We start from the raw sequence: 115,780 nt of genomic DNA, 5'->3' as shown, positions 1-115,780 counted from the left end.
AAGTTGCTCCTGAGCGAAAGAGAGAGAACGATGAATTGTATAACCTTTAAGTTTTAGCGCATTAAGAAAATGGAATCAAAAATGGCCTTCTCAAATATATACATATAAAGTATGGTTTACTTATTGATAAAAAATGAAGAAAAAACAGAAAAAATAACTGATAAGTAAGTGAAATATTTATATTATTTAAACGCTATTCCTGATGAGCGAAAATGTTAGACAGTAGCGTACATTGAGTAAAGGAGAATGTTCTATATGAAGTGTATTTTTTTCGGAAAAATATATCTGTAAAGGGAAGTAAAACTGTCAAGTTATTCCACTACAAGAAGGAATTTGTGAAAAGCATTACTTTAGAGCGTCAAACGTGAATGCTAGTAACAAATAATACGCTTTCAATTTTTTTCGAGCTGAGAATTTTAAATGTTTTTCGATTTCAGTGCATGTATGCTAAATGACAAAAATACGCACTCATCAAACCGCAGGTTTGAGGCGTGCTGCATGCGAGATAATGCCCAAGAAACGAAAGCAATCTAGACTGTACAGCTTGGAAAGAACTGTTTTTCATTCAGTCAATCAATGGTAAGTTCTATTGTTTGCCATAGTTTTTCTTCCGTTATTTTGTGTTCGCCGAAAACAATAGTTAAAATGGAACACTTTCTCCTCCACCCGTTTGAATATGATTTATTTTTTCTGAGATTTTCCTAATAATATTTGCGTATTTTATGAAAAATTAAATAGACCACGAGGCGACAATTATAGTAGATTTATTTCTATCGAGCGCATTCGGCATTACATATGAAGGGGACTGATTTAGTTTGTAACTAAATCGAACCTTAAAATTGATGTAATTGCAAGTTCTATGTCCTATAAGTACAGATATTCACGATGCAGCAAAATTATATGAATTAAGACGCAAAAACAATGAAAACAAGAGAGATTATCGACTAACAGCGAGACAGCCGGAATTTTTATTTTCGTTCGCGATTTCTTCATTTATTTTTTATGGTTAAGAAGCTATGTGCACGAAGTGCGTCTGAAAAATTAGTTTTTTTTCGGCATACGCCATTTTTGGGTATGGAGGGGAAATGCGAGAACTAAGAAAAAAAGTAATACAATTAATGAATGCTACGTTGTAAGAGGACAATTTTTAGTTAATTCTTATATTAGTGTGTTTAATTTTCGTGTAAATATAGATTTTTAGTGAACATTATTTGTTATTTTTTACTATAACCAATAAATTTTAATCAATCTACAAATGTTGTTTTATTTCAAATATGTTTTCTCTATTCAGCCTTACACTGTATTGCGTCATCTTCCAATCATAAAAGATATTTTGTTAGTTTTGTAATCATAAGAGATTAATAGGTAAAACATCTTTCAGAACACTTTTATACGATTCTTATCAACAGAATATTCGATCGGATATACCGTTAAACCTTAATACCGTGAGATTGAAAACGTTTCAGTATAAAGTGAGCCTACAAATTCAAATTTTCGATAAATGGTTGTGACTATCGCGTTAGCTCACTTCACATTAAATATATTTGATTATAACAATAAAAGTTATACTGCTCATTGCTGTAAACCTTTGGGAAAAAAACCATTGACGAACGACATATACGCGTAATACAGCGCACCTCAGAGGGATGATTCCGAATACCGCGCAAAATAATTCCTAATACCGTGTACACTCAGGTTTTTTACATAGTCTTTTTTGCGCGGTATTTTTTCACGCGGATTTGGAAGTTCACCTCACCCTGTTTTTTGTGCAGCGTACGGTGGTCGCCAACCCGCTGGCGCAGTTGAACTCGTTTTTCACGTCGATCGTAACCACGGCGCAGTAGCGATTACCCCTTCTCCTTTGCTTCAGTGCTTTCTCCGCGCTCGCTGCCCGGTGCCATTTAGCTCCGCAACTCCTTTAGGCCCTTTGGTTCGCCTCTCGTTTCATTTCGTTCCACTTTCTCGATAAGTCATTCAGCTCCCGACTTTACTAAAATCTAGTTTGTGAACTACTCGGTCTAGTCCCCAGCGATTGATCTAGCCTGCTCCGACGGAGAATTTTCCGGCGAGAGAGGTTCTGCCGAATCCGAGCGGTGGATTTCACCCGATATCGATGTTCTTTTCCGTGACCAATTTAGCTCCCCGCTTCGTCCCGATCTACTCGATCTAGTCCCCGGCGGGCACGCAGGTAGGGTGTCGAGATCGGTCCGGCGATTTCGGTGAAGACCTATGTCCAATTCACTGGCGCCCCGACGACCCGAACCCAGTGCTACTGGTCCCCGGCGGTGGGCCTAGTCTACACCGACGGAGAGGCCCCCGGCGGCGGAATTTCTCTCGAATCCCGATTTGTGGCTTCACGGTGACTTTCTAGCCAATGGCGCTACTTTGTTGGTCGCTTCGCGACTTCCTCTGCAGTTCGAAGAGTAAACTCGTAATCACTGTTGACAACGTTCCAGGTATTCTCGTCGTGGCACATCTCTTCGACGATATTGTCTACTGTCCCACCAGGCATACCCCTACGAACTTCTTCGAACCTAGGGCATTCGAAGACCACGTGTTCCGGTGTCTCTTGCACATTCACACACTCCGGGCAAAGGGGTGACGAAGCATGCCCAAACCGATGCCAGTACTTCCGGAAGCATTCGTGGCCGGACAAAAACTGCGTCAAATGGACCACAGCGCAGTATCGATCTCCTCTTCGCTTTTGTTCACATGCTTCCTCGGTACTCTCGAGCACTGTCCGAATTGCATCCACTGTAGATGCTCCTTAGTGGAATCCTAATTTCAGCTTGGACAGTCCACGCTCATCTTCCGTGAATTTCGTCAACCTGCTAAGGATGATCCTTTACAGGAGTTTTCCGAGTGTGTCCAGCAGCCGGTGGCTTCTTTGGCGTCGGCAGCAACACCAGCTCCTGGACCTTCCACACTTTGGGGAAGTTGCCTTCATTTAGACACTTATGCAGCACCATCCTGAACATGCCGGGTATGCCACGATCGCAGCTTTCAACTCCACATTTGGTATTCCATCGTAACCGGGGGCTGTCTTTGATTTCAGGCGTTTCGATGCTTCTGCAAGCTCATCGTTAGTCACTTGCCGATCGTCCGTATTTGCTCCTTCTTCTTCGACGTATGGTGTCGGTGGCCAGATAGCTGGATCGTGCTTCGGGAAAAGACCAGATTTCGGCTGGCATTGTCGAGCCGTTCATTTTCGCCTTCGCTACTCGGTACGCATCGCCCCAGGGACTGGCGTCTACTTCTCGGCGCAGCGCTTTATGGCAATCTGACTTGCTAAGTCTGATCTCCCGTTCTAAAGCAGCCCTAGCTTCCCGAAACGGTGCCTTGTGCTTTTCTCTATCTGGCTCCGATATTGTTCTCTGAGCCCGCCCTCTGGCTCTGAGACAAGCAGCACGTAGCGTACTAGTAATCTTGTCCACCAGTAAGCTGGACGCCGTCAATTGCGTGGTTCCAGTTTTCGCAGCATTGTGGCGTCTCAAGCCGCCACAATCCTTCTTGTTTGGTCAGCTTCATCCACGTTTTCAGTCCCGCCGTTCGGCCGAAGTACTCCAACGAAAAGGTCTTTGTTGAAGGTTTTCGTCTTCCACTTTTGCTCACCAGTCATCCTTCTCCGTACTGCAGCAGGGTTCCGTTGACCGATACGATAGCGAATCGCCTGGTGGTCACAATGTGTATTCGTTTCGCATACTCTCCAATCCATGTCCGCCGTCAGTGAAGGACTGCAGAATGTGACGTCGATGATGGACTCCCTCCCGTCTCTCCGAAACGTGCTAATAGAACCTTCATTGCACAACACCCTCTTGGTTAGTCTACTGCCCCACTCCACAGCCCAGGTATTGAAGTCACCACCAATGACTATCCGCTTCCGACCGATCAATTGCTCGGTTAACTGCTCCAGCATAAGGCTGAACTGCACCATTGTCCACCTTGGAGGAGCGTAACAGCTGCACACGAAGATGCCGTTGATTTTGTCGATCACGAAGCTCTCGTATGAAGCGATCTACCACTTCTTGAATGGGGAATCTACCGAAAACTTGTGTCACAGCCGATCCCGATCTATCCACCACCCAGTTACCGTTATCAGGGGGGACACATAGTTGCTGTCGTAGACTGCCACAACTAGGACTACGCAAATTGTCAAGAAAGGTCTGGTTCGCGGTGACATTCACCTCTTCGGCATCGCACGTCCTGTCACAGGCTTCGCCTGGTGCCAGAATTTAAAACTTCTTGAATCAACAACGCTGACAAACCTGAATAGTCGTAATCGTGGGCTCAGAAATATTCGCTAGTGCTACCTATGTACAGAATCCTAAACTATTCAGTGTATTACTTCGTACGTTTTTATCTCTTGTGCCACTGTACTGAAGACACCGTCCTACTAATAAATCAGGAACTCGAGATACAGCAGGCTAAAAACAGCATGCTGACTAGCACCACCTAGCGGCAGAATCTCGGACTACTTTTCATAGCACTCCGTAAGTTTTGATCGCTAGAGCAACATTGCTTAAGACACAAATGTGCTGAAAAATCTGAAACTTTAGATACTGTAGATCGAAAAAAAATGATGCTGACTAGCTCCGCCTGGCTGCAGAATTCTGCATTCATTCGCCCATTCCAACAGTCATAATCTACGGCCCAAGTTTGCAGAATAAAATAGAGCTCCAAATGATACAGATAACGACTATCTGTGGTGTAAAAAGTACAAGTAAGTACAGTACAGGATCTTTGCTGAGTATTGAATGTATCAACAGATCCGTAAACTGTAATTTAAATTTTTAGTTAAATGTCTTCACAACATAACATCAAGAGACTCGTTATCGATGCATTTAATAAAGAGCTTTTCAAAATACTTTCAATTTAATTTCAACCAAAAATCTGGCATGTCTTTAAACCAAAAACATAATTGAGATATATTGTACAACCTTTTTATATGTAATGCACCCTGTCTTTCCACTGTATATCAAGGATATTTCTCTTTGCAACAACACCTCAAACATATTCGAAAGCTCACAATAAATTTAATTACACTTAATTTCAACTTCTGGCAGAATTTGATTAATACACTCTGAAAAAAATTATAACTAAATAAAATCTCCCAATGACCACAACACTTGGAAGCGAAGACCTATGCACACCTGCGTTCAAATCATTGAGCGAATAGCTAGCACGTGAACACTACACGCCCAAACTCAATACTAGATGACTTTGTCGGAGGCCGAATACATCTGCCTAGTGTCTATGTTGTGCCTTTTCACCACATTAGTGACCTGGCGTGCCATGGTTGTCTTGGTGCTGCGATAGTTCGTTGGCTGTGACGCTAGAAGATACGGTAACGGTGGTCTACTGGGTTGTTGCATTTCTGTAACTTTCATCCACGAGGCGGTATCGTTAATGGTGACCAAACTTTTTAGGTGTAGCTTTTGATTGGTTCCGAAGGAAGCGTTACCAGCGTTATGGCTCGGAAGAACCGGAAGACTCGAAGTATTGCTTGATGAGTTGGATTGTTCCTGCTGGAGCAAATCGTTTGTTAGCAGCTTGGCGAATAGCTCCTTATATTTGCGTTGATCGGACATAGTCAGTATTTTGTTTCGGTTGAAATTCAAATATATCTGGAATAAGAATTAAGAGGATGTATTCAGTGTATCTTGTATAATTAATGAAGTCTTACGTTTTGTACTAGTCCACAGGTTCGGATTAGGAAATCTCTCTGTGCTAGAAGTGCCATTCGCTCGCGCTCTTCATAATCGACAATGAAGTCCGGACTGTATTCGTCACGTTTCTTGATTACTTTTGGCTTCCGCTTTTTCGACTTTTTTTTCATTGCCGACAGCGCTCCGTCCTCGCCTGCACATAGCGTCTTCACATTTATCTGTCCTTTCGGAATGCCTTTATGAAGCATTGCTTGATTGAGTTTGAAACGTTCCTCAAGTTCGATCCGTTGCTGTTTGGCACACTCTTCTCGCTTTTTACTGGCGGCAGTTTCATTGTAAACTGAGGCTTGTGTCTGCGCTAGGAAGACATGCGCATACCGATCTGGATCACCAGGAGCTGGCAGTATTCGTCGGAAACCCCCCAGGTGCGTTTCTTCCCAATTGATTTGTTCGGCCCATGGTCCCATTCGATCCTCCGAGTTGGGGTCATCGTCGTCTCCGTTTTTACTATCGCTACTGCTTTCCTTGCTAGTTTCCTTGGACTTGGAATATTCCCGCAGTCTTTGCAAAAGTCTATTCTGAATTCGCCGTTTGTCCTCCTCGAGCACACGTTTTTTAACCTCCCCGTTTAATTTCAGCATCACGAAGGTATCATGAATTAATGCTTCCTTGATTTCCCGATCAATAGCTTCGTCGGTGTGAAACGATGGAGAATGATTTACCTCCAGAATGTAGGGCTTAAGCTTTGCATCAATCAGAATGTCGAACCCTAGAATCTCGAAACATGCCTGGATGATATCGTGCGTTGGAAAGCTCGCTTGATACGTATGTCTTAGCACTTGCCACGCACTGAGAATAGTTTTGACAATTACGTCGTCAATGTTGCTCCACAACTCCGCAATGTCGTACCCTTCCGAGGTGAGGATTCGATTAAGGGTGGCGAACCTTCGTTTGCTGCCCGCTTCGTCATCGTTGGAAAAACACCGGTTGTACTTGTTAACTGAATAATTCGTGAGGTGCATAAAATTATTGGAGGTATTAGTAATGCAGGGTTCCCGGTATTTGTTAGTTGCAAATCGAGCTAGGCCTTCCTTGTACACGAATATTCGGAGCGGGTCTGTTGAAGTGACCAACGTGTAGACTCGTAGATCAAACTTAAACCCATCGATTAGCAATGGCTGGAATTACAGGATGTGTCATCGAAGTGCATTTTATCAAAGATTTTTACAGAATAGACAAATCAATAAAATAAAACTTACATACCCTGTGAATGTACACCTGACAAATCATTCGATCCCGGGGATTGATCTCTTTCAAATTCTTCGTCAGATATATCCCCCTACCTTGCGAACCCTGATCCGGCTTCAAGATGTACGTCTTACTTCGATGCGTCCTGCTGTAGGCGATAGCTTCACCCAAACTGAAAAGACCGAAAATAGTTCAGTAAGATTTGCCCTGGGTCACAAACGGAACATCTTAGCAACAAACTCAGCCGGGAAGACCCAAGTCTTCGGGAAGATCTGGTACTCGGTCGGAAACATCTTCAGCATCCGATTCAAATTCCGCGCCAGTAGATCCTTCCGGCAGATCTCGAACATGCCCGGGAAGTGATTGATTTTCTGGAAGCGTCGCATATCCCGACAAAAGTCGACACCGACTAGGGAATCCGTCCAGCAAACGTTCCAGTGCTCGTTCTCGCTGACCAGCCGGTATCCAAGTCTACGACAAATTCTTGGGATTATCTCGTAGCGGCTGTTCAATATGCAAATACTGATTGGTGGTCTGCAAACGAGGAAGATCAAGGGAATTAACAGCAGTAGGAATATGAAGAAGTGATTTAAGCATAGTAGGCGTGGTACGAAGCGAACAGGAAGAACTAAGATCAAAAAATTCTAACTAGGACTTATCAGCCTCAAAAGGAAGGGTTTATTAGAAGTTACTGTTTAAAATGATCGAAAAGATTTGTATATATAGAAAGATTTACCATCAAAAAGATAATAGCAAAAATGTGCGAAGTAAGAAAGAAAAATTCTTACATTCTCTTCGATTTCTTATTTCTTTTTTGTACAACTTGGTCGTTACTGGTGAGATTTTCTTTTCTATTGTGACTGCGAAAGAAATATCAACACTTTAAAACATACCGTGGAAATATGGTTGAAGAAAAAACATTCATTATGTTTGCTAACATAATTGATGAATTATGAGTGCACGTACGCTTTTGACCGCGGTGCAGGTTAATATTTATACCATTGGGACCATTAATAAATTACGTAACGCAAAAATTTACCAAAATTGACTCCCCCTCCCCCCATGTAAAAATTTGTCACAAATTTCTCCATCCCCCTCTCTCCTCTATTATGTAACAAATTTGTTGAAAAAAAAATTGTATTTTTTCGGTGAAAACATGTTACGTAACGTAACGTAATTTATGAATGGTCCCTTTCATGGAAAACAAAATACATTCCTACTCACAAACAATCCATCAATCAGTCCATACTATTTGCATACATTCTCTCCTGGTATTGGAGATCACAAAAACAAAAATGATTTGTATTTACGGATTCACCACGTTCTTTCGGAATTAAAATTGCATAATGTCAGGCGTTTGACTCCCTAACCAAAAGGCAAGAGTTCGTTTTCGCTTTATCGTCAGCAAACCGAAGCTTTTGTATTTGCTTTCCGGGACATCACTCGGAAAAAGTCAGTTGCTTTGAACGTTTACATGTGTCGTGTGAACTGTTAGGATTTTTTTGTGTCTCTCTAATGCTAATTTGGGTAATAGTTCAAATACTTCGTCTAACTAGTGCTAGTTACTGACGAGATGAACTCGAAACACCAAAAATAAAACTTCATAATCAATAATATCCCATTTGTAAAGATGTGCGATGTATTAGGATTTTTGAGTGTTTTTGGACAAAACTCGAGTACAGTAATGTTTCGATTATATCACTATGCGTTTATATCAATACTTGTTTATATCACCCTCGAATATATCACGGTTTTATCTCGATTATATCACGCTTTTTGAAAAACAAATAAGGCACACTACGTTTTGATCCAATTAAGCCACATGTTGTGTCCTGACACTTTTAGGGTTTTTTACAATTGATTTGCTTATTTACATATAGGGTAATGAGCCTGTTGGAGCAACCCTAGTTCATAAGATTTAAATATCCCATATGTGTACTAAATTTGGAGATAATGTATCGATCTCGCTTCCTCTTTTGGATCGTTATCATTCGATCTACTTACTTATCACTAGCACTCGGCTAGCGAGAGAAATAGATCCGATCGAGGATCGGAAAGGCCTTTATTAATTTCCTTTTGTACTGAATTCCCATATAAATTGTTATATGCAAACCAGATAACCAGTTGTTGAAATAAATCTCTCGAGTAGTGCACACTATATTTTTCAATAGTGCCAAAATCGATTAAGTGAATAAAAATTAGTTTAACACAAACGTGTCGTGTCCGTCTTCACATAGTCGATCACATTCCGGACGGTCTCAGTATCCGCCGCGAGAACATTTTTGGTCCTTCGAACCGGATCAACCGTTAGTGATCCGAAAAAACGGTGTACATTTCGGACTAGTTTCGCGGTCAAGTGATAGTGAAATCGAACAATCACGTGTCATCACATGTGGTGTCGTTGAGACTTGAGTGATATATTAACAATTTCTGCCTCAGAGCAGCCCAGAAAAAGTGCGCGAAAGATCGTAAGTTAAAAACTGCGGTCTCGTTTGTGTCGTCGGCAATTATTCGGAGAGCTTCTGCAGTGCCACCGTCGCCGTTTCAACGTAGTCAACACGAGGCGAGGCAGACCGCGTGGCTTGGCTTGGGTCTGCATTGTGGCACCGAACAAAAGGACGTCGAACAAAAGTACCGAGGTGACGCTACGCCGGCGTGAGTACTTTAGAAGCTGAATGTAAGTACCGCATGCAAGAGATATTTTGAGGAAATAGGGTGATCTAAGCGGTGATTAATTTATTTCGATATCGTTTCGCTTGCTTTCATCCCATGAGCATTATTCGGTAGCGTGGCACTCTGGGTTTAAATCGATTGGTGTGGTTTATATTGAGCGTAGGTGAGGTAGGCTTTCTCATCGGATAATAAGTTTGTGGAAATGACGTCAAACTTGCGCACGCTTACCCGCCAAGAGCGGTTCTACTTAGACACCATGACCAATCTGAAAAGCTTTGTAGCAAATTTCGATGCCGAACGGGACAGTGAACAACTCGAGGGATGGAAGCAACGAATTGCAAATTTATACCACGATTTTCAGTTTAATCGGTTGCAAATTGAATCGGCACTAGATGAGACCGGTGAATCAAAGACAGATGAAAAGGGGAGCAAGATTTCAGAGGAAGCTAATAGGGCGATTCGGCGAGCGTTTGAACAAGATTATGTTATGGTTTACAGTTTTCTCACCAATATGCTGTGTAAGTCTGAAGCGAAAGTACAGATGATGCTGCCATCCCCTTCTAGAGATAGCGTTAACGTCCCAGATCACTCCCTCTCTCGTATAAAACTACCAGAAGTTAGGCTTCCAACCTTTGATGGATCCATTTCAGAGTGGATAACATTTCGTGATACATTTAAATCTCTCATAGACTCGAATCCCCAGCTTTCGCCAATCGATAAATTGTCGTATCTCGTTGCTTCCTTGTCAAAAGATGCCAGAAAGGTAATTGAATCGATCGAGCACACCGCCGCCAATTATACTGTTGCATGGCATCTGTTAGAAAGGCGTTTTGACAATAAAAAACTGGTGGTAAACACGTATATTGACAGTCTATTCTCAATTGATCCAATGAAAAGGGAGTCGTATGAGTCGCTGATGCAATTGGTCGACGATTTTGAGCGGAACCTGTGCATGATCGAAAAGATGAACATACCAACCGACGGTTGGAGCGTATTGCTGGCGCACATGGTTTGCAGTAGGCTTGATCCTTCCACTCTGAAACAATGGGAAATCTATCACAAATCAACTGATGTACCCACGTACCATGATGTTATCGCATTTCTTCGTACTCATCTTACGGTGCTCCAATCGTTGACGCCGTTCAAAGCTCGTTCGTTTGATTATGTGAAATCGGAAACGGTCCGGTCGCAGAAGTCTAAAGTAAATACAGTCCATACAGCTACCAACTCATCGCCCGGTACGTGTCCATTTTGCTCAAAATACGCACATTCTCCGTTCAAATGTGACGTGTTCCAAAAACTCTCCGTGGCGCTGCGCTTCGAGCAAGTAAAAAAGCTAAACCTCTGCATCAATTGTTTTTCCTCCTCCCACCTACTAAGGAATTGCTCATCCGGTGCATGCAGAGTATGTAAACAGAAGCACCATACAATGCTACACCAATCACCGACCGATCGCTCGTTCACCCAATCGAAATCACCTATACCTATCACTTCTAGTTCGCAACCACCGAAGTCGTCAAAGGAAAATCAACCCAACCCGTTAAACTAACCTTCAACTTCTCGATCCTCGCCACCAGCAGAATCCCAAACGCCAACAGCCACTGCCTCTAGCCTTGTTTCCACCACTCTCGTCGGAAGTTCCTGCAATGTTCCTGCCACTGTACTGCTGCAAACAGCCATTGTAAAGGTCTTCAATTCATATGGGAACGCACAGTGGGCCAGAGCGCTCTTGGATCCTGCTTCTCAGTTGAACTTAATAACGGAAAATCTCGTACAGAAATGCCAGTTGCGTCGCTACTCCAATCGTCAAGAAATTGGTGGTGTAGGCAACTCTATCGTCGTATCGTACCATGCGGTTACCATTCGTATTGGATCTCGGTGTTCGGATTTCCTCGCAGACGCACAGTGTCATATTCTTAAGAAAATCACACGAGAACTTCCAGTTCGGTGTGTCGATACTTCCCCATGGCATATTCCATCTAATATTGTCTTAGCAGACCCGAAATTCCATGAACCTGGACCCATCGATTTACTTATCGGGATGGAGTTGTATTATGACCTGTTGCTCGAAGGATTTCTGAAACTGGGCCCAGAAAAACCAATTTTGCAAGGAACTGTTTTCGGCTGGGTTGCTTCCGGAAAGGTCGGTTCCAGTCGTCCTGAGTCAACTCTTAAACTGGCACATGTCACCAGCACACAGTCTCTCGATGAACAACTATCTCGCTTTTGGGAAATAGAATCATGTTGGACTACCAGCACCCAATCCTTAGAAGAAACCGCTTGTGAAAACCACTTTGCCGCAAGTGTATTTCGAGATCAGACCGGTCGCTTTGTTGTCACCCTTCCCAAACGAGCTGAAATTCTAAATCAACTGGGAAATTCGAAGGAGATTGCTACTCGCAGATTTCGCGCTCTCGAACGCCGTTTTGATGCTAATCCTCACCTGAAGGAAGCTTACACGGTTTTTATTGACGAATACCATCAACTTAACCACATGCGGGAGATCTCAGACAGTGAAGCTTCCGCGCCTATAGCCTATTACCTGCCACACCATGGCGTCGAAAAGGCAGAAAGTACAACAACAAAACTGCGAGTTGTTTTCGACGCCTCATGCCGCACTGATACCGGAATCTCATTGAACCAGGCTCTCATGGTGGGCCCAGTCATCCAAGATGATCTGTTGTCAATTATTTTACGCTTCCGGATGCATCGATATGTCATTATCGCCGACATCGAAAAAATGTTTCGCCAAATACGTGTGCACCCGTCGGATTACCCACTGCAACGTATTCTTTGGCGTTGCTCATCGTCTCAGCCCCTTCGTACTTTCGAACTTACGACAGTGACTTATGGCACGGCCTCTGCTCCTTACTTGGCAACCAAGTGCCTTCAACGGCTGTCGGAGGATGGATCCAATGATTTCCCTCTTGCTTCTTTAGTCCTAGGTAAGGACTTTTATATGGACGATATGCTGACCGGGGTTGACAACGAAGCTGAAGGGAGTGAACTGTGTCGACAACTGTTGCAGTTGCTCCAATCTGCCGGTTTGAGCCTGCGTAAATGGTCTTCGAATTCCTTGACTATTCTTTCGGAGATCCCACCCGAACTTCGTGATGAACGTAGTACTCTAGCTCTTGACTCGCCCATCACTCAAATCAAAACTTTGGGCTTGCATTGGCAGCCGTCCGACGATGGGTTTCGTTATTCCGTGCCCAAATGGTCTCAAGAGGGACCGATTTCTCGCCGTATTGTACTGTCCGACACAGCTCGGCTCTACGATCCTCTAGGGCTTATTGGTCCAGTCGTAGTGATCGCTAAACTTTTCGTACAAACCCTCTGGCGAACTTCTAAGAACTGGGATGATCCGCTAGACGAGGCCCAGCAGCAGCATTGGTTGGAGTTTCGTAGCAGCTTAGATAAATTAGCCACAATCGTTATTCCGAGATGGGTAGCGTTCGCTTCCGCTCCAGTCTCAATAGAGATGCACGGCTTTTGTGATGCCTCCGAGAAAGCTTACGGGGCCTGCATTTATTTGCGGACAGTTTCCATCGATGGGATGATATCCGTACGCCTATTAGCCGCCAAATCGAGAGTGGCTCCTCTTGGAGACTCGAAGAAACAAAGGCGTATTTGTTTACCCCGGTTGGAACTTTCATCAGCGCTCTTGTTGAGCCACCTCTACTATAAGGTTCACACCAGTATAGAATTGAAAACCAAATCCATATTCTGGACAGACTCGATGATTACTCTGCATTGGCTTAGTTCGAGTCCATCACGATGGAAGACATTTATTGCTAATCGCGTCTCGGAAGTGCAGCATTTAACAAGTGGAGGTGTATGGGCTCATGTACCTGGCATCGAGAATCCTGCGGATATAATCTCCCGAGGAATGTATCCAGATCAACTGAAGCAAACATCTCCGTGGTGGAGTGGAGCACCATGGCTTAGCCGATCCTCTCGTTTTTGGCCACCGCTAACCTGTCCAATTACCGTCGATTCCCTACCGCCAGAACTGCTGGAGGAAAAGGCTGTCTCATTGCCAATTCAAGTGTACCAGCCAAATGAAATTTTCTTCATTCGATCATCGTTCTCAGCTCTCGTTCGTATTGTTGCCTTACTTTGCCGCTTCATTCATAACAGCAAGCCCAACAACCGCAGTAGTAGGAGATCAGGTTTACTATGCACGATGGAGCTCAATGAAGCCGTGAAGGTCCTTGTTCGACAGCACAGTCAGAAGTATTCGCTCAAGATATCGCAGCAGTGTCCAAGGACGGTCAAGTGGGACCGAAATCAGCTCTGAAACATCACACTCCAATTATCGTCGATGGGATCCTCAGAATTCGTGGCCGACTTCGACATGCGGCCATATCTCTAGATCGGAAACATTCAATGATTCTGCCTGCGCGACATCCCATCACGAAATCAATACTTAACTACTATCACCTAAAGAATTTACACGCCGGACCACAACTGCTTGTAGCGTGCGTTCGGGAAAAATTCTGGCCACTTCGCATCCGCGATTTGGCACGAAGCGTAGTGCATTCCTGCATAAGCTGCTTTCGTTGCCGTCCTCGAAACCTCGAGCAACTCATGGGAGATCTACCTCCAGACAGAGTTACCCCAACGTTGCCCTTTCTTAACACTGGAGTAGATCTCTGTGGACCATTTCTATATCGTAGCAGCAAAAGAGCGACTGCTATAAAGTGCTACGTAGCAATCTTCGTGTGCTTTGTCACAAAGGCAGTTCATATAGAGCTTGTCTACGACCTCTCCACTGCGTCGTTCATAGCAGCATTGCATCGGTTCATCGCTCGCAGAGGGAAGCCAAATCAAATAGAGTGCGACAACGCCAAAAACTTCGTGGGAACTTCAAGAGAACTGGGAGAGCTCGTAAAGCAGTTCCGTTCACAGCAGCATCAAGATGAAGTAATCAACCGCTGTGCAGATAACGGAATATCCTTCAAATTCATCCCGCCACGCAGCCCAAACTTCGGTGGCCTTTGGGAGGCGGCGGTTAAATCGTTCAAACAGCACTTCCGTCGTACCGTTGGAAACTCTGTACTATCACAGGATGAGTTTGTGACACTTCTGGCCCGCATCGAAGCATGTTTAAACTCAAGGCCGCTCACACCACTCACAGCTGATCCAAATGATCTGGAGGTATTAACACCGGGTCACTTTCTCGTATTTCGTCCACTGACATGCTTTCCCGAACCTGACCTCTCCGGTGTACCGCAAGGCCGACTTAGCCGTTGGCAAGAAAATCAACAACTCCTTCGGCGACTCTGGAAGCAGTGGACAAAGGACTATCTTTCTGGACTCCACCCCCGAACCAAGTGGACGCGTATCAGAGATAACATCTCCATCGGCACGATGGTTCTTCTAAAGGAGGATAACCTCCCGCCTCTAAAATGGAAGTACGGTAGAATCACCAACATCATTCGTGGAGACGATGACAACATCCGCGTAGTCGACGTACGGACAGTAAATGGAGAATATCGGCGTGCAATCTCGAAAATATGCGTCCTTCCTACTCGTCAACCCACAACCGAGTCAGCTGGCGCTGCCAGTATCAACCCAGATGACCTCTAAGCTCTTCCATCGCAGTACTTCGGTGCTGCGCAACGAACGGAGGCCCTGAGGCCTCCGCCACTGTAAGTATTGTTTATTAAAGAACCCGCAAAAAACTCATAGAATGTTCCTCCTCCGGCATGTGCTGCGCTTCGATGGCTACTCCGACCGTCAACCATGAGTAAGCCCAACCCTGATGACGTTGAAGGACGACTCGATCACTGTAGATGCTGGCCGGCCCGAAGGACGACCCCAAAGACGTCACTATCCGAAATAGACGAATCATCCGCTTGTCAACTTATTACCAACCAACATCCTTGTGACGTCATCAATTTCAACGAGACATCGCCCGGATCAATTCATCGCGATTGCTGACTTACGGTGAAAGGATGCCGCAGAATGAAAATAGATCGTAGGACATCGCCAATTTGAACGAGAACATTAGACGACGAATCATCGATCTTTCTTCAGAGAACTCCAGCCTTCATCATCTAACATTCGTCGCCGTCTAGTTAGTTGAAAGAGCCAATCTTTCAACAGGGGCCGGCATATGTTGGAGCAACCCTAGTTCATAAGATTTAAATATCCCATATGTGTACTAAATTTGGAGATAATGTATCGATCTCGCTTCCTCTTTTGGATCGTTATCATTCGATCTACTTACTTATCACTAGCACTCGGCTAGCGAGAGAAATAGATCCGATCGAGGATCGGAAAGGCCTTTATTAATTTCCTTTTGTACTGAATTCCCATATAAATTGTTATATGCAAACCAGATAACCAGTTGTTGAAATAAATCTCTCGAGTAGTGCACACTATATTTTTCAATAGTGCCAAAATCGATTAAGTGAATAAAAATTAGTTTAACACAAACGTGTCGTGTCCGTCTTCACATAGTCGATCACATTCCGGACGGTCTCAGTATCCGCCGCGAGAACAGAGCCTATTATTAGGTTTCGGACTATTTCGTTAATGGTTTATATATGATGAGGTCGGTCAACAAGTCGAACTTTTTTATTCTTTTATCTTAAAGTCTAGATTCTTAAGAAAGTATCTGAAATTTTTATAGAGGTATAAGTAATAGAAGTAAAGTTATGGCGCTGTTCATCTTGTTCCTTTAAGTGAAGACAGGGCGTGGCGCGAAACTTTAAGCGTGAATAATCTCGAAATCATGTTTTACCAAGACGTTGTTGCAATGACTAGGATTGCCGAAATATTCTTCGACCGATTTCAATTTTAGTTTTAAATTCTTCGTAACTTATTTGCCGTGTCCTCAAGGGACTATCTGGAGGGACCGTTTGGTGTAGCAGGTAAACAAATCGACTTCTTTTTTAAATTGTTAGTTATCCGCCAGAAAATCTAACAAAATTATGAGAAAAACAAAATACGCAAGATATGGTAGGTATGCCTAGATATGCATTTTCTCTTGAATCGATGTGAATACTTTTCTTTTGAAAAGACAACATCAACAATTGGTGATGGGACTATTTCTATGGATGTTGAAACAACGAGAACTGAATCGTAATCTCTTCGAATACACTGATTTTAATAGTCAAGATATTTGTCTAAAACCTTAATGTGGCAGATTCCTTTAAGTTTAGTTTTGGGTGGTTCAACTATTTTAAGAAACGGTATGTGCTACGTAAGGCGAAGCTGTAGGGGGGAAAATTATCCACTGATGCCATACCTTTTTAGCCAATGCGTTGAACAAAGATGGCAGATGCTGCCAACGGCTTCAAATGGGTAGTGTGATTATAGAAGCATGGCAAAAATAGGCCCATTACCCTACTATGATTTATTCTTTTGACTAACTTGATCTTTTCATTACTTTTTGATTACAGAAATACATGGATTAATGCTTGAATGTATTTTTTTGGTTTGTTTTGAATATATCACGCTTCAAATATATCACGCTAAAATACAGACCGACCGTGATATAATCGAAACATTACTGTATTTTTAAATCGTTCGATTTAATTCGCAAGATTTATGCCGCATGCTTTAAAATGTGATTTAAATATCTATCTTGCGCGACACTTTTCTTTGGCGAGGCGTGCGATGGTATTTTTGTACTGATTTTGACAAACAATCTGGTAACGTTTTGGCAATACTAATTTTATGCCTGGCGGAATATTTTTCAAACCAAATCCAATAAGGCGAAGGTACTTTTTTGGCGTTTTTAAAAACTGGCGGTACAATAGGTAACTATATTTAAGGTTAAATAAAACAATGTATACGCCTAGAAAATCAGCGGTTCACCTTTTATTTGATGAGTCTGAATACAGCAGATTATTTAAAAAATAATAACATAATACATTCAATAATTCATTGACGTCATACAGGTGAGAAAAGTGGCAAAAAATACGAAAAGTCATGAAACAGCGGAAGGAAATGTTGAAAAAATATGTTTTTTTCAGCAGGTGCGTCTGGCTTTGCGAATGGCTTCTTCGGTGTCCTCGTCGTCGCCAGAGTGTGGTATTGAAGTTGTGCATTCCAGCTCACATGGTTGTTTAGCTGGGCGACGATCACGTTTGCGCTTCGAAGCATTTTTTGGACTCCTTTTTCTTCTCTTTTTCCATTATGTTTTTTTTTCGATTATTTACTTCAACATACTTCAACAACACCTTAAATTACAGTGAAGACTCAATTTTATCAGCCCCCGATTTTGCCTACCCCCGACTTGTCAGTCTCATATGAAAATTGATAGTTGGTAGTTTGATGGGATCCGAAATGTGCAAAAGTAAAAACAATCCTTTTCAAGATTTTGCACCCCCTTAAGGAAAATTTAAACAAAATAATCAGAAAAGAATTTAGTGCTATATCTAGGGACAAAAGAAGAATATTAGAAGAGCTTTGGTTTACTAAAAAGAAAGGAAAATATATGTCCCGATTTTGTCAATGTCCCCGTTCCCCCGGTTCCAAAATTATAGGATGATAAGTACAATCACGCAGAAAATGCCGATGTTAACAAATTCTGCAATGAATGTATAAAGGTGAAAATTTTTCCAAACTATGGCTACAACTGCTTGGAATTGTAGTCCTAGATCACTAACAGCCTTTGAAAGTCTCTTTGGCTACATTGGCTACCATCATCGGTTCCGGAAGCCCCGGCGTTAGTATCCAATTTCAGAACAACAGTCACATCGGTTTCTCGGAGGTGGCTTGACAGATTCAACCAAACTTAACCTCAAATGAAAGATGTTTTATTCTCGTAAGTGGCTATTAAATTTCATCCCGATCCGAGTTCCATTTCTGTCGTTACGAGTTGTGGTGTGCGGTCACAAAGCAAATTTCGATTCTAACCGATACTCCGATGAAAACAAAAAAGGTAAAAATTTAGCTAAAATGTCTCTCAAACAACTTACATTTGCAGTTCTAGGTCACTGACCGTCTATGACCACCATAGACGGTTCCGAAAGTTTCCGGGAAAAGTGGTCATCTTTCAAAATTACCAAACTCACATTTCTCGGAAATGGTTGGGCCAATTTTCATAAACTTTGTCCCAAATGATAGCTTTATTATCTTCACAGATGTCTATAAAATTTCGTAAGAATCGCTTATATGGACCGGAAATATAGACTGAGCCGTCCGGTCACATATGAAATTCCCAAATAAGCCGGAATACATTTTTTTTCAAAGGGACCCCATGAAATTTCAGAAATCGAATCGTATTTTGAAGTCAAACATCTCTGAAATGCATGAAACGTTGAGATTTTATGTGATCTCGAAAAAAATTTTTGGGGCTTTGTCGATTTCGCACCTTTTTGCCTTTCTCCTATAGAAAGGCTATGCAATCTCTCTGAAAACCAACTTTTTAACCGAGGCTCGGAGGGCTGAGTCTCTTATACCATTCGACTCAGTTCGTCGAGTTCGGCAAATGTCTGTGTGTGTACGTATGTATGTGTGTGTGTATGTATGTATGTATGAATGTGACCAAAAATATGCACATCGGTTACTCGGAGATGGCTGAACCGATTTTCTCAAACTTGGTCTCAAATGAAAGGTACAACGTTCCCATAGGCTGTTATTGAATTTCATTAAATTTTGACTTCCGGTTCCAGAGTTACGCGTTGAATAAATTGGTATCAGCATGGGATCTAAAAGATGCAAAATCTCATTAAATTTGTTCTAAATTACTTGGATTTATAGTTTCAGCTCATTGGTTTATTAAAATTTCGTTTAAAACTTGCTACATAAATCGTACGATCCAAATGTACGATTTAAATCAAACGGTTTAAATTGCCAGAATAATTTTAAAGTATATTGGAATGATTTAAGATCGCGCGAGAGAGATGATTAAATAACATTATAAAACGAGCGTCATAAATCGTACGACTTAACCCAGTAAAGATCAGCCGGAAATGAACTGGAATGCTGGCTGGTTCCACCTCGAATTCCGGCTCCAGTGACACAACCGGTTCTAACTAGAATCGGTTGTGTCACTGGAGCCGGAATACGAACTGGAACCAGCCAGAATTCCGGTTCATTTTCGACTGAGCTTAGCTGGGAAATTGTGTGATTTAAATCGTGCGGATCAAATCGTATTGAAATTGCACGAATCGCACTGTATTTCAAATCGCAAGAATATTTTTAAATTATATTGGTACTCGCAATAGCAAGTTGCGCGCACGGGATCTTACAGTCTCTAAATAAAATTAGTTGTAATTTTTATTCTTTACCTCTTGTGAAAATATATAAAAGACCCATGGCTCCTCTAAGCTAATGCATTGAGCCGTATCAAACGAATTAAAAAAATCTTTTTAACATGATTCTTTATATTTGAAGATAATAATAAGTAAGAAATATGGTCCAACTTTAAAACAATTCAATTTTTTGTATAATAGTTTCAGATTTCATAAGTTATATAACAAATTTTGTGAGCGAATTTTTTTTATTTTGGAAACTGTTCAGCCACAAAAAACACGTCAATTATTTTTTAACTAAAGTATGCAAGAAAATTTTTTGGAAGTAATTAAAATTTTAGTTGTAAATCTGGCTTGGATTGACCCGTATGCATTTAACCGACACTAAGCTATCGGAGTCGTGCCGATCCTATGGTGATTGAATCTACTTATTGATTTTTTCGTTCCACACACACGGATGACCGCACAAATTGTACTCAAAATCGTTTTTTATTTATTAACAGGTTAAGGCCGAAGTGGCCTGTGCCGTATACAAAAGATTCCTCCATTCCACTCGGTCCATGGCCGCGCGTTGCCAGCCACGCAGTCTGCGAAGGGTCCGCAAATCGTCTTCCACCTGGTCGATCCATCGTGCTCGCTGCGCGCCACGTCTTCTTGTACCGGTCGGATTGCAATTGAGAACCGTTTTCACCGGGCTATTGTCCGACATTCTGGCTACGTGCCCGGCCCACCGTAGTCGTCCGATTTTCGCGGTATGACAGATGGGCGGCTCCCCCAACAGCTGATGCAACTCATGGTTCATTCGCCGTCTCCATGTGCCGTCTTCCATCTGCATTCCACCGTAGATGGTACGCAGCACTTTCCGTCCAAAGACACCAAGTGCGCGTTGATCCTCCACGAGCATGGTCCAGGTCTCGTGCCCGTAGAGAACTACCGGTCTAATCAGCGTCTTGTAGATGGTCAACTTCGTACGACGGCGAACTCTGTTCGACCGAAGTGTCTTGCGGAGGCCAAAGTAAGCACGATTTCCTGCCACGATGCGTCTACGAATATCTCTGCTGGTATCATTGTCGGCGGTCACCAGTGAGCCCAAGTACACGAACTCTTCAACCACCTCGATTTCGTCGCCACCGATGCAAACTCGAAGCGAGCGGTTCTCATTCTCTTCTCGTGAACCTCTTCCTATCATGTACTTTGTCTTCGACGTGTTGATGGCAAGTCCGACGCGCTTGGCTTCTCTTTTCAGTCTGATGTAGGCTTCCTCCATCTTCTCAAAGTTTCGTGCAATAATATCAACGTCATCGGCGAAGCCAAGTAGCTGAACGGACTTTGTGAAAATCGTACCACTCGTGTCGATCCCTGCTCTTCTTATTACACCTTCCAGCGCGATGTTGAATAACAGACACGAGAGACCATCACCTTGCCGTAACCCTCTGCGTGATTCGAAGGGACTCGAGGGCGTCCCTGAGACACGTACTACGCACATCACCCGATCCATCGTCGCCCTCACTAATCGCGTCAGTTTGTCCGGCAATCCGTACTCGTGCATAATCTGCCATAGCTGATCTCGATCGATAGTGTCGTATGCGGCTTTGAAGTCGATGAACAAATGATGTGTGGGCACATTGTACTCGCGGCATTTCTGCAGTACTTGACGAAGAGCGAACACCTGGTCCGTGGCAGATCGTTCGCTCATGAAACCCGCCTGGTACTGCCCCACGAACTCTCTTGCAATTGGTGATAGTCGACGGCATAGTATTTGGGAGAGTACCTTGTAGGCGGCGTTCAGCAGGGTGATTGCTCGGTAATTACAGCAATCCAGCTTGTCGCCCTTTTTGTAGATAGGACACACGACACCTTCCATCCACTCCTCCGGTAAAATCTCCTCCTCCCAAATCTTGGTAATCACCCAGTGCAGCGCTTTAGCCAGTGGCTCGCCACCGTGTTTTAGTAGCTCGCTTGGTATTTGGTCAACCCCAGCGGCTTTATTATTTTTGAGCCGGCTAATCTCCTCCTGGATTTCTTGGAGATCTGGGGCTGGTAGTGTAATGTCTTCCGCGCGTGCTCCCAGGTGCGTTACCGTGCCATCCTCGTCGTCTGCTGCATCGCCGTTCAGGTGTTCTTCGTAGTGCTGCCGCCACCTCTGGATCACCTCACACTGGTCCGTGAGAAGCTTCCCGTTTGTATCTCTGCACATGTCGGCCTGTGGTACGTGGCCCCTGCGCGAGCGGTTCAACTTCTCGTAGAATTTCCGTGTGTCTTTAGCGCGGTACAGCTGCTCCATCGCTTCGCGATCTCGGTCTTCCTGCTGGCGCTTTTTGGTCCGGAAAACCGAGTTCTGCCTGTTCCGTGCCTGTTTATATCGCGCCTCGTTCGCCCTCGTGCGGTGTTGCAGCATTCTCGCCCATGCTGCATTCTTCTCTTCGACTAACTGCTCGCATTCGCCGTCGTACCAGTCGCTTCTTCGGTCCGGGCCCACCGTACCTAGTGCAGTGGCTGCGGTGCTACCTATGGCGGATCGGATATCTCTCCAGCCATCTTCAAGGGCAACTGCGCCTAGCTGCTCTTCCGTTGGTAGTGCCACTTCCAGCTGCTGCGCGTATTCTTGAGCATCTCTGCCATCTTGTAGCCGCTCGATGTTTAGCCGCGGCGTTCGGCTTCGACGAGAGCTATGCACTGTCGAAAGTTTTGAGCGTAAGCATACTGCAACCAGGTGGTGGTCCGAATCTATATTCGCACTGCGACAAGTGCGGACGAGAAGAATTTACCATCGATTAGAACGTGGTCGATTTGATTTTTTGTTACTTGGTCCGGTGATCTCCAGGTGACTTTGTGGATATCTTTGCGAGGGAAGAAGGTGCTTCGGATTACCATTCCACGGGAGGCTGCGAAGTTAACACATCGTTGGCCGTTGTCATTTGATACGGAATGCAGGCTGTTAGGCCCGATCACCGGTCTGTACATTGCCTCCCTTCCTACCTGTGCGTTCATGTCGCCGATGACAATTTTCACGTCTCGCAGAATGCAAACGGCGTATGTCTGCTCCAGCTGCATGTAAAACGTTTCTTTCTCGTCGTCGGGTCTCCCTCCGTGTGGGCAGTGCACGTTGATGATGCTGTAGTTGAAGAAACGGCCTTTGATCCTCAACTTGCACATCCTTGCGTTGATCGGCTGCCACCCGATCACACGTTGGCGCATCTTGCCCAGCACTATGAAGCCGGTTCCCAGCTCGTTGGTTGTACCACAGCTCTGGTAGAAGGTAGCCGCTCGATGCCCGCTTTTCCACACCTTCTGTCCCGTCCAGCAAAGTTCCTGCAGCGCCACGATATCGAAGTTGCGGGGGTGTAGCTCGTCGTAGATTATCCTGTCACATCCTGCGAAGCCGAGCGATCTGCAGTTCCATGTTCCGAGTTTCCAATCGTGATCCTTTATTCGTCGCCTGGGTCGTTGTCGATTGTTCTGGGTCGTATTCTCTTCTGTATTGTTCGTTATGTGGGTTTTTTTAAGGGCGGCTTATAGGGCCTACGCCAACCACCTGTCTCGCCGGTGGGTCATCGTGCCAGGACTGCTTAAGGTCCCACCTGGACACCAGGACAGGTTTACACCTTCCGAAGAAGGGTAACTCCCCCCTTTCCTGCCAGCATACGACCAAAGTTCCCACCGGGGTTGGTTACCCGATCTTCACTAAGGTTACTCGTATCCCAGTCGACGCCACGAGGAGGCCAGGGCTAGGAGTTACTGGGCAGGAAGCTAAGGACCGCAAGTGGGGTCTATTTTATGCCTTCAGGTACAAGAGGCTTACGCACTGCCCAGGCATTGCCGACTCAAAATCGTAGGAGTAATTTTAAATTATGCAGTGAAGCCCTAATTTTATCAGCCCCCGATTTTGTCTACCCACGATATTATCACTCTTATATGAAAATTTACTTTATGAGCTCTAGCAGACGAACCAAGTCAAATTCGAGTACATAAATCCTTTCTGGGCCATAGTTTTCTTGTCTTAAATATGCAAGAATACAAAAATCTTTTTTTAAATTTTGCACTGGAGTTTATACTAAATAGTCAGAAAAAGTCATAGGGCTCACGGTGCATCTGGTAGAAAATATTTAAACAAAAAAATCAGTATCGACAAACTACTTACTAATCGAAAGCTGAGATGCTCCTCTTTCATCTGAGCATAAGTTTGAAATGTTCTATCGGGGGGTCTAGAACATTAATTTTTTTGACGTTTTGATGATCAGTTTTTTAGGTAATTTCTCAATTTGTAGTTCAAAACAGACATCTCCCTTATAGGAGGTTTAATCAGTGAACACACACTGTCAGAGGAACGGACTAGTAACGTTGATAAAAACCTTCGAAGACATCATTTAAGCAGTTTCGCGTTAGTAAAATTAGGTATCGTGAAATTCGCAAAACAAAACGTTTCCTTCAATTTATTTTTCCTCAAAATATATGTTTGCTTAGGTTTTCTATGTAACTGATGTTACATTCAAAATTCTTTCATTGTTCTATGGATTCTTTGAATATGTTTTATCTCAATTGGATTTGTTTACGTTTTTAGTTTCGTTGAAAATTACGTGTTTAAACACGATCGAAAGACTCGCTTTATAAATACTTAAGATCAGTGGCCCAAATTTTAGTAGCAAACTATATTTTCTGCAAAATCCTTTCATGTTATATTTTGTATTCAGCGAGAAAATGTTTGGAAGTAGCAGGGTGTTACCTGTTTTTGGGGATTGTGTATTTGTTCAAAGTAGCAATTCTATTATAGGAAATATGGGAAAGTTGAAAGTTTAAAGTGCACTTTATCAAGTGTTTAGATTTGATTAATCGACGAAACAAAATGCATCAAATAATGGTAAAATTGTCTGAGAAATCCAAAAATGATATTATTTTTAATGAGAAAAGGGTCGGAAAAGGATCTCGAGCAAAAAACTCTAATAACATGAAATATAACCAAAAGGGTATTGTTTCGCGGATTTGAAAACTTTCTAAAAAATTATTATAACAAATTTATAACCGTTTCAAGTCTCGTTTACTGACATACTGAAAATAATATGTTGATAGCATATACAATCTATGTTTACCCGCGGGGGTCCGCCACAACCTAGGATGTTTTCTAAGGGATCCATGGTATGAAAAAGGTTGAGAATCTCTGTTGTAGTGTATTGATCGCACATCCCACGAGAAAATATTCAAAATTTTAACCATTTTCGGAAGGTTAATTCACAATGATAGTTTTATCTTACTTACGATTGAAGTGGTAAGCAGATATTAGAAAGTAGAAAGCATGCTTTTACATCATATGTACTAACAAACACTGTAATCATTGAAGTCGATACACTTAAAAATTACTTCTCGATGAAAGGGATGCTCGTTTCTGAAAAAAGTTCTCTAAATTTAAATATTAAACAATAAATTACATACACATAACTAATTGAATTTAACTAATACAAATACATCATAAACTAAAAATTTATCTTCTGATACCAATTATTTACAAACGTTAAAGAAAAGTTAGTTTCCTAGATCGACGTACAAATGAGTAATATTACACAAACACAGATAGGTATTTTTCTAAAATAAAAAAGTTCTTGACCCTTAGGTCGAAAATTCAAAAACTTGTCTCATTTAAAAGAGAGGTAAGTTTCCGGATTGTGAGTGCATCAGTAATATTGATTTTTTTGTGATAATATTGTCTTACCAGAGACAAAAAATATACCGAGTAAAAATATTAGGTATTCAAATTTAAAATTAAAATTTGCGATTTTTTTTTAATTAACGCGAAATTGGCTAAATATCGGTCATTGGTGTCTTCGAAGATATTTATTAAAGTAACAAGCCCTTCCATCTGATACTGAATATCTAAAGATTCATCCCCCCAAAAGTGAGATATCTTCTGAGAGCTATTAATTGAAACGCAGTTTTCAAAAATAATAATCAAAATTTAAAAAAAAATATTGTTCTAGACCCCCCGATAGAACATTTCAAATTTAGTCTCAGATGAAAGAGGACTATCTAAGCTTTCGATTAGTGAGTACTTCAGCGATACTGATTTTTTTGTCTAAATTTTGTTCTACCAGAGACACCGTGGGCTACATCCAGTGACCATAAAAAATATTTTAACAGCTTCGGTTCATTTAAAAAGAAATAAAAAGATATGTCCCGATTTTGTCAGCCTAAAATAACAACGGGTCTTCCTGTATTTCCATTATAAATGCCGAAATAACTAGTTTTAATACAATCTTTCAGAAACAAATAAAACTTGCAGCATTCGTATTAACACATTTCCCACCTATTTTTTTGCCTTTCTCCTATAGAAAGGTTATGCAATCACTCTGAACATCGTCATCTTAATCCCAGCCCGGAGGGCCGTCTGTCATATACCATTCGACTCAGTTCGTCGAATTCGGCAAATGTCTGTGCGTGTGTGCGTATATGTGTGTGTGCGTGTGTATGTATGTATGTGACCAAAAATAAGCACATCGGTTACTCAGGAATGGCTGAACCGATTTTTTCAAGCTTAGTCTCAAATGAAAGGTTCAACGTTCCCATAGGCTTCTATTGAATTTCATTTAATTTTGACTTGCGGTTCCGGAGTTACGGGTTGAAGAGTGCGGACACACAGCAAATTCACATTTTTGTCTTTCTCCTATAGAAAGGTTATGCAATCACTGAACATCGTCAACTTAATCCCTTTAGTGCCCCCCTATCTTCTAGTTTTAGTTGAACAATATTTAATCTCGTTAAGAAATGCCCAACAGTACCACTACTTTAACATAGCCCTAATTAATTCCCCTTAATCTTGAACCACTCTTTCTAGTTATTTCTAGTGAATAAGCTTGTAAAATGTTCCGCTTAGTTAATAATTAATTTCTCCTACAATCTCCCTTCTAAAAATCATAAAGTGAATTACTATACAAAGAACACACAAAATGACCCGTCCCCCAAATCTTACGAATATTATATTATACCCTCTTTTATATGTATAAATTAGCTGTAAAGTTTTTTTTTAGTTTCATTATATAAAACAAAATAATATTGAAATGTGTAACCCCCTAGTTTTAAGAAATTCAAAATGTAAAACAATGAAAAAATGGCACCTTTAAGCTAACGCATACGTGCCTTATCAAATAAACAAATTGAAAAAAAAAAAAACTTAATCCCTTTTTTGACTTGTATAGGTTTTCTGTATTTTAACGGGGGCGTAATTAGGGGAATACGGTGAGGGGTACCTCTGCTCTCCCACACCACTCACCACCTTTTCCTAAAACTTGTACGTAGCATTCTCGAGTACGGTGTACTTGTGTGGGTACCCTATCATGCTGTACAAATCAACCGCGTCGAACGAATTCAGCGTCACTTTGTTTGTTACGCTCTGCGGTTACTACCTTGGACTGATCCTATTCCTCTACCGCCCTATGAACATCGATGCAATCTTCTACGTTTGCTGACTCTTGCAAGTCGGAGGATAATGCTGCAATGGCTCTTCGTGTTTGATCTTCTGGGAAACAATATAGATAGCCCGGAGTTGCTGAACCAGCTCCGATTCAGCGTACCGCCTAGACCCACCAGACGAACTGATTTCTTTCGGTTACCGATGTATCGTACTCTTTTTTCTCAAAACAATCCATTCAATGTATGCTGTCGTAATTTTAATAATGTAGCTGACAAATATGATTTTAGCATTACTAAGACTACCTTTAAACATAGAATTAATATTAATTAAGGAACTGTCTGTACGAGTAAATAAATAAAAACGCCCTTCGCTCATCATGTACCTCCCCACCCGAATAAAATTGTCTAGTTCCTCCAGAATAAATTTGCCTAGTGGGTCTGACAAACCAGTGAAAAATTTGGTTTGAAATGATTTTGGGTTGAGAAACTAATTTAAAATTTCTTAACAAGTTGAAAATTTTTGGTGGGGTCCAAACTGCCGAACCCTCCTCCTGGATCCGCCGATGATTTCAAGTGTTTCAGCGTCGACACATAGCAACTCAAGTTCGAAGCTGTCGATTCATTGTACGTATGTGCAAATCGCACTGAATATGTAATAGACATTTCCACCATTATATTACACATACCCAGCCATGGAATCGTAGTTTGGATAAATGAGAAAGGCACAATTGCACCACCAGGTGGATTAAAACAGGTTTTTCTTTCTGATTTTAAGAATAGTTTCAGCAATCATTGAAATTTATCTAGGAACTCCTAGGTTTTTTATCTATATTTTTACACGGCTTTAAACTCCAACAAAATGACTTGCTTTTACTTCCTACTGCAATTTGTTCCTCGTCTAAATTTTATAAGATAGTCTTGTAAAATTAAGTTACAAACAATTTTTAATATTAAAATTCAAAACGATTTAAAGTCTTAGAATTCTGATTCGTTTCAGATTCCGCGATTGGTTAGTGCAAATATTTTATATAAAAATTTTGATCATTAATGGGACTACGAGAGTCTTCTTTCCGCAGAATTTCGACAGTTCTTATGTAAGACATCAGAATAGGTTAGTATGTTACCAGGGAAAAAATGTTAAATGATAATTGATGATTTCTCTTGTTTAATTAGCATCATTACAAATTAATCTTCATAATTAATTGTTTGTATGGTGGCAGACAATGACGAGGACCCCTACCCTGATTTTGTTAGTAACACGAAAAAATTAACATACGAATATTACCATCCATCGCGAATAACTACTACAAACCTATCCAACATCCAGAAAAATATACCTTATAATAGAACGGACCAGTCTACTCACTTCGGATCTTTCCGTACATCGTCAGGCGGCTCGGTGTTCCCACTGCTGCAGAAACTTTTGGAATTTTTACCCGCATCGCAAAACACAGCATACGACCTGTGGTTAACTTTCAGCAATCCTTGCTGTTTGCTACTTCCGACACACTCCACGGCACTTTTCGAGGAAAACGATGTCTCCGTGGTATCCATTTCCGAGTCCGAACCCGAGCTCGAGCTAGATCCGTCCATTGTACCGGAAGTAGTCGTTCCCTCCTCGCAGCTTTCATCTTCGCTGGACGACTTGCGTTTGTTAGTGGGTTTGGCAGATTTCACGATATTGTCCCGCCGAGGTAGCATTGTTCTACTGGGGCAAATTTTTGCACAACTACTGATTGGGTTATCCGAAACTGGAAAGCACTGTGGCCACTACACTTTTCAGTATGGCCTAAATAATTTCACCGAAAGAACGGTTGTTTTGATGCAGCATTGTTACGTTTGACATTGGCATTTTTTACGAAAACTGTGATCGATCAGGCAGACCTCGTTTTACAAGTAGGCTATGAACATTGAACACATTTTTGGTTAAACCTGTAGACTGGAACACTTGTGGAAAGTCTTTCTCTGAAGCTCTGAAAATTATTCTAACCGTACCGAACCACCGTCTGGAAGTGACTGAACTTCACCGTTCTAGCTAAAAATACACCAGCCAACCCCCGAGCTGGTCCATATGGATACGGTTATTTATTTACTATAAAATTGTGTTAGAAACTTGAACACTAGACGGAAAAGGATATGCGAGAAATTGGTTTAGAACTAACAAGTATGGCAAACTTTGCCTGTCGTGGTCCGATTCCAGCGATTCGAATCGTAGTATGGTTATGTATAGCTATAGACTGATACTTCCATATTATGTACGTGCACGAGTTCAACATTCATGGGCTTTGGGAAATGTCGGCAGTTCGATTGCCCCCGCACGGTCACATTCCGTAATTCGTTTATGCCATTGGCGGGGAAACCTTCGCGACTTGGTAATATATGTAGCTTTGCATGTCTGTCTAGAATGTTATTGCGTTTAACGAATTTGTGATGAAGTTTTATTGACAATCGACGAGTATTCGTTTCGATATGTTGGTCATCATGATAGCACATTTTAGGTGGTGTCAACAGCTCATCGTTAAATAACAGATACATTTACGGGTATTGGGAAAAAGCGGAAAAAAAGCAAAAGGATGGGTAATTCTGGTTAGCAAGTTTATTTTGGAAAGCCAACGTATATTAAAAGCAAAATTGATAATGAAAAATCTTCTATGGAGTTTTCGCCATTTTCACTATCTTTTTTTAAAAATCTCACGATTTACCAAAAAAATCTTCGTTTTTATTGGAAATTAGTTATAATTATTATATTCCAGCACGAAAGGGTTTGATATATTTACTCGTTTATTTTAAAAATAAAAAGAAACATAAAAAGTTCATAGTCATTCCATTGCCATGATGGGAAACTACAACCCACTGTTTTTTATATCGCCCCCTACCTAAGGATCCAGTTTGTTTGCTGACACGTTAAGAACATGGAAAAAGTTGTTTTAGCAACCGATTGAACCTGCCAGGTCATGGGGGAAATTATAAAATTATGTATACTCTACGGCTCATGTATTGCTGGAATAGCTCACCAGCTCACGTATCTATAGCGAGTGCAGGAAACAGTCAGAATAGTGCTAAAAGTTATGCTAAAAATAGAATAATTCTTGATTGAAGACTTAGGTGAAACTTCGGCATGATGCGTGTCCGAAACTAGTTTTCCAAAGTTGTCCTTCTTTCATCTGGTCTTCTGTTACGGGCTTATTTTAGTGCCGTAAAAAGCTGTGAACAGTATTGTTACCATATTGCCATTTACCTTTTTTTATTGAAAATTGAAACGATGACTTAAAGTTACTATTTGGCGTTTCGTATTCACCTCATCAATAACTGGCACCATCTTGGTATAAGTTAGATGCTAAAGCTAAACTAGCACCAAAATTTGCACTAGATAGACGCTAAATCCTTGCATCGGTTGATTGACTTTTATTAAATTTAAAATTTATTAAATACGTCTTGCATGGACATAAACGACTGGCTTGTCCCGAGTGATGCCTTGGAACTTTAGCACAGAAGTTCGAGTTTTGCTGATGGGAAACTACTCAACTTTTTGTCAAACGTGAAATTTCAAAACAAAAAATCTTAAGAATTTCGCCTACTATATTGAATTCCAACAATATGTGTCGAATTTTTTAAGTGCCGAATCTTTTTTTGAAAAAACGTTTTGGTTGTAAATTTTACGTAACATTCCCCAAATGTACATTAAATAAAAACCACGTTCCCGAAGTTATCTAAGACAAGCCATGTTAAACATAAAAGCCGTTATGCGCTTAATTATTGAATCTATTTTGTGAAACAAAAACAAACCAGTCACCCGACACATGGTGAGCAACCTCTTATTGATCGATTTAATAAAAGACCTAATGGAATCAAATTGAACTGTGATTAAAATGGGAAAACGGTTCCTCTCTGAGGCCACTTCAAACGTGGGCAGAGTAAATTATGCCATCGCCACAACAGATGTTTAATGTGAATGAAATGGCAACGTTGATAATTTGAAATAAGTTAAGTTAGGTCGGAATTCCCTAGCCGGAACTACTCACGTCAAACCTTAGCAGAATGCATCGATAAAATATGCTTGCATCGTTACTATAACAACTTTACTTTCACTTAATTAAAAGCAAACATAAACATTATGGCATACCGCGCTAGAGTCTACTCATCGTTTATTTCAACGTTGTGTTACGGTTTTCCCCTTTTTTAACAAGCTCTATCGTTCGTCTAAAATATTTTTACATTATATTATTAAGTTTGTTGCTTTTGGGGGAAATATGTCACTGAAATTTGCGCAACATGTCGCTATGATATCTTGGCATTTCGTTTGCAAATAAAACGGGATAAGGGGGTCTTCTACTCGCGAGGCCTAAAATTGAGCACTTTTTTGGGAATCAATTGTAAAGCATCTACTCAATGGATTTAGAAAAAAAAAATTATTTTGAAGATACATTTTTTGACTTTTCAATTTCACTTTTGGAAACGAAAAAAAAAATCTCTCGCGGCCTTGAAACTTCATTGATGTTGAAACTGCATGGGTCCCACTTAAGAAAAGTTGTGGCAAATTGGGTAAACTGTAATCAGAAAACTCATTTTTTTATAATCATAGTCTCATTGGCTATGTTTAGACGAGAGGGATTTGTTTCATTTTATAATTTGTAAAAGTTATGTGACGATTTGTGAAAATTTTCAATATTTGCGATATTTTTTGGCCTAGTAGGGGCCATCAAAATGGACAAATTGACATTTTTCAATTCCCGTTCGACCAAACATAGCTGTATCTTTTCTGAACAATTGGAGAAAAAATTATTGAAACAGGACCAGTACTCCTATGAAAAGGCTTACTTTGACTGCTTAAAAACACTACTTTCGGGAAAACGCGTTTAAAGATAAAGTACGGTGTATAGCACGATATTAGTAACTTACTAGACAATCCACTATACCGGGTCCGCAGAGCTCACCTTCCTCACCATGAAAATGTTCTTGGCTTTGCACATTTTGCTCCTTCTGTTGGATTCGGACCTGTTTTGCCGCAACACCCACTTTCCGTTCCGAGCGATTTATACGTTTACTGTCGAGTCGAGTAGCACTTCTTTCAGCTTCAGTCCCCAAGGTATTACCATCACCTCCATAGCTTGTAAGATCGATGAAAATCATTGGTTGAAGATACTGATTGCCAAATAAGTCACAACATTGACCACCTGCCTGCCAGAATTTGTGCATGTGTTTTGGCGCTAAGGAACAGAGACTCATTGAAGTTTTTGGTGTGAGCTCCTAAGTATCTTTCTAATAAATCATTAGATGATAGACTTCCGCAGTTCCTGACATGTTCGAAAGTCTCTAAAGTGGTTTTTACTTCAGCCTGACGCCACTTACACAAACTGTCCTTGCCGGGTGGATTTTCTTTCGATGACGAGCAGTGTTCGAGGGAGCCCCAGATTGCATTTCGCATTTGTTCTACAGAATTTAAGTTTCTTCGAATCGCCAGCCCAAAACATTTTGTTAGCTGCCTGATTGATTTGTCCGTCAACTTTCCCTTTCCTTTCCCACCGATACCTTTGTTTTAATTCTTCAGTTTTCGTAATCCCATACGCTTCCCAACATGTCCGACGCTTTTTTTCTTCCGTACGTTAATCTCGCCCGTAGAAAAAACAAGAAACCATTCACAGACGCACACATATACATAAACCGTCAAGAATGGACCGGGGAATTCTTCAAACAATGATTTTTCCATAGACAAACGCCATCGTGGTGCGCAGCGCTAAGTATCTCAGAAACGACCGGAGATGGGTACCTTTCAGTTCCCAGAAACATACCAAGGAATATAATTTTTATGTGGCATATTCTCAGATACATATAGATTGATAATAAACAAACAAAAAAATCGATTTTTTTAATACCGTGAGAGTAGACGACCCCCTTACATGCATGATGACAGCAGATGTGCTTAGACATACGGAACAACTGTGTCGATAAAAAGCAGCTGTTTTATTTAAATTTGTGTGTGTTTTAGTTTCTATGTTCAAAATACACTGGATATTTTGTAAGCTATTAAAAAATAAGTAACAAGTGAGCTGGTCAACTTGTGTTTCGCTCAAACTGCTGCACAAGTAATTTTGCGAGGGTTAATCCTTTTTTAAGGCAGCGGCAACTATATATTTTTTCGGCTCAATAAAATAATATTACTACTCGCGCCATACCACAATAGTTTTTCTTATAGGATACTCACTCTTTAGCAGGAGTTTTGTTACTCTGTAATTTCATTTCAATTTATTTTGTTTCTGAAAATTAAACAAAATGTGAGGTACGATATGTGTGTATGTAATATGTGTGTTTTTCCAATCCGCAATAATTTTGAAAGTGGCTTGTTCTGACTTCTGAGTTATTGATGAGGAGATTCGGAAACGCAAAGATCCAACTTTAAGTGTGCCCTCTTGAACAAAATTTCATTCAATCTATATCGAAAAGCAAATTTTTGAAGTAGAATGCTTCTAACGTTTCAATATAGGGATCCCGTTTCAAAATTTTCTGCCGGAATTTTACCCGATTTTTGGAACGTGAATATCTGCCGTTGTGCTGAATGAAAAAATAAGATTATTGCGCTAGCTGATTGGAAATATATACAACAATTTGGTATCCAATTCTGTAGAATGTACAATTACTAAAAATAACTGAAATAGTGGATTTTATGAAACTAGTAATTATCTGTTCCATGATTGGTCGGAACAATTCGACCAAGCAGCGCGCGTTGCTAGGACTGCCCCTTTGTCATCCAGTGAACCTCGTCAAGTATAAAAAGAAAAATTCGTTAGTTTGTGTCCTGACGTTGTAAGCGTAGCAGCTGCTACGTTTCATGTTAGCTCGCATTCTGCAGTGGTAGGTAATAAATTTCAGTTTCGAATGCATGTGATCGCGACCGTTAAAAATTATCGAGCATTTATTTTACTTTTCTTAATTATTCAACAACGACAACGAGTCCCATGACTGCCCCAGGTGCTAACAGCATTTCATTCCAATGATACACTGGCGTGCCAGTTTCATACATACACAGAAGATGCAACGATGACACACCACAGAAAAAGCAGAAAGCTCTTTCTTTCGGAGCTAAAATAATGGATTGGCGATAGGGTGGTTTGGTGCGAGAGAACCGTGCTCTCTTGCTTTTTAAAATACAGGTATGTGGCATCAGGTGCGTGTTCAGATAAAGCGGTAGTGCGGGTGCGATTGACGATTTGATAAACACTGGTTGTTTCGTTATATAAAGGAGACAGTGTTGGCTTATTGAATGCTGATATTTCAGTTACCAGCAAGCTTCTGTGCTGATCAATCGATACATCTCGAACGCGTTAATATCGAAAGTTTGCTCACGAACTATACTATACGGTGTATTTTTTCTACTCTAATTGGTGCTTTCAAGCACAGTGTTTTTGCAATCGACGCGAGTGTGTTTCTCTGTGATGCGGGAAAATACATTTCGCGTGGACTATTCACAGTTCCCGAAACACTTTTCCCATGATGTGATCCTAAAGTTCATTGGGAAAGAACTCGGTCTCACGCGCGAAAACGTGCTTCAGATCCAGCCAAGCAGGAGGCTGAGATGTACCTTCGTAAAGGTCAACAGCCTTACCCTGCCTGAGAAAATCGTGGAAGAACACGATAGCAAACACGAGTTCGTTTTAATTTGGTTTGGGTGGGGGGTTTTGATGAAAATCGCATTTTTTTGGAAATACTAAAATTTAATATGAGTTTGATAAGTTATTGAAAATCCAGAAACATAAGTAGTCTATCGAAAAGTTTTCCAACATAAAATAGCGCATACTTTAATATAAACATTTTAGTGATTAATTCTCATAGAGGTGATTATGGAGAATGAACTCTTCAAAAATAGTAAGAGACTTGGCGTCTTCAGTAAAGTTATTGATAATGTCATTATAATCAAAATTTGTTGAAAATATGCAGGCTACATGAATGTAGCCAATCGAGACATAAAACAACATGCTATATTTCTACTTAGTGGAGAAACATTTAGGTAAAAACTATTTTTTCTGCACTAAGGAGAAAATTGTTTATTGCGTTTGTTTATTTCGTCAGACTTCTCATCAGAGTTCGACACTGAATTAGTGACAGGACTAAGCTAGCGCGGAATTGATGCTATCTGCAAAAAACGGAATCGCTCTTTATATTTCTGGGAAAACCCCTAGTCCTTTTTTACTATTTGGGATTTGTTTAAGCCAGTTCTCTTGAATATATCTTTTTTGTAAGCTTCAGAGACTCATACTTGAATGCAATGTGAATTTTATTGTTTATAAACCTCAGAAGAGATTTATCAAATAAAGTAATATCAAAATAACTTGTTGCAAAGGTTTTCTACTACCACATTTCGATACTCTGAATATATGGGATATTCATATCTTCAACAAAGTTGTTTGAAATAGCATTTTCGAAAACTTTACTGGAGACATTAAGTCTCGACCTAAATTTGCTTGAAGAGTAAATTCTCTTTAATTGCTTCTAGGAGGATTACCCGCCATTTTTTAAAATTTTGATTGTAGAGGATTTAACCTTGGAGTCATTCGCCTCTATTCGGGTTAGAGAAATCTCTTTTAGAAAAATTTCTAAACCTGTGGACAGGGTTGGGAATTGAACCCAGGTGAGCTGCGTACAAGGCAATCGATTTACCAACTACGCTGTGCCCGTCCCCTAACCGCCAAACTTATTATGGGTAGTTTTACGTTTTGAAGTTCTTCAATATTACTTAACATCGAAATTTGACAGTTTCGAATGCATGTGATCGTGACCGTTAAAAATTTATCGAGCATTTATTTTACTTTTCTTAATTATTCAAGCTCACAACTTGACAACGAGTCCTAGACATGAAATTTTAGCACGTCATTCAATTAATCACTCAAATATACACCATTAATAGCCACTATCTTAAAATATATTGAAATATTTGTTCATTCCAATCCTGAATACTCTCTTCATATAATTGATAATACAGTAAAAATCAAATGCTCATAAACGCCGTTCCTGACCTGGTAGAGACGAACTGTAAACGTCATTTTTTATCATCCTCCAACTAGTTTTCGAAACGTTATTCTTGTTATTATCGATATCAATTTTTTGTCTGAACTCTACGCAATCTAAAAAAACATTTTCAGCGAATGTTGAAATATATGCAAGTTTTCGGTGAACAAGTTTACACACTAATTTTTTTCTGCCGAATCTTTGCTTTTTTCGCATATTTTGCCAAAATCTCAACAGCTGAGATCTCAGTAAACAATTTTTGTTGAGATCTCAAAGAAGTCAATGTTTCATAGCTGAGACTCGTAGAATATTTCACGAAAAATCAGCAAAAAAATTTCACTTTACTGGGATATCAGTTTCTAAATTTGCTGACTACATGGCTGTTGGGAAATTGCTGAACCGAATTTGGTGTGTATGTTTCATAGACAATCAACCTATTGAAACTGTCACAGACAATCAACCTATTCAAATTGTCTCTAATCCATATTTTACAGCATCTTTTCAAAAATGAGTTCATGATAATTCAGGCAGTTATTTGATTTTACATTGAAGAAATATGACAACTATGGGATTTCGGCTAAGAGATAAGTTACAAAATCCACTTCCCAAAATTTTTCAAAAGTCCTCATGATGCTTGAAACACGGTTCTCAATGTAGTGATCAGAGAATATTCTTCCAAAAATATTTTAAAATTATTGTACCTCGTAAGGTTTATTGACAGCAATACCTTGACGATGATCAACATGGCGTCACATCCTGATGTTTGACAGCGACTTACCCTCTGTTTCAAACATCCTACAATATTCTACATAATAAAGAGTATGGAATTTCGTGATCAACCAACAACTAATCTGCCACTTCTGATAAAGCGAACCATGATATAACAATCAGAAATTTATTAATTTTCGTCCAGCATATGTAGACTACATATTTTTAATCAATAATAATTTTTTGTAATTTTTTCGATCCTACTTCACGAGAGAGATTTCCGAGTACCCACATTTAGGTACTTGAAAATCAACAAATACCTCATGGAAGGCAACTGATACTGTTGATGCTTTCGCTGTACTTCAATGATGTACTTTTAGTGCTGAAAACTTCACGACTGTCATCCGCGGATGATCTGTAGATATTTCGTCTGATTCGCTCAATTATAGATTTCTCCAACATCTGCATCGAGTTTTCGTTGATTGGTATAGAAAGAGCCGCATGTGTGAAAATCTGAAGTAGTGTTCGATGAGTTCATTCTCACGAAATAAAAACCCGTTTGGCTTCAACTATCTGCAGAAATTGAACTCGAATTTATTTTACTACCGAAAAACTGGAAAAAACTGCCAGTTATGGATGATCAGGGAGTATCGTCAAATTTACTTTGCATCAACGGGAAGGCGGGGCCCCTTACGACTGTCCTGGTTTTTTACTCGTCTAATATGGTCACCCAGACCAATATATTATCGTTTCTTCGTATGTTTTTATAACTTTGTTCTTAGACCTTGCCTTCTGACTAGGGAATCAGGTATTCCAAGTAATATTTGTCCTCAATAGTCACTATTCATTACCACAAGTGCATCTTAACAAATCCACTAAGAATAGCATAAATGTACTAAGAAATCCAGTGTGAAAATCAAAGCACACGCGCAAATTGATTTTGGAATGTCATTGTTCTGGAAGAAGCATCGAGAATTATGTAAAATACATCGGAACTATTAGAAATAAACTCAGGCAGACTGGAATCGTTCCAAAAATTTCATTCCAGAACGATTTCTGAAAAAAGGTAATGATTAGCTATATTGATAAGTTCAGCAGCAGAGCTAGCAACACGACACATATAACGAAAATGTAATTTTTTATGTCTCGCTGAAAAATATCAATGCTTCCAAATTTATTTTTTGTCAGGTAGATGCAGATTGAAACTCAATTTCTTTCCCTGTGATTGCAATATGTAGGGTATTGAGCGTATTTTGGTCCTATTAGGGAGGATCTCGCACTATTTCGTTAATACTCGTTTTTATATTCATGAATTTCCTTCAAACTGCAAGCAATATCTTTATTTCGTTTCTAAGAACCAGTATAGTGACAAAAACTATTTGAGAAATAGTGAAATATTCGTGTTTTGACGTACCGAATACTCATAGGCACAGAGCCCCAAATTTTATAATCTATTATTTAGGCTAATGCATTGAACCAAAATAACAGAAGCAACTCTAACCAACCACTTCACATGGGTAGGGTAATAATAGGAAAAGGTGAATAAGAGGCTCAATACCCTATATGACCAGAGTGCTTGAGTGTAAGTGCGATAAAGGGAGAGAGTTTATTTTTGCTTCGTTAGTAACTTATATTTAATTCCTTTTTGGCTGTTGCTAGAGTACACCAATATTGCTCTCATTGTTTTTCTTGCACTCAGAAAATATGACCCGCTAAACGACTATGCGGGCGTTTCGAATTGGCCTACCCATATACACAATGGATCGGTAGTATTGGAAATGCATTATGGTTCATTACATTTATTGTTCACGCCGTCGACCAAGCATTCTGCTGCCATAGCACCGGTTGCCAATGCCGGGCGAGTGTCGCGACAGAGTGTACCCGAACAGGTCAGTGTTCTAGTGACGACCGTGCAGTGAGAGACCGTTTTGCGCCGGCAAACTAACACAATTGATGGATTGATAGCAGAGAGAAGGCTCATTCGTACGGTATGTTGTTTTCATTTTTCACTAATAAGCTATTTAGACTACTATTTCATTGATGAAGGTGTTTTGTGCGTAAGAAACAGATCTTAGAGTTATAGTAATTCATCGTTACGACAAGCTGGTTGGCTGCTATTATTTGATCTTATTGTGATGTGAAATATTGACATATATAGTTTGAAGATACTGGAAAAGATGTAACGAATGAAATAGGTATCTTTCATGACATGTTAATAAAAATTAAATCATCCAGGACAGCATTTACAATAAACTCTTTTTCTATCGATGGCATACTTATTTACTATGAACGGTATAATTAGTTCGCTAATTTTACCAAGCGCACTTTCATGGAACCCAGTTTATATTCAAACGTATAAATAACCATGTTTTTCTGGTGTAGTTCGGGAAGTGAAAAATACGTTAAAATGATAATCGATATAGTACATAATGTAATGAAATCTTAAGTTAATTTAATAACTCACAATTGTGTTAAAAACAGGTACCGTTAGCAGTTTAACTTTCATGACATAAACATGGTAGTATCATCGGGATAGGTTATTCGATACCTTTACATTGTATGCCAAATATACCAATTAGAGCGGTGAATTTTTGTCGAATTTTTGTCGCAAACTCTGCTCTGATCGACTGTGCGTCACATTTCTGAGGCGCAATCAATAGTGACGAATGGTGTAAAAATACCCTTCACGTAAATTTCCGGAGCAAATACTGCGAAGCAGTAAAATGATTGAAAACGTCAAATGTTGGATACTACCACAAAGCTATCTAATACAAGACAATACCGACTGAAAGATATCGGTAGGAACACTTAAGAGTGTTTAGTTCGTTTGAAATCTGCTTGGCAATTCAACAAAACAGCTCCTTCTGAATCCGAAAGAATTCCTGTATACTTCCAACTGGGGTTTTTTAAAGAAGCTATTGGATGATGTAGCTTCATCGTAATTACGAAGTTCGCTGTGGGGAACTATATTGAAATATTTATAGTCAGCTGCTTTTTCACTTGCAATCGTTAAAACAATGATGATTTCTAGCCGGCATTTATTTGTTATTAGAAACATACTTATAAGAAATCCATCCACTATCGAGCAGTGTTTCTCCGTTGCTTAGTGTTAATTTGATTTCAAACTGATAAACATACCTATTAACATTTCGCTTACGTTCAAAATTCATAACGATCGTATACTTCACTCAGAAGAGTCAGGCCTTTTTGAAACAACAAAACGATTAGTTGAAGTTCAAACCTGACGAAAGATTGTTTCAAACTGAAATGAGCGTTTCTCGAAAGCATGTATTTGGTTTAGTCCAACAAATACTTCTGTTTGCATTTTAAACAGAAGCATTGTTGAAACAAAATAAAATTTGTTAGATCAAAACGATCCCTTGGTTGAAAAGCAACAGAATCCATGTTTGATTTCAACTAAATTTGAGTTGTTCTATCATTGGGTTATTACCAAAAGATTTTTTTTGTTTCTTCGAACTTGATTGTTCGGTTAAATTTATCATGATTTTGTTGTTTCAAACGAAATATTAGTTGAAACTATTGAAAAGCCAACAAATGAATTTGTTGGTAATTTCAAGCAATAGCATTGATTGAATCAAACCTGAATCTTGTTTGTCACTCTATCAAACAGGAAAATTGTTGATTAAAACCAAAATTTGTTTATTCTTGCTGATTTTTTTTCTGCGTGTTTGCTTCGATTGATTAGTTTCGAAAGAAAGTTGTTACCTTGTGAAAAAGCTACTCGAGTCAGTCCGCTGCACGTTTGAAATCAGAACAGAAGCAGTTTTGCTTTTTTAACCCAAATAATTGAACTAGTTTGCTATGGCGATTGTGCTTGGCTAAATTTCATGATTTTATATTGGCCTAAAACGTCTTACAAGGGGGTTTTCGGGGTCGTTGATTCTGATTTTGACATCGAAAAACTAAAATTTAAAATGGCGGACCCAATATGGCGACTGTGTTCGGATTGATTTCATGTTTTTTATATTGGCCTAAAACGTCTCATAAATGCGTTTTAGGGGTCACTGATTCTGACGTTGAAAATGTAGAATTCAAAATAGCGGATGCAATATGGCGACTGTGCTTGGCTAAATCTAATATTTTTTATATTGGCCTAAAACGTCCTACAAAGGGGTGTTTACTTTAATCCGGCAGGTCGGTTCGTCGCGCGTGAAGCGAAAAACTCTTCCGTAAATTGCTGTCATTTCGGGGCGTTTTTTGCGCGTTTATTCGTTGGAAAATTGTACCAAAGGATCGTCGGATAGTGGGACATTATGGAATACAAAATTAATTAATTATGTTTGTGACAAAATTAAAGAAATTTGTCTAAATGCAAACGAGGAGCACTTTAGTTTGCATCAAAATAAAAAAGTGTGAATTTTTTTCTATTGTTTGTTGCTACTGCTGTTTGTTGATGACATTTCAAGCGATTTTGACTTTGCAAACTGACCCCCATTGATCGGTGGGGTATGTACAGATAGAGACGCCAGCTGCCTGGCTTATACACACTGCACGGAGAGCTTTGTTTGGTCATCGATGGTATGTTTCTCTGTCTGTCTCTCGTCCTTTCTGTTGTAGAATATGTGCGTTGGGCGCATTCGGCGGAGGCGTATTCTATGGGGTGCATGGAAATCGCATCGAAGTGTGAGTGACGGGAGTAAGGGATGTGTGGGCTCTGCGTGTTTTTGTTTCGCGGTGCATATTGCGAATCTTTTGTAAAATCAACATTTCATTTCAGCCATGCGCCACCACGCCGTGCGCCGAATGACGCGCATGTTCACTTTGCATTAGTGCAAGCGATTTATTTTTGTTTCGTTCGCACTCATTTGTGTCACATATAGCAGCAAATCGACGAAACGCTAGTTTATCTCAGGATAAGCAATACTGAGAAACAGAAATATGCAAACTTTGCATGTTTTCTGTTTCGGTCTCTCTTATTCCGCTGTGATTTATATGCAGTGTACTTCTAGTGAGTATTCGGCGAGTGGATAGACCGTGTATGTCCAATGCATGTGGTTGCGGGGCAGACGAGGGGCGGATGGAGGGATATGCTGTCGGGGACTGGATGAAGTTCTCTGTGTATTATTGGTAAAATAGAAAAACTGGTATATTTTTCTAAAAACATTTTAATTTATATATAAATTATATTATATTCAATTAAATACGTGTCGATTTCTTACCGCATGTAAGGAATCGAATGTCTTATTGTAATGTTAAACTCCATTTGATACAAACATTACATTAAGGCGGGGCTAGTTGATGGAACGATTACCTCGGAACATGATTTGCCCTGTATACGAAATGGGTAATCGGAAAATCAATTGAGATAGCACCTACCTAAATCCTGGAATCAAGTTAGATACATGCATGTAGGGTGATGAGCCTATTTTGGCACCATTAGGGAGAGGGTCGCACTATTTTTTGAACAACTTTAAAAGATCTTTATCTATAACCTTTCTCAGAATAAAGTATCAGTGTACTGTTTCTTAAACATCTATATAATGCGTATTTAGCAGAATTGCCTCAATTTTCAGCATAAATGAAAATAAATGTTCCATTCTGTGCATCTATTCCCACCTCAACGATCCAATTATCGCCTCATGGGTGTGCCAATTTCCACCTCATCGAAAAACAATCTAGTTGAAACGTAATGCCTCATATTCCATTTGCGTCGATTCTAACTAGGTATCCAGATCATGGACGCCAACGTGTGATTTGTAAAACGAATCATTCTGCTTTTTTCAACCGATCAAAACAAACGTAAACATCACGCACATCAATGAAACTCATCAGCTGTTAGTAGAAGAGCGCCCAGAATTGCGCACGCAGAAAAAAACCATTCGAAGGTTAGCAACTGGAATGACAAGTTTCACATCACACATTGCTTTCTCCCGATCCCAATTGTATGTGCAGATGAAAATAAAATATCTGCAATCAACAATTAGTTGAATAACTTGAAGTAATTGATTACTTATACCTGAAATTGCATTACATTATATTTACAAGTTCATGTTTTGGTTTGGCCGCACTGGTGATTCTTTTCTGTATGATGGATGCAAAAAGTTGGTTTTGATTGTGGTAGTGTATCAGCAAAACATGCCAATAATAGGAACCCCCGTATTTAGTTTTATCCTATTATAACACTAGGCCTATTCTAGTGTTTGACGAGTGCTTTTAAAGTGAAATAATCGTAAAAAGGTTCTCCAGCTAAAATAAGGGTATGTATCAGTGCAATATTTAATATATTTGTGCCGGAATAACGAGATATGAGGCGGTAAATGCTGGCTCGAAAGTGTTTATTTTGCTAAGCGCCGTTGCGTCCTGTTTCGGTTCACTACGCGAGTGAGGCGGATCAGCAGATATTTCAATAAGGTGATTTTGTTTTAATTAAAAGTTGGATTTAGTGGATAGTTCTGAATACGTATGTGCACAACAAATAAAGAATATAACTTGAGCTTTTTTTGCACACCTGTTTTAGCCAAATCGATATTGTCATTATCTCATATGCTTGGTTCGAAACCAAGGGGTACGAAATAGGGTCACAATAGGCTCTACTGCCATAATAGGCACATCACCCTAGCTAGCAACAATGACACATATAACGAAAATGTAATTTTTTATGTCTCGCTGAAAAATATCAATGTTTCCAAATTTATTTTTTTGTCAGGTAGGTGCAGATTAAAACTCAATTTCTTTGCCTGTGATTGGAATATGTAGGGTATTGAGCGTATTTTGGTCCTATTAGGAAGGATCTCGCACTATTTCGTTAATACTCTTTTTTATTACCATGAATTTCCTTCAAACTGCAATCAATATCTTTATTTCGTTTTTAAGAATCAGTATAGTAACAAAAACTATTTGAGAAATAGTGAAATATTCGTGTTTTGACGTACCGGCAGGCATAGGGCCCCAATTTTCAATCTATTATTTAAGCTATTGCATTGAACAAAAATGACAGAAGCGGCTCTAGCCAACCACTTCATATGGGTAGGGTAATAATAGGAAAAGGTTAATAAGAGGCGCAATACCCTATATGACCAGAGTGCTTGAGTGTAAGTGCGATAAAGGGAGAGAGTTTATTTTTGCTTCGTTAGTAACATATATTTAATTCCTTTTTGGCTGTTGCTAGAGTACACCAATATTGCTCTCATTGTTTTTCTTGCACTCAGAAAATATGACCCGCTAAACGACTATGCGGGCGTTTCGAATTGGCCTACCCATGTACACAACGATTCGGTAGTATTGGAAATGCATTATGGTTCATTACATTTATTGTTCACGCCGTCGACCAAGCATTCTGCTGCCATAGCACCGGTTGCCAATGCCGGGCGAGTGTCGCGACAGAGTTTACACGAACAGGTCAGTGTTTTAGTGACGATCGTGTAGTGAGAGGCCGTTTTGCGCCGGCAAACGTAACACAATTGGAGGTATTGATAGCAGAGAGCAGGCTCATTCGTGCGGTATGTTGTTTTCATTTTTCACTAATAAGCTATTTAGCCTACTATTTCATTGACGAAGGTGTTTTGTGCGTAAGAAACAGATCTTAGAGTTATAGAACGAATCACTAAAAAGTAATTCATCGTTACGTTAAGATGGTTGGCTGCTATTATTTGATCTTATTGTGATGTGAAATATAGACATATACAGTTTGAAGATTATGTGTAACTGGAAAAGATGTAACGAATGAAATAGGTATCTTTCATGACATGTTAATAAAAATTAAATCATCCAAGACAGCATTTTTTGCACAAACCTATACTTGCTTACATTAAACTCTTTTTCTATATATGGCATACTTATTTCTTATGTACGGTATAATTAGTTCGCTAATTTTACCAAGCGTACTTTCATGGAACCCAGTTTATATTCAAACGTATAAATAACAATGTTTTTCTGGTGTAGTTCGAAAAGTGAAAAATACGTTAAAACAATAATCGATATAGTACATAATGTAATGAAATCTTAAAAGTTAATTTAATAACTCACAATTGTGTTAAAAACATGTACCGTTAGCAGTTTAACTTTCATGACATAAACATGGTAGTATCATCGGGAAAGGTTAATCGATACCTTTACTTTGTGTGCCAAATATACCAATTAGAGCGGTAAAGCTCAAATTTATGTCGCAAACTCTGCTCTGATCGACTGTGCGTCACATTTCTGAGGCGCAATCAATAGTGACGAATGGTGTAAAAATACCCTTCACGTAAATTTCCGGAGCAAATACTGCGAAGCAGTAAAATGATTGATAACGTCAAATGTTGGATACTACCACAAAGCTATCTAGTACAAGACAATACCGACTGAAAGATATCGGTAGGAACACTTAAGAGTGTTTGGTTGGCTTGAAATCTGCTTGGCAATTCAATAAACAGCTCCTTCTGAATCCGAAAGAATTCGTGTATACTTCCAACTGGGGGTTTTGAAGGAAGCTATTGGATGATGCAGCTTCATCGTAATTACGAAGTTCGCTGTGGGGAACTACATTGAAATATTTATTGTCAGCTGCTTTTTCACTTGCAATCGTTAAAACAATGATGATTTCTAGCCGGCATTTATTTGTTATTAGAAACATGCTGATAAGAAATCCATCCACTATCGAGCAGTGTTTCTCCGTTGCTTAGTGTTAATTTGATTTCAAACTGATAAACATACCTATTAACATTTCGCTTACGTTCAAAATTCATAACGATCGTATACTTCACTCAGAAGAGTCAGGCCTTTTTGAAACAACAAAACGATTAGTTGAAGTTCAAACCTGACGAAAGATTGTTTCAAACTCAAATGAGCGTTTCTCGAAAGCATGTATTTGGTTTAGTCCAACAAATACTTCTGTTTGCATTTTAAACAGAAGCATTGTTGAAACAAAATAAAATTTGTTAGATCAAAATGATCCCTTGGTTGAAAAGCAACAGAATCCATGTTTGATTTCAACTAAATTTGAGTTGTTCTATCATTGGGTTATTACCAAAAGATTTTTTTTGTTTCTTCGAACTTGATTGTTCGGTTAAATTTATCATGATTTTGTTGTTTCAAACGAAATATTAGTTGAAACTATTGAAAAGCCAACAAATGAATTTGTTGGTAATTTCAAGCAATAGCATTGATTGAATCAAACCTGAATCTTGTTTGTCACTCTATCAAACAGGAAAATTGTTGATTAAAACCAAAATTTGTTTATTGTTGCTGATTTTTTTTTCTGCGTGTTTGCTTCGATTGATTAGTTTCGAAAGAAAGTTGTTACCTTGTGAAAAAGCTACTCGAGTCAGTCCGCTGCACGTTTGAAATCAGAACAGAAGCAGTTTTGCTTTTTTAACCCAAATAATTGAACTAGTTTGCTATGGCGATTGTGCTTGGCTAAATTTCATGATTTTATATTGGCCTAAAACGTCTTACAAGGGGGTTTTCGGGGTCGTTGATTCTGATTTTGACATCGAAAAACTAAAATTTAAAATGGCGGACCCAATATGGCGACTGTGTTCGGATTGATTTCATGTTTTTTATATTGGCCTAAAACGTCTCATAAATGCGTTTTAGGGGTCACTGATTCTGACGTTGAAAATGTAGAATTCAAAATAGCGGATACAATATGGCGACTGTGCTTGGCTAAATCTAATATTTTTTATATTGGCCTAAAACGTCCTACAAAGAGGTGTTGACTTTAATCCGGCAGGTCGGTTCGTCGCGCGTGAAGTGAAAAACTCTTCCGTGAATTGCTGTAATTTCGAGGCGTTTTTGCGCGTTTATTCGTTGGAAAATTGTACCAAAGGATCGTCGGATAGTCGGACATTATAGAATACAAAATTAATTAATTATGTTTGTGACAAAATTAACGAAATTTGTCTAAATACAAACGAGGAGCACTTTAGTTTGCATCAAAATAAAAAAAGTGTGCATTGTTTTCTATTGTTTATTGCTACTGCTGTTTGTTGATGACATTTCAAGCGATTTTGACTTTGCAAACTGACCCCCATTGATCGGTGGGGTATGTAGAGATAGAGACGCCAGCTGCCTGGCGTATACACACTGCACGGAGAGCTTTGTTTGGTCATCGATGGTATGTTTCTCTGTCTGTCTCTCGTTCTTTCTGCTGTGGAATTTGTGCGTTGGGCGCATTCGGCGGAGGCGTATTCTATGGGGTGCATGGACATCGCATCGAAGTGTGAGTGACGGGAGTAAGGGATGTGTGGGCTCTGCGTGTTTTTGTTTCGCGGTGCATATTGCGAATCTTTTCTAAAATCCACATTGAGACATTTCAGCCATGCGCCACCACGCCGTGCGCCAAATTACGCGCATGTTCACTTTGCATTAGTGCAAGCAAAAAAACGGTTTGACGTTTATTTTTGTTTCGTTCGCACTCATTTGTGTCACATATCGTCGCTGTTGTGCTATCTTATGACAAACGCCATTTTAGGGTAAACTGAGTTAGATATGCCACAAATCTCTACAAAGTGGCATTTTCAGAATTTTGATATTCTGCTTGGTTACTGAGATATAGTGAGAAAAGTGCTGAGAAATTTTCAATTGTTTGTTTCAAATGACTGTGTGTGTAACTTGAGCCAATGTTATCTTGATGTATAAGACGTTTTTATGTGTAAAACCATCTGAGGAACACAACGATATAATCATTTTCAAAACGAAAACACGCGAATTGTGAGGAAAATGCAGTTTAAGTTTTAAACTGGAAATATAGCATATTTGGCAACACTGTATCCAAAAATAACTATTTTTTTCTAGATTCTCTGACTCATTTCCTTCAAAATGCATCTAACCGATTGTTTATACAGTAATGTTTCGATTATATCACGCCTAGTTATATATATATATATATATATATATATATATATATATATATATATATATATATATATATATATATATATATATATATATATATATATATATATATATATATATATATATATATATATATATATATATATATATATATATATATATATATATATATATATATATATATATATATATATATATATATATATATATATATATATATATATATATATATATATATATATATATATATATATATATAGGGATAGAAGTATACAGGTATAAAACAATATTTAAGTACATGCATATATAGTCATTTAAGTATCTACATACTGACTTACATACGCATACTAAAATATGTACATATACATTACTGTATACCAAATGAAACCAAAGATATGAATAAAAGTTAATAATTGATGATTTATTTGAATGGAAAATTTTCCATGCACGAATATGACACGCCATACAAATTTTATCATCAATACCTATACACACCTATGACACGTGTGAGTGCGACTTTTGTTTACATTTTTAGTAAAAACTCGCAACATAGTCAACCTATATTCATAATATTTGAGAAATTAATACAGAATAAATAGAAGCATCAATTGTCTTCTTTGAATTGTTTATACAATTTTTAAGTTTCAAGATATTCAATCTCAAACTTTAAAAATCGTTTTTCTCGAAATGTGCTAAATGGCGCTTGTCATAAGATAGCACAACAGCGACGATATAGCAACAAATCGACGAAACGCTAGTTTATCTCGGGATAAGCAATACTGAGAAACAGAAATATGCAGACTTTGAATGTTTTCTGTTTCGGTCTCTTTTATTCTGTTGTGATTTATATGCAGTGTACTTCTGGTGAGTATTCGGTGAGTGGATAGACCGTGTATGTCCAATGCATGTGGTTGCGGGGCAGACGAGGGGCGGATGGAGGGATATGCTGTCGAGGACTGGATGAAGTTCTCTGTGTATTATTGGTAAAATAGAAAAACAGGTATATTTTTCTATAAACATATTTTAGTTTTTATATCAATTATATTATATTCAATTAAATACGTGTCGATTTCTTACCGCATGTAAGGAATCGAATGTCTTATTGTAATGTTAAACTCCATTTGATACAAACATTACATTAAGGCAGGACTGGTTGATGGAACGATTACCTCGGAACACGATTTGCCCTGTATACGAAATGGATAATCGGAAAATCAATTGAGCTAGCACCTACCTAAATAAAGTTAGTTGCATGCATGCATATAAATGCATGCAAACATCTTTTTTCTGTAAACCTCTGCCAGACAGTGGGAGATAGAATAGGTTTTACACACACACACACACACACACACACAATGTATGTAATTGGATGAATTTAATGTTTTTTATATTGGCCTAAAACGTCTTACAAGAAGGTTTTCGGGGTCGCTGATTCTGACGTCGAAAATGTAAAATTTCGTCAAAACGGCATATCCAATATGGCGACTGTGCTTGACTAAATTTCATTTTTTTATATTGGCCTAAAACGTCTTGCAAGGGGGTTTTCGGGGTCGTCGAAAATGTAAAATTGAAAATGGCGGATCCAATATGTCGACTGTGCGATCCAAAAAAAACCGTGAATCGAGTTTTATACTGACTGTACCAAAATTTGCCAATCTCGTAAAAAAATAGTTGCCATTTTGTAAGCGCCATTTTGAATTTTCGAATTCAATAATCAGCGAGCTCAAAAACCACTTAATATATTTTTATGCTAGTTGAGAAGTTATCCCTGTCTCTCAGAATCTTTTATAGATCAACATACTAATAGATTGCACATTTTGATAACATTTTTCGAAAAAACGGATCTACGAAAAATTCTGCAAAAAATCTTTTATTTGGGGATCATCCATAAATGACGTAGCATTTTTGAGTGATTTTTAACACCCCCTCCCCCATCGTAGCATTCCATCACAAACCTCTAAATACCCCCTGGTAATTACATAGCTTCGCGGTAACCCTACCTCCCCCCCTTGACCCCGTAAAAAAATTTAAAAAAAATTGAAAAACGATGTTAGTTAGATGAAACGGGTAAGGTTGTCGTGACATCAGGTCAACCCCTATTCCCTTTAAAAAAGCTACGTAGCATGATACGACCCTCTCCCCCTCTGTCGTCACACATCATCACAAAATACAAAACTCCCCCCCCATATAATACTACGTTATTTATGGATGGTCCCTTAGTTCAATGTTTGAGACACTTGAAGAAAAAAAATTAGATCTCTAGGACTTTTAGTTCAGACACAGCCGAATTTATTGTAAAAAACGAGATTTTAGAGTTTTAATCCCTAAGAGTTGATTAAAAGAAAGAATTCGTATTTAGGGTAATTTGGGGAAAGATGCCGAACATTTCTAAAAATCGATTCTGCATCAAAGTAAACCAATAAATATTTGATGAAATCATTTTTATCAATTGCGACAATTGTATTTTTTAGCTCTAGTTGATGTTTTTGTGATTAGGTGTCTTCAGCTGAGTTTCATGAAGTTTGATTACACCTATAAATAGGCTAGCACCTTCATTTATCTTAAGGGGGTACTACCATTTCTAGAAACATTTTTCATTAGACATTTAATAAATATATTTTTCTTTCACAACCTTGTGTAACGGTTAAGTTGGAGTAACTTAATTAAGGGTGCTACTTATCTATATGTTTGCACGAGCGATATATATCTATGTGGTGGTAGGGGTCCCTTAAAAGTAGGCTATTTGTCCCAAGAATGGATTTATATAGGTAACTTAGGTTTGTTCTAGAAAGATTCATTTTAAAATTTAAAAATTCGTTGAAATTTTTGTTTTTACCCCAATATTGACATCACTACATATCAATGCCTTCACGAAAATAGTGACTGAAACCTTTAAGAATAATCCGAAATAACTTATACTTAGATACATATCGCCCGTTTAAATATATAGATAAATAAACCTATAATTCTATATGTCACTGTGTTAGGTCCGTTAGTTTGTAGATATACCCTATTAACCCTTGTGAAGGCAAGCTAAAATCCTAACGTTAAAGGGCAAGCCGGGCCTCTCAGGCCCGTCTAAATTCAAGTTCCTTTTTGCCGTTCTCATATAGAAAGGTTATGCAATCGGTCGAAATTTCGACTTTTTAACCGAGACCCGCAGGGCCAAATCTCTTATACCATTCGACTCAGTTCGTCGAGATCGTAAAATGTCTGTATGTGTGTGTATGTATGTATGTATGGATGTATGTATGTGGCAAACAATTTCACCGATTTTTCTCTGAGGTGGCTGGACCGATTTGTACAAATTTAGTCTCAAATGAAAGGTGCAGCCTTCCCATCGGTCGCTATTGATTTTTTTATTGATCCGTTTTTCGGTTCTGGAGTTACGTGTTGAAGAGTACAATCACACAGCAAATTTCCATAGAAGCTGATACCACCATGATGTCCAAATGATGCAATATATATATTAAAATATGTGCAACATTACTTGGCTTTGCATGTCTAGATCATTATTGTCCCACCGAAGGCACTTCGCCCACATTGGCCAGCTATGGAGGTTCTTGATGCCCCGGGGGAACTTACCAAGTTCCTAAGATAATGTCATACCTATTTCTCAGCGAATTCTTTACCGATTTTTACAAACTTGGTTTCAAATGAAAGGTACAGCATTTTCATTGGCTGCTGTTGAATTTCTAAATGATCCGACTGCCGGTTCCGGAATTACAAGATGATGAGTACGAACACGCAGCAAATCCCGATTTCAGCGTATAAGGCGATGGCTGTAAAAAGGTCAATTTTTTTTCCAAAAGGTGAGTACTCGGAAGATCACGTCGACTGTCGATTGGTTCTGAGCTCCATTTCGTTTGAACACGACCAATAAATGTTTCTGGGTTGCTATTAATTTCTTCTGATGCATAACCGGAGTACATATTCATATTTTTCTGCATCAGATTCATCGTCGGAAGCAATATCATTCACATCTTCTTCCTCGCTTTGCAAATCAGTTTCGAAATCGTCTGCTGTTGAATTTGCTCGAATTTCTTCCATTACTTCAGATTCTTTGAGACGATTGAAAACATGGGCATATCGTCTTATAGCCATTGAAATTTTTTGTTGCTTTTAGATCCTACAATTTGAATAATTACGACAACTATAACACAAAGAATAGACAACAAAAATAGACAATAACGACAGAGTTAGGTTATGTTGTATCCAAATAATTGTCAAGTAGACCACATTGGTGAAATAAAAGTATTAACCCAAAAAATATGCCACACGTCATTATCGTATGCTATTTTTACATTTCTTATAAAAGAAATGCATAGAATTCGCTCAAACTTTCAAGATTTTTTTCATATAAGAAAAGGTAAAAAGATAAAATCAATCAAAACATGAAAAAAAAAAATCCTGCTAATATGAAGAAAAATGTTTTTTTTTTAGATAAATATTAATGTATAAAACCAGTGGTATTCCTAGTAAATATTGCATGCACACCGGGCCTGCCAGGCCCGGCTTGCCTTTTTGTGCATGTAAAAAATTCAAACATAGCTGCGCATCACTCCATAGATGAAAATTTCACAATTCTTTATTTTTGTTATAGATTTCAAAGCTACTTATCAAAATTTCCATGCCCGAGCTTATACTGCATACACATTTTTTTGTAACTAAAAAATTGTAACGTGCCGGGCCTCTGAGACCCGGTTGCCTTTTTGAGGGTTAAGAACCTATACCTGACGCAAATTATTATTTAACGCATTCCGAGGTGGAAAAATACATTTTAGCTACCTACGCTTCGCCATCGAGTGCGGCATCTCACCCGCAATTTTGATGCGGCATCTCTCCCAATTGTATGGGAGAGATGCCGCACGACGTCATTTTTCTCTGAAATTATGGATGACCGTGCTCATGATCAGAATGCCTTCTAAAAGGTCCAAGCTATTCAATCGATAGAGTAAGGTGGGGCAAAAGTGCGCACCTAACAGTTTTCGTAAAATAACTATTGGCAGAAAAACACTAGAAAATCGGCATGATTACAAATTAATACTCTCATCACACATCTTCAAAACGTAATACTATATATCTCTTGGTTTTGCTTGTAATACGAGAAATAGTTATTTTCTTATGAATACTCAAATGCGCATTTTTGCCCCATGGTCGGGGCAAGAGTGCGCATAGCACGGGGCAAAAGTGCGCACAGCTTAAATAGCCGATTTATTTCTGCCCATAAATTAAACTAATCAATTTTAGGATATCCATTCCCTCTTACTCTTCCTTCATAACTAGAAAGTACCCCTCCCTCTGCCTCGGTTGATGTTGTTCAGTTTTCCATTATGTTGAAAAGACTTGGATGTTTCATCTTTTCGACAATGTGGTTCATGATCAAACTGTCACCCCTGGTAACAACATTATTTGTCATAGTTGGGTAGATCACTACAAGAATTCTTGCGAATATGCTATTTATATTGGAAATACATCTTTATTTACATATTCATAGTTTTTTGATACTTTTTTAATTACTCTGAGCTTTCGGCACTCTACATTTTTCCTTGGAACCAGTTATGCTGATGCTTTTGTTCCTAAACCGCTCATATCAGTCGTGATTTGACCGGTGAGCTCGCAGTTATTGAAGATGCTGGTCCCTTCTTTAAATCATGGAAGAATTAGTTCAATTTTTATATAAATAGCTTCACTCGCGTCTTTTGATTTGGGGCGGATATGCTATGCGCACTTTTACCCCACTGTCAGTTTTTTAACTTATTCAATTGTTACGAAAATTACTGAATTTTTTTCATCAAATCAAATATATCTCGCCACGAACCATATGTTGAAGATTTTTAGGGTACTGTAGTTTTATAGATCCTGATTTATTCAAACAGCCAATTTATGATTCCCAAAATTCAAAAAATAATATCAAATCAGCGAAAAATAGTCCTTCCCCCTTAATTTCAAGCCACTATATTCAAACCTTTCATGCTTATATGTGCAATTAGTTGACTTAATGATACACTAAATCCATACAGAGTTGGAAGGTTCTAGCGCTTGTGCGCTTCTAAAAGTCCTATGCGCACTTTTGCCCCACGCGCACTTTTACCCCACCTTACTCTACATAATTTATCAAAAAAAAATCGAAAAATTTAAAAAACCAAATTTTAATGTGATGCTGAAAAGTTTGCTCCGCGATGCAACTGGACGCACATAATCATTAATAAAATTTTCGTGAGTTAATAATAAGAATTATTTTACATCTCCAGTGTTGTTATTCCTCAAAAGACAAACTCACAATATCATTTTACCGTATAAAAGTGACCCTATATACGAGATGTAGAGATATGTAGAGCATCTCTCCTGAAATTACCCTAACTAGAAATCCAATAAAAACTTAGGAGAAGTAGGTGGAACGTATTCATCCCACTGCGACGCAAAGGGTTAATGGTAGCAAATAGGGACCATTCATAAATTACGCAACGCTAAAAATGCTCAAAATTGACTCCTCCCGTGCAGCAATTTTTCGCAAATTTATCCATCCCGTTCCCTATTACGTAACAAATCCATTAAAAAAATTGTTTTTCTTCAGTAAAGACATGTTACGTAAAGTTCAAGCTTACTCCTCCTCCCCCATATGTCACAATTTGTCGTCCCCCCTAAAAGCGTTACGTAATTTCTTAATGGTTCCGTACAAGTTATTACAATTACAACATATTTGAATTTGATGGCCGCAAGGAGCGCAAAACTGACACTACACCAAGAGCGCTTTCAGCACCTCTAGGGTAGCACCAATATTGATCAAAACGGATTTCTTCGTGTTTTTTGATCTTAGAGAAAGACTGTTTTGGAACCCTATATGTACTAGAAAAAAAGCACGAAAGGGTTAAAATTAGTCACTGTTCTGAAATAACTCACGTTATTATGTTTATGTACCGGCTGACACGATTGTGCATTAAAATTAAAAATATGCACAATGTGCGGCGGAAATTATAGTGATTCTTTTCCGTGTATGACCATTTCTCTCAAACTCTCTGATTCATCGTGGCAGAACAGTAATGTTTTCATTTAAAAAGTTCGGTAGGTTATCGCAGCTTACTTCTTAGTGTGGGATCTGCTAGAAATATCTGATTGTTTCCAACGGCGCTTCCTTTTGTAGGGTATCTTAGTGGAATTCTGAGATATTCAATTTCACTATTATTTTATGCGACAATTTCGTGCAACTTTTTTGGTCTGTCTGCTCTGTTGGGTTCTTTACTGACACAGTTAACCTCACTTCACTTTGCTTGACAGTTCGCTTGTACTGTTTACAAGGAAAAATATGTGGACGACTAGAGGCGCTTGAAGCAAATTCGTAAAGAATTTTTCTAAGTCCATGTAAACAGTACAAGCGAACTGTCATTTGTGACGTCACCGTAAAGCATCCAGTTCTTTTTAAAAAAGCTTTAGTGAACCTTGCATGTTCAATATTTTTATATACTTTTTATGCACAAGAAACTTATTTTTATATAATTTTTATATACTAGAAACTATTTACAAAAGTATTGGACAAGTTGTAATAGAAAAAAGTTGGATTGGCGATGTGCCTTTCAAATGGGATTGACGTATTAAAGCAGTATCGTCAATACTGTATATTGACGAAAGTATTGAACGTCTAATGGCCACTTTTAGCTTTGAAGCGGACCCTACACGAGATCATATTGCTAATAAAAACAATCAATATTTATCACTATTGGTTTGTTGCAAGAATTTCTGTTCATTTGTTGTTCAGAGTTAGAAAATGAACTCTCAAGCACGGTTGAAACAACATAAAACTCACCCAGCGATTCAGTGCAAATATTGCTGTGTGCCACAGCACTCATGTTCAGTTCATTCTCAGCCGTCGGATCGGATCGGATCGCAGAAAACAATAATAACATACGATTTCGAGGTGAGTCAGAAAAAAAGTAAAACTCAAATAGAAATTGTAATGCAAGGGACGTTTGCTTACAACCTTCAACCAGAACATTGTGTATTTCGGAAAGCCACGCTAAATGTGAACGGTTAGACCTGTAGCACTCTGTGGCCTACATTCGCGTTGTTGAGTAATCATGCAGTTGTTCGGTGGAAGATGCAATAGTGTTCAGAAGAGTGTCTTATTATTATTCAGACAGATGAGCTGGTAGATGTAGGAATTGAGTGTAAATACAAGGTTTTAGGCAAGGTTCAAAGTTGATTTTCGTCTTTCTAACTAGAGACAAACTGACTCACAATTAGTACCAAACTTAATCGCTGTCAAATTGGTTAGCAACCTGTTTCGATACTAGGTTCATAGCAATTGAATTGAAAATCGGTTTGAGTTCTCTAATCAAATATATATCTAATCACAGCTGTTTCGCCCGAACCACTCTCAGTTCCATACAAAACCTTTGAAGGATTCCGAATCTGCGCCTTCAAATTGTGTATGTCAAATTTGATCAACAAGTGTAATATTTTTCTTTGAAATCTTCCAAGCCACGTTTAAAGGTGAAACTTACATAATCTGAAACGCATTTTGCTATGTAATTTGAACTTGTATAGCTCATAGGCAAGATATGTGATTCTATATCTATAGTGTTGTGACGAACGTGACCATGAAAACAAAACGTTGATAATAAACGGGCTTCACCGAGAAGATGCCTCAAGTTGACTCATTCATTCGGTGAAAATATGCCATTTTTCGTATAGACTTATCCAACTGCATTGATATTGTGCCGTTTTGACGTTTGAATTGGGAGGAAAACATCGTTTCCAAAGCGAATTGGGAGGAAAACAAACCGCTTCTGGGCATAAGGGGACCGAGGTAGTATAAAAATGTGAGATCTCAGTGTGTGTATTTTAAACGTCAGTTATCTCATTTGAGTATAAGTTGCAGAAAGGACAGGTGACACATCTGTCATTTTCGAGCGCGTTCATTTTTCTGCCTGCATAATAATATCCAGCTGCGTTGGTATTGTGCCGTTTTGAAGTTGGAATTAGGAAACAAATCGTTTACACGGCGAATAAGGAGATAAACAAACCGCTTCTGGGCTTAAGGGGAAAGCGGTAGCGTAAAAATGCGAGATCTCGGTGTGCGTATTTTAAACTTCAGATATCTTTATGGTGTCTGGGCTGGCGAAGCTTTAACGTCAACATCACTGATCAATCCTAAAGTTGTTTTACCATCTATGATGTCAAATAAAAACAAATCTGAAAATCAGCGTGAAATTTTCGAAAAATCTGGAAAATCGTAATATTTTCAAATATCTGTGATAATCTATGAAATAATATAAAAAATAAGTAATCAGTGAAAATGAATTCGGGACCAAGAATTGTTAAATACATCTGTGACATTACAGAAAAATCTATGAATGTGGCAACCTTGCTTGTGAGCTAAGTGCGACAGGTTTCAGCATTATTTGTTTTTACTTCGCATCTTCCTGTTCCATCGAGTAGAACCTCACTCATACAAAGTGCAATATGGATACCTCTCTTTTTCGTGGATTGGATGAGGGTTCATTCGCTGCATCTGTAGTAGGAATGAATTCACCGGTTATAGACCGTATTTTGTTTAAGGGTGGCAAGAAAACTTCTGTACAGGGTGTTTGGTTTTGGTTTGATATGGTTTTTATTGATAATGTGCTAATCATTCTACGCGTATGAGCACTTCCTAATCATTATTATTATTTGTTATTAAATTTTTCCTGGCATTAAACTGTTTAAAAGTACTATCAAAGCTTCGAGTTTGTTTCTTCAGTGTGTAGCAGTAGACTAGCCGCACATATAAACTTTTATAGGGCATAGTAATTCAGGCTCGCGCGCAGAAAAATTTCGCAATTTCGTATAAAAGAAAGGTATAGTAACCCTCAAATTTTGGAGATTTTCCAAAGGCCTAGAGTGCCGAGTTTTGTGTACCAATCGACTCAATTCAATAAATTGGGTCCGTCTAATATCGAAAAGAAATCTTCAAAGGACACCACTGCCTGCTGGCTCGTGGTAATGTCGGATCCTGACTGCATTGGTTTACCCACTAAACCAAAACCTCTTTTCCTGTCAGTTCTCAGTGACAGCAACTATGTTCATACACGCTGGGCACAACGGTTATGCAGGTAGGTCAGTGGTGGTCTCAGATTGTAAAGCTTGTTTTAGCCTGAAAGCAGCTACCTGAACCAGTACACAAACAACAAAAACTCAAGTGACCTCATTTTTGGTTTTGATTAGTTTTTCTTAAAAAAACTTTTAAAAAAATGGAATGATTTTGATTGACATTTTGTTTCGATGCATATATATATATATATATATATATATATATATATATATATATATATATATATATATATATATATATATATATATATATATATATATATATATATATATATATATATATATATATATATATATATATATATATATATATATATATATATATATATATATATATATATATATATATATATATATATATATATATATATATATATATATATATATATATATATATATATATATATATATATATATATATATATATATATATATATATATATATATATATATATATATATATATATATATATATATATATATATACAGGGTGTTTGGTTTATGGTGAATCTCTCGGGGGGTTATAGACTGTCATATTTGGAGAAAAAAATTGTTCCTCATAAACCATCAAATTTCAACAGTTACAAAGTTATTGAACTTTGTGTGTTAAAAACTTATTTGTCTTAAAATACCTCTAACTCAAAAAGTATACTTTGTATTTCAAATATTTTAGGTCCACTGGGAAGGTGAGAAAATTTCGCATTGAGTGATGTCATCACATGTTTCAGCTAATGAGTTTAAGTAGCCTTTTCAAAGTAATTTATTGAAAATTAAAAATTTTTAATCGATTTTTCGTTCATTTCTTGAAAATCCTAATAGTTAACCTCATCATTTTAATAATCCAGATTGTTAGTCTTAAAGAGCTGCATAATTCGTTCTTTGACATGATACACTTACCTTTTCTTATTTTCATGAGTTTGGGTTATTTAACTTGGATATTTTTATCTCATTTTCACTAATACCAGCTCTAATTGAAAAAGAATTGCACTTATTGTATTATTTTTCTTTTTATTCGAAAGCCAGGAAAATTTTACAGAGAAAAATGTAATAATACCTTTCAGTTAAGTGAATTTAGTATTCTTTTAAAAGTAAATTAGTTTAAAGTTAGTGCTATTATTAGCATTTTCGTTAATTTTCTTAAAATTGTAAATAATAAACATCACCATTATTATCATGAAAATAATGCATTACAGCAAGTTCTACAGTTCTTTCTTTGATTCCATCCAATTATCTCTTTTGGTTTCGACGCAAAATCGTTTTTATCATATCGTTTCATATGCAAAAATAATGATTTCGAACCCACTACATTTGCGGAGAGGACATGCTGTGTTAACTATTAAATAGCAGCAAAATGAAAAGAGATATAGACAAAGTGTCAAATAAAAAGTTATAGATAACATTAAGGGGCATCAAATGAACAAGAGTAACGATAAATTTTGTTGATTAATAATTAGAATAATTAAAAAACTCCAAAAAACACAAATTTTTAGATATTTCGTTAGTAAAAAATCATTTAGTACACTTAACTAAAAGATATTTGTACATACACTGATAGGACATTTTCTCAGCTTTCCAATGAAATCTTGTAAATAACGATATAAAGCATATTTTTTAGATTAGAGTCTTTTAAGCACTTGCAAGTCGGTTACAGGAAAAGTATAGTAATAAAATTACAAAGAAATGAGAAGAGATAGGAATATGACGTCCAAGAACGAATTATGAATCGTCCTAAAACCCAACTTTTGGATAATGGATATTGCTATAATCATACTTCATTATTTCGAGAAAATTAGCAAAAACCTCAAAAACACTAACTTTTAATTACTTTACAGCTAAAAGGTAATTAAAACTAATTAACTAAAAGATATGAGAACATCATTCAACAGGAAATTTTCTCACCTTTCGAATGGAACTAAAACATTTAAAATACAAAGTATACTTTTAAAGTTAGAGGTATTTTAAGACAAATAAGTTTTTTACACAAAAAATTCAATAACTCTGTAACGGTTGAGATTTGAGGGTATGTGTAGAACAATTTTTTTCTCCAAATTTGACAATCTATCACCCCTCGAGAGATTCTTAACCATGAACCAAACACCCTGTATACTACTGAAGATTGAAAATATTGTTGAAAATTGTCAAAATCATTCTATTTCGGATTTAAGTGATTATATCGTAAAATTTCAATTAGTAACAAATTTTGTAATATGCAACACCATAATTATTTTTCATCTTTTGAGATGCCAAGTAGAAAAGAAACTAAAACTTGTCAAAAAATTAACATCAATTACCAACAATCCTTAAATATCTTTGGCCATTTCGTCTCTTTTAAGACTGCAGTTCATAAAAAGATAACATTAAGAGAAACACAACTTAATCTTATATTTGCGTGTGAATCACTGGCCTACGGAGTTTCTCAACAACTTAATTCCTTATCTTCATCCGTCGGTCGTTGACACAAAACGTTTGAAATTTCCTATGTTGCATTTTACGAGGAACTAGTTTAATTCAACAATGAGATCAGTTGAATTGCAGTCGTTTGTGTCTTGGCTGAAACGGAGTGTAACGGCATTTGCGATTGAATCCGGACTGAAACAAACGTTACAAGCTGAGACAAGCGTTTCAAGCATTAACTCAGGTAAGCCTTTCAAGTTTTGTGATAGGCTGAAACGTTTGCGTCTAGACTGAGACTGACAGCATCAAAACAGCAGCGCTGGATTATTATTTTCAACTAAAACTTAATTCGCCAATATTAGACGAAATCAAAAAAATTAACTAATTTTTTGGTTGAAATTGCGATGAACCGGTTTTCCGTGCAGCAGATTCACGTTGTTTCTTGGGTCAAATTGATTAATTGTATAAAGAATAACGTCGATAATAAGCTCAAAAAATCTGTTTTTATCTACCTAGTGGTGCAATTGAGCCTTCCTCATGCATCGAAACTATGATGCCATGGATTGTTGCAATATAAATTTATCAATATCTTACCGCAGAGATCAGACATACATGATCGAACAAATATATTAATAAAACGTGTGTAACTATTTGAATTAATATACGATAAAACGCTAGCGCCGCCACACCAACTTATCCCAACTATACGTTAAATCCATGCCGGAACCGGTTTAAAATCGCGAATGGATTCAGTATGGAATCTTGCTCATAGAAAACAACCGATTCCGAATCAATCGGTTGATGCATTTGAGCTGGAATTGATACTGAATCCACTCAGAAGTCCGAACCGGTTCCGGAGTGGTTTGACTGGGTAGAGGTATCACCGCTGTCAATTCAGTCTGACTGAGCCACTAAAAACATGACGACAGTAGCGCACCTGGTGAAGATATCCCAACTGCCTTCGAAACCGTTAGGGATTTTTACACAAGTTGAATGATGAAGATGGACGTGTGTTCTCTGTGATCTTACTTTGTTATCACTGAGCATCTACCGTATGCATCAAATGCTTTGCTATCTCCACGAAATTATAATTTCTTACTATTATTAGTCATTTTGAAGGAATCAACTCATTCCATAAGCGTAGAAGGTACAGAGTGCGTTACATGCTGTTGAATTGAGTATGATGAAATATACTTGATGCAAAAATGTCTTAATAAGGACGCGAGCAAAATTAATATTTTAATCTAATTGAGTAAATAGTGTACTGCGTATCGTAGGTTTTAACTAACCGAACCGGTGGTACAATGTCGATTCATATTTATAAGCACCCGGTTGTTAAGCAACCCTGAGATTACGAACTTTTGTACTAGAATGTATAAACCTACATAACATGAAAGTTTCAAACTGACAATTCAGATTTATTGTTTAGTGTTGAGCTTATGGGTTCAAACTCTATAGGAACGCAGTCAAAATCTAGATTGTGTAGGGTAATTCACCAAATATTAACTCTGCTAAAAACAGCAAAATTAGAGATTTAATGTAACATATAATATCAGCGAATTTATACGTGAGAGTTGTGATTATAAACTAACAAATTTGATCATGTCCGTCAACATCGTCATTGTAGTACTAAAGGATAAAGCTCCAGAGAATTTGTATGTGTAACCGCACTCCCTAACTCATAACTCCGGAACCAGAATTCCGATTCAAATGAAATTCGACAGCAGTTCGTAAGGATACTATAGCTTCAATTTAAGTTTGTGGAAATCGAGTCAGCCATCGCGGAGAAAGAGATGTGTTTTTAATTCAAAGATTTTGACACTTCCTCGAAGCTTCCGACTTCATCGTGCACACATACTGACATTTTCCGATCTCGACAAACTGAGTCGAATGGTATAAGAAACTCGGCCCGCCGAGTCTCGGTTAAAAATAAGAATCCCGAGTCGTTGCATAATCTTTTTATATGAGCAAGGCAGACATGGTGCAAAATGAATCCAATTCAATCCTAAAAGGAGTAGCAAAAAAATAGGGATTACATCAAAACTCGGCGTTTCATGCATTTGAAAGACATTTGTAATGTAAACTTTGTATCCGATATCGGAAATTCGCCCCCCCCCCATTGAACAAAATTGTTCCGGCTTATATAAGAATTTCATATGTGACCGGACGATTCAATCTATGTTTACGGAATCATCTCCGAAAAACTGAGTTTGTTAACACTTTGATGCCCAACTTTTTTCTAGTACATGTAGGGTCTCAAAACTATTTTTCCTTAAAAATTGTGGGATCAAGAAACACGAAAACCCTTTTTTTTATAAAGTTAGGTGCTTTCTTTGCAGTGCTTGAAGCTGCTCCATTTTTATCTTCTAATGCTCAATGCAATTCTTCTAGAATATTTACAATAGTCCAATTGTGTGGAAAACGTAGCCAAAGACAGTCTAAATTGATAAGTTTTATCAGTTTTCAAAAATATTGCAGCATAACGAAGATATATGAAAAATTCATTTTCCGACATCAACATAAACTGTCTCTGGCAGCACTGCTACATCGGAATCCAATCAGACTAATTTCAATAACTTCAGTTCTAGAGCTGATCTTTGCAACTGTTAATACTCAAATGAACGGCAATAGTCACATTTATTAGCCTTACTTGTTTTTGTGAAGAACTTTTGCCTCAAACAAAAGTTATAGCTGTTTCAGAACGTTGATGTCCACAAACAAGATGGGCATGAATGGGTTAATTGTGAAAGATGGCTTTCCCAGAACTGCCGTAATCTTTTATGGTAGTCAATGTCGGAAGACTTTGAGACTTCAGTAGAGGAGGGGGGTAGTGTTGATTGAGGGTGCAATCAACCGCATTTTGTATATTTCATTTGAGACTTACTTTGTGAAATTCCGGTTCTCTAAAACAGCGTGACGAATGAATAAAAATTTAAAGTCACGTTAATAAAAATAAAAAAAAAGGTTCTCTAAAACAATATGGATATTTTTAGATAGCCCTAACAATATGGGTATTTTTGGAATCGGCTTGACGAGAAGATGATGGTAATGGAGCGAAATTTTCATTAACATTAACAGTATTTTTCAAATAAGCTTGACGAGTAGATGATGAAAATCGATGAGTGACGTCGCGAGAATTTAGCCCGGAAGTCGTCAACTTGGATTATGAAATGGTTTCCGACGTCGTTTTTCGTCATGTACTCATCAACCGCATTTCGAAATAACTTGTAGAGGATTTATCATCGAAAGTCGACATCTTGGTTTTCAACATGACTTCCGCCATAATTTCCTTCGTCTACTTATCAATCCCGTTCTAAAAATGCCCACATTTTTTACCTTATAGGAAAGCCGCCAAAAATACTCACATTATTGAGGTTATAGTGAATTTATCTAAACCAAAGGTCGCCACTTTGGATTATAAAATGGCTTCAGACATCGATTTCCGTCATCTACTCTTAAACCCCATTTCGAAAATACCCTTATAGCTGAGGCTATAGAAAATTTATCGGAAGTCGCCATCCTGGATTTCAAAATGACTTCAGACGTCGATTTCCGCCATGTAAGGGAACTGGTGGCATGTTCGACACATTAAGGTTCAAGTTACCTTTTTTGAGCATGTGTTAGAATTGAACGATGGGTAGTATGGGTAGGAAAAATTGCGTTCAGCTTAACCACAGCCAATTTTTCAACAGCACCATTCAGCTAAGCCGATGGTTTTTCTAGCAGGTATTTTGCATGAATTGAATCGTGATGATCTAATAAATCGACTGATATTATTCTTTTAGAGCTTTGAAAAGGTTTAAATGGATAATCTGGTGGCAAAGCTGAACACAATTTTCCTACCCATACTACCCAGCGTTCAATTCTAACACATGCTCAAAAAGGTAACTTGAGCCTTAAGCGCAATCATTTTTCTAAAATACAACAATGCTCCAAAAATTGTATATGGGTCATTCCACGCGAAGTGATCAAAAAGGATGCAAGCTTGAAATCGACATTCACGGATTTGAACCAAATTTGGAAGAATTGTTCATTTAGGGCAAATATATAAAAATCCAAATTTTTGTGTCAATAAAACCACCCCTCGGGTCATGGGAGCACACCCCCCCTTTTTGACAAATTACGAAAACTTCTGATTTTCGTTTGATCATATCTCCGGTTCTATTTAATCTAGAATCAAACCACAAGATTGTTTTTGAAGAAAATTATTCAAGTATTCTAGAAAAAAATATTAATTTTTGGCGGCAGTGCTGCCAACTATGCAATTTTTTCAGTAAAATATTAAAAGTTAATTTTTCTCTCAATACATATATTTTAATTTTGAAAATTTTATTGCCATCGTGTTCCTGAGACATTTTTACATAAAAAACACATATAATCTATACATAATTTAAGCGGTTCCTGAGACACACTGTTTTGAAGGGAAAAAATCGCAATTTCCCATATCGATAAATCGATTTTTATTGGCCAAAATTGAGAAAATCTTCAACCGGTCATGAAAATCAACCCTAATCTGCTAGAAGCAAACCAAAAATGTAAACGTCTGGTAGATTTAATCTCTCGAATTGGTGAACTTCCGTCTTCTCACCCACTACTGAACGGTCATCTCACTCCGGCATTTCCAGTAGAACGATCTGTTAGACAGTGAGATCCGGTCAGTATGCACCTCTTTGTCCTTTTCCTTCATCCGCTTGTAAGTAAGCTTGAAAGTGTTTGTGGACAAGACCTCGTCGTTGCGTATGCTGATGATATAAGTATCCTGGTCACATGCTTCACTAAAATTGAGTCTGTGAAAGACATCTTCTCATGCTTTGAGCGAGTCTCTGGTTCACGGCTAAATTTGAGGAAAACGACATCTATTAACGTTGGACTCATTGACGGCGATCTCATGAACCTCTCTTGGATACACACGGCAGAACAAATCAAGATTTTGGGAGTTGTGTTTAGCAATTCGATTCGTATCACGGCAAGAATTAATTGGGAGGAAATAGTACAAAAGTTTTCGAGACAAGTGTGACTCTATTCAACAAGATTGTTAACATTACACCAAAAGATAATTCTTTTAAACACATACATGACGTCAAAGATATGGTACGTCTCGTCAATCCTCTCTCCGTACTGCACACACACTACTAAAATAACAGCAACGTTGGGTAAATTCCTTTGGCTGGGTGTTCCAACTCGCATTCCTATATAACAACTTGCACGAAAGCGTGAACAAGGAGGATTAAAGCTCCACATTCCTGCGCTTAAATGCAAAGCTCTTTTGCTAAATCGACACATTCAAGAGCTTGAATATACTCCATTCTACAAATTATTCATGATACACAAATAAGAAATATTATTCCTTCTGAGCTCCTTTGCTTGAAATACGTTAGACAATGTTTCACCGATCTGCCTGTCCATTTGCAACAAGATCCATCGGCCGGGGCATTCATCAGCAATACACAACAATGACAGAAGTACCAAAATTGGAGAGGAATAACCCTGCAGTGAACTGGACGCGTGCGTGGGAAAACATTGCTACTAACTATCTGACGTCTGCACAAAAAATTACATCTTCGTGAACGAGAAAACCGAACATAGGCTTCTATTGTTCACAATAAGGCGTGCAGACACAGAGGAGTGTGTCCATTGTAACAAAGTCGTTGAAACACTTAAACACAAATTCTGTGAATGCCCACGGGTAGTAAAGGCCTGGAATCTTCTGCAGCATAACATATCAACGATCATTCCCGGAAGACCTGCAGAGCCCTACTATGCAGAACATAGGATCTCTTAAAAGAGCAAAAATCCTAAAATTATTTTGCAGTTATTTGAATTATATTAAACAAAATAATGTTATAGGTTTAGCCGCTCTTGAAATTGAATTTCGTTGTACTTAGTTTTTAATTTTCCACAAAATTTTCATGCAAGCTTGACCAAATAAAATAAAAAAATCAACCGAGCAGACGAAAACGTCGAAAATCACACTTTTCAACCCGTAACTCCGGAACCAGAGCTCTGATTGGGAGCCCATAGGCGCGATAGATCGTTCACTTAAAACTAAGTTTAGCCAAATCGGTTCAATCATCTCTGAGAAAAGCATTTGACATTGTTTGACACATACTGAGTTGAATGGTATAAGGCACTCAGCCCTGGTTTCCGATTTTCAGAGTGATTGCGTAAAATTTGCCATATAAAAAAGGCTAAACATTTATTGTTCCAAATCTCCACCGTAGGAGTATGGATTTCCACAATCTAATTTGCATCTACGCTAGACAAGTATTTTTGAAGCGTTCTAGTAATATAAACTGAAAGAATAAATAAGAACCTAATATAAATTGGATTTGTTAAATTATCATATTTGGAGCTATTATATCAAACTAATTTCGTTATGATTGGTAACATGATGAATTATGCACACGCACACAAAGATATTGTTCCAATTTGTCGAAGCGAAACGATTGACGCAGAAGGCTCGGCCTTCAGTACCTCGCATAAGAATTTGAATGTTTAAGCGACTTCTGTACCATCATAGGATTAAAAACTCTGTATGAGCAGAGACCAACGCAAACCAAATATCTATCCAAAAATGCTATTATTATACCACGTGTTCTCCAATCGGTAACCGACAGACTGCAACGCTAAAACAACTCGAAAGGTTGTATGAAACTGATTGCAAAATCTAACAATTTGTAAAGGGTCAAACAGAATGTTTCATCACCGACGCAGCCTCAAACCAAATTTGGATTGTTTCAAAGTTGTAGGGATATTATTCTCTCTCTCACCTCTCAATCCCTAGAGTGACAACATTGCCTCGCTCGCTACAGTAACCCTTGGTACAGCAGACCATTCAAGCCGTGCTTTGACGCTCCGTCAGTGAAGGAGTCATTCTGTTCGGCCCTTTAACAGCCCATACGATAAACAACAGAATAGTGTGCGACTAATCTTCTTTTATCTTTTAGACCACGCTCTTATCTGACTACCGTAAAGTTTAGTCAAATAACGATGATCAAGTGATAAGAAAACGTGAATATTCAATGGAACATTACTGAAAATCAGGCCTCTGAGCTACCACCAAAGTCTCGACGCTTTGTAACCGATCTCGAATTGAAGCCATCCACCGTGTGCGGAACCATGGAATTATCCAACATCACCGAATCGTTCCAGCATGGGCTAGCGACTACACACACTACACCTCTGCTAGCGGATGCAGAAACCGGCATGAGTAACAACGAGGCCAAATTGTTGGCCATTCTAGCACTTGGATTTGGCAGCTTTATCTCTGGAATTTTACCGCTGTTTATCGCGCAGCGTAACAGAGAACGCTTTCCGGTATTAATCTCGTTCCTACTTTGCTTCGGTGCTGGTGTACTGTTAGCAACCGCACTGGTCCATATGCTCCCAGAGGTGCGGGACGGTTTGAAACAATATGCCGAGATAGTATTCTGCATTGGTTTCTTCCTAATCTATACCGTTGATGAAATAAGTCACCTATTCGGAGCCGGCGGGCATGGTCACAGCCATGGCGAACAGCCCGTTGCAGCAGTAAGGAGGGTCAGTCGGGATTCGACTAGTGGAGATCTGGATAATGGTCGCAGTTATGGAACTAGTGAAGAGACAAAATTGCTGAGTAAAAGGTAGTATATCATAACTAATTCAAATATGTTCGATGCTAACATTGTACATGTTTATTTTTAGTGAAAGCAGTATCCAGATTCCGCAGCGGTCAGCCGAGTGCGATGGCGGCGAAACTAGTGAAAATATAGTATGTTCAAATGAGAATCTCCCGCGGGTGATGGTGGCTGCTGGTGATCCCGAGGAGCAAGTGACGGGAGTGTTTAGTCTGCTATTGGCACTGGTAGTACATTCGCTGCTGGAAGGATTGGCCATTGGAGTCCAGAGCTCAGCACCTCAGGTTCTGCTTTTGTTGGGTGCCGTTAGTGCCCACAAGTACGTGGTAGGATTTTGTCTTGGCGTGGAAATCTGCACCCACGGAAGTCGCCACAATTGTTCCCATGTTTTACAAATTTTAACCTTCTCGATTGGGTCGGTTGCCGGCATTGCCGTCGGCATGGTTCTAGATGATATAGGCCAAACATTCAACATGATAGTGATACCGATCCTGCAGGGAGTAGCTGGCGGTACGCTGCTGTACGTGACCGTCAGTGAGGTGCTTCCGCGAGAACGCGGAAAGCGAGGACTTATGCGCAAACGGCAAGTCGGGCTTCTGCAACTATTTGCAGTGATGCTAGGATTTACGGTGATGTCTATTTTAAGTCTTTCAATTGCTGAAAAGTAGTGCTAATTTCATAGTTTTAAAATTTTTATCTTAGTTAACAAAATTATGTATGTGTATATGTATCGAGTAAGTTTTATGGAAAGTTATAAATGAAAGTTTTTTTTCTATGCGCCAATCGGCCCCCCAAGATAAATGCATAGCTTATAGTAGCGCGATGCTAAAAGAAAATGAGCAAACTGATCTACATATTCGATTTCTCCATGCCGAAAACGACTCCCTCATGACCTTGACTGAAATGCGTAGCAAAAGATGCTTTAGTATCTAAAATTGGAATTATCGCGAGAAAGTGCATCGTGTATTTATGTTCGATTGTGATAACTAAAATTGATGAAAGTTATTTTTGGATAACCTTCATAACGGTTCGAAATTGGAGTGTAAGTGTTTTCGTATGGGATTCTGATGGACTGCGCATAAATCGATAACGTTGTTCCATTCCTAAGTCAAAGTAAGCTGTGTTGTCTATTGATGGACTCTTTTCGCATTGTGAACCTCAAAACACTTGTGGTATGATTTTGCAACAAAAAGTGCTTTTATCGAACATGGATGAACGAAATAACACAATACCCAACACGAACAGATATTCGAAGATTTAATTATATGTTTCACTCTACTGATGATTTTTTCGGACTTTCTGAAAAACATCTTACACTATAAGCTCATCTTGTTACTTGTATAAAGTTGGTAGTTTTATAACTTGAAAAATACCCTAAATAATAGTATTTTGAGTAATTTTATGACACAATACGTAGCCTTTCAAACAAGAAAAAAACATTTCAATTCAATACTCTTAAAGTTCTAGAGGGTCTATTATTGATTATTTTAAAAAACATTGAATTTCCGTTTCTTCCTATAGAATAATAACAATCTTAGAAGGGATGCTCTAAGTGATCTTTTGCAGAAATTCTAAAGCTAGCCACGCTACCGGTCTTTACAAATACTTATACTAACTTGTTCACTGACGAAGGCGACTGTGATGAACCTCAGGATGGAACATGTTCTGGTGTGCCTAAGAGCAATAGTAAAAGGAGGAACATTTCCTCTCATAAGCTTCGTTGTAAAGGTTACGAGGAGTCTCTTCAAGGTTCTCCAAGATAACTACTCTAGGAAGAACTGGTGCAAAACCGAAGCAAGTAGCTCCCGATCTCAGAAACCTGAGCTCAGAAATGTTTTTAGCACTTCCCGGGACATCAAAGACCCCTAGTCTTCCCATATCTCAGCCAGAGAAAGAAACCAGCGTTGGCTTTATAAAGTTCTCTGACATTATGGACCGTATTTTCATAGCTTTAAGCATTTTTGACCCTCTTAAAAGCATTTTGGTAACCTTTTCACTACAGTAAAATCATTCTTTATGCTGTTAACTGCAAAATGGTCCCTCCTTTCAGCGATTGTATCATTTTGATTTGATCACTGTTATACTGTGGAATTGCAGAATTGTCGCGAAAATCGATTCCTTTAAAATTTTAATACTTAATTGAAACTTGAAATGCGATGCATTTGCATTATACAAAACATGGTTTATTTATGAAATAGATCTTAAATATACTTTGCTTGGATCAACATACGGAGGAATGTGGAAGGTAATCTCTGATCCCCACGGTAGCGACCATATGCCATTTGTTATTACTATTGCTAACTATTCAGGGCCACTGAATACCGTGAATGTTTTGTATGACCTCACCCAAAGTATTAATTAGAAGAGTTGCGTGTTCGCGATATCCGTCAAAATCGTGTCCACACAAAAGCTTCCTCCCGAGGAAGAGTATGGGTTCCTGGTTGGCTTGATTCTCAACACCGCGATTCAAGCTCAGACTAAACGCGTACCGGCTCAGACTTACACGCGGTGAAGGCTGCCGCTTATAAGCCCTTCCGAGACGACGACGGACGACCCGTTAGCTATCGGGAGTACGTAATGTTAGAAACGCGAATGTGGAACTTGATGAAAACCAAGAATCGTAGTTACTGACGCCGATTCGTGGACAGATTAACTATCGAAACATCGATGAACACTCTTTGGGGCACGGCCCAGCGCATGCGAAACTGAAACTGAGAGCGTAGAATATTCAAACTGTTGGGTATTCGATTTCTCCAAGAAGGTCTGTCCGGATTCCGTCCCGACAGTATATACTAAATATGCTGCCTGAAAAACCTTGCATTTTTCGCATGGTTATTTGTCGACATCACAATTTAGCTACATTTCCAATTTTCACGTGAAAGACATTGGCGAATGTCGTGTCAGTTCCTGCACACTAAGGTTACTTGTAGAGGTTCCAAACCTGTCAATTTGCAAGGACCACTATACATTGGACAATTTGTCTACATGGGCCCGTCAGCTGAGTATCGAATTCTCCACGGAGAAAATTTAGTCAGTCGAATCTTCAGGGAAGTGTGAACCAGCGCAACCACAGTTTCAATGAATGGGTTACACTATTGTTCAGGTTTTCGACTCGAAATGTACCTGGGGATGTCACATTAGTTATCTTAAACAGAAATGAACTTTCTCCGTAGAATAACCGGAACATGGTGAGGTGCCCACCCAGGAGACCTGGGCTGTACCCAACAACGATATTGTCGGTGTTGGAGTACAGGAGTTTCTGTTTTCGACCCGCCGCGAACATACATTTTAGCAAACTGGAGCGAATCCAGTATTGTTGTTTGCGTATTGCTTTTGATTGAATTCACTCGACTCTTACGATGAGTATAAATGTGCTAGCGGGCGTCCGTCTGCTGAAAAATCGATTTAAGTCCTCTCATATCGATTGCTCGCCCGATGAGATATCTTTCGTCTTTCGCTTTTTCAAATAAAATTTGCATAAAACACTTTAAAAAAAATCACGAACTTATCCCACTTTTTCGCCACAAGTTTGTATATAAACCCTTTAAGGCTAACGTTGCTGAAAGTGACAACGTTGGCATAAAGATTCTCGTATACATTGCAAATGATTATATAGATGTAAGGCTACATGACCTATCAACTCGTATTCTTACTGAGCCAATTTCAAAATGCATGTTGCAATATGGAAAAGTTACATCACAGACTAACAGACATAACACTCAAAAACAAAGCTTCGCCCGCTTTAACGGTCATTTTAAATATATTTGTAGTTGGAACTATGGCCACATTTGAAATTATGGCGCCACTGACATATGAACAAGCATATGGGGGATAGAACACTAGTGAAAAATTGTTCCCAAACCTGAGGGGTAACCCACCAGTAAATGAGTGTTTGGGACTGTGAATAAAAGGTGGAGCTAGTGTTCTGGGAAAATTTTCGGATCGGTGTTTTTTGAGGGAATTCCCTCATAGTGTTATGTCTGTTAGTCTGTGGTTACACCTACTACTTGGAGAAACTTGTTCCCGGGTACTCCTAACGGCATTTTTCTAGTGAGGATGCGGGTTGAAAGGCATGTACCCTCCTACTTGACAATAAAATTCAAATCTCACGGAACTACAAAAAAAAACAAACTACGCTATGCACCCATGAGGAGCAAACCCCTACGTGCAGGTATTGCAATCAGACAGCGCATCATGGACAACCTTGCGCGGAAGATGCAGAGGAAAATGCATCTCAACCGATTGCCAACTCATCTACGGCAAATCAACACAAAACAGAGTTTTCAATACCAATGCTTGAACCACAAACGATGACCAAATTTGTGGCAGCTGTTCAGACCATAATGACAACCGCACAAGAAGCATCCAGCACCCTAAAATCAACTGTAAGCTACATCGGCAAGGAAGCTAATAACAAAAAGGACGGATTTACACTGGTCAACAATAAGTGAAGAAGCATGAAAGAACATCTGATCGTGGACACCATGCCAGCTCCGATCTGGACGTGAAAAACAAGAGAGAATTAATTGACCTCCCTGACGCAGTCTGCCAACAGAAAAAAATTTCGCCCCCGCGAAAGAAGGTCTCCACTCGCAATAAAAAGTTGCGCACACGAGATCCAACATTTGTACAATAACATTTGTTTGTATTTTTATTTTTACAAATTGTAAACATACAAAAGATCCACGGCTCCGTTAAGCAACCGCTATGAGCCGTGTCAAATAAACGAATTAAAAAAAACTGTACTACTACTCATAAAAATCCCAAATTAACCAACTCTAATCATAAAAACCTGTTTTAATCCACCTAGAGGTGCAATTGTGCCTTTCTCATTTCTCCAAACTATGATATAATAGCTGGTTCGTGCAATATAACATTATGGAAATCTCTTATTACACTTGGCAAGTACATATATAAGAGCACCTTTTTGCATTCATCGCGGTATCGGTTTGAATCGGAGTTTTCTATGTGATCGTACTCCACAACCCGTAACCCCGGAGCCGGAAGTCGGATGGAGATGGAATTTAATATCAGTTTCCGGGGACGCGACAACTTTCATTTGAGACTAAGTTGATCAAATCCGTCTAGCCATTTTCGAGAAACCAATATAACCGTTATTCTGAATTTGGATACTTCAGGATCCGTCGATGGTGGCCAGTGTGACCAAAGAGCCTTTGAATGACTGTTGGGGACCTAGATCTACAAATTCAACAGTTGTGTACATTTTGGAAAAAAATTCACCTTTTTACATTCATCGTAAAATTCGTTAGAATCGAGATTTATTGCGTGATCGTACGTATCACCCTGTAATTCAGGAACCAAAACTCGGATCCACACAAAATTCAACAGCGATGGACCTTTCATTTAAAATTAAGTTTGTCAAAATCGGTTCAGAAAATTCCGAGAAACCGATGTGGACAAATCAACAAATTTTGTTTTGTAACCATACTCTTCAACTCGTAATCCGGATCAAGATGTCGGTTGAAAATGAAATTCAATAGCAACCTATGGGAATATTATACCTTTCATTTGAATCTTAGTTTGTAAAAATCGGTTCAGCCATCTCCGAGAAACCGATGTGTACATTTTGTTAACAAATCCGCACATACACACATACATACATACATACATACATACATACATACATACATACATACATACATACATACATACATACGTACATACATACATACATACATACATACATACATACATACATACATACATACATACATACATACATACATACATACATACATACATACACACACATACATACACACAGATATTTTGCGATCTCGGCGAATTGAGTCGAATGTTATATGAGACTCGGCCCTCCGGGCCTCGGTTAGAAAGTTGGTTTTTGGAGCAATTGCATAACCTTTCTATATAAGAAAGGCAAGAGAATAATATTTAATTAGCTTAATAAGCATGAGTTCAATGTTATCTTCATGTGATTATAATTTGGAAAGGTTGGTGGAATGGGTTTGAACATGTAGGGAATGGGGGGTTAGTAGAGTGGGACTGGAGGATGCGTCAAAAATCCTTCATCTTATTTCGGTATACGGGGTGGATGAAGGAAATGCGGGCGTGAGGGTGGTCCAAGAGGAGGGGAGTGATGAAGGAGGGAGGTGTAAGGGCAAGGCGGAGGGGGGGGGGGAGGGGCGGCGACGCAATACTCAACTGCATATTTTGCCTTCCATTTGAGACTTGGTTTGAGAAAATCGGTTCAGTCATCACCGAAGAACCGATGTGACTTTAATTGTGGAATATGCCTGAAATTCCGGACTTCTGGAACCGTCGATAGTGGACAATATATTCAAAGAATGTTTGATTGGCAATCAGTGATATAGATCTGCGATTAGAAGTAATTTGGTGAACATTTCAATAGTTTTTAGCCTCTGAGGTATTACGATTATACCGATTTATATGGAAAATTCCAGTGTATCCTTACCAACACCCCTGTAACTCCGGAATCAAGAGTCAGAACCGAATGAAATTCAGCAGCAGTCAATGGTATTACTGTATCTTTCATTTGAAATCAAGTTTGTAAAAATCGGTAGAGAATTCGTTGTGGAATGGGTGTGATATTAGTTTAGGAACTTGGCGGGTTCCCCGGGGGCGTCATGAACCGTCATAGGTGGCCAATGTGGTCAAAGCTACTTTGATTGATCATTAGTGATCCAGACCCGCAAACTAGAGTAATGTTACATCAATTTTAATATGTTTTACATCATTTAAACATCATGGTGGTACCAGTTTATATGGGAATTTGCTGTGTGACCGCACTTTTCAACCCGTAACTCCGGAACCGGAAGTCGGATCAACTAAAAATTCAATAGCAGCTTATGGGAGCGTTATACCTTTCAGATGAAACTAAGTTTGCGAAAATCGGTTCAGCCATCTCTGAGAAAATTGTGTGAGTTTAAATGACACACACACATACATACACACACAGACATTTGCCGATCTCGACGAACTGAATCGAATGGTGTATGACACTCGGCCCTCCGGGCCTTGGTTAAAAAGTCGATTTTTACAGTGATTGCATAGCCTTTCTTTATATGAGAAAGGCAAAAAATTGATTCACTCCTTCTAGTTATTCCTAGTTTTAATATGGTTATGAAATGCTTCACCTAATTAATAACTAATTGCTCCAATAATCTCCCTGCTAAAAATCCTGAAGTGTATTACTATGAAAAAGTCGATTTTCAGAATGATTGCATATTCTTTCCATATGAGAAAGGTAAAAAAATAACACTAAATGACCCCCCTAATCTTACGAATATTATATTATCCCCACTTGTACATGTATGTTCTTTGATTCGCCATCAGTGATTTAGGCCTGCGAATCGAAGTAATTTGACGTTCGTTTCAATACATTTTTAACCTAGGATGTATTACAATTGTACTGGTTTATATGAGAAAATCCTATGTGACCGTAATAACCAACATATAATTCAGGAACGAATAGTCAGAACTGAATGAAATTCAATAGTATTCAATGGGAGTATTATATCTTTCATTTGAAATGAAGTTTGTAAACATGGATGGAAAATATGTGTGACATAGATTAAGAACTTGGCGAGTTCCACGGGGGCATCAAGAATCGTGCGCATTGTGGTCAGAGCTACTTTGATTGGTCATTAGTGGTCTAGACCTGCAAATCCAAGTAATGTGGTAAGCTGAGTTGCATGCAACTTGGCGGGTCATAGGTGGTGGATAATGCTTAGTCGCGACAGCAACTAATTGTGATTCGCGACCCGAACCTGTAGCGGGGGCTGACTGCGGGTGTGATAGGACGAGGTAGTGGGCCGTACACGTTCTAGGTCTAAATACCACATGCCCTAAAGCAGCCCTGACAAGGCGAGCTAGCGCCGACTTTAAATAAGCGCTTAGCCCAAATCTCTCTCCTCACGTCATCCTTCAGCGTTACTGCAAGGTTGGCGCAGGACTAGCTAGCCGCCCATAAAAATAGCATGCTCAGGAAGTTCAACAAGACATTTCGGATGGACAAAATTGGCACAGACGTACGCAACGGAAACGGACTAGACACTGGAAACTTGGGACATGGAACTGCAGGTCACTTAACTTTATCGGGAGCACTCGCATACTTGCCGATATAGTGAAAGACTGCAAGTTCGGCTAGCCGTAGTGAACAGTGTAAGTTCGACTATCCGTAGTGAACAGTGTAAGATAACCTGGACCGACTGAGGGAAATGCTGCCACCGGAGGAGGAGCTCATCGATGCTCCCCTTGAGGACTGCTGGAACAGGACTAAAGCATCCATAAGCAGCACTGCGGAAAGCGTCCTGGTATACGTACAGAGGAGTCGACGGAACGATTGGTTCGATGGCGAGTGCCAAGAGATATTGGACGAGGAGAATGCAGCACGCGCAGCGATGTTGCTTCAAGCCACTCGTCAGAACGTGGAGTCATATCGACGAAAGCGAAAACAGCAGATTCCACTTTTTCAGGACAAAAAGCGCCACCTGGAAGAGTCTGAGAGAGAGAGGAGATGGAGCTGCTGTATCGCTCTCAGGAAACGCGGGCATTCTTCAAGAAGCTGAATGACTCTCGCAACGGTTTTGTGCCGCGGGCCGAAATGTGTAGAGACAAGGAAGGTGGCATCTTGACGGACGAACGTGAGGTGGTCGAAAGGTGGAGGCAGTACTACAATGATCATCTTAATGGTGCGCAGGCGGACAATCGGGTAATCGAGGAGGACGATTATGTCAGTGTCTCAGCTGACGGGGATGTACCGGCGCCCACTATGAATGAGGTTAACGAGGCTATTCAACAGCTCAAGAACAACAAGGCAGCTGGTAAGGATGATCTAGGAGCGGAACTCTTCAAGGCGGGTCCGGAGAAACTGACGGAATGCATGCACCGAATAATCGAAAGAATCTGGGACGGGGAACAGCTACCGGAGGAGTGGAAGGAAGGGGTCATCACCACGATATACAAGAAAGGCGACAAATTGGACTCGATCACGGTGACAAATGCCGCTTACAAAGTGCTATCCCAGATTCTGTTCCGGCGCCTATCACCGCTGGTAAATGGATTTGTCGGGAGTTATAAGGCCGGTTTCATCAACGGCAGATCCACAAACAACCGAATATTTACTATACGCAAATCGTCCAAAAATGCCGTGAATACCGGGTCCCGACACATCACCTGTTCATCGACTTTAAAGCCGCATATGACATGGTGGACCGTGTGGAGCTATGGAAAATGATGGACGAGAACGGCTTCCCTGGGAAGCTGACAAGACTGATTAAGGCTACGATGAATGGTGTAAGGTGTTGTGTCAAAATTGCGGGCGGCCTCTAGGGTCCGTTTGAAACACGCAGGGGACTAAGACAAGGCGATGGGTTGTCCTGTCTGCTGTTCAATATAGTGCTGGAAGGTGTAATGCGAAGAGCGGGGTTCAACATGCGGGGCACAATTTTTACGAGGTCCGGACAATTCGTGTGCTTCGCTGACGACGTGGACATAATCGGTAGTAACAAGGAGACGGTAGCAGATCTGTATACCCGACTGAAGCGCGAAGCAGCACGAGTAGGACTGAAGATAAATGTGTCCAAGACGAAGAATATGCTGGCTGCCGGAACCGATCGCGATAGGGAACGCTTGGGTAGTAGTGTTACGATCGACGGCGACGAGTTCGAGGTGGTTGACGAGTTCATCTATCTAGGCTCATTGGTGACTGCGGACAATAACACCAGCCGGGAGATCAGAAGGCGTATTATCTCTGGAAATCGTGCTTACTATGGACTCCACAAAATTTTGCGATCCAGAAAGCTTCACCATCGCACGAAATGCGCCATGTACAACACAGTGATTAGACCGGTGGCTCTCTACGGGCACAAAACGTGGACAATGCTCGAGGAGGATATGCAAGCACTCGAAGTCTTCGAAAGAAGAGTGCTGAGAACGATCTTCGGTGGTGTGCAGGGGGATGGTGTGTGGAGGAGAAGGATGAACCACGAACTTGCGTGACTCCATGGTGTGCCAAGTATCCACAAAGTAGCTCAAGCTGGAAGGGTACGGTGGGCGAGGCATTGAACAAAAAGCACTGATCAAGATTTTAGCACCCCCCTAAGATTGGCGACCTTGGTGGGGGCCAACCTGGCCAACTGCACGCTACGGCTCTGCTTGTTACTGACGAGATGAAGCACGAAAGGCTCAAACTTAATTTTGTGTTAGGTTTTGTGCCTTTAATGCGCAAATTGGTTTAATCCAATTTTCCCTTTTGGGAGTTAAAATTGCACAATATTTATCTGTTATATTCGCATTGTGAAATTTTTTTCGACTTTCCTGATCAAATGCACCTTAATGAAATTGATTGGGGGAAGGGGGTTAGAACATAGTGTAGTTGTAAATCATACGTAGCTCACCTGGGTACAAAATAAAACATGACATGATCGACATGATGATTTTGCATATAGGACTGTTATACGTTATATGTTATACAGTGAAGACCCAATTTTATCAGCCCCCGATTTTGTCTACCTCCGATATTATCAGCTTTTTGATCCGATTTTGTCAGCCTCATATGAAAATTGATAGTTGGTAGTTTGATGGGCTCTAGCAGACGAACCAAGTTGAATTCTTGAGCATATTTTCCTTATCTTAGAGATCTGAAATATAAACTAAATGATCAGAAAGGGTTTTGAGTCTATATCTAGGGACTAAAGATGAATATTTTAAGAACTTCGGTTTCTTATAAAGAAATAGAAATATAAGTCCCGATTTTGTCAACATCCCCGTTTTATTAGCTTAAAATTCAAGGGACTGATAAAAACGGGTCTTCACTGTATATCACTGGTAAGTACACTGTATCGAAGCAATTGCAGAACCGCCGAAATCCCTAATCAACAATATTTATTCAACCCGCACCACATATTGTGACAATAATTGAGATACCGGTCGCTTTCCTTCTGCAGCGGGAGTAATTTGTTGAGAGAGCTAACCAAGCCAAAAGAAAGTCGTATTTCTACTACCGAAACATGGGATGCAAATTTTACCTCTCCACCTTTTGCTCAACATCTCCCGATTGCGTACGACGCTTAGTCGTACCGTGTTCCACTCCTTCGATCCCAACTGCTCGCGGCATCGATGGCGATGGGAGCCATGGTCACGACCATGCAGTTCGACATCTCTCAGACGCGTACGATCGATAAACCAGCGTGGACATATGTTTCTGCGTTCCGCGATCGCAAAAATAGTTGGTTCATGTGCAAAATCGAAATCTACCTTAGTTGATAACCGGTATTCCTCGGTTTAACCCGAATATGTCAGGCAGCTTATACTGAACACAGTTTACCGAGTCGTGTGTGTGTTGTGGAATTAAGTAAACCGTGCATCCAAATCGATGCACAAGGTCCTTGCTCTGTGCTAATAACGGTGTCGCATGTGTCATGGTTCCGGTTAAGTTCGTCACTGCGTATATTGAGTAATAACTGTTGCGCATAGTGTTTGCTAGTGTGATTTTCTTGAGGCCCAAGCATAATCGTCCATCTCTGACTCTGAGATACAAATTGTTTACTGTAACGAGCGATGTTGTCCCGACAATTTTGAAACAAAAATCGGCCTAACGCTTACTCTGAGGTGGAGCATTATGTTTGAGCCCTTTAGACGCACAGCAGACGACAGCGGGTGGTGCTAACACTAAGGCGCCAACTTCAAATGAAAGTGAAGAGAAAAATACGATGAGATAATATTGAAACTAAGCTGCGACGACGTCATTACTAGTTGTTACTCCACAGCAATCATATCGAGCTTTCGCAGAAAGTGAATTTGTCTGCTAGTCAGTCAACGGCAGTGAGCCTCGGAGACCAACGAAGAGAAATTTTAAAGTGTCAGACCTTACACGGAAATATGAGCGCTAAAAACGTGATACGAAAAATGAGGTTAAACTGTTGGCCGTTGCTGCTGCTGGTGGGCTGGATGGCGGTGCCGCAGCTGATTACAAGGGTGGATGGTATTTACGTCGTGGAGAAAGGTGGCCGCAAGTCCTTTGTAAAGCATGGCCCGGCACAGTGGACAGAACCGGATGAAGATGGACTGTGGTCCTCGCTGCTAGAAGAATATACGCTAGGGTGAGCAAACGGGTTTCTCTGGTGGTTTTCTCGTGAGCAAGTTAATTTACTTATTAATAATGATTATTTTATTTTTACATTTCTTATACAAAAGAAATGTATAGAATTCGCTCAAACTTTGAAAACTTTTTCCAAGGCCCGGAGGGCTGAGTCTCTGAGAATACCAATCGACTCAGCTCAACAAATTGAGACAATGTCTGTATGTGTGTGTAAGTGTGTGTGTATGAATGTACAAAATGTCATGTAATTATCTCAGCATTGGCTGAACCGATCTTAATGAAACTAGTTTCAAATGAAAGGCCTAACGTTGCCATTTGACACTATAAATTTTGATTTTCGATATGTTGTTTACTTTCTGAGATATGGGTGATTTTGTCAAAACACAGCCAGGTTTTAGCAAATAATTTCAGAACAAAGCAATGTTGTCCTGCATCGTGTACATAAATAGAAGGCTTGTAAAAATACCTTTTTAACAAGCTATGGATTGTCAAGATACGTTAACGAGCAGCGGAGATATTAAACATTTTGTAATTTTATTTCCCGCTTGGCAATTTTCACTAATTAAAAAGGAGCCCTTTTCCCACAGAGTATTGCTTTACTAGTACTTTTGGGGCAAAACTAAACCGATTTTGAATGTCAGGGTATGAAAACACATCTACAAGCTGCGAGGAACTCGATTTTGAAAATATTTTGATAATTACCTCTATAATGAATGAACTAAATATTTCTCAAAAATCAATATGCTCACTTCAAAGACAAAATAATGTGCTCATATTGAAATTTTTTCTAGAGTTATTGTAAATATTCCTTGGATTAGGCTTTGCGTTCAATCGTGAGATAAATGTTGGATGGTATATTAATACACAGATCATGAAGTACTTCACCTAGTAGTGAGATAAAAGATTGCTCATATAATTATACTCGTGGCATCACCGAAAGCAACCGCATTTTTTAATCTCAAAACTGTAGCGAAAATTTAGCTCTTTTTGTCATCCTGATAGTTTGAACCATTTCTTTTTCACAGTATGTGTTTGTATAGGACTTATTTATACCTATTTCCTGAACGAAAATTACCAACGAAACAATATGCAAGTTGTAAGAATTTACTGGAAAGAGAGTGCATAATAATCAACTGAATGCACGCCTCTATGCTATCGACATAGCCTAGACACTTCACACTATTTATTTTAATGCAAATGAAAACTTTGAAATATCTACCTGTCTTTTTCATCGCATTCTCCCTCTGTCGCTCTCTGTTCAAGGGGCTTGAAAGCCTTTTTTTTAAATAACTTTATTACCAGATTTAACAAACATTTTCCGAAGTATTTCCTAAACAAAGTACGATTATTCCATCTTAGATCTATAATTTTGCTTTGAAAATGATACAATGAGCCATTGTTGTAGTGCTTTAAGTTATAAGCTATTGATTCGGCACAAAGCCACAACCCTGCGTTTTGATTCCTGCTAGTAGGATTCACCGTTATACAAATTAACTCTTCTGGGTCTGTGATACTAGAACCGGTTAACTATTTCCGTTGTCCATTTCCAAATTGTGCTTGAAATTCTGCATTCTTTTATACGATGTTTACACGAGTCCTCTACTCCACAAACATCGCATGAATTTGAAAATGTACCACGTATCGTCGCTGTTGTGCTATCTTATGACAAGCGCCATTTAGCACATTTCGAGAAAAACGATTTTTAAAGTTTGAGATTGAATATCTTGAAACTTATAAATGGTATAAACAATCCAAAGAAGACAATTGATGCTTCTATCTGTTCTGCATTAATCTCTCAAATATTACGAAGATCGGTTGACTATGTTGCGAGTTTTTACTATGAATGTAAACAAAAGTCGCACTCACACGTGTCATAGGCGTGTATTGATGACAAAATTTGTATGACGTGTCATAATCGTGCATGGAAAATTTTCCATAGAAAAAAATCATCACTTTTTAACTTTTATTCATATCTTTGGGTTCATATGGTCTATAAACATTCGGTGAAATGCATTTTGAAGGAAATGAGTCAGGGAATCTAGAAAAAATGATTAGTCTTGTTTACAGTGTTGCCAAATATATTTTATTTCCAGTTCAAAACTAAAACTGTGTTTTTCTCACAACTCGTATAATTTTCTTTCAAAAATGTTTATGCCATTGTGTTCCTCAGACATTTTCACACATAAAACCGTCTAAAACTTCAATATAACTTGAGCCAATCCCTAGATGTAGTGATTTGAAGCAAAAAACTCACAAATTCTTATCATGTTTCTAGCTATATCTAAGTAACCAAGTAGAATTTCAAAATTCTGAAAACGCCACTTTGTAGAGATTTTTCAAACAAGTAATGTGGCATATCTAACTCAGTTTACCCCAAAATGGCGTTTGTCATAAGATAGCACAACAGCGACGGTATGGTATGGCGATGTAGTTTTTCTTTATGGGGAACAATGTCATTCAAAACATAAAAAAGCGCCTGTTTACCATTTGTTGTTAAAAAACTCGCGTTCAGATTTTCCCAAATAAGACCCCTTGAAGACCTGGAAGTTTCCTCTCAATTTTCGGAACGATTTTTAAATCGCTTATCAGGCTTGTGTAAATAGCAGTGCACGTGTTTATTCCATCCTGTTGCTTTTTTTCATTTGCTAAATTTATCCATTCTCTAGCGTTTCTTGTTAAAGTTCTGTTGTTAGCCTGTGCCACCATAAAATTGCCAATCTGTTGTTCATTTCTAGCAAAAACTAAATTCTTGATGTACAACGCTTTCATTTTGCATTCAGGGTCCATCAAAGCTAAACCACCTTTATCAGCACTTAGGTACAGTTGCTGTAATTCTACTTTGAATATTTGTGCGTTGAATATCATATTTCTGCAAAGCTTCCGTATCTGTCCAATATGTTTATTTTCGGCTGGGAAAATTTGAGCCACGTACCAAAATTTTGACAGAATGTAGCAATTCAGAATGGTTACCTTTTGGAAATAATTTAAATTTCGTTTGCAATGGAGACTAATCAAGTATTTTGCCTTTCTAATTGTTTCACTAAAATTAATTTCCACCATTTATTTAAAATTCATTGTGAAATATACACCTAGAATTTTAAATTTGTTAACCTCTCTGAGTAAGTGTGGTCCAGATACACAATTATTAAATCTCATATACTGAGATTTATAAAGATTCAATTTTACTTTAGAATAAATACTAAAGTAGTTGATGAGTGCCAAGACTACGTCGAATTCATTATTGTTAATAACGAAAATGTTTATGTCGTCTGCAATAATTTTGATGAAAACATTGTCTATCAATATACCCTTAATATTTCTGTGAATCATACGAATTAAAGGTTCGATATATAACACAAAGAGTGTCATGCTTAAAGGGCAGCCTTGTCGTACGGATGAAGCAATTTTTATTGATTCTGTGAAAAACCCGTTAAACAAAATTTTTGATGTTGCTATTCGGTATAAATTTTTTAGGCATAGGATGAAGTTTTGAGGGAACTGAAAACGCTCCAGAACGGCCCACAAAAAGGCATGGCAAACCGTATCGAATGCTTTGTCTAGATCAAGAGTTATTAGTAAACCTTTTAAATGTTTTGTTTGTTGGGACCTTATAACTAGATTTCGTAACAACCTCAAATTGTAAGTGCAGGATTTTTCTGGAACACAAGCGGCTTGTCCTGGTCCAATTAGTTTTTGCATCAGTGGTTGTAATCTATTCATTAAAATTTTTGTAAACAACTTGTAGTCATAATTAAGCATTGATATCGGACGCCGGTTGAATATATCGTGGGAATCGCCCTTTTTGGGAATCAATGTTAAAATACCTTCAGAGGTCATTTTTTATCTGCTCATTAAATGTTTCGTAAAAATCGTACGTTAGCCTATCCGGACCTGGACTTTTCTTTTTTGCTACTTGCTTCAGGGCTAGATCGAATTCGTCTATTGTTATTGGACGTTTCAGTGAGTTTTGATCATTCAAATCTAAGTGCTTATCAACGTTGTCCAACACCTCTTCGACACCTGTCGGATCGTATAGTTCTTGTGTGTAAATGCTCTTGAAGTGTTCAACTAGAAAAGCTTTCAAAATTTTTGAGTCTGATGTTACTATTCCGTTTACCCTGAGCTTCAGAGAATTGTTTCCGTGACCTTTGTTTAGCTTTGATAATATTTGGAAAAAGCTCAGACGTTCTCCTTCGAGCAGTGTGTTTGGTTGACATTTCATACTGTAATTTGAAATTCTGTCATTTTCTATTCTCATTAGTTTAGATTTTATGAATGAAAGTTCTGTTTCGTCATTGAATGTTGTTGGTAGTTGCTTCAAGCAACTGTACAAAAATGATTTCTCCGCGCGGATCTGATTGTTTATATTAAAGCTTTCTGATTTAAAAAGAATCTAGCTTTATTTTTTAAATTAATATTCCACCAAACGTTAAAATTTTCTGAGAAACATGTCTGTCGCTTTAATGTTCTATATAGTCAGGCACGTAGCCAGAGGGGGGGCTAGGGGGCTAAAGCCCCCCCCGAAAATTTTCAAAAATAAATTTAAGAAACAACATGTTTTTCGGTGACTCTTAAAAAAATTGTATCTTGTTTGGTTTCAACAAATTAATGCGAGAATTGTGAGGAAGATTGCTATTTCGAACCACCGAAGACAGCGGTCAGGATATCTACTCAGTATGCTGAGTGTGATAAAACAGTTCCCTTCATATTGTGTGACTCGTCGGAAGACAAACGAAACTGTTACTTTAATTCTTGCTGTGGGGATCTGTCGAATGATTGAGTCGCAGAAGCAAGAAGTAGTGCTCCAGCCAAATACGATCTTATGCGAAAAGACCTGAAGTCAATAGCCTCCGTATTTGGTTGGAGCAACATTAATGATGTGAAATATTTGCTGAAGGTGATTATGGAGGTTATGCTTACGAACATCGCCTTTAACGAGTTTAACCATGTCAGGCGTTCAGTGCTGATGCCATTTAACAAATTAGCCCAGGCGAAACCAGTCATTTTGCATAACAATTTGTAACATGTGGTTGATCCTCATATATATGGACGATGAGAAAATCAATGCTCGGCTACAAGATCTGATACCACTTACTTGCACCGTGGCTATTAAAAGATTCCTGTCACATTTGGAAAAAATGGTATTCATTATAAAGGACACATCTAGGAAGTATATTAAATGGTGTTTTTGTGGTGAAAATCTAGGTGAACAGACATATTTCCTCCAACCTGACCCTGCACGTAAAAACTGAATGCGATAGTATTATTTTACACATTATATCTTTGCATATACATAGTCTCCAAAACCATTTCCTGAAAAACAAACATTTGCCAAATTTTGGCTGCTGTTCGGATAATATTGACGGCAAAAACTGCGTCTAGTATCTCAAAATCAACGGTCGGCACCATCATTGAGGAAGTCGACACTCGTGACCCGTCAGAAATTTGCGAACATGGACATGGCAGTAACCACTATGATGATAAGGAAGTGTACGAGATAGAAATGAACACCACCGCGACACTGTTGGTTAGGAAAAATATTTCTCAGCCTAGTAAATAGTTCTCCACATGCAATCGCTAGTTGTTCGCACGAGATCTGTAGGACAACCATTTACGTTTTATCACTTTCATTGTTCACATCATGGAAATATATTGAAGACACAAGGCTTCATTTAGCTAATGCATTGAACCGAATAAAATAAACGAAATATATAATAAAATTGCAGAAGTTTTATAGAAAAGTGAGCTCAAAAACTGTCCCAAAATGAGAACTTTATCGCTAGTGGTTGTGTCTAACAAAACTCAGATATTATGTTATATATTAGCCAGAATAAAGTTAGTTAAAGCATAAGCAGATTGAATTTCTGTAATAGGTTAGTGCACTGTACGCTTAGTAGAAACATCAGGCATCTCACTCAAGCGTGCTAGACAAAAACATTTCCGTTAGTTGATGACAATATAGTCGAGAAGACAGTTTTTGTTTTCGCGTCATTTTAATGCAATAGTATTTCTGTTGACACTCAATTTCATTTTATGCGGAGAATGCGGTCCGTATTTAAACATTATTAGTCCGCAAAGTAGTGATATTTTAAACAATCGAACAATAAGCAAGAAAAATGCCAAAAAATAAACAAGCCAAAAAGTGGTAAAACAGCGGTTTTTCTGAGGTGTTCATCAACCCAAGAATTGTATATCGTCGTATATTACTAATGTTGTTCACATACAGAAACGTACATAGTAGCGGTAGGACTATCTGTTGTGATTTTATCCTTACTTTTCAACGGATGTCAATAGATGCTAAACCACATATTAGTCAATCAATCATAATAAACTTAATGTTGTAAGCAGCAGCATTTCTGTCTCTTTCGATGGTTTCCAATTAATGTCCATGTAAGTCTAAAAACGACGTGACGATACAGTGAACAAACATCAGTAGCCTATCACGGAGAGCGACTAAAATGTTGTAACTAGTTGAGTCTACAGTCAATAAATTGGGATTAATGTTTCGATTTCATGTTTTCGTTTTATTTGTGTTCGTTATGGAATAAAATGAGAGAGATGAGCAGAGATCACGAAGAAAAAGAGAGAAAAAATAATAAATAAATTGAAATCGACCCAAGAGCAGCTGTTCTATATTTTCTGGGCACTCAACTACAGAACAACAGAAATCATCAAAGAAAGTTGGCCTTACACCTACGTTACTCTTCGACAGAGGTGAAGTAAGTGCGATGTATACCCGTTCATATGTCGGAATAAAGAGATGCTGAAATTATTGAGCTTGTTCATATTTATAATATTTCTTTTTTTTTCAATCTAAAATTTTATTTGAAACGGCTCAATGCGTTAGCACAACTGATCCGTGGGTCTTTTAATTTTTTTTACAATAAGTAAAAATAAAAAAATTCTAAGAATGTCGGTCTGCCAGATCTTGTTGACGCAGTTTGCTGCTGCGTGTTGAGATCTTTTTCCTTGGCGGTGAGGCCGCTTGGTGGTCATTCAGTCTGCCTTCTCTCGCGTTATCGTTCCCGTCCATGTCGTCGTCGGTACTGCTTTCTTCCTGTTCACGATCAGAGGTTCTTATTTGTTTCTTGTTCTTATGGGTCGCTGTTGTATATCCGTCTTCATCGGTATTTGCTTCTTTATTGGCGATGCTAGTTGTTGGTTTGGGAGCGGTTGTCGTGGTCGTTGTACCTGCATTATTGGGTAATTGGATCGTTGTTTTAGGTTTATCTGAAGGTATCGGTGGCTGCTTGTTAGAGTTGGCTGTAGTAGATGAGTTTTGACTAGTTGCTTCGGCGCATGTTTTTCCGTAGTAGGCTGTATAGTTACAGAATTGGCATGTTGGGGTCTGCCCGGGATATGTAATTAGCGTTGTTTGCTTATAGGTCACGCCATCCTTCGGTGATTTGCATTCGATAGTCATGTAAGAAGGTATTGGTTTAGTCACTCGCATTCTCACAATACGAACGCCATTGGGAATGCCGGAGAAAAAATTTCTCCAGGTGTCATTCGTAATAGATTCTACTTCTCCATATTGCGACATGATTTGTTTGATGAAATCCTCCTTCGTGCGCGGGGCCAAATCATGGATACGCACGTCCACCATGTCGTTTTCTATATGCACGGGGATCTTGATTCTGGTGTTATTAAATTCGACCTCGTGTTGCATGTTGTTCTTTGCAATAAAGTTTTCGGCCTGTGCTAAGCTTCTAAACGTGATCAAAACACAGTTTTTACGTGATGTAGCTGAATGTAGGTAACTTCAGCGAGATTAAGCTCCATTTTCACTTTAACTAATTGTTCCACATCCTTAACTATTCGTGTTATCCCGTAGCACAGGCACTTTTGCGTCATTTGGCAAACTCATTTTACTCCGCAGCCGGGGGCAACGATACAATTTGTATGTGCACTGATATAGAACAATAGCTAGCTTGATTCACTGGTGCCTGTAGCCTGCTATAGCGTAGCAATTTTTTTTGCTTCTGCTTTTTGCGACATCAGAAGGTAGACCTTCTAGTTCTTTTGGTAATACATTTAACAAATTTCACGTACCGTCAAGTCCCCAGTTACCGTGCGTTTAGGTGGATTTGACGTGACTTCAAATCCTGTTTTTTCATCAAAATGAAAACCGCCCTCATAGTCACCGTAAAAATACCTATCTAAATACGTCACAATTTAGAAATAATATAAAACTATTACCAACAAAACGAGAATAAGTAGTTGAGGACATTTGTTTGGCACCAGTGCACGTTATATGATCAACTTACGGTGTATTTAAAATTTTGATTCAACTTTAGTTGGAATGTTTCAATAAAACGATGAAACGAAAGGATTTGGGATCTGGATCTCTCCGATGGATTTAGGGAGCTAGTTCTTTAAATTTCGTGATTTTGAAACTGCACGGTGAACGACACATGCACGGCGACTGGCGATTTGAAGGAAAATTAGAAGATATTAGTAATCAGTGTTTTCATTCGATTTGTAGACAATTTTCTTTAATCAATTAAAATGTGGGCAGTTTCCTTCAGTTGATTTAATCATTTAAATTTATATTTTGATCCTATTGATTACCAAAAATCCTTCCTAACTGGGGTTCTAATCTACCCGACCAAGGCTAGTCTTGAAAATAGTTTCATTTAAATAGAATATATCAAAAAATTGTGTTAGCATGATGCCTTGGAACTGGTAATACTCGCAGAACACCAGACAAAGAAAATAGAAGTTGAACCGTCTCTGCGCATCTACAAATCGCTTGCTAAATCAGAAGATTTTGTACGAATTTCGACATTCTCTTCGTTCGAACATTTTATGGATATTTTTCTACTCATTTCGGTTTAGCATCTTCTACGCCTTTTAAAGGTGTAGTTTGGAACACCTAGTGTTTTCCAGCACCGTCAAGCATTGTCATATTCGGTTAGCGCATAAATACTGTGAACTCTAGAATATACTTTGTTGTAACGAGAGTAAGTACTATAACCTTTCTTGTGACAACATATTTTTAGGATTGTCTTTGATTTGGAATTGATTTCATTATGAACTTTTCAAAATTTAATTTAGTTTCTAGTGACTATATCAAATTGTCAGAATTAAAAGCTTTATGCAAATTTTTTTAAGCCCCTCCCGAAACAAAATCCTGGCTACGGGCCTGTATATAGTTCTCTGAACCTATGCGTTGTATCAGGAATGTCAAGTAGACTTGGATTTATTTTCCAAAACCCTCGTCCTTGGAAAGATTATATTTCATTACAATCGAGTGATGGTCCGAAATAACAGTCGGGGAAACTTCAAATGACTTGACACAGTTTGGGAAGTTGCGCGGACCGTATATTCTATCAAGTCTTGCCATTGAGCCAGCCCTGTGGAAGGTGTATGATACATTATTTACTGATTTCCCAATATCTGTCATTTGGAGAGTAGATACAATATGCTTCAACCCGTGACTAATGTTTTTGATAGTGGAGTTCGAATCTGCAGCATCGATTATACAATTAAAATCGCCCAGCAATATATTCATGTGCACATTAGACAAATGCGGAATGATATCTTCCGTGAATAATTTATCACGTTCCTTACGATATTGACTACCGGAATGTGCATAAATGTTGATAAAGTTGGTATTATCGAAGACAATTGATGTTATTCTACCATTAGGGTTTAAAAGCATGCTAACAGGATCAATTATTTTTCGGAGCAGAATAGCTGTCCCCTTAAAATCATCACTAATATTTACAAAAGCCATGTGAGAAGAAATAAATCCAAAGTCCTCAAATGAGACTTCTTGTAAAAATACTGCATCTAAATCATAGTCCCATACAAAATCCCTCAGAAGAGCTTTTTTCGTATTGGTGTTCAAAGCATTGATATTAAGTGTGGCTATTTTTCGAACAAAAATTTTGAATGTAAGAGTGTGGTTACTGTGACTTAGTTTCTAATGACTTTGACATTGATCTTGTTTGTAATGCCTGTGTTGGTAGCTCTGTAACTGGTTTAACTCCTTTCTTACCTCGTTTTTTATCAATCTTGAGGAATGCCCCCCCATTCGCAGCGTCCTCTTCAGAAGACGAACTCGGTAGTGTCCGCTTTTGTCCAGTATTATTTGAATCGACATCCATTTGTTCCACGTTTCGCTCGTTGTCTTCCTGCATACCCGATGTGGCTTCCACTGCTGATGCGATTTCTAGCGTTTTATCTTTTTCCGTTGCTTTTGCCGTCACACTTCCCACAGCATTAGTGTCGAGTTGCGGTGCGTTCATCCGTTCTTGATCTTCGCTGGGTTTCGTTGTTTCCCTTTTGTCATTGGGAGACTCCATTATAGGCTTCGGTACAGTGTTGTTCTCGGGTTTGCGACCTCCGGTTACCGCGGCGTACGATGTTTCAGCGAGTCTGTTTGAATTTATAGCTAAGCGTGGGCAGTTGACTTTGATATGCCCTTCAGCTTTGCACATGAGACACTTGTTCTTGAGTTCGTCGTTGTAGATTCTAGCCCGAAAATGACCGATGTAAATGTGTGGGGGGTTATTTTTAGCGACCTCCATGTGTACTCCTCGAATTCCAGTGAAAATGTTGACACCGTGTTCTGCAGCAAAACGCTCTTTCACGTGCTGTCGAATGGTGCCGAATTGACCAAGCACGATATCATCGATCTCGGGTGGTAGACTGAAGATTCGCACGTACCTGAAGATTCTGCTGGCCATTTCTAACTGGATATGTGCGGTCGTTCCATCGTTGTAAGGAAAAGTGTAGGTTTCTTCAAGGTTCCTGACAAAGGATGCAAACATAACCTCATCTCCGAACTTTAGGTAGAATCGATTTTCGTTCTCATCTCTGTAGACCGAATGCAGATCAGCCGGTGGAATTTTCAGATGGGACAGTGCAAAACGGAGCACTTCCAAGTGGACTGGGGCTTTGCTTCCTGCTGGGAACACCAATTTTACCGTGTTTTTCCTCACTCTTGTTTCCATTGTTCTCCCTTTGTATCAAAGGGTTCCGAGATTTATTATTACTAGCACAATAAGTGCTTTTGTGACTATTGTCACTCACTTTTGATTAACTCCACTCACTTATTGGATTACGTCTTTCTCTGCTGACGACTCGTCCGCGAATGCCTTAGATAGTCCATTGTATATTAATTAGCCTTTTCTCAGTAGCTGGGATTTTCAAAAATATTTCATAACTTTCTGATGCAATGGTTCTCAAATTCGTACAATCCGGCTAATTTATTTTCATTGTACAAAAAAGTTTTTAACTTCAAATATATGATCATTGCATTTCATTCAGCGTCTTTTTATTTATTTTGTTCATCTGCGTTCATTTTATCTATTTTATTCGTATCATTCTTTGGATTCACTCTGATCAGTTTATTCTTTTCGTGCATTTTACTCATATAATTCATTTAACTTATTTTATTCACTGTTTTCATTCTATGCATTCTATTCATGTTTTACAGTTCATATAATTTGTTCAGTTTCTTCATTGTAATAATCTCAGTATTTTTTTAGTTTTATTTATTTCATCCAAATAATTTATTCGACACAATTTGTTTTCTATTAGTTTATAACCTTTTAACATCTTCAATTTTTCAATTTAATCAATGCATTTTATTCTGCTCATTTTCTTTTTTTTATTCATTTTATCAATTCAGTTCCCTTTGTTTATTTGATTCGTTTGTTTTATTTATTTATTTCATTTATTTTTTATTTTATTCATTTTGTTCACTGGATTCATTAAATTATTCATTGGTTTGTATAGGCATTAATCAAATTGATTCATTTGATTTATTTGAATCATTTGATTCATTTTGTTTTTATCTTTAATTTTATTCATTTCATGTTCAGCCATTCTTTTATTTATTTCATTCAATTTGTTAGTTTGAGCAAATACAAATTATTTGTATTTGGTTTGAGTCAATTTATTCTATTAGTCTTATACCGGGTGCGCGACGTTAGGTATAAGTACGTTAGGCATAACTACGATAGGCATAATGGACGATTGGTATAATATACCTTAGGCATAATGGAAGATAGGCATAATTCACAAAACATATACAAATAATCGCAAGGTTTTCTTTATTGCAGAGATTTGAACCTTATGCTCATTTTGTGGGTTAGAAGCTTTGATGTATAAAATTGCACACCTTCGAGAGACAGCAAAATAAAAAACACCAAGCGAGATATTTATATCTTACAAGTGTAGAATTTCATTCGTTTTCGAGCTCTCCATCGAGACAGAGGTTGTTTTTACTAGTCCGTAGTGCTGTGTGAGGCGATAAAGAATAGTTTTAATCCGCATTCAAGGTTATTTTGCCAGTTCGGTTCGGTCCTCAGTCTTTTGTTCGCGTGTGAGGATTAAACAATAGCCAGCTGTATAAGCTGGATCGGTTCGTCGTTGGACACCAGTTTAAAGCTAAGTGGTTTTTGTCTTTTGTAACACATTTATTGCTTTCTTCCGTCTGCGCGGGCGCTGACCCCGTGCGTTGACGTTTTCTATGGTTCCCTCTCCGGATGGTCAAATGGAAGTTGAATCGGGTTCAACTTCTAAGGCTCCCCCCCGGCCCAAATGCTATCCAGAACTCTCAACTGGTCCATTTGTGGTCTTCTTTCGGCCCAAGACTAAATCACTGAATCTTCTTCAGATTTCTAGAGACCTGACGGAACGGTTCTCGGCTGTGACCGAAATTTCAAAGGTCCGCTCGGACAAGATAAGGGTGTTGCTAGCCAACTCAAGGCAGGCAAACGATATTGCTTGCTGTGAGCACTTTATGCGGGATTATAACGTGTATATTCCGGCTGTAAGAGTACAATCCGAAGGCGTCGTAACCGATGAGAGTTTGACGTGCGAGGATCTGCTGAAGTACGTGGTTGGCCGATTCAGAGACCGCTTACTTCAGCCAGTTAAAATACTTGAGTGCAAACGTTTGCACTCAGTAGTAGTTGCGGGGGATGGTTCAAAAACGTACCCCCAATCAAACTCTTATCGGGTGACCTTCGCTGGTACCGCTTTGCCAAATTTCGTCCTCTTGCACAAGGTTCGTCTGCCTGTGCGTCTGTTTGTGCCGCGGGTCATGAATTGCACAAAGTGTAAACAACTGGGTCACACAGCCACCCATTGTAGCAATAAGGCCCGCTGTGGAAAATGCGGGGAGAACCATCTAGATGATTCGTGCAGTAGGCAAGCCGAAAAGTGTCCTTACTGTGCGGAGAGTCTGCATGATATCTCGGCATGTCCCGCGTACAAACTACGCGGGGATAAACTGAAACGTTCCCTTGCGGGACGATCCAAACATTCTTTCGCAGAAATGTTAAAGAATGCTACGCCACCATCCTCAGCAAACATCTATACTCACTTGCCTCCTGACGAGGGCGAGGCTGGTAACCCACAAGAGGGAACATCTACTAGGGTGCCTAGAATTTATAGGAAGAGGAGGAACACTTCCTCCTTGTAAAGGCCAGAAGGTGTCCCTTGAGGGGGCTCCGAAAGTCACATCTATTGGAAGTGTTGCAACCAAACCGAAGCAATTAGCTCCTGGTCTCGGAGGGTTAAGCTCAGAGAAGGAGTTCCCAGCACTTCCAGGAACATCAAAAATCCCAAGTGTTCCTTTGTTTCAGTTCGAGAGTAATCACAGCACTGGAATTATAAAACTCTCGGACATAGTGGACTGGATAATAAAAACTTTCAATATTCCTATTAAAAGTCTTATGTTAGCTTTTCTCCCTACAGTGAGAACATTTTTGAAGCAGTTGACTGCTAAATGGCCCCTCCTCTCAGCGATTGTATCCTTCGATGGCTAACTCATCGAACGAGGTCACGGATTTGATCACTGTTCTACAGTGGAATTGCAGAAGTATCATCCCGAAAATCGATTCCTTCAAAATTTTAATCAATAATTTGAGTTGCGATGCATTTGCATTATGTGAAACTTGGTTAACTTCCGACATAGAACTCAACTTCCACGACTTTAATATTATTCGCCTGGATCGAGACACCCCCTATGGAGGAGTGCTTTTGGGGATCAAAAAGTGCTATTCCTTCTACAGAATTAACCTTCCCTCGATAACAGGTATTGAAGTTGTCGCTTGTCAAGTAACAACCAAAGGCAAAAGCCTTTGCATAGCTTCCATATATATTCCCCCCAACACCGCGGTTGGGCACCGACGGCTACAAGACATCTTAGAATCCCTGCCAGCACCGCGACTAGTTTTAGGAGACTTTAACTCTCACGGTACAGCATGGGGTTGCCTCTATGATGATAACCGGTCTTCCTTAATTCAGGATCTTTGCGATAACTTCAATTTGACAATTTTAAACACGGGTGAAATGACACGGATTCCTGCTCCTCCAGCGCGCCCGAGCGCCTTAGACTTGTCCCTTTGCTCAACATCGCTGCGGTTAAATTGCACGTGGAAGGTAATTCCTGATCCCCACGGCAGCGACCATCTGCCGATTGTAGTCTCAATCAATAACGGTTCAAGGCCATTGAAATCAATCAATATTTCGTATGACCTCACACGAAATATCGATTGGAAGAGCTATGCTGCCGCGATATCCGACAACATCGAATCTACCCAAGAACTTCCTCCGGAGGAAGAGTACAGCTTTTTGGCTGGCTTGATTCTCGACAGCGCGAATCAAGCTCAGACTAGGCCAGTACCCGGCGCGAACATACAAAAACGTTCTCCCAATCCCTGGTGGGATAAAGAGTGCTCAGACGTGTACGCAGAGAAGGCCGCCGCGTTTAAGACCTTCCGGAACGACGGGTTACCCGCCAGTTTTCGACAGTACGCGACGTTAGACAAGCGAATGAAGAGTTTGATGAAAGCCAAAAAACGCGATTATTGGCGCCGGTTCGTCGACGGATTAACGAGAGAAACATCGATGAGCACTCTTTGGGGAACAGCCCGACGTATGCGAAATCGAAACAGTACTAATGAGAGCGTGGAATATTCAAACCGTTGGATATTCGATTTCGCCAAGAAGGTTTGTCCGGATTCCGCCCCGGTACAGAAGATTTACCGCGCCGCGTCTCCTCACGATAGCGCGAACGAAACACCTTTTTCGATGGTGGAGTTCTCACTTGCTCTCTTGTCGTGTAACAATAAAGCTCCGGGGCCAGACAGAATCAAATTCAACTTGTTGAAGAATCTGCCTGACTCTGCCAAGAGACGCTTGTTGAACTTATTTAATAAGTTTCTCGAGGCTAACATTGTCCCACTCGATTGGAGACAAGTGAAGGTCATCGCCATCCAAAAACCAGGAAAACCAGCCTCCGACCACAATTCGTACCGTCCGATCGCAATGCTATCCTGTATCCGGAAGTTGTTCGAGAAAATGATCCTATCCCGCCTCGACAATTGGGTCGAAGCAAATGGCTTACTGTCAGATACACAATTTGGCTTTCGCAAAGGCAAAGGGACGAACGATTGTCTTGCGTTGCTCTCAACTGAAATTCAAATGGCCTATGCTAGCAAAGAGCAGATGGCATCAGTGTTCCTAGATATTAAGGGGGCTTTTGATTCAGTTTCGATCAACATTCTTTCAGAGAAGCTGCACCAGCATGGTCTTTCAGCGACTTTAAACAACTTTTTACTAAACTTGTTGTCGGAAAAGCACATGCATTTTTCGCATGGTGACTTATCGACATCACGATTTAGCTACATGGGCCTTCCCCAGGGCTCATGTCTAAGCCCCCTTTTATACAATTTCTGTGTCAACGACATTGATGAATGTCTTGACAATTCCTGCACGTTAAGGCAACTTGCAGACGATGGCGTGGTGTCTGTTACGGGACCCAAAGCTGTCGATCTACAAGGACCATTACAGAATACCCTGGACAATTTGTCTGCTTGGGCTATTAAGCTGGGTATCGAATTCTCCACGGAGAAAACTGAGCTAGTTGTATTTTCAAGGAAGCGTGAACCATTACAACTACAGCTTCTATTAATGGGTTAAACTATCGCTCAGGTCTTCACAGTAAAATATCTAGGAGTCTGGTTCGACTCGAAAGGTACTTGGGGATGCCATATTCGGTATCTGAAACAGAAATGCCAACAAAGGATCAACTTTCTTCGTACAATAACCGGAACGTTAAGGCAAACAACGATACTGTTGGTAATGGAATACGGATGCTTCTGCTTTCGCTCCACCGCGAACATACATTTCATCAAACTCGAAAGAATTCAGTATCGTTGTTTGCGTATCGCCTTAGGGTGCATGCAGTCGACCCATACGATGAGTCTCGAAGTGCTGTCGGGCGTTCTCCCGTTGAAAAATCGATTTTGGGAACTCTCATATCGATTGCTCATTCGATGCGATATCTTGAACCCGGTCGTGATTGAAAATTTCGAAAGGCTTGTTGAGCTCAATTCTCAGACCCGTTTCATGTCCCTGTACTTTGACTACATGGCGCAGAATATTAACCCTTCTTCTTACAATCCCAACCGTGTGCATTTCATAAATACTTCTGAATCTACTGTTTTCTTCGACACATCCATGAAAGACGAGATTAGTGGAATTCCGGACCACATACGCCCACAAGTGGTTCCAAACATTTTTTATAATAAATTCCAAGAAGTCGACTGTTCTAAGATGTTTTATACTGACGGATCAAACCTCGAAGGATCCACTGGCTTCGGTATTTTCAATCAAAAGTTCACCGCCTTCTACAAACTCAGTGACCCTGCTTCAGTTTACGCCGCAGAACTAGCTGCCATTCAGTATACCCTTGGAGTCATTGAAACATTACCCGCAGACCATTACTTCATCGTTTCGGATAGCCTCAGTTCCATTGACGCTATTCGCTCGATGAAACAAGGCAAGCACTCCTCGTATTTTCTGGGGAAAATACGGGAGCTACTGAGTGCTTTATCTGACAACTCTTTCCAGATTACCTTGGTATGGGTCCCTTCTCATTGCTCCATTCCGGGCAATGAGAAGGCAGACTCCTTAGCTAAGGTGGGTGCCTTAGAAGGAGACGTTTACGAAAGACCAATTTGCTTCAGCGAATTTTTCAGTATTACTCATCAGAGAACCCTCGAAAGTTGGCAAACTTCGTGGAGCAGTGGAGAGCTGGGAAGGTGGCTACATTCGATAATCCCTAAGGTATCGACGAAACCTTGGTTCAAGGGGATGGATGTGGGTCGTGACTTCATTCGTGTGATGTCCCGACTCATGGCAAACCATTACACGCTGGATGCACATCTCCGGCGTATTGGGCTCGTGGATAGTGGTATCTGCGCTTGTGGCGACGGCTATCACGACATCGAGCACATTGTCTGGGCGTGCACCGAGTACAGTTCCGCTAGGTCTCGGCTAATGGATACCCTGCGGGCCCGAGGAAGACCAACCAACGTCCCGGTTCGAGATGTGCTGGCAAGCCGCGACGTTCTCTATATGTCCCTTATATACACCTTTGTGAAAACCATCAATATACAAGTCTAACTGCCCCTTGTTATCTCCTTATCATTCTCAGAACGCTCTTCCACCTGTATCAAACCATCTGTATCGAATGAGCCAACAAACACGGGACCTACGGCACGAACATAACACGCTTAACTCGAAATGTAGCCGATCCACATCTGAGCCGTACTACGAAATCGTCTGGAAAAACCCCTGCCATCTTGAGGAGGACCACCCGGCGTCCCAGTACATGATTCCCCTGATGAAGGCCACCCGAGTTTGTAATCCATCCGTTGATCTCACGATGCCTGAAACTGAAATAATTTTCTCTCCCTGCCATCTTTGTCTACCCTCCCTCCCCTGACTCTTATACCCAGAAGTAACACCCCTACCCCCCCAATATCATCACGAAGCATTTAGCTCTTCTTGTCTCTTCTAGTTTTAACTATTATATTATATAATCTCGTTGAAATTGCCCAACTCTACTACCCACAAAAATAACTATAATTACGAATCTTTACAAAATTCAATCATGCCCTCTAGTTATGCCTAGTTTTAAGTTAGTCGTAAAAAATTGTCCCCCTTAATTAAACATTATTTGCTCCAATAATCTCACTGATAAAAATGTCAACCCATATTGCCACAAAAACTAAATGACCCCCCTAATCTTACGAAAACAATATTATCCCCTTGTGTAGATATATAAGATAGCTATAAAATCGCATTAGTTTCATTTTAAAAAAAATCAATATGTAATCCCCTAGTTTTAAGCAATTTAAAATGTAAAACAAAACAAAATTGGCACCTTTAAGCTAACGCAACGTGCCTTATCAAATAAACGATTTGAATAAAAAAAAAAAAGTGTAGAATTTTTTTTATATTTTTTCCATGGATGAAAGCTTTCTTCATTTGAGTGAACAGGTTTGATTCAAGCCCATTTCAAGTTTGTTGGATGTATTATCAATACTATTACACTCAGGTTTTTTTACGCGGGGGATACAGGCCGCGTAAATGAAAACCGCGTAAATTTCAAAATCCGCGTAAATGAAAACCGCGTGAATTTCAAAATCCGCGTAAATGAAAACCGCGTAAATTTCAAAATCCGCGTAAATGAAAACCGCGTAAATTTCAAAATCCGTGTAAATGAAAACCGCGTAAATTTCAAAATCCGCTTAGAAAAAAACCGCGTAAAAAATACCGTGCAAAAAAAACCGCGTAAAAAAAACTTGAGTGTATATCCAAATATTGAAAAATAGAGAGTAATAATGAACAGCCATGATGTTATGTAAACCTGCAGTGTTATGGACAGCATCAACATTAGCGTATGGATGTTACGTTAATACCGAAACCATTATTGTTTCGGTATCTCTGCACAGTACACGGAACTCTTCGTATCTGACAAATTCCGTAATTTTATCTTTGATGGTCTCAAGAACATAATCATTGGACTGAATAATATGGAAAATAATCAATATAGAAGCAACAAATTCATCATTCTTTCTTTCATGAACTGTTCTTCAAGATATATATTTTCTTCTTGGACGATTGCACCATACATGTATGTAAGAACTAATCAAAGTTAATGTGCGTTCATCATACCTTAACACAAATGAGATTAATTTTATTATTTTGTTTTATACATTTATTTGAAGCAGGTAAAAGTCTCCTGGAGCTAGGTTTCATTCAAAATCTCTCTCCAACAGGCATAAAACCTTCTTATTTTTTCAAACAGATTGAATCTATTTTAGTTAGGTGCAATTTATCGGCTGTGCCTCGAGTAATACACACAGGCTGTATATCCATATACCAAACATTCGGTTTGCTTCCTTAATTTGAGCAAAGATTTCTTCAAGTATATACAGTAGAATAAAATTATGATCGAGTTTGATCAGCTTCTGTTAAATTCTGTTGAGTAATACTTCAATATGGCAATTTATGCCTAACGTCCATTATGCCTAACGACTTAGGCCTAACGTCCATTATGCCTAACGTACGTATGCCAAACGTCCGTATGCCTAACGCACTTATGCCTAATGGGGTACACCTTCTTATAACTATTTCTAAATGAAGTTTAAATTTTCATTTAATGAGCTAAACTAATTTGATTCGTGTATTTTATAATTTTGATTTACATTAATCATTCTACTCATTTTATGAATTTGAACACATTTTATTTCATGTTTTGTTTTATTTTTTATTTCGTTTGTTTTATTGATTTTCTATAATTTATTCAGTTTATTCGAGATTTTATTCGTTCAGGACTAGAAACTGTTTTCATCCCACCTCTAGTTGAGTGCCTGCTTCGTATGAGTTCTGCGAACTAATGAATGATCCAACAGTGATATGTGTAAGAAATGTCTCATCTCACTGCTAGGTGGATTAAATCGGTTTTTTATATTGATTTAGATAATTTGTAATCTCAATTTTAGAACTGTGAGGTTTTTTCAGAAGTATTTTTGAAGTATCATTGGTATAAATTTGTACATGTTCTTGGGTTCTGAGCCCTATTCACCACGTTAGACCTTCCGGAAAATCCGGAACATCCTAAGATCTGGATAATTCACAGAGCCTATAACTCGGTGGTTTTACTCGAAGTATTTTTTTGAATTTTCATTGGAACGAATTCGTATGTGAGAGCCGTAAAATTAGACAATTCATATCTTGATCCCCCAATTTGTTTTTGAAATCTTTTAATGGAAGTATTTCTGATATATTTTGCATGTGTGATCGATATTTAGATCTTTGTGATCAATATTTAGATCTATTGAGTGATTGTCTTTATTAAGATACACACCCTCCACAGTTAGACACTACTTTGTTATGAAGCTTACCTGCTTGGAATTCGTCGTTCAAATATCAAAAGGTTCCTGTGTTCCTTAACCGAAGACTCTTAGGCTGCGTTGTATCAGTGCACTGCATTCGCAGAGCAGATGCTCTGATGTTTCGATTTCAAATCAGCAGACGCTGCTGTAAGTTTATAAATCGTCCAAAGATGATATTTACTCGCACAGTATCCGGTAAGTCCCGCCATTGCCACACATTTGTACTATCTATCAAATAATGACCTTCCGTATGGCCCGGTTCATCCGCCCTTCACTAACCGATTCATAAGCTTGACTCTGGAACTCGGCTGTGGCTGTCTCGAAAGTATTTTTGGAATTCTCATTGCAATGATTTCGTATTTTTGACATCTTATTCGCTTCGTAATGGCCTTACGGAAGACTTGGAATATCCGTAAAACTTGTCATCGCCAAGACCGTCTTAACGCCACTCGGGGCCCCTGAGCACTACTGAGAAAAGGGGCCCCTATAATTGAACAGGTATAAACTACTGCAGGGTAGCAAGTTCAAAAACCATTTCTGCTCCATGTTAGTCTGTGGCAATCAAAATATATATAGAGAAAAAACACGAAGTCTGATTTCCATCATTATTATAGATGTAATGTAATTTTAGTGTGAACTGATTACTGATTGGTTTGTAAGCAGGGAGCTGCCGTCCTTGCTATAGGCCTTTTAAGCGAATGTGTGTGCAATTGAGACCTGTGCCAGAAAGTGGTCGGAAGGGCAAGTAGTTAGTCATTTTGACGGGTAGCCATACTGGGTTAAGAGCTATATATGGGTTCATATAATTTGAAGTCCAAGCTCGTCTATGGCTGTCGGCAAATTCAGATGGATCTGACAAGCAAATGCAAGCTCACTTTGAAGTGGGTGTCAGGGCACATGGGAATACTATGCAAATGTTCAGAGTATGTAAATGCCGAGGAAACTTTGGAGCACGTCGTTCATGTCCGCCTTAGATTTGCAGCAGTGCGAGATGCCCTCACTTAGAATAGCTAACAAGTCGATAAAAACCCTCCAAGGGTGACAGTAAAAGGAACTGCGAAGGTCGGACAGAGCTGGTAACAGCAGCTAATGAGGGACGAACATGAACGAGTAACTCAGAGTCGAAGAAAACCAGAATCAGTATTTGGAATATCTCCATCAAAGTAGAGTAGTTTCATCGCCGGAATCTATCCGAGTAGATTACGACCATAGAGGGGAGTTAAATTGCTCACGAAAACGGACATTGGTAACGGGAGAAATTCCGCCATCTATCTGTAAAAGTAGAACATATTCACTGCCAGGGACTATCCGAGTAGATCGCACCACAATTCGAAGCCAAAAGGCCCACCAAAACCGGCATTGATATCGGGAGAAATTCCGCCGCCAGGAAACTATCAGTCGGAGTAGGATAGATCCACAACCGGGGAGTGTCCCAGCTGGAAGCTGAATGACAGCTACGTAGATGAGCTGAAAGACGCAACTTACACAGAGAATTATGGGTTATAAGAGGAAAGCCGAGAGCAAAGATAGCTCCAAGAAAGGGGAAATTTGTGACGCAAGCAAGGTTCCAAGCTTTCTGCCTCCCTACGAAGCAATAATTTTATGTAGTCCCGTGGAGACAAGGAGCAAGCAGTGTTTTGGTGGTTAGGTACGAAAGCGACTCGCACTGTGCCAACATACAACATGCCAGGCTAAGAAGCTTTTAAGGAGGAAAATAATGAAGATCTAACATACGATGCAGAAAAAACTGCTTTTTCGATTTCAATTTTTGCATCATTCTTCGTTCACCCTTAAACCAGACTAAAATTAAATAAAGAATGCAACCTTTTTCCGATCTTGACGAACTAAATCAAATAACGTGAAACAATGGGCCCTAGGGGCCCCAATTGGAGGGTTGAATTTTGAATTGATATCGTGGTGGAGAACACGCTGATATATTTTCTATTTTCCTATTATAAAATAAACAATCAATAGCATCTAACTTATCATATCTATTTTCCGCAGCATCAATACTACTACCCGTAATGCTCGGGTAATGCAAGCGGCTGCAGCTGCTGTAGCCGTAGGACAAACTCATCAGTACATACCGGCTTCCAGTTTCTACATTAACAAACGAATCGGCGAAGCCGTAGAGATGGGATCTCCGGCGGGTAAAGTTATAGGTCCTTCGGGATATGCTGAAAATCAGCTGAACACTGGACCTAGCGCTCAAGGCTCCTTCACACCGATGCGGCAGTCCTTTGGGGGCGCCAGCCCAACGGAGCTACTGGCCTCGCCGCGTGAGGTCTCGGAAACAGACCTGTACTTGCTGGGAGCAATCGAGAAGCTGGTCTACCGAGTGGATTACATGGAAAACAGGTTAAGACGAGCTGAGCAGATCATCTACTATCTAATGGCTGGGAATAATCAGAAAATTGGTATGATCTAAGGAAATGTTCTATTATGAAATGATTATTAATTATTTCGTTTTTAGAAACGTGTCCGGACAACTTTACCAGGGTTCACGACAACTGTTACCATTTTGGAGTGGACCGAGGGTTGAACTGGAAATCGGCCAGTACGTTGTGTAAGTCTTACGGAGGACATTTAGCAGAGTTTGAAACAAGTGGTGAGTTTCAAGACGTTGTGGCCTTTATTTTGAACAATCAGTTAAAACGAGGCAAAGAATATTGGTTGGGCGGTCTCAATCCGGGTCTGTTGTGGATCTGGGCCCAGTCGGCGAAGCCAGTTAACCCAAACACAAATCTAACTTCCATCACCGGCGGGAACAAAGGAACAAGTTCGACCATTGGTACAGTCAAACCGGATCCAAGCAAAAAAGAGGACACCAAGATTGTATACAATCCACCACCAAAGCCAACGGGACCTACACTGGAGATCACAGGAACGGGTCGCTGTTTAAAACTTACCTACAATGGGGCGCTGTACACGTACGGTTATACAGGACAAGATTGTTCGGCAAGGTTTAACTATATTTGCGAGTTGAAGAACAAATCGCTGGACAACGAAATCTCTCGCATAGCGAAACAGCTTAATTTGAATTAAAAATTAGATTAAATTTTATTTATTGATAACTAATTTAACTAATTTATGAATTTTACCAATAAACAGTAATATATTTTTATTTTACCAGAGCGTCGATATCCAAGCTAATGACGAACATAGCCCTACGACTGCTAGTCCACACGTTGATAGATACAAAATACGATCCGGTTGACCATTTTTCAGCCAAACCGGAAGATTGTCCTTGGTTTGGAACTTGGCTTGCTTTTCCTTGATCTTTTTATATCCAATGGGAATCTCGTAGACTTTAGCAGCCGCTGCCTGACAATCGGGAACTGGTTTAGCGCACTTGCTCTTGAAAAAATTCCTGGATTGCAAGTACCGACTTCGATGAATAAAATTTCGAAAGCAAATTGCTGTTGCTTGCAGAGAAGACATCTTTCAAGTTTTGCACGGTCAACCTTTTCGATTTAAACAAAAAGCAGATTGCTTTGATCAATTGAAATGAAAACTTGGGGCCCTATTCTCACAGTCACGTCACCTAGTGACTAGAAGAAAATTTTGTTCTACTCACCAAGTGACGTGACTGTGAGAATAGGCCCCTTGATTATCGTGGCCAAATTATATGTTTGTCGAGAAAACAAGATTTTGTATAAACTTGGGACAAAACATCTCGAATTTTAATTATTCAATGATGGCAATAATCAGAATCTAGCGTCTTGGATTGTGGTACCAAATTAATTTTTATCATAATTAGAAAATGTATGATAGAACGTCATCAAAATGGAAAAAAATTGCGACGTTATCACCAAGATTAGGACACTAATTGCAAAAGTTGTGAGAAAGTTCAAAAAGTTGTGTACTCTTATCGGCAAAGTGTCGGCCTCAGATTAGTAGTCCATATACTATTTTGAAAACAATAAATTTGGATGTGTTATTGTCCTAAAAGGAAAAAACTAAAAATGTTTTTTTAATAGTTTCGGGCCTAAGAATTGAAAAAGGACTGAGATATTAAATTACGGTACTAGTCTGCATCAGAATATGCCTTAACCCACACACCCCTAAAGATCCCTATTGAAAGTCGGATTAGATTCTAACCTGAAATATATTTCAGAAGGGTTGATGCTAGAAGAAAATGTATAACCGTACTTAACGAAATGTGACGAATTCCGGGGTCATCTGCCCGGAAGTATGAGGGATGCCAAATACTGTCCAGTTCATGTTTTCTCTACTTGAAAAAAATAAAATTCTTTTGAATTTTTATACTTTTGTCGTTGCTGTCTTGTTGCTTTCTGAGCTTCCATTCGGATGGGTTTCTGATGTCTTGAGAATTGTGAATTCACATTCCTTGTTGTTAGCTGTGGTAGAAGTAAATGAAGCGTGGACTTGCGGAAAATTCTTTTATCAAATTCAAGCATTTCAAAAATATTGTACAGTAATGTTTCGATTATATCACGGTCGTTCTGTATTTTAGCGTGATATATTTGAAGCGTGATATATTCAAAACAAAACAAAAAATAACATTTAAGCATCAACCCATTTATTTCTATAAACAAAAAGTCATAAAAGTTAAAGTTAATCAAAAAAAATTAATCATAGTAGGGTAATGATCCTATTGTTGCCATGTTTCTATTATCACACCACCTATTTGAAGCCGTTGGTTAGAGCAGCGTCTGCCATCTTTGTTCAACGCATTGGGTCAAATGGTATGGCATCAGCGGATAATTTTTCCCAACACAACTTCACTTTACGTATCCCGTACCTTTACTTAAAATCATAAATAATCTCCAATTCTTTTCCAAAAGAAAAGTATTCACATCAATTTAAGAGAAAATGCATATCTCGGCATACCTACCATATCTTGCGTATTTTGTTTTTCTCATTATTTTGTTAGATTTTCCTGCGCATAAATTACAATTAAGCGAATAAAATATATACCAGGCGCCCGCTTTAAGACACGGCAAATGAGTTACGAAGAATTTAAAACAAAAATTGGAATCGGTCGAAAGATATTTCGACAATCCTAGTGATTACAACAACGTTTTTGGTAAAACATGATTTCGAGATTATTCACGTTTAAAGTTTTACACCTAGGCCTTCGCCCACGTAAAGGAATAAGACGAAAAGTGCTATAACTTTGCTTTTACTGCTTAGACCTCCATAAAAAAATAAGATACTTTCTTAAGAATTTATACTTTAAGATAAAAGAATAAAAAGTTCGGCTTTTTGACCGACCTCATCATATATAAACCCTTAACGAAATAGTCCGAACCCCACTAATAGGCTCATTACCCTACATGTTCTGTTCCAATAATAAGGATCCAATAATAAGGATTGTTTCCCTTTTCGCAATGCACACGCTTACATTACATTCACATTAAATCACGTTCGTTAATGCAAATTTAATTGTGGTACATCGATGTTATCAAATGTGTGTAGTGCGAGATACACGCGTTGTGAATCTAAATTTTTTGAAATGGTTCAAAATTTCGAGTGGGTAATTACCCACACGGTTATTTTCGAGTGGGTAGTACTACCCATACTACCCACGCTTTCCGCCGGCCCTGACCTGGCGTACAGCCTGCTACCTCAGGATCGACCTGACACACAAAACTAATAATAAGGCTCTAAAGTAAACTAAATTTATAAATTTTAACCATTTGAAATAGAATACTTCTTACGTTTCAATATGGGGGTCCCTTTTCAAAAATTTCTGTTGAAATATTTTCCCAGTCTTGAAATGCGAATAACTTCAGTTGTTCTGATCGAAATTGCTATATATGTTTGCTGATCGGAAATATGTGCACGTATATTGTAATTGATTCCGCAAAATGTACAAATTCTCTCTCACTCACGTGAGAAGAAGTTTATCCGATGTCCAGCTTTTCCGAGATAAGATAAGTCGCAAAATTCTCCGTCTCCACAAATAGCCTGAGAATAATTTTCCGGATAAAATTTATTTGATTTTTTCCTTCTCACCGGAGAAGGTGATAATATTTTAGTTTCGTGTAAATCACTAAAAGCGTCAAAATATACACCTAATTTCAAAGAAAAGCGGCAAAGAAGTACGATAGACTTGTTTTTTCGCGTCTTGGAATGTCGGCAGCAAGCACAAATATGATACCGTGATAAACTCATTCGTTTAATCTCCGGCGGTTTTCTTTAACCGGAGAAATAACACGCTGTATTTGTCCGGAGAAGTTGTGTGAGTGCCAATAACTTTTCTTGTGAAAATGTGTGTTTTTATTGTCGCAGTAGCAAATTACCCGGATGCATTTACTAATATGAGCGATAAGTGCAATTTCAAACGTCAACTAACGAAAATAATGTATTTTGTGAAAGTGGTAATTATCTGCGCTGATTGGTCCGTACAATTCAACCAAGCAGCGAGCGTTGCTAGGATTACCCCTTTGTTATCCAATGAATTTTGCCACGTATAAAAATGGCACATAAGAAAAAATCCGTCAGTTTGCTTTTTGAGCTCGTAGTAGCTGTTACGTTTTGTGTCAGCTCAAACTCTTCGGTTGGAATATATTCAATGACTGGCACCAGGCATCATTCCATCCAATGATGCACAGCACAGCACACATCACAGAAAAAGCAGAACGCTCCTTTTTTCGGATTTCAAGTGTGCGCGTGCGAAGGGGTGGTTGGGTGCGAGAGACCCCGTTCTCTTGCTCATTAATGATGTGTGGCGGGCTCAGATAAATTCATCACGCCGTGCGCTCCAGAGTGCACTGCTGAACTGCGGTGGGTGTATACACTGGAGTGTGCTCTTTGGATAATTTTCTTTTGGCAAGCGGTAGTGCGATTGACGATTTGATTTGCATTGGTTGTTGGGTTGTAAGAAGGAGATGATGTTGGCTTATTGTATACTGATATAATTAGCCTTATTCTGCATTACGACGGATCACATTTCCGAACGAATGTGGTTCGATCGAAGCAGGCTCCCTTTTGGTTTTGTTGTCGTTATTGGGAATGCAAATCACATTCGTTCGAAAATCCGTCGTAATGCAGAATACGGCTGAATATGTTTCTGCTGATGATTCAATATTCCGGGTAAACTGGGACAACTTTTTACATATCATCGTATATGCTGCTATAAACACAGTTTTATAGCGATCCGTAGAACCAGATTGATTGTATAACTGCTGCATGTATGACGGGATTGGTACATCCACATCAGGACCGGTTTATTTTATGTTCGGCTAAATGATTCTACTTATTTTGCATATCAACTAGTAAAATGCTCCATTAAAAGTGATGTCCTGGCACTACATGTTGTCGGTTATTATCATACGTAGTAATTGCAGGGTTATTGCGAAAACTCCACACTAAGAAACCTGCTTGGTAAAGGTTATGTATAGGGCATTTGCCTTAGCTCTCTAATGCTGACATTCCACGCGCTGGCTTTTAACTGTAGAGTGAGTTCAACTTATAGTAAATCCAAAAACTAGTTGCTGTACGATTTGGCCCTTCATTTACTTTATTTGTACATGCCATACTTTAAATTGCCCTATTTCTAACAATATTCAGCTAGGCGAATGCATTCTGATGAATGAATGAATAAAATATTCAATAATCAGGGCCGGTCGGTAATGTGCATAGTAAAAGTAGCACTACCCACTTGCAAATAACCGAGTTGGTAATTACCCACTTGAAACTTTGGAACAAGCCTAACATTTGACGCATGTGTCTCGGGTGCACGTTTGAAATTTTCGAGGAGATTCAAGGGGTGAGTCGCTTAGAACAATGTGCCACACACACACTGTATCACCTACGACAACACGATATAAGGGGCCCTATTCTCAGTCACGTCACTTGGTGACTAGAAGGAAATTTTCTTCTAGTCACTAGGTGACGTGACTGTGAGAATAGGGCCCAAGATTACGATTCACAGTATTACACAATTGGGTCATCAAATGAGAAAAAAAGTCGTTTTTTATTACTTACATCGATAAATTATAATCGATATCAATAAAAAACATTGTTGCAATCACGATGATTTTCGTGATTGCAATAATGTTTTTTTTTCCAACTCAGGAAACGTGAAAATAATATTAAAATTTAAAATAAAGAAATATGTTGACAGTCTGGATTTGACACTATAGCAAGGATTTGACATATCGAATTTCACGACAAATGATGCCCTGTCAGAAAAAATTAGGGCATGTTTTCTCGGTTTTCCCGCAGGGTTATTTTTATTTGAAATAAACACCATCCATTGCATATAGTTTCTTTTTCATTTTGGGTGTTGTCCTGATAGGCCAGATGTAAACAACCGCAGTTTTCCTATGTATGGTTGGCAATTTTACATAAGATTTATTTTAAAAAACAAAAAAAATGTTTTTACGTATCACAACGAAATTTTTTTTGAAATAATGTTATATTATGTATATTGGACTTAAAATTTATCGAATGGAACGGAAAACTATATATAGCTTAATGACCCAATTATTTCACTCCAGAATGTGTGGTACAATGAGGCACACTTCTGACAACTCAGAAACTGTCAACAAAGGGTAGTTGAATAATCATAGCAACCATTGCTTTGGTTTACAGAACACCATGGCACAAGCTACCACGCTGTTTTTTTGTGAGTACAATTCGATTTGTGCTAAGTGACTCACCCCTTGAGGAGATTCCATTTGCACAAACGCATTGCAAGTGATTTATGTGCATGTAATGCAAGCGTATGTACAGGTAGATATGGGGTAAAATACACCCCTAAGAAAATCTAATCATAACTTAGCTATAGACCATCAATTGGGAGAATTTAATTAATGAAATCATTTAGCAACATTTGACTGAAATCACAACCGCTTTGCAAATTATTCAGAAGCATGAAAAATATTCAATTTGTAAAAATCATTATAAATCGTTCTTTGAAAAATAAGCGGAGCAAAATGCACCTGTGTGTGAGTAAAATACACCACAACAACGGAGCATAATGCATTACAACAATCGAAATAGCTGATTGTAATGCAACTATGCAGAAGATAGCAAAAATTGCAGCATTCGAATAAACAGCCTAAGTGTATTCTACTTCACTTTGGTTATGTCTCTGACATAACCTGCCCATCTTTTTTTTCACTTTTAGGTTTCACTAAAATAGTGAATACAAAGAATGTATAGATTTTATAGGACATTCCCCCAATGAAAAAAGTTTTGTTTCAAGAGATCAAAAGATTAGGTCTTTAAATTGAACCGTTTTCAAATGAGATTGTACACATCATGTTTTGAGATAAACGCGTTTAATGTTTTGAGAAAACTTTCGATGAATTATTCGTGGTAAAATGTCAATATTTTGTGACAATTACACGGAATTATGGGTTTTGGACATCGCTCCTTACGATCCAATATGGTGGACCCCGACTAAAAATAGTGCTATTCTGGCCAAAAAAGAGAAAAAGAAGATTTGGTGATTTTTAAACAGGAATTTTAGTTAATGAAAATAGCGATTCTCATATGGCGGACTCAAATGTGACATTAAATCAATTTTGACCATAACCACCGTTTCTGTGGTTCTGTGGTTGATAACTCACAATTAGTCTGCGATGCCAGGTCCCTATAATAGTCCTTCCGCCAAATTGGTCCAGGAGAGCACTAGCTCGAATTTTCTTCTCCGATATAGCCGTCCTCGCGTAACCACCAAACACCCTGCGTTCGGCAGTTTGCAGACGTTGCACATAGGAGTATGTTATGTAAAAATGTGGCCAAAATTATTTTGCTAGATTATCGGTCATCTTATACGTCAAATAGTCTAAAGAAATGTTTTTGTTGCAATCACACTAATTTTAATCATGTTAAGCGTTGTAAATAAAATTCTGCTTAATCCACATTGTTTTTGTGTTTCTTTAATGGAGACGCGCACAAGACAATCGATTTACCAACTATGCTATATCCACCAATAATTCTCATATTTGATATATTTATTCAATCACAACATAATCCATTTTTTCAATGCTAGAAATTCGGTCGGTTCTCACGATAAAGAGAGACAATTCTGTCTCTACCAGGAGACATGTTGGTAGACTTGAATGATTCGTAGTTATGCTGCATAAGCTCGGCTCCTGCTAACAGAAGACAAAAGATTAGCCCGTATGATTTTAAGCCTGTTTATAATGATCCTGCTACTTCTAGTTTTACGACCTGTATATTTCACATCCTTGTTCTCGCTTGAGTACTATGGCTCTAAATTTTCATAACTTTCGCTACTTAGTAATCTCTAGCAAATTGAATGTCGTTAAAAAGTAAAAAAGAAATTATTTCATTAACGTTAAGCTTTTATGAATCCGAAGCACTTGTCTTCGTCTTCAAAAGCGAATAACAGGAGAAGATATGTTTGTTTGCAGAATGGATTTTTTCGAAAGGTTGTTCTGGAGTATTTGTGTATATCATCAATCGCAATTTTTTAATCTGTCGCTTTTGATGTTCTTGATAATGCTGGCAACCACTGAATTTCCGGCAGCTCTTTGACTCATTTGTGCAGCATGGCTCAACTCATCGAATGGTGTAGTTTCTCTAAAATCCTAGGTTCTTCTTCGCTTCCTTCTCTCGCTTGATTCGGAAAACTTTTTTTGGAGCACGACCTGCAGTTGAACAGTCATATAAAGGAGATAACTTGATAGATGATTTCAACCAAGCTTTGTTCGAATCGACAAACCGTTCATTATGGTTATAGCAATCTGCCCACTTGCATTTAAATTTCTTGAAAATTCTCGTTCATCCATTTCAGTATCTGCAAGTACAAATGTAATGTTTTCTAACCAATGTTTATAAAAACATCAGTTTAGAGAACTCGAAAAACACAATTTAAAGTGTTCTAAACTTCATAACTACCCAAATCTTCGAAGCGTGAGGATGCGTGATTTTTTCTTTTTGGATATGATTTGAGAATCCCTAGGCTTTCTAAACATATAACATTTTTTGCTTAGAGAGGTTTAAAACATAAACAAAAATGCTTTTAGCCAAAATCGATGAGTGATAAAACTTCAAAAAGGAGCCATTTATTAAACTCCTCTTATGACTTCTATTTCCATGTAACCATTAGAATCAATGATTTGATTTACTCTACATACCTGAATTATTGGCTCCCATGTCGAGTTTCTAGTTGAGAATACTTAGAACCTCCAGAAAAAGCACCGAAACATTTTTTTTATCAAGCCGCTTCGAAAAAATACAGTTGGCAAAAATGGCTAACTTTTAACAGCCAGCTTTGTCATACATATTGCAGATATTTTCAAAATGGCTGACACTGAATGTAGAAACGATCAAATACACGAGGTTTATTAAAATTTTAGTTTTTGAATTTTGGCCAGCTTTTTGATAGAAATACTCTTTTGTGGCGTTGATTATCAGAGGTCCGGGCGAAATGGGCTGCTTCAACCCCGAAAGCAACTCCCATCCCAGCATGTTCATAGTCTTCAGCAATGACGAGCTTCCTTCATTGAACACGCTTGCGACTATACAAATGACACTTTCCATTATTTGAGATACACAATGCAGATGTATTACCGGAATACTAACTATTCAGATACACTACAAGCAGACTCAATTCAGTCGCGGCAACAGAGGTGCCCTCCACAGATCAAGTCGTGAAATACGTTCTCATACATACACATACAGTGCAACGCGAAGCATTCTGGGAACGTGCACAATGCCATAAAAAGGTTTCTACCTGAGACGCGCGTCTCGAGTCGATTTCAAACAATGGCCTGTATAAGTCAGATAGACTCTAGAAGTAGACACTTATACCTTTCAAAAAAGGCAAAGAAAGAAAACAAATTTTTGAAAATTTTGAATTAGTTCGTTTCCTGTAAAAAATGGAAAATGTGACTTACCCTGTTCTGTTAATCGTCGATCTATGTATTAATAGAGTGTACTACGATGCTATGAAGACTCAAGTTCACTTCTAAAGGATTGGCTTTTCAACCAAGAAATCGCGAAAATATTTTTATAGCGCAAACAATGCAACGAAATCGCCTTCTGGCTGAATTGGGGGATGCCCTTGCCTGAAGCCGCCAGTGTGAACCAATATTCACTAGATTCTGACAATAATTTAGAATTACTAGTTACTTACCTTACCGTGTAGTTAAAAGAATTTATGCTCTTTTCGGCTTCTTGAAGACGTCTTCGGTTCACTCGGCCCACGGTTGTTTGTCGCCAAGAAGAACTTGCCTATGGAAGAGTAAAGCTAGGACGTACCTTTCACTAGCTCTCACCCTTTCCCTTTGAACTATTTATGGCAAACCTAGAAGTTTAAAGGATCAATTAAAGGAAAATAGTATTATGTTCAGTTTCAGAGAACAAATTGGAATAGTCCAATTTACGCACGATTGCACAATACCTAAATTAAACAAGTCGGATTCGTTTCATCAGTATGATAATGGTGTGTGACACGACACGATATTTTTCACAGCATTTAACGGAAAAATGTATCGAAGACATTGGATGTCATATTAGCTATAAAATTAAAATTTCTCAAATAACTAAGAAAAACAAATTAAATTACTGTTGCCATAAGAGAAGAAAAACACCAAAATTCGCAATATAGCTCTAGGAAACCGTCAATTCAAATGTATTACTCGAAATAAAGATAAAGGAGTGCGTATAGACATGGATTCGATTACAACAGATTATTCCGTGCTACACCATGGCGAAGAAATATACATAACCTGCAAAAATCAAACGCCCACGTATCGCCATTGTGGTTATATGACACATCGTGTCAGAGAGTGTATAGAAAACTACAAGTGTTCTGAGCGAATAAAATGAAGCATCGATTAATTACACGATTGGATCATGAAGGAATAGGTTTCAGCCTCTATATAACTTAACAAATACGAGTAGTAAGCTGGACCACGTAAAAACAAGAATATTGGAGCACATTAAAGAATCATGTATGGAGAGTGGAACCGCACACATAACCCATTGTTCAGTCCTCTCTTCTCAAATTAGCGCAGTTCCCCTTTGGAGAAGCAATCATTGCCGTTGCCGTATGTGAGTTTATTATCGTTTCAAATTTCGTGCTGCTTTTGTCTCCATCAGGGATGCCAAAGGTACTGGTAAACTACATTTTTTTCGGTATATTTACATTTGCACAAGCCGTACAGCCCGCTACAGTGACGCATCACTACAGCTCTTGTCAGAACGGTAGCCAAACCGAGTGCATTTTCCCGTAGAGCAGTAGAATACATTTTTGTTTTGCTGCTGTACTCCGACTGCTCGGTGAGAGTGTGGCGTAGTAAAGTTTGTTCTCTCGCTTTGTACACTTTTCTCTGCGTAGTGTAAACGAAGGGCATTTATTACCGTCGTATGTGATTGAAAATACAGTAATGTTTCGATTATATCACGGTCGGTCTGTATTTTAGCGTGATATATTCAAAACAAAATAAAAATTACATTCAAGCATTAATCCATGTTTTTATATTAACACAAAAGTATTAAAAAGTTAAAGTTAGTCAAAAAGAATAAATCATAGGGTAATGAGCTTATTCTAGCCATGTTTCTATTATCACACTACGCATTGGGTCAAATGGATAATTTTTCCCCACACAGTTACACTTTACGTATCCCGTACTGTTTATTAAAATTGTTGAACTACCCAAAACTAAAATTGAAAGAATCTGGCACGTTAAGGCTTTGGGCAAATATCTTGACTATTAAAATCAGTGTATTCGAAGGGCCTACGATTCAGTTCTCGTTGTTTCAACATCCATAGAAATAGTCCCATATCCAATAGTTGATGTTGTTCTTCCATACGAGAAATATTCACATCAATTCAAGAGAAAATGCATATCTCGGCATACCTGCCATATCTTGCGTAACTTGTTTTTCTCATTATTTTGTTAGATTTTCCTGCGGACAACTAACCATTAAGCGAATAAAAAAGAAGTCGATTTTTTTACCCGCTGCACCAGACGCCTCCTTAAGAACATGACAAATAAGTTACGAAGAATTTAAAACAAAAATTTGAATCCGCCGAAAGATGTTTCGGCTATCCTAGTCATTGCAACAACGTTTTTGGTAAAACATGATTTTGAGATTATTCACGTTTAACCCTCAAAAAGGCAACCGGGTCCCAGAGGCCCGGCACGTTACAATTTTTTAGTTACAAAAAAATGTGTATGCAGTATAAGCTTGGGCATGGAAATTTTGATAAGTAGCTTTGAAATCTATAACAAAAATAAAGAATTGTGAAATTTTCATCTATGGAGTGACGCGCAGCTATGTTTGAATTTTTTACATGCACAAAAAGGCAAGCCGGGCCTGGCAGGCCCATTGTGCATGCAATATTTACTAGGAATACCACGGGTTTTATACATTAATATTTATCTGAAAAAAAAACATTTTGATGAGTTCAACTTCATATTAGCAGGAATTTTTTCATGTTTTTATTGATTTTATCTTTTTACCTTTTTTTATAAGAAAAAAAAATCTTGAAAGTTTGAGCGAATTCTATACATTTCTTTTATAGGAAATGTAAAAATAGCATACGATAATGTCATATTTTTTTGGTTAAATACTTTTATTTCACCCACTGTGGTCTACTTGACAATTATTTGGATACAACATAACCTAACTGTGTCGTTATTGTCTATTTTTGTTGTCTATTCTTTGTGTTACAGTTGTCGTAATTATTCAAATTGTAGGATCTAAAAGCAACAAAAAGTTGAAATGGCTATAAGACGATATGCACATGTTTTCAATCGTCTCAAAGAATCTGAAATAATGGAAAAAATTCGAGCAAATTCAACAGCAGACGATTCCGAAACTGATTTGCAAAGCGAGGAAGAATGTGTGAATGATATTGCTTCCGTCGATGAATCTGATGCAGACTCGGAAGAAAAATCTGAATATGTACTTCGGTTATGCATCAGAAGAAATTAATAGCAACACAGAAACATTTATTAGTCGTGTTCAAACGAAATGGAGCTCATAACCAATCGACATTCGACGTGATCTTCCGAGTACTCACTTTTTGGAAAAAAAATTGACCTTATTACATCCATCGCCATATACGCTGAAATCGGGATTTGCTGCGTGTTCGTACTCATCATCCTGTAATTCCGGAACCGGAAGTCGAATCAATTAGAAATTCAACAGCAGCCAATGGGAACGCTGTACCTTTCATTTGAAAGCAAGTTTGTAAAAATCTGTAAAGAATTCGCTGAGAAATAGGTATGACATTATCTTAGGAACTTGGTAAGTTCCCCCGGGGCATCAATATTCGCCATAGTTGGCCAATGTGGTCGAAGTGCCTTCGGTGGGTCATTGATGATCTAGACATGCAAAGCCAAGTAATGTTGCACATATTTTAATATATATTGTATCATTTGGACATCATGGTGGTATCAGTTTCTATGGAAATTTGCTGTGTGATTGTACTCTTCAACACGTAACTTCAGAACCGAAAGTCGGATCAATAAAAAAATCAATAGCGACCGATGGGAAGGCTGTACCTTTCATTTGAGAATAAATTTGTACAAATCGGTCCAGCCACCTCTGAGAAAAATCGGTGAGATTGTTTGCCACATACATACATCCATACATACATACAAACATACACACACACACATACAGACATTTTACGATCTCGACGAACTGAGTCGAATGGTATAAGAGATTTGGCCCTGCGGGTCTCGGTTAAAAAGTC

At 38.9% G+C, this 115,780-nt stretch overlaps 3 protein-coding genes across 8 annotated transcripts; 2 read left to right on the top strand and 1 right to left on the bottom strand.

Moving 5' to 3' along the window:
- Positions 1-5,143: 5,143 nt before the first annotated feature.
- LOC131685131 (tubulin polyglutamylase TTLL13-like) lies at positions 5,144-29,165 on the bottom strand. Of its 2 annotated transcripts, XM_058968595.1 has the most exons (6): positions 28,566-29,165; positions 7,703-7,774; positions 7,155-7,448; positions 6,930-7,086; positions 5,684-6,844; positions 5,144-5,624 (listed from the first exon to the last, which is right to left on the bottom strand). In XM_058968595.1, the coding sequence occupies exons 1-6, from the start codon at positions 28,898-28,900 to the stop codon at positions 5,211-5,213; spliced, it is 2,433 nt and encodes an 810-aa protein (XP_058824578.1). In that variant the 5' UTR covers positions 28,901-29,165; the 3' UTR covers positions 5,144-5,210. The 2 variants fall into 2 exon arrangements, with proteins under 2 accessions (XP_058824578.1, XP_058824579.1); XM_058968596.1 differs by lacking the exon at positions 7,703-7,774.
- A 9,575-nt stretch (positions 29,166-38,740) lies between these two features.
- LOC131685134 (zinc transporter ZIP3) lies at positions 38,741-68,651 on the top strand. Of its 5 annotated transcripts, none has more exons than XM_058968600.1 (3): positions 38,741-38,895; positions 67,135-67,809; positions 67,871-68,651. In XM_058968600.1, the coding sequence occupies exons 2-3, from the start codon at positions 67,307-67,309 to the stop codon at positions 68,469-68,471; spliced, it is 1,104 nt and encodes a 367-aa protein (XP_058824583.1). In that variant the 5' UTR covers positions 38,741-38,895; positions 67,135-67,306; the 3' UTR covers positions 68,472-68,651. The 5 variants fall into 5 exon arrangements, with proteins under 5 accessions (XP_058824583.1, XP_058824581.1, XP_058824582.1 ...); XM_058968598.1 differs by lacking the exon at positions 38,741-38,895 and adding an exon at positions 44,209-44,367; XM_058968599.1 differs by lacking the exon at positions 38,741-38,895 and adding an exon at positions 55,499-55,619.
- A 10,388-nt stretch (positions 68,652-79,039) lies between these two features.
- On the top strand, positions 79,040-103,262 carry LOC131685132 (uncharacterized). The gene is made up of 4 exons (XM_058968597.1): positions 79,040-79,261; positions 79,575-79,907; positions 102,124-102,536; positions 102,593-103,262. The coding sequence occupies exons 1-4, from the start codon at positions 79,227-79,229 to the stop codon at positions 103,162-103,164; spliced, it is 1,353 nt and encodes a 450-aa protein (XP_058824580.1). The 5' UTR covers positions 79,040-79,226; the 3' UTR covers positions 103,165-103,262.
- The last annotated feature ends 12,518 nt before the right edge of the window (positions 103,263-115,780 follow it).

Source organism: Topomyia yanbarensis, chromosome 2, assembly GCF_030247195.1.
Source record: "Topomyia yanbarensis strain Yona2022 chromosome 2, ASM3024719v1, whole genome shotgun sequence".
Lineage (NCBI taxonomy): Eukaryota > Metazoa > Arthropoda > Insecta > Diptera > Culicidae > Topomyia > Topomyia yanbarensis.
The sequence above is the reverse complement of the archived record's forward strand: the minus strand, read 5'-3'. Positions and strand labels throughout refer to the sequence as shown.

What these genes read in the sequence shown, in the direction of transcription:
- LOC131685131 (XM_058968595.1), bottom strand. Translation starts at nt 28,900, where the DNA reads ATGCTACCTCGGCGGGACAATATCGTGAAATCTGCCAAACCCACTAAC. An exon ending in GATGTACGGAAAGATCCGAA is followed by an intron (nt 7,775 to 28,565) that starts GTGAGTAGACTG and finishes TTTCTTTCGCAG; the next exon opens with TCACAATAGAAAAGAAAATC. An exon ending in CCTGTGGACTAGTACAAAAC is followed by an intron (nt 5,625 to 5,683) that starts GTAAGACTTCAT and finishes TTCTTATTCCAG; the next exon opens with ATATATTTGAATTTCAACCG.
- LOC131685134 (XM_058968600.1), top strand. Translation starts at nt 67,307, where the DNA reads ATGGAATTATCCAACATCACCGAATCGTTCCAGCATGGGCTAGCGACT. An exon ending in ACAAAATTGCTGAGTAAAAG is followed by an intron (nt 67,810 to 67,870) that starts GTAGTATATCAT and finishes GTTTATTTTTAG; the next exon opens with TGAAAGCAGTATCCAGATTC.
- LOC131685132 (XM_058968597.1), top strand. Translation starts at nt 79,227, where the DNA reads ATGGTTCCGGTTAAGTTCGTCACTGCGTATATTGA. An exon ending in TTCGTCACTGCGTATATTGA is followed by an intron (nt 79,262 to 79,574) that starts GTAATAACTGTT and finishes GTTACTCCACAG; the next exon opens with CAATCATATCGAGCTTTCGC. An exon ending in TGGGAATAATCAGAAAATTG is followed by an intron (nt 102,537 to 102,592) that starts GTATGATCTAAG and finishes TTTCGTTTTTAG; the next exon opens with AAACGTGTCCGGACAACTTT.